General features: G+C 48.8%; 2 protein-coding genes, 1 long non-coding RNA gene and 2 other non-coding genes across 7 annotated transcripts; 3 read left to right on the top strand and 2 right to left on the bottom strand.

Annotated features, from left to right (window-relative positions):
* Nucleotides 1-1,781: 1,781 nt before the first annotated feature.
* CYGB (cytoglobin) lies at nucleotides 1,782-50,675 on the bottom strand. 2 transcript variants are annotated; one of them, XM_007072532.4, is made up of 4 exons: nucleotides 50,533-50,675; nucleotides 28,026-28,257; nucleotides 25,655-25,783; nucleotides 1,782-2,813 (listed from the first exon to the last, which is right to left on the bottom strand). In XM_007072532.4, the coding sequence occupies exons 1-4, from the start codon at nucleotides 50,673-50,675 to the stop codon at nucleotides 2,748-2,750; spliced, it is 570 nt and encodes a 189-aa protein (XP_007072594.2). In that variant the 3' UTR covers nucleotides 1,782-2,747. The 2 variants fall into 2 exon arrangements, with proteins under 2 accessions (XP_007072594.2, XP_043383789.1); XM_043527854.1 differs by lacking the exon at nucleotides 1,782-2,813 and having other exon boundaries at nucleotides 13,701-25,783.
* A 51,724-nt stretch (nucleotides 50,676-102,399) lies between these two features.
* LOC114022556 lies at nucleotides 102,400-110,467 on the top strand. 2 transcript variants are annotated; one of them, XR_006285786.1, is made up of 6 exons: nucleotides 102,400-102,496; nucleotides 102,935-103,010; nucleotides 105,660-105,801; nucleotides 107,443-107,528; nucleotides 109,333-109,447; nucleotides 110,400-110,467. It is a non-coding gene; the product is annotated as an uncharacterized LOC114022556 (long non-coding RNA). The 2 variants fall into 2 exon arrangements; XR_003566613.3 differs by having other exon boundaries at nucleotides 102,402-102,496; nucleotides 110,397-110,467.
* LOC114022569 lies at nucleotides 105,487-105,564 on the top strand. The gene has a single exon (XR_003566631.1). It is a non-coding gene; the product is annotated as a small nucleolar RNA R38 (small nucleolar RNA).
* LOC114022568 lies at nucleotides 107,268-107,344 on the top strand. The gene has a single exon (XR_003566630.1). It is a non-coding gene; the product is annotated as a small nucleolar RNA R38 (small nucleolar RNA).
* Nucleotides 110,468-112,387: 1,920 nt separating the features above from the next.
* Nucleotides 112,388-140,773, bottom strand: ST6GALNAC2 (ST6 N-acetylgalactosaminide alpha-2,6-sialyltransferase 2). Its single transcript, XM_043528360.1, has 11 exons — nucleotides 140,507-140,773; nucleotides 140,330-140,468; nucleotides 122,892-122,984; nucleotides 120,563-120,620; nucleotides 118,692-118,866; nucleotides 116,621-116,786; nucleotides 115,498-115,636; nucleotides 114,959-115,062; nucleotides 114,004-114,087; nucleotides 113,478-113,577; nucleotides 112,388-113,053 (listed from the first exon to the last, which is right to left on the bottom strand). The coding sequence occupies exons 2-11, from the start codon at nucleotides 140,437-140,439 to the stop codon at nucleotides 112,886-112,888; spliced, it is 1,197 nt and encodes a 398-aa protein (XP_043384295.1). The 5' UTR covers nucleotides 140,440-140,468; nucleotides 140,507-140,773; the 3' UTR covers nucleotides 112,388-112,885.
* Nucleotides 140,774-142,083: the final 1,310 nt, after the last annotated feature.

The following is a 142,083-nucleotide window of genomic DNA, read 5'->3' on the forward strand; positions in this document are numbered from 1 at the left end:
GCCCTTTCTAGAAAACACCTGACTGACCCCTTCCCAGCTGGTTCTGATAATTGCACAGGGCTGTCAAGGCCCAACCCCCCACACCAGCACTTTAAAAGGCAGAGCAACCTGTTAAAAGGTGTTTAATACAAAATGGGACCCAGAGCTACCAAACCATAGCTTCTCCCTGTCCTGGATTCTTTGATCTCCCTCACCATATGCTTCCAAAATGCATTGCTTACCCTCACTCCAGCCCCTCAATGGACTCCTGGACTTCAGTGTTTTATGTGTGTGAGGGCCACCATCTGCCCTTTGGTTTCTTACCAACGCAGCATTGTACTCGGTCCCCTCCGACTGCCAGGCCTCCCCTTCCCCCTCCAGCTGATAGTGGTTCCTGGGCATTCCAAGTGGTGTCAGCTCTTGTGATTCATTGTGAATCTTCTGAGATTCGGTGTTTTTTGTAAAATCCCAGCTGCTGGAGTCATGTTGTTACGGGAAAAATCTTAGCTTCTATTTTTAAAAAAGTGACTTTCCAGCCCTCATGGCCGCAAAGAAATCTTGAAAAAGGGGACCCCTAAAGGTTAAAAAACTTCCAACAAACCCAAAAGCCAAAATCAAAATGAAATCCCATGCACCAGAATGCAAATGAAAAGAACCAGCATTTATGATTTCTTAAAATCTCATGACTTCTGGCTCCTCATGATTTTTTGGGGGTCAGACTCGGGATTTTTAAATGCTGTATTGAGCGCCAACATACACAAGGCCATGACACCGTATGACGAGGAACAAATGTATCAAGATGAAACAAATCCACAAGACAGCGTCCTGGGTGCAAACACTGGTCATAAGGGAGAAGAAGTACAGTTGGGGTCACCTGTATGTAGGACCGTGAAGAGGAGGGTGTTTTCATTAGGAGAATGATACCCAGAATGAAGCATCCCACACGTTCCGAAATCACCTTTGTTATAAAATATACTATTACATTGTAATAATATTTATGGATTTATTATTTATACAACCCCATAGCTGTGCATGACACTTGACAGACAAATCAAATGACAGACAAGTTGTGGATTTTGCAGATTAGAACAGGGCTGGAAGGATTAGGTTTGGCTGAGTAGATGGTGTGGTGCTGGTAGCTATGGAACAACGGTTATGCCTACACTTAGAGCTGGGGGTGTGATTCCCAGCACAAGCCAACATACTCGCACTAGCTCTTATCGAGCTAGCATGCTTAAAATTGTAGTGAAGCCACAGGAGTACAAGCGGCAATGTGGGTTAGATGTCCCCAGTACTTACCCATGGGATGTGTGCGGGTTTGTATTCGGGGTGACTAGCCCATGCCGCTGCTGCCTCAGCCAGGGCTACTGCAGCTGCACTGCTGAGAGCTAGTGCAAATGTATGTATGTGAGCTAGGAATTACATCCCTAGTGTAGAAGCAGCCTATGTTTCATTGTTCTGTGTCCTGCATCTTACAATATCTAAGACCTCAGCCTGCAGGCAGAGACAACAGCCATTTTGTTCTCAGACTTTAGTACAGATTGTTAGAGAGAAGTACTCACTGTGATTTCTCAGGGAAACTTTCTTTTTGTTCTTTCTTGTTTTGTTGTTTCCCTTAATCTAAAATAAAAGCAATTTAGCCTGAAAGTTTATGGCTGTTCTTTGTGTAGAGTCAATCTTTCCTTCTACCAATAAATAAATAAATAGAAGAAGAGAGAAAATATGTATAGTTACTAATTAAAATGTACAAAAAAAGGAAAGTTAATTATTTTAAAATAGTGCTTAAAGGCTAATAAGTATTTGTGTTCATTTAAAAAAATCACTATTTACTCTGCTTAAAAATAAAATATAAGTACGTCCACATCATGGAATCTGATCATGATTTTATTTCTGAACCTGTTTTTGAATCTCAGCTTCTAAACCATTAATTTTTTGAATAACTAGTACCTGTTTTTTTCTTTATTTCCCACTAATGCAAACATTTTAGTCAATCATTTGAAAAAGCTTTAGAAATAAACATCAATATTTCTTTTTGAGTTTCACCAGAGATAAAAGTCAAATCCTTCCAATCCTAATCATAAGGAAAAGAATTACAACATGAAAATGATGTAAAATCTGGGTCTGACTCTGCTTTATGCTAAACCAGTGTAAATAAAAGAAATTGACTTGGAAATTGATTTAGTAAGGTCAGAATTAGGTCCACTGTTAAGAGTTGAGATCTAGACCAGATTCGCTGTGATCAGCTGTATCATGTGGATGTTGCTAGAATGGATCATGCATATACAGTCTTGATCCTGAAAACTCTGATGGTCATGAATAACTTTTTGTATGTGAGTATGTATGGGTGTAAAGTTACTTATCTGTGTAAATGTTTGTAGGATAGGAGCTCTGCAATCTGAAGGTCTTTCCCATTCTTCCAGGCTGGAATTTCTTTTTAAAAGAACTCAGTGTTTATTCAACGTAACGCACGCTGCAGGGCCGATAGCATCTTAATTCTCAGGAACTATAGAAGGTCTCATGACAGTCAGATGATCTCATTCTGCTAATGGTCATATCAGGAAATGGAAGCTAGTTTTTCCCAGTCACAGCACAGTCATGGGAATGCTGATGCATGCGTATAACATTGTTGGTCTGGTTACAGGAATCCCCTGAGGTTCTCCCACATTCTAATATACATATATTGAATAATCACTTTAAATGAGACAGATGCAGTTCTCTTGGGCACTGTTATGGTTTAATGCAAGCTGCTCTTCATGGACAGCAGTGTTTCAGGTTGGCAGTGGAGGCTCTGTCACCTTGTTGCTGCTGGCACCACCACTGCCACCAGGGGGCTCCTGAAAAACCAGAGGATGCATCTTGCTAGTTCACTGCCCCCTTAAATATTGTCAGTAATTCCCCTCCCTCCCAGTGTAAGGGCTAAATCTTCTGTCCTGAAGATCTGTCTCCAGAGGGGAGCAGAAAAGCACCAACCAGCTCAACTTCTCTTCTGCTTGCAAGGTTGATCCTGCAACCGGGGGACCGCTAGAGTGGCACTGCTCCAACATATGGTCAGTGTCCATCCTGTAGCTAACCCCGTGGTTGGCAAGAGCTGGTTCAAGGTGTCTCATCCCAGCTCCCAGACACTAGGTGGGCTCTTAGGTAGAGATGGTCCTGAGCTGCACAGTTTAGATCTAGAATTTCCTCAGAGTTTTGGTTTGGTCCATTATAATAGCTGCAAAATTTGGATCTGGTTCTGGACTTCCCAAAGACTGGGCATGTTCAGATCCAGGGCCTTTGGTAGCCTCCTGCTAGACAGAACACAATACAGCCCCTTGGGACCAACATTTTCTGAAGTCCAACTTCGGCAGCCATCCATGAAAACACCCAAAGGCAGTGGCTGCTCTGGAAAATGTGGCCATAAATGACTTGTCTGAGGTCCTGCAGTTAGTCAGTGGCAGAGTCAGGAATCCTGATTCTGGATCCAGCCTGGATGAACCAGTGTGCACTTTGTGCGCTTGCACGGGGCCCCCAATCTCAGGGGCCACCAACCAGGATTGGGCCTAAGATTGCCACCTGGGTGATTTTAAACCAACCTGGCTGGTTTTTCTTCTGTTGCCGGTTGCAGTGTGCTGGGATTTTCTTCACTTGGCACTAGTGAAAACACCCTGGCAAGCTGCAACTGGCAACAACTTCTGCGTGCATGTACAGGGGTGCCAGTGGCTGCTTCCATTACAGAGCACAAGTCCCATGGCACCTGGGAGAGCTGCTGGCATGGCATCCGGGAGCTGCTCGATGTGCCGGGCCCTCAGCATGCCAATACGGGGGCTGAGGCTCCTGCTCCTCATGGCGCTGGAAAGTAAGATGGACCCGTGGCTCACCAGCAGGGAGGAGTACAGAGTGGGGACTGGGGTGGGGGAGGGGATGGTGAAGGGATTCAGCAGCCTGACTCCCCAGCTCATTGTGAGGGGGTGCCTGCGAGGGGAAGAGGAGGGTAAGGTTGGGGGGGTGCCTGCGAGGGGAAGAGGAGGATCAGGCTGGTTGTTGGTGGGGTGCCTGGGAGGGGAAGAGGAGAGTCAGGCTGGTTGTTGGGGGGGGTGCCTGGGAGGGGAAGAGGAGGGTCAGGTTGTTGGTGGGGTGCCTGGGAGGGGAAGAGGAGAGTCAGGCTGGTTGTTGGGGGGGTGCCTGGGAGGGGAAGAGGAGGGTCAGGTTGTTGGGGGGGTGCCTGCGAGGGGAAGAGGAGGTTCAGGCTGGTTGTTGAGGGGTGCCTGCGAGGGGAAGAGGAGGGTCAGGCTGGTTGTTGGCGGGGTGCCTGGGAGGGGAAGAGGAGGGTCAGGTTGTTGGGGGGGTGCCTGCGAGGGGAAGAGGAGGTTCAGGCTGGTTGTTGAGGGGTGCCTGCGAGGGGAAGAGGAGGGTCAGGCTGGTTGTTGGCGGGGTGCCTGGGAGGGGAAGAGGAGGGTCAGGCTGGTTGTTGGGGGGGTGCCTGGGTGGGGAAGAGGAGGATCAGGCTGGTTGTTACGGGGGTGCCTGGGAGGGGAAGAGGAGGGTCAGGCTGGTTGTTGGGGGGGTGCCTGGGAGGGCAAGAGGAGGGTCAGGCTGGTGGGCGGGGGAGGCAGTGGCTTTTTTTTTTCTGTCTCTCAGAGGTGGCAACGTTATCAGGATTCCCGATGGCATTGCGTTTTGGCCCAATCTGTACCCTAAATAACACCAGGAATCTCCCTTCTCTGTATCCCTCCAACCGGCCTCTGTGAAGGCCCAACGGAACCGTTCACGGTTATGGACAGGGGGCTGAATTCTGCTTGGCATTTTATCCATCCAGCTCTGGAGTAACTCCAATGATGGCAGCAGAGCTAGTCCAGATTTACACCAGTGCGAGTGAGAGTAACACTGAACTCCCAGGCTGCACAGAGCATTGTCTATTCAAAACGAGAAGGCCAGGACAGCCGGCCAATCGAGCCATTAGATGGACCATATGTTCCTTAGTGCTTTATAAATTCCTTTACTGGGGGCAAGTGGGCCTGATGGATTTATTACTAACCAGACGGTGCAATCTGAATATTTCTTTCAATTGGGGGTGGGGACTCCAATCCTTCAAGGCGAGCTGAGAGCTCCAAGCTGGTGATTGTATTATATTGAGAGACTCCAGGGCCCCTATGGGACCATTGACAGGGTTGTGCATAGGGGAGAAGTGGAATTTTCCACACTTCATCTCTCTTGTGAAACCAGCAGCCTGGTGCTGTGTAAGTTCTGGTCATTGCCCTGCTTTCTCATTTCACTGGGTGGGGGTACAACCAAAAGAGTCTCCCCACACCCTTTCCTTCCCTATCTTTCCTCCCCTCTCCTGTGTTAGCATTTGAAAATGTGGGAGGAGAAGAGGAACCTGATTGTAAATTAGCCCTGAAGAATTTTTCAATTTCAGATGTTTATTTCCCCCCCCTTGTTATTTAATCTCTTTGCTGCCAAACTGCAGAGAATTAATCTTGGTCTGGGCTGACAGAGTTTACAGTAAGTACTGTTCAGATAAACCATATCACCCAGCGCAGATGAAGAGAAGACAGGGAATGGGAAAGGAAGGGATGGACTCCTGGTTAGTATCATTGCTGGGAGAGTCTTTTTCTTTCTTTCTTTCTTTCTTTCTTTCTTTCTTTCTTTCTTTCTTTCTTTCTTTCTTTCTTAGTTTTTAGCAAAGCTCTTTGAGGGGAAAACAGAGCCAGATCCTCAGCTAGGGTAAGTCAAGTGCAGCTTCAATGAAATCGATTGAGTTGTCTCAGCTTACGCCAGATTGGCATCTGAAATCAATGGGAGTTAGGCACCTAAATATCTTTGAGGATCCGGGCCTTGGCTCATAAAGTGTAGTAGAACTTAATCAGCATCCAAAACGCTGCACGATGCCACTAAAGATGGGGGCTTGAGATCAGGCAAGTATGCTCTTTGGGGCTGGGGCTTTGTGTTCTGTGTTTGTATAGCGCCTAACACAATGGGGGCCTGGTTCAATACAATAAAGGAGGAGATGAAGAAAAGGGGATAGAGTTCCTTTGAGATTGCAGGATTTATCTATCCATATTACATTAATAATGAAATATTGATTCTGCATGCATTTCTATTGGCTGGCATGTTAGCTGTTTCAAATGATCTTCTATTCACCTTCTGGGGTGGAGGGAGAAGAAATTTGCAAAATGATTCTTGGTCTTTGGCGGGTTCCCAAATAAAGGACACTGCAGAGAGGGCTAGATTTGCCTGGACCAGCTCTGATTCGCAATGACGCGCCAGGGTGCAGGACTGGATGGGCAGTGGCACGTTGCTTGCTGGATAACTATCCTGGCGCAATGGCAGACTGGTGTGAGGAATTTGCACTGGGACAGCTGCGGGGGCTGAGGTTCAGAGCGGAGGTGCAGAGCTGACCTTGGCTTTGTCTTAGCCATTCATTAAACTGGACTTTTCCATTCATGTTCTCCTTCGGGGCAGGAGGGAGTCAAAAGTTTTTGAGTTCTGGAAGTGAAAGCTGCTCCGGGTGGGAGATGAATTTCTGAGTGTTTGAGCATGGCGTGATATATTTATCTTGTCTCTGGAGCCTGCCTTAGTCATATTACAACTGCCTTTCACTACAGAGTGGCTGAGAGCCCTAACAGCTGAAAAAATAAAGTCACCTTAATGATAATAACTTTAATGGGACAGGGAGGCCAGGCAAATCTGAGAGCTGGATGAATGGTTTGGGCAGAAGTTTGGATCCACCTCATTCTAGCTGCCCAGCTGTACCTGTCTGTGAGCTCAGGGTTAGCAGATACATCATCATGCCAGGTTTGAGGTTGGGGGAACCCAGCTGGTGTCAAACCGCTTGGAGCATCCTAGGTTTAAAGGATTGACTCTGGCTTTATTGAGCTTGTGGGAGGGAAGGAGAAAAAAATCCAGTGAAGGGGAATATGATGGGGTGTACAAACCCCACCCTGGTTAGCCAGGGGTTAGCAGGAGCCTGAGCCCAGTTAAGCAGGATGGCACCTGGTCCAGGGTGCTAGGTATACTTGGTGATCAAACCCAGCTGGGAAGGAGGTAGGTCTTCATAAAGGAAGGAGCAGGAGGCAAAGGAAGAGCTCAGTAGTCCCTCAGTTGGTGGTAGAGGAACAGGAAAGTGATATAAGGGATAGCCGGGGTTGGTGTACCCTCTAGGGTAGATGGCTTGTGTGGGGCTATGAGGTGATGGGGAAGAAGCAGCTCAGCCAACAGCAGGAGTGTGACCTTGGAGTGTGGAAGGGGCAGGACTCACAGGGGCCCAGGCAGTAGGCCTGCTTGCCCTGACATGAGGGTTGTGATGGATTGGGAGCATGGCCTAGGGCAGGAACTGGGGAGAAGCTTTGGGAGGCATTCTTCACTAGAGAAGCCTGGAAAGGGGCTACAGAGAAGGCCTGGTCTTGGTTGAAGAAATCCAGGGAGGAAACCGCAAGGAGTCTTGTGGAGCAGACCTTCAGTGCTTGGTTATAGGGTCCTTGGACTAGAACCCAGTATGGTGGGAGGACTGGGTTCCCCACTAGCCACTGGGGAAGGTGGCATGAGGCCCCTGAGATGGGGAGGTGGAGGACTGAACACCCTGGACAAAGGGCTGTAGGGACCCAGGGGCCCAGAGTTGAGTGCTGAAGACCTGACATAAGGACTCTTGTTTGTTGGACTTTGTCCCTTTGGAAAGAATGGGACTAACCTGTGACCTGGTGGAGAGCTGGGCAAACTGCTGCAGGATCAGAGGCGCTAGAAAGGAAAGAGCTGCTACACCATGCCCAGCCACAAAAGATGTGCCAATGGTGAGCTCACCCTTCTTTTGGGGGATATGGATTTAAAAAATGGACCAGCTGATAGGGAGGGTGAAAGACACAGGAGAAAAGAAAAGTGGGGGGAGGGAATCAACAAGTATCCTGAACAGACACTATTTCAACTTAACGTAATGTGTTCATCCCATGTTGGCACCCACTTATACTGGGCTGACTGCAAGGGAGGTGGGGGGGACGGGTGTCCCTGCAGTCTTAATACAGAGCAAGTCCCTTCCATGGAAAAAAAACATAGAGCACAGGCACAGATTCTCAGCAGGTTGTAAAGTGTCACCGCTCTATTGCTGGACCTATGATGATTTATGCCAGCTGAGGCTCTGCCCCATTGTGGTTCTAGGTGGTGACTTGAATCAGCCTGGAAGAAATCTAACTTAGAGTTCACAACTTCTTTTCCTCCTCTAACAGGTGAGATTTTCAAAAGTCCCTCAAGTCAGCAGGACTCGTGCTCCGAACTGACTTAAGAGCATTTAAAAATCCCACCTCTGGCAAATATGTGATCCAATGGCTAAGAGGTAGACTGGGAGTTAAGACACCTGGGTTCTATTCCTGTCTCTGCCACTGACTTGCTGGATGACCTTGGCCAAATCACTTCACCTGTCTGAGCCTCTGTTTCTCTTTTTGACTTGCAAGCTCTTTGGGGCAGAGACAGTCTCTCACTGTATCTGTGCAGAATCTAACACAATGGGCTGACAACTTCTGTTGAGACCTCCAGGTGCTACTATAATATAACGGGTGGCTTGCAACTCCTGGCACTTCATTGATGGTTGGAAGATGTTTGCCCCAAGACCCCTGTTGCAGGCATATAATGAGAAGCTCACATCAGGAGCTTTGGTCGGTTCCTTCCATTCTGCAGTGTGCCAAGTACTCGTTTCCATACTTAAATATTAGTCTAAAAGAATGGTCCAATTTGTGTCTGTCCTTGCTAAACTATTAAATGATTTTTGCCAGCATGCTAGCCTAAGCCTAAGATTTTAGGCTCCAAGTTCATATGTGGGAAGCTAACCATGTGGCCTGACTTTCAGAAGAGCTCCTAGCATCCTTCCCCCAACCCCCAGTAGTCAATAGCATTGTTGAAAATTGGACATCTTATTTAGGCAACTCAATGTGGACTTCAGAGCCAGCTTTGGACACTTAGTTTTTAAAATCTTGGCTGTAGTGTTTTAAGACACTGGGTGGTCTGGCTGTGACCTCCCAGGTGCTGGTTTGATGCTGGTGTAATTCCAGTGTTTTCAGAGCGACTCCTAATTTTCAGCAGTGTATGAGGGCTCAGAATCAGGCCTAGAAGGCTGAATGCAATAGCCATGCCTTGGAATCAGTCTGACAGCACTTCTTAAACCCCAGTTCAGTTCCATGCTCCCTGAACGGGAAGCTTTCCTGAGTTGGGGCCTTAGATTGTAACCTCCTTTGGGCGGCATCTGTCTTTGTTTTGTGCAGGGCTCAGCACTTTACTAGTAGTAATTGAGTGCATTGCCAGTGGTCCCAATGGAGGGACCAGATGTTACTGGTTCATCGGTCTGTCCTTTTGTACTGCTGGAAGGAAAAGGATAGAAGCAATGGTAGAAGGGAGATGGTGAAAAGACAAAAGGGAGGGGGGGCATGGCAGAAGCTCAGGTACTACAGTGATGGGTGGCAGAATAAAGACCTTAGAGGAAAATGATAGTGGAGAAGAGAGAGAACTGGAAAAATACAGAAATAAAAGGACAGAAGAAGGAAACAGAAGCCAAGGTAGAATCCATAAATTTCATTTATTTCTAAGGCCAGAAGGGACCATCATGATCATCAAGTCTGGTCTCCTGTATGACAGAGGCCATAGAACTTCCCTCAAATAATTCCTAGAGCAGGTGTTTTAGAATAAACCATCCAATCTTGCTTTTTTAAATGGCCTGGGATAGAGAATCCACCATGACCCTTAGTAAATTGTTCTAATGGTTAATTACTCACTGTTTAAAAAAAAAAAAAAGCCTTATTTCCATTCACTTATGGCAGCAGAATCCATCCTCTTGGCATTGTCCTTCCTCATTAGAGCGGAGAAGACACTGGGTTCTAATTGAAAGGTCTCCAGGTAAGTCTAGACTGCAAAGAAAACCCCCTGGCACTGCATTTCAGCACCTGGGTCAGTTGTCTCAGGCTGTGGAACTAAAAATAGCCATGTACGTGTTCCTGCTTGGGCTGGAGCCCAGGTTCTGATGCCTGATGAGAAAGGAGAGTCTCTGTGCCCGCAATCCAGTCCACATGGGAATGCCCACACTGTTCTCCATAGCCCTCCAGCCCCAGCCCAAGCCAGCTGACCCTGGCTCTGAGCCTCGGTACTGTGGGTTTTTCTTTGTGGTATAGACATAGCCTCAGTGGGCTAACCACAAAGTATGGTGGGAATGAGAAATGTGCAGGCAGTCCACAATATTGGTCACATCTCACTACAAACCCATGTCCATTCTTCCAGCTAGGTGAACTCTCTGAGCAATGATGGGGGGCCCATTTTCCAGTGACAACAGATTAGGAATAGTTATCTATCTACCGAGCCACAGAGACACTCAATGACTTGCCCAAGGAAGCTTGTAGTGGAGCAGGGCCCTGAACCCAGGTCTAAAGTCCCAGGCTAGCACTCTGCCCACTAGGCCATCCTCCCCCCACCCCCCCAATCTTTGGAATAGGCCATTAAATCAAGAGCCACCTTCATACAGAGAACACCAAGAAATTTCCTCTATATGATGTTCTTTGGCAAAAAATAGCCAGTTGGTTGTAACCACTAACTGTGGAAGTCAGGGGTAGGCCTGGAGTATGGCACACGTTCATGAAAATTCACCCAAACTAACCAGGCATTGCTGAACAGGACTAGGGGATGTGCAAACCCCCTGCTGATGAGCTCTGGTGAGGCAGAGCTGCCAGCCATTGGGCCCTATTCTGAAGACTCAGCAGTGAGCGCTTCTCTGCTGGGAGTGGAGGGCTCCACTCCAAGCTCCCACAAGTACTTTCAAGAAGGCTGTTGCTTGCTGTTCCAGTAATAATAATAATGCTTCTGTTGTACTTTTCATCCCAAGTGCTTTCTCAATGAGGGGCTACACAGACTCTTTAGGGCCATTTCTTCCTGCATGTTTGCACAGGGCCTGGCACACTGGGGCCTCTGGGTGCTATTGTAATAAAACAATAACAAATGATATTCTCCCCATTTTACAGTCAGGGAAAGGTCTCTCTGGTCCAAAGCTTTTTCTGTCTTATTTCTCAGTTTTGTTTGTTTTTAAATCTCATTCCATTTACAAATGTTTCCCTCTTGTATTCCCATTGTTCTCCTCTCTGTGTAGTTTCTTCCCGTTCCCTTTTTCAAAATAGCTTTTTCTTGAATTTGTGATGAAGGGAGGCGCTAGGACCCAGGCAGGAAGCTGAGGCTCACTGATGGAGGCAGGCTACCTAGCAGACTGTTTCTGCACCAAACTCTGAAGTATTCATAATTCATTGGAATTGGATTTTTGGGGGCTCACTGAGCTGTTTGCGGCTATTAAGCGTGGAACTTGGAAGTCGCTCTAGCAGCTCTGAGCTGAGCAGCATGTGGCCTAATCTCTCCACACAGGCACAGGCACGAGGAACTGTTGCACCACCAGCCTGGCGGGAGACCGGTTCTGCACTGTGGCTGCAGAGGAGAAGTCTTTGCCCTCTCTGTTTTACAGGCTCTCAAATGCCGCCATGGCTGCTGAGGTAACTTTACTGCTGGAATGCATTAAAATGGCAGACTATGCCTAGCGCAACAGGGCCCCATGAACTGCTGAAACAAGTAGTGTCATAGCAGCATTGACCCTCCCAGCCCTTGCACAATGCACGGCAGGGAGAGCAAAGCGGTCGCTTGCCAGTGGTGCTATGTGGGCCCAAGAAAGGTTAAACCCTGGCACGGCTTCTGCACCGAGGGGATGCAAGTCTCAGGCCTCCTACATTCTCCCTCACTTGCACTCAAGTACACCAAGCTTTTGCCTGCAAGGAGGATAGTCAGCTAGGCATTTAGGCCCCACTCGAGCTACTAGGCCTCAGTAACGTGGCAGCCTAGTATCCCCCTGTGCTCCTTTTCCTGCTCTTCACTCTTTAAACGGCGCTTATACCCACAGCACTCCACATCTGCAGGGTTGAGCTGGGAGGGGACAATGTGTCTGCAGGTTGATCCTATCCTAGCCACGGGGGAGATATCATTAAGGAGAGCTCAATGCGGCTCACAAAGGAAGGGGAACCTGTTTAGTTTTGGGGTATGATTATAGAGGGCCAGGCTCGGGCCCTCTATCTCTGACTGGAGATTTGGGGCCTGTGCATAACTTGTGGGAGGCTGAGTGGTGGCCGGGGTTATTTGCAGGAGAGCGTTGGGGAGAGCCCTGTATGTTAGCTCTAGAAATGAAAAAAAGGATGACCGTAGCATGATACTAAAGGGGTCCTTTAGGGAAAAATAACTTCCCACTCAGCAGTCCCTCATATTACTAACACACAAATGTCCCTCCCCACCCCACACTTCCTGTTATCCCTTTTCTTGTGGTGTAGTAGGTTAGTGACTTTGGGAGCTGGGCCTAGTTCTCCACTCTTACACCAGTTTGCTGCTGTAACTCCATTAAGTTACCTTAGTGTAAAGCTGATGTAGGGCAGTGGCGGGTTCTTTGCATGGTAACCCCACAGCTTTCCAGGCTGCTGTTGATCCTGGTGCCTTTCATTTTGTTTCAAATTGCCCAACACTTCCTTTTTGTGAATGTCCTGCTGGCGCTAGTCCATCAGCCCCACAGACTGAATCGATCTTTGTCTAGGGAGCAGATGCAACCACAGTGCAAGCTACCACCAGGCCCCCCCCACCATGGTGCCTCTAGCCCTGTCTGGGAGGAAGCCCTGAAAGGCATGAACAGGTTAGCCCAGTCTCCACACTGAGCCAACGCTCATTTTTGGTCACTCTGCTAGACTATTAGGGACGGGGCTTGTGTGCGTCAGACATTGGAAAGGCAGCGTGATCTAGCAGACTAAGGCCAGGCCTACACTCGGAAGTTAAGTTGGCTCAGCTACGTTGCTCAGGGGCGTGAAAGTCCAACCCTGCCTGAGCAATGTAGTTAAGCTGACCTAAGCTCTGGTGTAGACAGGTTGACAGAAGAATTTTTGCATCAACCTAGCGACCACATCTTGGGGAGGCGGATTAACGACAGTGATGGGCGAACCCCTCCTATCGCTGTAATGAGTGTTTACCTGCTATAGTGTTTCAAGCATAGACAAGCCCTAAGATACTGGAGCTCTTGGGTTCTCATTCTTTCTCTGCCACTGATTTGCTGTGTGGCCTGGAGCTAGTCTTTCTCCCAGTAGCAATGAGGGTACGCAGAGGTCTTCCAGGGGGTACCTCAACTCATTTGCCTAGTTTTACAACAGGCTACAGAAAAAGCACTAGCGAAGTCAGCACAAACTAAAATGTCATGCCGACAATGACTTGTTTATACTGCTCTATAGACTATACAATGAAATATAAGTACAATCTTTATATTCCAGTTGATTTTTTTTATAATGGTAAAAATGAGGAAGTCAGCAATTTGTCAGTAATAGTGTGGACACTTTTTTGTATTTTTATATCTGACTTTTGTAAGGAAGTAGTTTAAGTGAGGTGACACTTGGACAAATCAGACTCCTGAAAAGGGGTATAGTAGTCCAAAAGGTTGCGCACCACTGTTGCAAGGGACCCGTTCAGTTCCCATTGAAATGAACTAAAGACTTCCCTTTATTTCAATGGGAGTTGGCCAAGGTGCTAAGGGATGAAGATACTTCAGGGAGTGGCAGAGCCTTGCAGTGTAATTAAACTCTGAACTAGCAGGGTTGAGGATTGGAGAGGAGCACAGTAGGGTAGCTGTGCTAGATAAATTTAAACCAAGACTCTTTAAATCTAGCAGCCACCTTATATTTATCACCAGTATGAAAGAAACCAGGAAGAGTCTGTTGAGGATAATGGGTTTGATTGGTTTATCGATGGAAGGTACAAGTTCAGTTTAATGACACAATTTTGTCCTGTTACAAACATACTAAAAACCTACAAAAAGAAAAATTACATCCATAGTACACTAAACGGCATGTAGAAAAAAAGCACATGAGCTCCGATAACACGTACATGAACAGTACCCATTATAGTATTCTTAACACTGAAGACACAGAATTACATCTGACCAAATGGGTTCACAAGTGCAGGTCACTGTGGGACCAGCTAAGGACACACTAACAGACAACTTTAGCTATGGAAAATAGTATCGTTACAGGTCGTTAAATATTTCAGACCCACACTTATTTATCCCACGCTTTCTTTTTAAAGCTGGTCGAAGCTTTTTTTTTGCACTCTCTTGTCTGAGCATCCAACCTTCTTCTGACATCGCCTGTGTTGACCATGCCAACACCTGCACTGATACCAACACAACCGCACAGCTTCACTACAGCAGTGAGTAGGGAGGACATGCTCTGGAGGGGAAATTCAGGTCCCATTTCAGTCAATGGGAATGCCGCCATAGATTTCAATGAACCTAAGATCTCCTTGATCCAAAAATAAAAAAACCAAACTACAGCAGGATTCTACTGTAACAGTCTGAATGTGGCCATATCGCTATTGTAAGCTGCAGGCTTTGGCCCTTGAGTATAGCCTGTAGAGTAGGGCTGAGAGTTTTGTAAGATCCCTAAGGGATTTGGTGTCCTGGTCTTAGTTGGCTCTGAAATCTGTGTTTTCAAAAGCAAATCTCATAGGGTGGGGAGACCGGGTAGATGGGACCTTTGCCTTGTCCACTTCCTATGCAGCATGTTTTTTGTTCCCCCGGCACCTAATTTCTAGATCCTCATCATTCATCCTGGGATAAGCCATAGGCTGCAAAACCTTGCATGTCCAGGTCCCCAGTTTGCACTGACGTGAACTAGACTCCCCCTGAAGGTTCTTTGGCAGCCTGTGCAAAAGGAATGGGTGGTATCGCCTCCATTGGGAGAGGACAGGACTTCATGTGCGAGATACCACCCTGTATAGTGGGCACTGCTTGCTCCCTTGTTTGTACCCAAATTGTTTTGGGAGGTTTAAAAATGTCAGCCACAATGTTTTATACTTCTGCTACATGGGTACTACATATTCATATATCTCTATGCTCTCCCACTAGCATGTATAAATGCTGAAGTTAGCATGCAGGTATTCTATTTAGCTTTCATACAGAAACTCCTCTGTAGCTATAAAAAATGTGTGTGTATATAGGCTACAAATAAATACAGATGACATCCATATGCGGGCTATCTGTTGTGTTTGATCATTGCTCTCATGGTGCAGAACCCATCCCTGTTGAGGATTCTCTGCTCCTCTAGCTTCCTTCCTCAATAGCCCCATAATGAGGGATGAGGCTGGGCAGCTCAGTTTTCTGGCAACAACACTGATGCATGAAGGAGAAGAACTGAAGGCCATTGCCAGGGCTTGTACGGTGCAGCAGATGGGGCAGAGGCAGTTTTGAGATAATAAAAGGAGCATGAACTGCCTCTATTGAGTTAGGACATACAGGGGCATCATAGACACAGCACCCCTGGAACACGTGGCTGGTGTGTGTACCTTGAGTGGGGCACATGGTGGGGAGTTTCAAACCTGAGGGTTAGACTGCTAAGCCACCCTCTCTACCCATATCACTCATGTACTGGGTTTTGTTAGTCAGGGCACGCTCACTCTATGGAGTCAAGGTTACACCACGGCAGAGTCCTAAGGAAAAACTTTCAATGCGCCAAAGTCACTTCAGAGGAGCCTGAACCTCATCCACCCTGGAACAGTGTCCTAACCACCAGCCCCAAATCTCAAACCACTCTGCCGGAGCCACTGGGGAGAACAGGTTAAAAAGAGTAACAACCTAGACTGCTGCACCCCCCTGTACAGAGCCTCCATCCTGAAAGACTCTACCCCCCCACCCCGCCCCCGGGCAGGAAAACATGCCAAACTGCACCAGACTCTTACCAAATATGGACCCGGGGCTGCACTAGAGGTGGCAGCTGGAAGGCCCAAGGCAGAAGTGCAAGCACAGAGAGTAACAGCTGTGCAACCCACGTGAGAGGAGAGATGAGGCTAAACAAGCCCTTTCTAGTCTGTCTGTGTAGGAAGGGAGATGAGGGAAACTGTTCTTCAAAGGATTATCAAAGCCTTTCCACTGAAAAGTGGGGCAGAAAACTGTATCGCTGAGATGGAAGGGACAGCTGAGGCGGTATTGCACTATGGAGCAGCCTGCCATTGAACCAGAAATGGATAGATATATAACTCAAAACCTAGTGTGAACGATGTGATGCAAAGTAGACCTGATCCCAAGTTCAATGGGATCCTCTCTGTTGACGTCTGTGGGGTTTGGAGCAGGCCGTAAGATCCTGAATTGGCTACCCTTACAATGAATAATACCTTATTGTGCAAGTAGCCTCCCAGATTTCTATAAACTAATCTGAGTGAGATACTCTTTGCCATAGGCCCAGATTCTGCTACCCCTACTTATGTGGGCTTAGGCAACTTCTCATTAATTCAAACCGAAGTATATTCAGCCTGCATTTGCTTTGGAACATGCCTTCGTAACAGGCGGTTTGTAGACAAGCCAAGAAGCAATGTACTGCACATCCACTGGGCAGGGGAAGATGGAGCTGGAGATAAATGAAGTCCAGTTTCCGAGAATCTCCATTTCAAAATTTTGGATGGTGGTGAAAAGAGACCATTTGGGATACGAAACAGAGCTGTCGGGAACATGCAGCAGCTGTGTGTGTGCGCGTATGTTTGTGCATGCAAGAGAAAACCACTTTCAGAGCCAAGACCAGTTCTTCCCTTCTGCTCTCCCTCACAGCCTTTCTCATTCCTGTCTTGCTCAGGAATTATTTCCCTTCCAGTTCAACTTGGTTTTGTCTCTTCTCTGCTGAGATTTTCCTGATCTAAGCAAGCCCTGTTCTGTTTCGGGGGTGGAGAGGGGGTGTTGACTTTATCTGTGTCTATTCTCTGGCACGGCCCCATTCATTCTACTTCCTACAGCGCTGGTAAAAATAAGCATGTTTTTGTTTGCATGTATTTGAGTGGCCTGCGATTTGGCTTATTGGGTGGATCCTCCAGGGACAGCAGCTGTGCACAGCTGGATGGTATTAAGAAAAATGTATCTTAAAAAAAATACGCCAAGTTGTGCTGTGTCTTTCTAATGTGATTGCTGCGCTGAGTTCCAGACGCTACAGACAATCTGCTCAGGACACAAAATACCAACATTTTTGAGTGTCCACTTATTCTGGGTGTCACAGTTTCCTGGTCGGGGACAGCTTGAACCACACGAATACCTAACTTGACTTCAGCTGGAGTTGTGGGTGCTCAGCGCCTTTGAAAATCAGCCCTGGTTGTCTCCCGTTGGCCATCAAGAAACCGAGGCCCCCAGACTGATTGTGCGCTTGCACCTTGTGGCTTTTGTCCATCTCCCATGCCAGACTTTTGCAATGAATTCCATACCTCCACAGTCACAATCCTCCGGGCCTTTCATAGCCAAGCTCACGCCCACTGACCTGTCTTTCTGTTGATTTCAATGGCTGTTGGGTCAGGACCAAAGTCCTAGCTCCAAATCTAGCCTTGGAGTAAGTGACCCTGACTGGATTTAAGTCAATGGAGTTGCACCCAATTACACCAAGGGGGAATTTGGTCCATTACGTCTTATGGAGAGAAAAGGTCTGATGGGGGTGGGTAATTCCTTCAAGGAGACAATGATTGAAAACACATATTTACTAACTCACCTTACTCATAGACTGTAACAACACCTAGCACATAATGGGCCAGCTGTAAATCAGCATTGCTCTGTAGAAGTATGTGAAGCTATGCTGATTTACATCACCTGAGGATCCGGTCCACTGTCTGCACAGCACTTAGATAACATGAGCTAATTGATCGCGGTTTCTGCTTCTAGAACACCTTCCAGGCAAGGATTGCAAAGGGCTTTGCAAAAATTAATGCATTAACCCACGCTACGCTCCTGGGGGCTAGGTAGACGACATCTGAAATTACCTGTTAGATACTTATCCTTGCCCTTGCACGGGAATAAACTCAATGAATTAACAGCTTTTTTTCCCCATTTGTAATTAATATGGTCCTAGCTATGAAATGACCCAGCTGCAAACTTAGCTGACAGGTGGAACACGTCCCTGAAGTTCATACAAATGGCTAGCAGCTGAATAGACATTCAGATGTTAGCTGTTGAGATGTTTGTGCACATACAGGGTATTAATTCTCTAAATCAAGCCCCTTACGTTCCAAGTGACCCTGCATTGTCCCTAATTATAAATCCATGTTCCTGTGGGTTTTTTTTTTAAATCCTTTAATCTTATAACAGCCTCCACACTGGGGATTTATGACCATCTGGGGTTCAGATACTCTAGTGACAGAGATCAGACAAGTACCTGGAAAGACGGGTAGGCAGGTCAGATGGTTATTTCTATCCAACTGGTCATTTATCCCCAGGAAATACCCTCTACTAGGGCCATTAATGGTTAGACACACACTGTCTGGAAGGGTATCTCTTAACGTATCCGTTCTGCCTTTGTGCTCTGGAGGAAAGAGCTGCAAAGCAGAGTGGTTGCAGCTCTGCACTGTCCATGAGAGAGGCACCAAGCAAAACGACTCATGGGGCTATGTTCATTCTAGGCATGGGTTTGATTCACAAAGTTCAGCTCTAGAAGGGGATACGAATCCAGAGCATCCCACACCTGGGGGTTCTGCCCCAATGACCTGACATGGTCCACTTTTGAGTTTGAGATCTGGCTCTAACTTCTCCAGTGCTCTGGGATGGGTCAGATTTGGTGGCCTGGTGTGGACCTACTTCTAGCTATTTGATTTTTAAAGTATCCTTTGTTCCTTTCCTGGACGAATTTGTATTCTGTGTTCCTGGTTGTCAAATCTCTACCTTTCCTGAAAGGTCTGAAGGCCCCTGTGCTGGGTGTTCCCTATTAGTGCTGCAGCCAGTGAGCAGAGCCATATGTGCAGAATGAAGCTAATCCAGGAGAGTGGGGATGATTGAGTGCTACAGTAATGGCTGCGTAAAGAGGCCAGGTGATTTATAATGTTTCACAAATGCTAGTTTACACCAGAGTCTGCAATGATCTATGATCTATATAAGCCCAAACCTTGGCTAAAATCCAGGGCTCAAAAAAGAGGGGCGGGAAAGAAATTTGTTCATAATGTTTCCATTTCTATCTTGTTTTAACTGGGCCTTGGCCCAGGGGCTGCTCTCTCCACATCTGGACGTTATGTCGGCTCGCATTCCTTTCCTGGGCGATCCTAGAAGTCTTGTGGGGTTCTCAGTGTCTTAGGCAGCAGAGAGGGAGAAAGGTGATTGTAGGGGAAAAGGATGGGAGGAGAAAGCAACCAGCTCTGTTTAACAGAATTCAGTGGGCATGGCACACATCCCTGGCAGGATCCATTTCCTAGCTGGTAGGATCAGAGTGGGGTGACCTTGAATGGGGATCTTTCTGCACCCCACACCTGGCTAGTGAACAAGGTAGAGAATCCTATTTAATATCTTTACCCCCATTAGTGCCAGGAAAGGCAGGGGCGCTCATGAAGGTGCCTAATGAAAACCCTGTGGAGGGACTCATTCGCAGCCCTGCCCCTCTTACTCTCAAGTCTCCTGAGTTGTGCAAATGCAGAGGCTGCCTATACTGTGTTTGGGTGGGAAGACTGCCATGTGCGCGTGTTGCTTTTTGGGCTTCTTACTAAGGCTGTATCTACACTACACCGATGTCAGCAAAACTTGTGTCACTCAGCGGCGTGAATCTTCCACCCCCCTGAGCGACACCGACCCAAGCGTTCGTGTGCCCCGTGCTATGTTGGTGGGAGAGCTGCTCCCACCGACATAGCTTATGCCGCTCGCGGATGTGGGTAGTTGTTTTTAGTGCCCACGAGAAAGTGCTCTCCCATCAGCACAGAGTGTCCTCACCAGGCAGTAGCAAAGCTGTATTGATCCAGCTGCAGTGCTGTACGTATAGACATGCCCTAACCTGGCCCTAGGGCAGCCAATACAGAGAGGCCAGAGCATTTCTTGCACTGAAGAAAAAAACCTTTTGAGCTATTTCAAAGAATAAATCAATCTGGCTGCTAGTGAGTGAAGTCAGGAATGTCTGGCTTCTTGCCACCCGGGGAGAAATCATTCCCTGGGAGAGTTAATGTATTTATCACAGGCTTGCCTTCCATTCAGTCTTGGAACAAACTCCCTCATTCGGCTTAATTCTCTTCAACCCGCTTGGATTTTTTTATATATATAAAAAATTGGCCTCTCGCTACCCTTAAGTCATGTCATGTCTGAAGCTAGAAAGCTGTTCTCTCTCCCCGTGCGCGGCTTGGAGAGCAGCGCAGAGCCTAAGCAGGCTCAGACCTCTGTTCCTGAGTTTCTCTTCTGCCAGCTGGGGGTAAGATAGACCAGTGGTGGGTAGTGTGACATCATGGACACCGGTCTGCTAGAGTCTGGACTGAGACTGAGGTATTCCACAGAGGCCATTGTCTAACAATCAGAGGATAATAATTCTGGGGGAGATTTTCAAAGTTCACAATAGGAAATCGGTGCCTGGTTCCCACTGACTTTTAATGAGGATTGGGCGCTGAAATGCCCTTTGTGCCTTTAAAAAATTCTCTCTGTCTCCACCAAGCTGGTGGGGATTTCAACCGTTGACTTCAAGGTAAAGGGCTCCATGCCCTAGAATACCCTGAGCCATCTTTGCTCCCAAGAGGATTGGGGGATTTGCCAGCTCTTGATGTCTTCAGATTAACACTGGCTGCCTTTCTGGAAGAGATGCTTTAGCCAAACACAAGTTATTGGGTTCAGTGCAGGTGTAACTGGGGGAAGTGTAGTGGCCTGTGGTATACTGGAGGTCAGACTAGATGATCTGATGCTCTCTTCTGGCCTTAAACTCTTGAACTGATGCTCTCAGCAGAGAGACTAGGATGGAGACTGAACTGGCCTCTCTGCTCAAGACGGTCCCTCCAAGTCAAGGTCAAGGCGGTGCTCTGGGAGCACGGTGCAGGGAAGTTTGCATTGCTGCTCCCTGTGCTGTCCTTTCGCAATAGATAAATACAGCAGAGGACTTCAGTCTCCAGGACTGTCTGTCCAGTACCTTCCACCAGCACTACATTTATATACGTTTTAAAGGACCCTGGGTTAGTCTCAGGTTGGCTCAAGGAGACAGTGCAGGTTCTTCGCGAGTGAGAGAGAAGGCTGAAAGAGACCTATCTGTGGGTGATAAGAGAATGTTGTTGTTTTTTATCGGCAATTCTGATCAAAATCTGGGATCGGAATTTTTTGCTACCATTCTCCCCATGCATAAGAAATTCTCCCTCTTCCTTAGACAAGAAAAGGAGATGAACTTGGGGTTGGGGATAACGCCAAAAATCTGCAGAGACCCTCTTTCTGATTCCCACAATTTTCACTTGGACTCTTCAGAAACTGCACATAATGAAAACACTGGCTCAAAATGCCAGGGGGAACATTCAGCAAGTGGAGCCATGGGTCTGATGTGTCAATCCCAGGACATCTCTATAGGCTTTTACGAAATCTCGGCATAGCCCGGGACTAAATCCAAGCCATAGTACCTAGAACTTTATGGCACTGGGATCAGACGAGTCTGACAGTGCTGAGAGCCAGCGGCTGAACCAGCACTCTGGTCACTGTATGCTCAATTAGTTTCCCCGGAGAAGGGCCTGGTTCGGGGAAGCTGGGGCTGGTTACTAGATCAGTCTGAGCTGCGGGGCGCTAAAGAGCTAGTTAACCCATTAGCCGGAAGAGTAGAAAGGCACATGGGGAGGAAGGGCAAAGGGGGAATGAGAGAGAATGGGAAAGGTGGGTAGGCCCAGGGTAAAGGGAGAGGTCTGCGCGGAGAGATCGCTTCCTTCTGGCAGAAGAGGATGGGGTTTGGATGTGTCTGCTAGCAGAGCTGCTGCACAGACGGTGAAGGGTGGTGGTTGTGGGTGACACAAATAAATGACATGATGGTGTGTGTAAACCGGAGGTGTTACAGCCATTGGTACAAGAAGACAGGAATGGAGGGCCGGGCCCTGCCCCAGAGCCTAAGAAGGATTTAGTGTCTGATCAGCTCAGCTGAGGTTAGATTCACTAGGAATCTTATTGGAATTTGCCATTTCATAGCTGCGGGATGCTGAGAAAGAAGAGAGGCACCAAGGGCTCAATCCTGCAAGATGCTGAGCACTCCAGGCCCCCTGACATCTGGATCAGGCCCACTCGTGCTTAAAGTGAATCAGGTGCTCAAGTGCTCTGCCAGATTGGGGCTAGAGGGCTCAGAACTTTGAAGGACCCAAGTCCAGACGAGCAGCTTAGAGAACTGTGCGCGACAGGGAAGTGTGGCCCCCAGCTTCCTCCATACGTGACCCCCCTGCCCCAGCCCTCTGTCTCCCAAGGAATTCCAAACCTGTGGGGAAGGTTACAGAGAAACGCAATAAACAAGGGCCCACGTACAAAACATTCTGCTCCTTTCCACCCTGCTCCTCCCTGTGAGAGGTGAAGAGACTTGTGCTCTACCAGCCACGCTCGCAGAAAGGGACCTGGCCACCGCCGATGCACACGGGGAAGGATTTAACTCACAGCAGAATTACTCTCTTCTTCGTTGGTGGAAAATGGTGAGAGAGCGATAAATGCCTGTTTGGTCAAACTTCATCATTGAGTTTCATGGCCTATAACATGCACCAGCAGCTCTTTATTACTCAGTATTGTGAATTACGCATCAACAGTACTCAGTCCAGGAGAAGACAGTCCCTGCCCCAAAGAGCTTCCAATCTCAATAGGACTCTTGCTCTCTGACTCGCTTGTCTACTAGCTGGTCTGCATGGGACGAACAAGGCAGAACGTGTGTGGAGTAAGTACCGTCCAAGGGCAGGGTAGTTACGATAGAAGTATGATGTAGCAGCAGGCTATTTACAAAGGCAGAACAATGTACTGTGCTGGGTGAGCACCACATAACCGGTAGGGCATTTTCAAGGGAAGTCCCATGTGGTAGCAGGCTCTGTGGCACTCTGTTTGCAGTGTTGTTGTAGCCATGTGAGTCCCAGGATGTTAGAGAGACAAGGTGGGTGAAGTAATATCTCTTATTGGCCCAACTACATTACTTATCCTGTAAGTCATACAGGGAGAGGAAAGGGAGAAAGACGCAATGGGGGGGGGGGGCAAATGGAGGAGCTGGAGGAGTGACAAAATGAGGGGAGGTGGAAGGAAAGTTAATCCACAAACTGGGTGCAGTTTTGGGGAAGTGACATCACTTCAGTTACTACTTAAAACTGTCATTTGGCTCCAGACCTGCTCAGTGCAGCCCCCTGGTATAGAGGCTGCATGGGGCCAAATCCATCCCTGGTGTAACTATCGATTTAGGCCATGGGGAAAGCTCCTGGGCTCGCTGCCAGCACAGATCGTATAACAGAGTTGCCCTAGTGAGAACAGCCACTTTCTTAGGACCGGCTGGAAAGAGGGAGCTCCTGCAGAGGGGGTAGGAGTGGCACTCATGGTACAAGGAGCACACTCAGCCCTACCCCACGCTTTTGGTCCTCTTATGTGCCTGATAAGGGGAGAGTCCCAGCCCCACTCCCAAGGAACTGACCATTGTCGGCTCCTCAGAGAATGTCTGGGAGGAATATAACTGGAGACTCGCATGCCGAGCAGAATAAGAACAGGTCTCTCCCCAGGTGCAGACTACATCTGAGGTTTGTGGATAGTCTGCTGCAGATGGGCGCCTCCGAGGAAAAGAGCCCTGCCCCTTGCTTTGAGCAGTAGCACTTACCACTCGAGCTGGATGTATCCTGGAGACATCTACTTGGAAATAATTATTGGATGAAAAACATGCCAAGCTTCTCTGAGAGTTATTTGAGCAGATTGGCTTTTCATCGCCAGACTGCTTTACAGACATGCACTGATTAATCCCTCCAACACCCCTGTGCATTGGGATGGGGGGTATTACTATCCCTTTTGACAAGTGGGGAAACTGAGACAGAGAAGGTAAGGGACTTGTCCAAGGCTGCAGAAGGAGCTCCTGCTGCTAGACCAGGGTTTCTCAAACTGGGGTCACTGGACCCCTGGGGGTCCGTGAGTCATGTCCAGGGCTGCCAGCCCCACTGATCAATGCCTCCCCCTCCCTCCCAGTGCCTCCTGCACGCTGCAGAACAGCTGTTCAGTGGTGTGCAGGAGGTGCTCAGAGGGAGGGGGAGGAGCAGGGACGGGGTGCACATGGGGGAGGGGGTGGAAAGAAGCGGGGAAGAGGAGGGGCAGAGTTGGGGTGGGAAGAGGTGGGGGGGGTCTTGGGGGTAGGGGTGGAGTAGGGGCAAGGCCTGGGGCTGAGCGGGAAGCTTGGGGGTCCATGAAAATGTTTAAATCAAAATGGGGGTCCTCAGGTTGCTAAAGTTTGAGAACCACTGTGCTAAACTATGTATCTCTCCCAGAGGGGGATGCTGGAGAGAATCATTTGTTATAAATTAATGTGGGGATTTATCAGGTGCTCATGATACTGACGAGGACGGAATCCGTGTCTTTCATGCAGTGATTTTTATCAGGCACTTTATATGGAGGAACCCAGTTTCACTCTGAGGGCAAATGTATGCTCTAAGGAGCAAAGCTTTTTTTCCAGTGAGTAGAGACTTTTCATCACACTCAGGAATTGACCCTTAATATGTTCAGTTCATCTTTTCACCCCTTTCCTACTCATTGCATAATTCCCCTTCCCCCAACCAGAGGGTGCTAAGAGTAGCCGGGGCTTGGGTGCACTAAACCCCCCATTCTTCCTGCAGACGCACACATGCCAGTTGCGAGCTCCCTGGCCACTGGGTCACGGCCACTGTGAGTAGAACCTACTGGCTAAGTCAATTCAGGGGCCTGTCCCAGCTTCCCACTCCTCCTATGGGATGACTGAGGGAGCTGAAGGGAGACAGGCTGGTTCCGCAGTGCCTCCCCTTTTCCCCGGAGCCTGGGTTTCCCTGGCCAGCAGCAATCTGCTGCCTACTGCCCATTCTCTTGCTGCTGCCACTTCTCTGAGTGCAGGGCCCCGATCCTGTGCTAATTTCCTCCCCTCCCCCTTGCCTCAGGAGGCATACTCTCTACCCACAAGGCTGTGCTACAAGCCCTATAAATGGCATCCCATGACATGCTCTGGGGTGCCGGAACTGCTTCTGAAAATGCAGCAGCACACCTTGCAAGTGTGCTGAGCCCCCAGGACTACGGGCAACAGACGGCCGTGGAGAAGGGTTTCTGTGCCAATGAAATTCTGCTGCCTCGGGATGGGGTGAGGATGGGCGAGGGGTTGGGCTGCTCCTGTACCAGGGATTTATAGTTTAGTGGGAGGTTCTCTGCATCCCACACGAATTCCGGGCTGGAGTCTTACCAGCTGGGTTCTTTTTCTTTTAAAAATGCAACAGTTATGTGTTTCCTTTGCAAACCAGACAGGAGAGCAGGACATGACCCTGATAAATCACAAACCCCATGGGTATGGAGCCCAGGATGGCGGGGGGCACTGCAGACTGTAGCGGGTTAGGATGGGCTTTTAATTCTTCAGTAAATTCGGGCAGTGTGTCTCTGGCTCACCGCAGACTTTGAGCCAATGCATTTCTCAGGGATCAGATCAAAGCCAGGCTCTGGGTTTGGGGAGGTCAATAATTTACTGGCCTTTGGAACAAGACTGGGCCACCGAGCGAAATGATTCCCCATTCCCACCCCCTGCCACTCCCAACCCACTTTTTTTGCCACAGGGAGATCAAATTTGTCCTCTGCCATTACAGAGCTAACCCTACCAGGCTGCTCAGCTCGTGAGGCTCTTGAGGGGAGACCAAAGTGAAGTCTTGATGCACGTCCCTCCCCGCCCCTCCCTGCCCCTGTGTCCGCTCACATGGTGGAGTTTGGATACTGCACCCAGCCCACCTCCTTGTACGCAGCAGTCACGTGGGTGTAGATGAGGCTCTTCATCTTGGTCCAGGCTCTCTGCACCTCTGGGGTGAAGTCGTTGGCATATTCTTCAGCGATGACCTCCAGCATGACACCGGTGAAGAACTGGGGGAGAGGGAGACAGGAAAGGTTTCCTAGATTCTCCGGGAAACAAGGGGAGGTGGTCAGGGGCCACTGGGGCAGCCCCTTTTCCAAAGCAACCCTGCTGCTGAGTTCAGGGGGCTTCTGCCATCTTGCTGAGCAGGTCCATAGGGATACTTTACCCTGCTTTGCATTACCCCCAGCCATTGCTCTGAGAGATTGACAGACGCTCATTAGGCTCCAGGAGATGTAAAGCCGTGTTATTAGCCCCGCTGTGCCGAGGGGAAACTGAACCCCAGGCACGTTGAGAGCTACATTGTCTTGAGCCCGCTCATTTTAGGGGCCCCACTTTTTGGGTTCCCAACTAGAGACCAGGGCAGATCTTTCCAAAGAGCTCTGCACGGCAGGTATGGAGCTGGTTGGAAAATCAGGTCACAAGCGTCACGGTGGGAGTTGCTGGGTACTAGGCACTTTGAAATCTGTCCTGTAGTGTCTGCTTTTCAGAGGTGTTAACCGCCCACAGCTCCCACTGCCTTCCTGAGTCAGCGCTACTGAAAATCAGTACTGAGGCCCCAGGCATCTCGCGTTGCCCGCCCACAGGTGCCCAGAAGGAGGGGCCACTTTTGAGAAGTTTGGCCTAAGTGTCTTGCCTGAGGTCACGCCACAAGTCGGCCAGGGACAGAACCCCGGCGTCCTGCCTCCCACACCTCTGCTCTAACGGCACAGCTGCTGAGCTCTGGACAGGTGCACTCTCTAGGCGCTCGGCAACTTCCTCTCCTTTCTGCTTCTCCAGGTGCGGCAGAGGAGAACGTTGGCCGGCTGCCCACGGACACAGTAGGAGTTGCCTGCCCTGAGTCGCCTCATCGTTGCTCTGCAGTGCTGCTTTCTGACACGCTTGGCCGTGCAGGAGCAGAGCGGCTTTCCCCTACTTCCCAGGGTCTTTATCCCATTCCCCCACTGGAGCGCTAGCTATTGGTAGGGGGAGGAAACCCTTTACCTCCATCAGAAGCTGTGGGAGAAGGAGTTCCCTGCGTCTTCCTTGTGGGGGAAAGGCAGGCTTCCATGGGCTGGGGCAGCTCGGTACCCCACTGCCATGGCCAATAAAACAGCGGTAGGTGACCTGGTCCAGAGCTAGCCCCTCGTCTGCTTTCTCTCTTCCACAATCCACCCCTCCCAGTTTCACAATGAAAACCCAACGTCTCTTCCACTGATGGGTTCTGATGCCCATGGCTGGGGGACGTGGCCCATGGCGGCGAGTCTCCCAGGGCTGTAGGCCACAGCCCTTTTCAATCTGACCTCTTGGGCTCAGAGGCGGGGGTTTTTCCCCTGAGATTCATCTTAAAAACCATCCCGCGGACCTGTGCTGCCTGTGAGAGCAGAACTGGGTGTTGGCGCCGTGTGGCAGGGGGCGGGGGGATGGTGCCTGGAGGAAGCTGGAAAACAATTCTGCCCCCATCTTGGCAGGAGCATGGCCGTTTCCTGCGAGCTGCATTTCAGTGGAGGATGCGGAGGTGCTCGGAGGCTGCACTGACACTAGCCAGCTGATTGCTCTGTTTGCTAACCCATTGGCCATTTTCATCTGAAGGCAGGTCAATTCCCAGCAAAGGAGATAACCCTCAAATGAGGATCCCAACTCTTTTCCCCTCTTCTTCATCTCATTAGCATGCAGCCCCATAGCCCCATTAGCATGCAGCCCTCATTAGCATGCAGCATCTCATTAGCATGCAGCCCCTTCCACTCACTTGACACACCCCCTGGCACTGTAACAGCCCTCCCCTGCACTCCCCCACCTCCAGAAGCACCAAAATAGGCCCCTACTGTTGGCAAGCACCTGCCTTACAATACAGTTTCTTGGGCATGGAGATGCTTCTGGGGTGCAGCCTGTGAAGTCCTCACCCCTTCCCTCGCTATCTCACTGCCTGTCAGTGCCACCTGCCCCTTGGCTACTAAGGGGAGCGAGAGAAAACTCCCAGCTGAGCGAGTAAGGAGAGGAGGTGAGCAGGGAGGGAGCTTGCTGACTTGTAGCACCGACTCCAGCCTCTCTTCCCAGTGCCAGCAGACCCTATCTGGTATAGCACCCCCTTCAGGATACCCAGGAAGCTGACTACTCCTGATGTAAAAATCCATAGGACTGGCCAGCATCCTGGAGGCTAGAATAAACCAGTGCATCCCCACCATCTCTTGCCAGCACTCATTTATCAGTGTGGGCCTTATGCCCTCCTTCCCTTTCCATCTAGTGTCCGAGACTTTCGCTCCAGTCCTTTACCTTGAAGTAGACAGGCTCCACTTTGTGCTTGAGGGCGTGGGCCTTGCCCACCAGGGCCAGAACAGACGAGACCTTTTCGGAGTCGTTGATGTTCTCCACTACGGTGTTAACAGCGCCCATGACCCGCCGGGCATGCTTGCGCAGCTGCGGGGTCCTCTCCATCTCCAGGGGGTCCTCCATGTGCTTGAACTGACTGAAGTACTGCTTGGCAGATGGGAATTTGACAAAAAACCTGCACAGTGCAGTTGGGAGAGAAGGAGAGGGAAAGAGAGAGAAGCCACGTGAATTTCAGTGAGAGGTGAAGTGGCCTAGGGCAGTGGTTCTCAACTGGGGGTACACATACCCCTGGGGGTACGCAGAGGTCTTCCAGGGGCACATCAGCTCCTCTAGATATTTGCCTAGTTTTACAACAGGCTACATAAAAAGCACTAGCAAAGTCAGTACAAACTAAACTTCCATACAGACAATGCCTTGTTTATACTGCTCTATATACTATGCACTGAAATGTAAGTACAATATTTATATTCCCATTGATTTATTTTATAATTACATGGTAAAAATGAGAAAGTCAGCAATTTGTCAGTAATAGTGAGCTGTGACACTTTTGTATATTTATGTCTGATTTTATAAGCAAGTCATTTTTAAGTGAGGTGAAACTTGGGGGTACGCAAGACAAATAAGACTCCTGAAGGGGGTATGGTAGTCTGGAAAGGTTGAGAGCCCCTGACCATGGGGCTAGAGCAAAGCCCAGTGAGGCAAGAGAGCTCGGATCTATTCCCAGTTGTGCCACATACTCACTGTATGACCTCCTGACTTGCAATGGCGTGAGGTTTTGTTAGTCCTGAGCATCTGCATCTCCTGGTAATTCAGTGGGGGCAGGGGTGCGTGGCCCATCTGCCACCCATGTTCTGGGAGCTTTCCCAGCTATAACAGGGGCCTGTCAGTAAATACTCATCTGCCTAGCAGAGGTGCCGGGGGAGGCTGAATTTGTCATAGTCATTATTACTGCTGTGGCTAATGGCCCCCTTGTGCTGGGCACTCGATGCACACAACGTGAAAGATTTTTCCTGTCCCACACAGCTTGCAATCTGATATTTGCAAAGCCCTTCTCCCGTCTGTGCAGAGCCCCCAGCAGACAGGTTTTCCTTCCTCCAGAGCCCATTCAGTGGCAGCAGCTTTCCAATGGCTTTCATGAATGAAACAGCTGCACTCTGCCCCTGCACGTCCACACAAATTGAATAATTCTGCCCTTGGCCACCCCCGTGATTCCCCTGAGTTCTCACAGGGGGAATCAAGGGCAGCACTTGGCCCAGAGAATCCAGCTGGGCTTCACAATGAGAAATTAAATCAGTGCTCCCAACGTTCCTGCTGGGGGGCGGTGCTGAGCCCTAGGGCTTCTGGGTCTCCAATGTACCGATCCTAGGTTATTGTTTAATGCCGACAGACCCTGGTCGTCGGTGGGCGGGATCAAACGTGGGGCCTCTGGAGCTTAGTGCATGAGCCTCTACCACGTGAGCTAAAAGCCAACTGGCTCTTAGCTAAGGCTGAAGAGCCGACTCATTTAACTCTCTCTAAGTGGATTTGGTGCCATTAGATGGGACAGAACACCACACCCAGAAGGTGTGTGGGTTACAGTTGCACCCTACAGGGATGTCTTCTTCATCCCCTGTTGGAGAGTGGAGTGGTTCTGGGGCCAACCCTCTTTCCCGGACCCCAGGAAAGGGGTACAGGAGACCCTCAAATCTGATGGGATTAAAGCCACGGGACAAATTAATCACAACTGAAATAAAAGGAGTTGTGGTTGAATTGGCCACCTGGAGGTAAAACCTCGACTCCCTCTCCATTCCCCAGTAGGAAAAGAGCTGGGGAGGGGGGAGTCCGTGTGTCTGTGCTGTGGTTGTTTAAGAGTCTCACACACACTCCCCAAATTTGCTGGGGCTGCCCCAGCCCTTCATAGAAAGGGCAGCTTTGCTCTGTGCTGGGAACAGGTATCCTTTTGCCTGGGGCAGAACCCCCAGGGCACGGATCTGAAATGCTGTGAGTGAAAGGGAAGTTTTTGCTGAGCTCTGAGTCCACTTGCTGTGTGCACAGGGGGTCCCACTCCAAGCTGAGGAGGGGCGAAGGCTCTGTTATGATAGGCTAGTGAACCCACACACCGCTTGGTAACAGAGGCAGAAGCCTGGGGCCGGAGGAGTGTGTGTGTGTGTGTGCGCGTGCGCACGCAGGAACCCACATCCTAAAAATCTCTGCTGAGTTACTTAATCCCTGCATGAGAGGTGAGATTCTGCTGTCACTTGCAGCGGGGCACCTCCATCAGTCTGTAACTCCATTGATTTCAGTGAAATTGCTCCAGATTTACACCGGGGGGGGGGGGGGGGGCGAGATCAGGATTCAGCCCATCCTCTGCACTCCGAACAACCCAAGGTTGGAGCAGCTGGGCTCTCTCTGCGTCCTTATGTGTGTACGTTACACTGGCTGGGAGCCAGCGTAGGCTGCTCGGGAGCTGGTAGACTCCGCTCCCAGGGCTGTCCCCTGATGTCTTCTTTGTCCGCAGTTCCAGACAAACACCTCCCTCCCGCCATCTGCCTCCTCCCTGCTTCCAGGCTGGTGCAACCCCTCGCAGGCACTGCACGGCCCCATGCCAATGCACACACCGCCTCCAGGGCCAGGTGGGTTCATGCTCTGTACCCGCCAGCCCACGAGCAATTACAAACGAGAGCCTGCTCTTCGTAGTGCCACCTCATTGTCCTCTCCCCCCACCCCTCCACTGGCTCCCGGAGGATCCGGGGGGCTGCCAAGAAAGCAGCGAATGGAACGTACATCGCTTCTGTTGCTTCCCTCAGGCATCTGGGATTCATCAGCGGGCCCAAAATAGGTTTCGATGTGTGAAGAGTGAGAAGCAGGGGGGAGGAGGGAAGGTGGGGGGAGGAAGGCATCGGTTTGAAAATCAGAGAGGGAGCCGCGAACAAGCTCCTTGGATTATTTTTTAACCGCTCCTGGCAGAAGCTTGAAGCAGCTCCTCACGGCATGTCTGCTCCTTGCCAGAGGAAATCATTTTCCCGAACCCCAGGTCTCACCGTCCCTCCGCTTTTAGCCAATCTCCGTCCATTCACAGCTGTCCGGGAGAGATTGAGCCTGAGAAAGGGCTTTGGAGTGGAATACGCACGGTGCCAGGGCCCGGGAACTAGGCCTTGTGGTCCCGTGCATCCTTCTGACAGAGCATTAGGGAGATCTCTGAGTCTCATTAGGCCAGGACAGCTCTGGCTGGGGAGAAGCAGCAGGCTGGGTTATTGTTATATATACATGGAAGCATCGCTATTAATGTTCCCCTTTTCCCTGAGTTCCCAGGATTCGGCCTAGAATGTCTCCCAGCAGGACAGACATTCCCCCTCCATAGCAATAGGGTTTCATTTGTTATCCTTGCTTCACCCTGAGCCCTGGTTTCTAAGCCTGGATACCTGCTGGCTCTATTATTCTGAAGCTCTTTCTCTCCCCCCATTCTCTCTTCCTTCCCCTGACCATGCTGTCACAGGAGATAAGAGAGGCTACAGCACTCAGCATAAAAAATGGAGCCAACAGGAAAGGATCAGTCCCAATGTCAATATCTAGAAGTCCTTCCCAGTGACTGAGCTGGTCTTCTCCGTGCCCACGTTAGCAGATCTCTCCTCCTCGTGGGGCCAGGGGCACTTTGGCCAGTGTGAGTGCTAATGGCACCATCCTCTCTAGGATCCCGGGTGTTGGAGTCTCACCCATCGTGGCAAGCTGTAATATCAGAGGATCGGCCTTTCTCCCATGCAGCCCAGCTAACAAAGAGATCTGGTCCCCTCAGCAGCGACCACCTCTGTACAGGGCTGAATGAGGGGAATTCAGGCTCGGAGAAGGGGCAGCGGGGAGCAGCAGCCAGAAGAATAGCTGACCTGGCACATAGGATGAAAACCATCTATCCTGCAATGTGTGTCCAACTCAAAGCACATAAGTTCTGATTCTCCTCTCACTCATGCCAATATAAATCAAGAGGAACCCCTTGGAAATTGGTGATGTTCACCAGTGTAACACTGATGTAAGTGAGAGGAGAACCAGGCGCATGAAGTCCGGGAGAAAGCCTGTAGGGAATCTAGGAGATTAGTAAGGCTGGATTCCTGTCTGGTATAAATCCATTGAATCCAGAGATCAATTTGCTGACTGTGGGGAAGCTGGTGGGAATTAGCTAAGGGCTGGTTCACAGTTCTAGAGAATTCCATATGTTCTGGGTGGGGTGGGAATAGGCCTGGGATAAGAGGCTTGAGGCACTGATGTTTGAGATGAGGCAGGCAACTCCAGCCGGGAGTGCTGCCTCAGAGCACATGCCAGATGTCCTGCATTTGGCTTCTGCTCTTAGGTACTTGGGAAGCATTACTTGCTCCGAATGCAAAAATGGTGTCTGGGAAAGAGGCTAAGGGGGTAGAAAGAAACCGCCGCTATGTGTATCATGACTAGGAAATCAGAACGTCCCCTCTCTCAAAGTGAAGGATAGAAAAAGATCAGCCTAACCCCCACTGTAGATGCAGCTAAGTGGATGGAAGAATTTTTCTGTTGACCTAGCTACTGCCTCTCAGAAAGCTGGATTACCTACATACACGGGAAAACCCCTTCCGTCAATGTAGGACGCATCTACAGTTCAGCGCCACAGCTGTGCTATTGTAGTGTAGACATGGCCTATGTGACTCATACAGGAAGTCTGTGACAAGACAGAGAATTGAAGTCAGGTCTCCTGAATTGCAAGCTAGTACCCTGAGCACTGGACCAAAATTGTTTCTGGGTGAATAAAGCTGGGCATTCAAAACTGAAACTTTTGGCCTATATCCAGAAGAAAAACACTAGTGTTAAATTCAAGAAAGGCATATTAAATAAAAATTCACTTGAATCTCAAGAAACTTTTAAAAAAAGCAGTCCATCAGTAGTTGTTAATTAACTTAGAAGTTTAATTTATCATTTTGATAAAGGACAAACAAAAGCAGGGGGTGGAGGAAGAGAAAAAAATAACACATTCTGATGAATAGGGATTTTTTTTCTATCTGTTGCATCTTTTCCTGTAGTTCAAACATCTCAGGGTCTGGAATATTGTTTTCTGATTCATCCAAGATCATTACAAATATAATATTTACCGTTGCATAAGCAAAATGGCGATTGATACAAAACAGAGGCCTGCATGCCGATTTCATTAAATTCCTTGTAAGTGATTCGATTCCGCGCCCCCTAATTTGTATTGCATGAGACACATCTGGACAAAATGGACAGGATGTCCTAAGTGTCATTTTTTTCCTTCTTCCCCTTTAACCATTTTAGGTACACGACCTTTATCAGCAGCAGAACCAAAGGAAATAATTAAAGTGCAAGATGGCTGCAGGCACTGGGAATCGGCTCTTTGTTCTCATTTGTTTGGAATCTGAAATATGTTGGCAGAGGAGTGAATTTTCTATAAAATATTTGATCGAGGAAAGTATTTAGAAGGTGATTCGCCTTCCAGTAATTGCAATACTCACTTGTTTAGCAGCGGGAGAGTTGTTTTCTGAAATTTTAGTTCTTCTAGGGAAAGGTGTATTTTCTTGAATCCATGAATTTGTTACAGCTCTGAGCTACGTTCTGATATCCCTACTCACACTGAGTAGAAGGTACTCAACAAGTAGCCCTGCTGTAATCAATGGGGCAACTTGCAGGGGAAGATAGTGGAGAAAGGATGGTCCAGTGATTGCGGCGATAGCCCGGGACTTTGGTGAGCCCGGTTCAAGTCCCTTGCTTTGTCACAGACCTTGGGCAGGGGCTGGATTTACTAAGGTATTTAGGAACCTAGTGGGGCTTACAAAAAGTGCCTATGTAAGTCAACAGGAGTTAGTTGTAAATCCCCATTTTGCTTCCTTAGTGAGGTGCCTAAATGCTTTGTAAATCTGGCTCTCTGAGCCTCAGGTTCCCAACGGTATACTAGGCATAATGTTGCTGTCCCTCCCAGGGGTGCTGCAAGGATGAATACATGAAAGACTGTGACGTGGTCAGACACTATGGTGATGGGCGCTTGCCTCCCCTGCTACTCAATGGGAGCAGTTATCAGAGCCTGGCCCTTTAGGACAACCTAGCTGAGGTTGGACAATGTGGTGGTCTTTAGTTCATATCTATCATTGACCTTAAAAAATGACCTACAAACGCCTGACTGTGAATTTGAACGAGTATCTGATTTATTCACATTCATTTCAACAGCCTGCAAAACACACACCTGAAGAAGCAGCACGTGTCATTTTATTGCTCTGAAGTCCCAACCCAGCAGGCACATAAGTGTGGGAGAGGTCTCAGAGCGAGGGCAGAGGGTTGGAGTGTAGGGGGGTGAGGGCTCTGGCTGGGGGTCTGGGCTCTGGGGTGGGACCTGGGATGAGGAGTTTGGGGTGCAGGCTGCCCTGGGGCTGTGTCAGGGAGAGAGGACTCCCCCAGCCCTCTCTCCCCGCAGCAGCCCGGGGCTGGAGCAGGGCACCTCCCCCCACCGCGACAGGTCCATCTGGGGCTGGGGTCAGGAAGAGGTACCTCTCCCCGCCGTGCAAGGTTCAGGGCTGGGGGAGAGCATCTCTTTTTGCCTCTCCCTGCCACGGCAGGTTTGGGGCTGGGGCCGGGGGAGAGGCACCTCTCCCTGGCCACAGCAGCTCCCAGGCTGGGGGAGAGTGTCTCTCCTCACCTCTCCCCGCCACAGCCCTGAGCACCTGCACGGCCCTTGATAGGCTGCTGCATGGCTGCACAGCTTAGAGGGAACTTAGGACCCTGCCCCCCACCCTCGCACCCACCCATCCCCCTCAAGGCCCTGCCCCTGAGCCACCTTTTCCCCTGAGGCCTTGCTCCCATGCCACCCCTTCCCCCCAAGACCCCGCCCCCCCCTTCGTTCCTCTCCACCCCTCCCCCATTGCTGACCCTTATTGCCAGTAAAAAGCGGGAGGACCCTGGCCCCTGCCCCCTCCTGCCCCCCCATTCTGGTGCCCCTGCTTCAGTTTCCCTATTTATAAAATGGGGATAATAATGATCCCCTCCTCTGTAAAGTGCTTTGAGATCTACAGATAAAAAGAGCCCCATAAGCACTGAGCATTAGAAGCCATTTGTTAAAGTTTCCTACTGGCCCCACAGTGTTTTCTCCATTGCTGCCCCTAGCAATCATACCAGACACACCAAAAAATCTGTTATCTACAGCCTGGCATTCATACCACAGAATTTGCTCCAAAGAGAAAATGTGGGATACCCATCTAAACACACTTAAAACTGCCTTCACTAAACGAGGACGCTCCACCAGAGAAGTAGATTGCATCATAGAAAGGACCATCCAGATACCCCAGGAGAACCTGCTTCAGTACAGGGAAAAAAACCCACTGACGACACACTCTTAGTTGTCACCTACCGTCACACATTGAACCCATGTGGGGTATCATCAAACCGTTACAACCCCTATTTGATGGGGACCACATCCTGAAAAAAAGCTTTCCTGAACCCCCTCTTCTGCCCTTCAGACAACCCCCCAACCTCACCAGGCTCTCATCAGATCAGGATCCACCAACTCAAAACAGCACCAGATCCTGCCAGAACAACAGATGCAAAACCTGCAGAAATCTCACTGCTACAATGATCAACACTCCCACAATACACCTTTCAAGATTCAGGGGTCCTACATATGCCTATCGCAACATGTGACATACCTCATCCAGGGCATCAAATGTCCCAATAACCACTCTATGGGTGAAACCAGACAATCCCTACACTCAGAAAATTCACACAGAAAAATGATAAAAAACAAAAAACACTCTGTCCCCCATGGACAAACCCTTTTCACAAAGGGATCACTCCATGTGATCTTGCAATACTCGTCCTCAAAGGAAGCTTGCACAACACCTTCAAAAGATGAGCCGGGGGCTTAAATTCATAATGCTACTAGACACTAGAAACCATGGAGTGAACAGGGACACTGATTCCATGGCTCATTACAATGAGCTGTAACGCATGCCTGCCTGCTAACCCTTAATGGCCCACTTCAGACCTCTTTTTGCTCACCTTATTTCAAGTGACTTCTGACAACATGTTACCTCTTTATGCTCATCTATCTGTTCCAACTTCTGTTTAGCCCGGACGCTGATTTCTTTCCCCACATCTGAAAAACTCTCTGTAGTTTAAAACTTGTACCTTCCACTGGGGGAAGTTGCTCCAATAAAAGATATTATCTTAGCTTCCTTGTGTCTTTCATATCCTGGGACCAGCACAGCTATAGCAACACTGCAAATGACTTATAATTGTCTCACTCTTTATCGGGGGCTCTCCCCTGTTGTCTTATTCTTAGACTGTAATCTGTTTGGGGCAGGGACTTTCTCTTTGTTGCATGTGTCTACCTTGCCTAGCTAAATGAGGGTGGGGTCCCAGGCATTACAATAGTTAATTAGTAGCGGGAATACATAATAAAATACAACAGATTTCCTTCAGGCTGTGCTCTTTGTGAAGATACGCACAGGCTATCTTGTTTGGCGGTGCAAATATTTTTAACCGCTCATCCCTAGACGTCAAGCCCAACAAAACACAGGCTGGATGAGTCATAACACCACGAGTGGTGACAGCTGTGGGAAGGGGACGTGCTACGAGGCCCACAGAGTTGCTCCAAGGACAAAGCGGCTGCAAAAGTTGAAGCTAAAAGCTAACTTACTGTTAGTGTGCTGCTCACTGTGAGATACCAACACGTCTCCCTCTGCCTTGCCAGTCTCAGGACCCAGGAGCAGCACGAGTATCAAAGTCACCCTATTTTGTGGGGTGCTGAGAACCCTCTACTCCCATTGCAGAGGACTCTCATCAGCGCTGGGGATCAGGCCCAGCAAGGGGACCATTTTAAAGACCTCCTCTCCCCTCCTGGTCCATTCTGATTGCAGGGGTGAGAAAAGGCCACTCTCAAGGTCCAGGAGCAGCTACAAGAGTCTCCCTTGAATGCAGGTGCAAAGTTGTATCTGCACCAGGAGCACTCATATGGCCACCTTGAAAGCGCTTTGTGAGTCATCCGATCAAGGAGCGGAAACAATACCATGTGACTTAGGAGACGGCACATAGAGTAAATTACTGAACAGTTCCTGTTCAAAGCAATAGTTCACCATCCTCAATGCTTCACCTTTATATAGGGCAGAAAATTAGTCTGGCCTGGTCAGAAACTGCTGCTGCTGGGAGTCTCAGAGTAAGATGCCTCTTTGGAGACTGGCTTCACCTCACTAAACGTGTGTGCACAGAGATCTCAGCAAAGGGCCTTGTCTTGCTGGCTGCTACCATGAGGCGCTGAGCACCCTTCGCCCATTCCAGACTTTGCAGAAACGCACCATATGAGAAGAGGGACACATAACTGAACACGAGAAAGGACAAATCCTCAGAGGGAAGGTGAGGATGTTGTCAATGAAATTGACCCAAAGTGACAATATTCGAACTAAGATCCACTGCATGGTCTCAGGTGCCAAAGTGGAGCTTGCCGGAGCACCCAGCAATTCTTCACGAAGCAACCCTGGGACTAGTCTCCCAAGGGAAGAGGTTGGGTATTTAGAAATGGACCACGGAAAGCCTGATAAAATATTCTGCCCTGACTGGAGAGGGGAAGGGAGTAGCTGGGATGACCTCATAGGTCTTCCCTGTTTCAAACGTCTCCGCTTCTGTAAAAAGCAAAATCCAATGGGGTGGATTTTCCCCCTCCCTCCCGCTTTGTCTTTTCATGGTTTCTGTCGTTCCCCCAAGGGCAGCAAAATAAGGAACACCTAGCAACTGACGAGCTGCTTCCGTCCCTTCCTCAGCATTACACCGCACGGTTGACCTTCGGCAGACAGCCGCCTGTCCTTAGTAATGTTGTTGTCTAGATTTCAGCAGCTCTCGCTTTCCTTGCTCAGCGGCTTTCTAAGAGGCTCGCCTCAAAGAGCAGAGGCCACTGCTGTGCTCTGAAGTAATTACCAGCCTCACAATGTGAACCCTGGTCATGCATAGTCTTTTCGCCACCACAGGCAGCTCATCCTGCTACACTGCATAATGGGCCTCAGCTTCACTCTGTCTTCATTAAAGCTGTGGGTATTGCCAGAGACCCAGACATCCCCTTGATGCATAAATCCAGCTTTCCACTCAGTGCTCTGCAAGCTCTTAATTCTGACAGTATCTATTTTGGTTTTCTTGGAGGCACATGGCTCCTGCAGTGTCTTCTTGCAAAAGCCATTATAGCAATTACTTCAGTTCCGGGCATAAGTGATCTGGCCTCACGCTAAGAAACCCCATATTCCTGTTTCCAAAAGTCTCACTGGAGCTGAGGTTTCAGCTGGCACTGTTTAATATTATTACTTGTACATTTCCCGTTGTTCAGTCCTCTCTCTCTCTGTGAACAGAGCTTGTCTGTGCTGGTTTTCACAAGCCATCGACTTGCACCGCCATGCTGCCAGTGACACAGAGCTACGGCAACACAGCTCTGCAAATCGTCCGCCAAAGGGTTGTCTTACTGCCTTTCCTCTTCTCAGCTCCCAGCCAAGCAGCTGGCCTGCGGAGGTGCTCCCTGCCCTGGGAGGGGGCAAGCGAGGCTCTGCAGGGAGCTTCTAGCCCTGTCTCCCCAGCCCAGCTCCAGTGAGAAGCTCCCCAACCCAGAGGAGCAGGTGTCGCCCTCAGAAGGCCTGATCCAAAGCCCACTGGCAGCAAGGCAAAGACTCCTATTCATGCTAATGGCCTTTGGATCAGGCCCTGAGAGATTTCGAGGAGGAAGAGCAGTGGGTGAGGACCCACCTAAGGTCAGACCTTTGGCACTGATTCCCCACAACTCTCAGACAGCCATAGGTGGGAATTGTCAGTGAAGGGTGATCGCGCAGGAGAGTGGGGGCAGTGAGCTCTGGGCCCCAGCTGAGATGGGGAGAGGCAAGGATGTCAGGGTTTAGACAGAAAGGGGGGAGACATTTGAGAAAGGCTAATAATGGGATAACAAATCGGGCCGGGGGGGGGAGGCTGCAGAAGGAAATGGAAATGAATGAAAGTTTCAGGAGAAAGCCAGCAAGGGCAGCCATGACATTAACATAGTTAATACTGTTACAAAGCAGAAAAATAGAGATGATTTTTTATGACAGAGGCCCCCACCAAACTCAGGACTCTGTTGTCCTAGGTGCTGTACAAAACAGCCCCTGCCCCAGGAGCTTACAGACTAAATAGACAAGGTAGAAGTAGTATTCTTCCTATTGTAAGAGGGATTAAGGGACTTGACTGAGGTAGCATAGGGAATCTGTGGCAGAGCCAGGTTTTTGACCCCAGATCTCTTCAGGCTTAGTCTAGGGCCTGATCCACAAGGCTCTCCCATTTCCCTAAAGAAATGGTAAATGAAAAATAGACAATGGTTTTAAAATCTAAAATGAAAGAAAGAATTGGCTTGAACAAAAGAAAAGGAGGAATAGTGTAGATAAGAGTTAAGCATAAAATGAAGTTATTAATGATTAGCTGTAAAGATGAAATAAAGAAATAACTAGGGTTCATATCCTACAATTGAAATCCATTGGGGCTGCCTGAAGGGTTGGGCCCTGCATGCATATCTGACATCACATCAAGTATTTTGCTTGTTTGCTGTCTCTTAATTACTGTTTGTCTGCTTGGTCTATTGAAATTGTAAGCTTTTGGAGGTAAGGACAGTCTCTTATTATGTGCATGTTCCCCTCCTCACACAGGGTCGGACCCTGATCCTGAATGGAGCCTTGGGCAGTACTGCAGTATAATATTAAATAATAATTATCCTAAACAGAATGTAGTCTCCATGCTGCAGAGTGTAAGCTGCTCATTGGAGTGGTCAGGAAGGAATCTTGCCCTCTGTGATAATTTGGGGAGTTTTTCTGTACAATTTATGGATTCTGGCTGATACGGGGAAGTTGTCCTTATGAAACCTGCTGTCTCATGGACTGCCTCTACGTCTGTGTTTATCTGCTCTGGGCTGACAGGGCCTGTAGCATGAACATCCCAGACTAGATACAATGGACAATAGTTAACCGTAACCACTGTACTCTGACCTGTGAATAGATATGCTAAGGAGGTTTACTGGAGCAGGGAGAAGCCACTCCTCCTGTTTGTCAGTAGGGGGTTGGGGTTTGAATAGTCAAAATTATCAGCAGCAGGCCAAAAGAACTAGGTCTTGGTGGTGGGATGTATAAACTTGAAGGAAAGACTCACAGGAAGCTTTTGGGCAGAAGATGTGGGAAGAGACTGGCAGGCTTGTGCAGCGGGGGACCCAGTTTAGCTGCAGGGCCGAGCAAAGTCAAAGCAGGCTGAGTGGGGGGGGGCGAGGGCTCCATGATCGAGAAGCCAGGCACTGCAGCAGAAGGGCACTGGCCGCCCCTGGAAGACTCTGACCCCCGCCCAAACAATGCTCTGGGGCGGTGAGAAAACTGAGGCAGGGACATGTGTGTAGGTTTTATGATTTTTGTTTAGATCTGTTTAGAGCACTGGTGCCTTAGAATCCTGCGCGGAGTGTGTCTGCGTGTTACATGTGACACCTATCGCTTGCCCCTTGCAGAGCTAACTGTGGACCCAAAACACCCACACAGGTGGAGTTCTGGGAGACGGTGTGTTTAAGCTACGGAGGGAAGAGTGGGGAGTGGATGCTGGCCCAGGGGCAGTGCCTGGACTCTCTTCAGGCTCTGGAGGTTTAAAACGTATGGGATGCAGCAGCTGGTTCCCCCACACCTGTCTGGTGAGTACCCAAGGAGGGGCCTTTGACTAGTTCTTTGACAGCCCCTCGCTAGCATCGCATGGCACAGCCGGCTAGGTGCAGTGGGCAGGCAGGCAGCTGGCCTTTCTCTGAAGCATGCTGGAAGTCTGCTGTAGTCTCTGAGCAGCATGGGGAGTGTTGCCGATACATCCCCTTTGCAGTGCAGCAGACATACATCATGCCTGTCACTCGCTTTGTGTTAATGTTGGTGGCATGCGTGCGAGGCTCCCTGTATAACTCTTCTCTCACGCGCTGCTAGGCGTTTTTAGACCTGAGGCAATTGCTCATGAGGTTTATCTTACATCCTGCTTGTGCCTCTTAAGAGTGCGTATGCTGTGATTGCCAGATGATGGTAATGCGTGTGGCATGCATCCTTGCTCAGATTTGCATTTCTCAAGAGGCACACAACCACCTGCAAGGGACTGAGGTTTGCCCTTTGACGATCACGATTTTCTCTGAGTTCTTGACATCCCCAAACCACATCTGCTGCAATATATGCTTAGTGGGTCCCTCACACTTGGCATCAGGTCCCAGATCATCAGGAGCACACAAGTGCTAGATATACTTCAGGACTTTTCAAACCCTCAAGGATGGGCAACATACCATAGACAGCTCCACAGCTCAGAAGTCCTGTCTGATACCTTGGTGCCCAAGGACCCTGGACAGTTACCCACATTCCAAGGCTGCATGTTTCAGCCAAGGTAGATGATTCAGCCTAGGAAGAGTGTCTTTTTCAGTCAACCTGTACTTTGAAGGTTGAGAGATGTATGCTGTTTAATCAACATTGCCCATTGCTACCAAATGTATGAAACACTTAGCTTCTGCCAAATCCACAAGGAATGTCCTTACCTTTCAATGATTTTAATGAGCATTGTAGCTCAACAGACAGGAGCACTTTGTAGCCCACAGCAAAGACGTTACATGCATTTATAGACGCCGAGAACCACATTCTGCTCTTCGCAGTGACAGCCCAGCATCCCCATTAAACGGAGCACTTTAACGGAGCAGAGAAGGTGGCCCACGTACCCTGTTCTAAATGAGGGATTCTCGTGGGCTGATACAAATCAGTTCAGCTAAGGACGCGTCACATGCTGATCAATAGTTATCTTTAACATTTAATTTCTTAACTCTGCTGCTGCTGAATTGTCCTTTTGTGGCAAACGTGTGAGTCTGAGAAATAGTCCCTGGGGGGTTCTCACAATTGTTCTGGTTCATCAGAATGTCTCTTAAAGAAGGAGCTTTGCAGGAGGGGAAACTTTCATAGACAGCAGATCAGAGTTAAAAGTAATCATTATAACAAAGGTCTCAAAGGGGATGGGGAAGGAAGAAGAGAAGCATCCAACTTTAAAATGTCCTGTGTTCTTCTTTCCCAGTGGGCACTTGTTTTGAAATGAAGCTGATCGGTTGACAGTTACATGTAATATGAATTATTTGGATGCGTAATCTCGGGGTGGCAGCTTAAAACAGAAATGTTACATGTGACTGTGAGGGTAGGGGTCTACCGGATAGGACGCTGGGAGTCAGGTGACCTGTGCTCCGCTCCCTGCTGGGCCACTGCCCTGTTGTGTGATATCGGGGACATGACTACACCTCTCTACAACTTTGTTTCCCCTCCCAACCTTATGTCTTGTCTACTTAGCTAGTAAACACATGAGGCAGGAAATGTCTCTTATTCTGTGTGTGTCCAGCGCCTAACATAATGGGGACCAGATCTCAATTGCAGCCTCTGTCTAGGTACTGCTGTAATACAAATAAATAAACCAGATTGATAATAAAAGTGGGGGTCACAACTTACTAGAAAGAGTGTCTCATGGAGGCCTTCCCTCAGTCACTTTCTCACAAACCACTTCTTTTCCCATTGGCCATCACTGAGACCTCCTCCCTTAGCATTCCACATTACGCAGACACCTTCCCTCCCATTGGCCATCAAATTGACCTCCCGACTCCTGTTTGCCACCGTATAACATCCTCAAAGTAGTCGCACACAAGGAAAAATGGCAGCTAAGAACACACTTAAGTATCTTCCAGAGCTGGTCAGCAGAGGAAAAGGAGGCCACCGGCAGCATGAGGCCAGCAGGTGTTCCACAGGCCATGCTGTGCAAAGCGCTGGCGTAGTGAGACTCCCTGCTGCTGACGAACATCCACAGTGATCATTGATGGGTGAGCTGGGGCATTCGAGGTAAAACCGTACCATGTTTGTGTTTTGCTGTTTTCTGGCCTCTCCTGTTCTGAAGGGCCTTTCCCAAAGCTCAGACAAAAGATCCACTTCTTGTACACACTTGTTAAACCAGGAGAAAACAACCACTTAACCTTTCTCGTGTTTTCATAAGCCTCCTTACCATGTCCGCTCATTAGTAAAGCTGCTTGGTGTTTAAACCCCAGACGCCTAATAATGCGAACAAGTCTAACACTCATCGAGTGCGTTTCATGCTCAGCGCCCTTTACAAGTGAGGGGGGCGGGGGGCAAACCCTGATGGACTGGCTCAGGCAGAACGCCTATTGAAAACAATGGGACCTGATTCTCCATGTGTAGTGACTCCACTTTACACTGCTCTGGTTTGTGTGACAGAGCGGGGGTAGGAGAGAGAAGGGTGTGTAAACAGGGTGGAAGCTGTTCCGAGGTTGAGAAGTTAAAACTAGAGCTGTGAACATTTGGGAGAAGTCTCCCTGCAAGGTCAGAGACGGGGCATTGAACTATGGAAAGTTAGTGAAGAAATGCCAGGGCCTTACACACACAACTACTACCTGGTTCAGTAGGAGATGGTACATCTTGCAATGGTTTTGACAGCTCTGTTGCTGGGTGTAACTTTCAAATTGGATGCGATCTTTGATTTACTCTTTTGCTGCACGGAGCTAATGAAAGAATCTGAGTTTTTCACCAAAGCGTTTGAAGGGGCATCCAGCGGGCTCCAGCCTTTGAGCCTTAGCCCTGCGAGCATGGAGCGCCTGCGTGTGTTTCTTCTACATGCATGGTGATGGCACATATGAACTGCATGTGGCATAGGTTTGAGTGTGTGTGTGTTCTATGTGAACTGAGTGCCTATGTTTGCATTCATTGTGATTGTTACGTGCACTGAATGCGTGTGTTTGCATTCATTGTGTGTGTTTCTATGAGAAGCGCATTGGTGTAGGATTTCCAAGGTCCCTAAGGGATTTAGGCCTCCAGACGCATTGACTTGCAATGGAAGCTGGCACCTTATTTTCTTTGGTTTCTTTAAAACTCAAAGCCTAGCTGCACTGTGGTGGGTACTGCCTGTGTGCGTGTATTGTGAGGATATGTGTCGTGTATGTGTTTCACTTTGCAAGGTTTCAGTTTGAATTATTAATAACCCTTAACAATATAGACCGATGCTTTACAGAAATAAGAATAAACTGTGATCTACAAATACACCATCAATGGAAACATCTACTAAGCAGGGCAAAATCTGTGTAGTTACATTGAGAGCTGTTGAATACAGTTCTGTCACCATTACTCATGCACCTAGCTATTACATAGGGCTTTTCATCTACAGCTCTCAGGGTGCTTTACAAAGAAAGAATATCAGCCAACCTATTTTACAGATGGGAAAACTGAGGCAGAGAGAGGGGAAGTGATTGATCTACTGGGGCCACCCTACTTCCCCATACAGCTGTGAGCAATCCCACTGAAGTTCAGGTACTGGGATCTGTGGAACTGGTTGCCCCAGTAAGGTGCTATTTAGTGCTGTCCCTGGGGTGCTGGAACAAGTTTTATAGTGGGGGTGCTAAGAGACATTGACCCAAACTGTAAACCCTGTCTATGATGGAAACCACTTCAAGCCAGGCAGTGTGGCAGCACCCCCAGCAACCCTAGTTCCAGCATCTATGGTTGTCCAAGGCACAGCTGGGTCCTAAGTTAGATTCCGCTCGTGCTCTGTTAAAAGTTAAGCATATGGTTAGATAATAATAATATTAAATGCAGAGACCTCTGGTTTCTCAGGGGAGGATGATGCGTGAGATGAAGAGATTGTGTTTCCTCAGGCAGGAGGTTCCCCAGCAAAGGAAACTATCAATTATTTAAATACTTTTATCCACACAACTTTTATTCCCACAGTCTAGGGATAACTTAGCCAAATGGCATTATTATTGTTATATTCCAATAGTGCCTGGGGACCCCAGCCAAGACTGGAACCTTCCTGTCCTGAAGGAAGATTCAGAAAGGAAAGATGGTCCAGTGATTAGGCCACCAGCCTAGGACACAAGAGTCCCGTTCCTTGCTCCGCCACAGACTTCCTGTGTGACCAGGGGCAAGTCACTTACCCTCTCTGTGCCTCGGGTCAAGAGGAATAACTGCCCTGCCCTACCTTGCAGGGATGTTGGGATGGTAGATTCACTAAAGATTGTGAGGTGCTCAGCTACTACGAGGGTGCAGACTAGCTGAATACCAGGTGTGATGTTAGGCACTGCACACGTGCACAGTAAGAGAGAGCCCCTGCTCTGAAGAACTTACAGTCTAAAGAGACAAGACACACAATGGGTGGGAGGGGAAACTGAGGCACGGGGGTGACTTGCTCATGGCCACACAGCAGGCCAGCAGAGCCACAAACACATGCCCAATCCCTTGAGTTGCCACTGACCCGCTGTCTCGTACCAGGGTGCTCTGTTCCATTCTCTCCCAGTACCTGAACAAGCCTGTGTACCAGCCCCTGCACCAGCTGGTTATGATCCAGGGAAAGTTTCTTTCATTTAAAGACGAGTAGGGTTTATATCCTGAAGCATGAGGTTTTTGTTTAAGTCTGACCATTATAAAATACAGGGTAGGGGCAGGAGATAGGCGCAGACAGCGTGTGCTGGAATCAAAGGGACATAGACCAAGGAGGAGAGAGAGGAGGGAACTGTTCCTTGAAACAGGGCTGAATTCAGTGGTGCCTTAGCTGCGGTTTTGGCCCCTCCCTTCCAGACCAGCAGGACTTTTGCGCAAATGCGGTGCTCCAGAAAATACCCTGGCTCCCAGGAACCTCGTCGTCTTTCAATGGGAAACTAACCCACCCACAATCTGCTACTGCATGGCAAAGGGGCAGCTGTCTGGTGGTGACTGATCATAATGCCTGCACGGTGGCATGCGCTGTGCATTTCCCTGTGGGCTCTTTGAGTCTGGTTGCTGATACAGCATGCAGTTTCACTGCACAATGCAGCTGTACGTATCCCCGTTGCCATGTGTTTGTGTATCTTGCCTCTGTTTGTATATGATACCTGCTTATCCTTGCGGGGTGATCTTGGATTTCCTGTCCTGTAGGCCCGCTCCTGCTCTTGTTGAAATCAGCAGCAAAGCTCCCATTGACTTCAATGGGCACAGGATCAGGCCCTATATTTATCAGTATTATTTATTTCCAGGGGTGCAATGTGCTAAGCTCTTTCCAAATGGAAAAAATAAGGCACCCTGCCCTGCTTGCCCTGACCAGCTCACAATCTACAGGCAGAGAACTGAATGGAAAGGGCAGGGGGAAAGGGTACAGCATATACACAGGCATGTCAAGAAATGCATAAATACATACAGATAAACTTTAAATAGGCTATGAAGATGATTCCTGAGTTACTCCTCAAACCTGACATTGACAGGCAACAAGTATAGTTGCTCATTTTTGCAGGTTTGCTCTGGCTTAGTGGTTCGAGCTTGTGGTTAAGAGACCTGAGTCAGCCTATTTTCCTTACTTCTGCCACCAACTCGCTGGATGACCTTGTGCAAGTCACGTTGCGCCTCGGTTTCATGATGACACTACCCCTCCTTTGCAACTCCCTTTGAGACCTGCAGGTGAAAGGGGCTGTGTCACTGCAAAGCATACGATGCCTACAGGGGAGGGTTTTACATACCCCAGTGTATACCGGTGGATTGTGGTTGCGCGTGATGGGCAGACGTGATTGTTTTCCCGTGCACACATAGCTCTAAGTGTGTCTGCATGCGGTCAGCAAACCGAACGAGAAAGTGACCTTTGTAGTTGCTGAGCTGCTGCATCATTTATAAGAAAGTAAAAGCAGCGTGTGAGTCCGTCTCCTTTTCCCTTCCTGTGCCTCCCCACAGCCTCTGCTCATGACCTAGTTCTCCTGGAGGGAGCTGTTGCTGATGCCAGCTGTGAAATGTAAAGGCATGCAGGAGCCAGCTGGGCAAGAGCTGTTCTCACAGGTACTGACAATTCAAACCAGGGCTGTCCTGTTTCTGCACTGCCCGCATTTCCCCAGAGAGCTCTGCCATGAACTCGGGGAGGATGGTGGGGAGCTATGCAGAGTGAATCCCTTCCCAGCAAAGGAGAGTTTACATGCAATTTCAGAGCTTCTTGATCGGTCCTCACTATTCAGAGACAAGCCTGTGCTCTGCTGTTCCCCTGTGACCAGGGCTGCCTCTCTTCCCGCTCACTACTTGGCATTCACGGGGTGAGTGGCTTATGGCTGTGCTTCAGCACCCCTCCCTCCATGGTCTCAGTGGCAATGGAGCAGTGAGTCACCTGCAGCGTGTCATGTCAGGGTGACAATGTGAGCTGCTGCTTTTGCACCAGGGGAAAGGATGGGTCACTTGTCTACTGCCTCATCCTTTCCTAAATGCCTCTTGCCTTCGCCTCTGCCTGCAGGACTCCTGGAGAGAAACGCAATGATCTCAGCTGGAGTTTAAGAACGTACGAGCTGCCATACTGGGTCAGACCAATGGTCCGTCTAGCCCAGCAGCCGTCTCTGGCAGTGGCCTGTACTTGGCTAAATCCCAGGTGCTAAGCGTTAGCTAACAAATTCTTCCATCTCCACAGGAGTCCTCACTCCTGCCTGGGACTGGCGCTGGTTTTGCGAGGTGGTGCTTTCCTCTTGGCACAATGACAGGGAAATCCCAGAATGCAGTGGTCTTTAGAAACCACCCTGGAACAGAAACCACCCCGAGCTTTGAGGAAGTTCAGCTCCAGGTTGGAACTTTGCAGCCAGGGCCCCTCTGCCAGCTGTTCTTCACACCCTCTCCTGTTCCCGTTTCTGTCTGGTTTTCGGTCTGTTGTGTAACACCCCAAACCACACATGCCAGATGGCCACTGCTTTTCCCGCTGGAATTGCTGCATCTACTTGGGAAATAACTTTGTTTTAGCACCTCTACTCCAAGAGAGACGAGCTTGGCTCCCCGGTGCATGTCTGCTATTGACTTCTCCTTGCACCCTCTTCCACCATCCTGTTACGAAGGCTACAGCCCTTTCCTGCCCCCTCAACATGTACGTGACACGCATTGTGCACACATGCTGCCCAGCATCGATACCAGCCATTCACTGCTGTGTTCTGGCTCATCCCCATCCCGTGCATCACTTACACCCTCCCTGCAACCACCGATGGACTGGATCCGTTCTGTCTTCATGCGGTTCATATCAGACAGGAATCCAGGGTGTTTACCATGCTAAACTGCCCAGGATAGGCTGTCGGGTGCCACTTCTACCACTTGTCCACAGCTGCTCCCCCCCCCCATCCCGCATGCACACAACACCACCAGCAGTTTTCCTAGAGGCAGGGGCAGATGTCCAAGGAGACAGCCCTTCGTCAGGAACTTGGCAAGAGCCTGCTTTCAGCAGAGATGTGCCCAAGCGACTGGGCTCAGATTACCCCAGCTCCATCTCTAACGATCAGAAAAGTGGCACTAAATATCCAGTCTGGGTTCCCCCTGTGACTGGCACAGCTGGACGGGCTGCGCACTAGTGAGCAAGCAGGTGGCAGCTGCCAGTCATGTTGGGCACGAGCGTAGGCCAGCAGAGCACTCTTTCGGTGCTTCGTTGCACATTGGGAGGAAGAATGATCGGCCGCAGGGAGGCCCTAGGGAAATTCCCAGCAGCAGGTTTGAGGCCCCTCTTCGCAGATCAGATCATCGGCAATTCCACTTGCCCCTACTTGTGGCTCAGAAGACTATTAGAAAATGGACCTAACAGTATCCAGATCTCAGGTCCTGTTTGGATTTGCGTGGGGCCTAGTGTTTTGTGGGGCTGGTGCTTGGCCCATTTTAGAAAGGGGGAGGGAGAGGCAGCTGGATGATTTAGATCTGGAGGTGATCTTCCGCAAGGAGAGGGAACAGGGAGGGTTTGGTTTAGACTGACACTTGGAAATCCTGGAGTGAAATTCTGGCCCCATTGAAGTCAATGGCAAAACTCCAACTGACTTCAATGGAGCCAAGCTCTCACCCTTGATGTTTACCTAAACTCGCTAAACCTCCTGAGTTTATGAACTCGGGCAGGAGATCTTCTGAGCAGTGACTAAACCTAAATATTTCCGTCTCAAACCATGTCCAGCTCTACGAGTAGGGAGAGGTTCAGGGAGGGCTGTGGGATGGGGCCGTCTTTGTATTTTATCCAAACCGGTTCCCCGCACAGGAATGCTGTGAGGAAATCCTGTAGTAATTCCTATAAGTCAGACAAAGGGAAAGCCAAGAAGGGTCATCTGCACATCTGAGGCAGTTTCTGCTACCTCTGCCGCTCCCCCAAACTTAAAGGAAACGTTGTAATTCTTACTAGTGAGAAATGCACCAGTCCAAGTGTTTCTCATAACACAGATCAGTCCCAAGACCACAACCTGCTAATCTCAAGGAACAACATTTGCAGCCAGATTTCAAGCACCCCAGCTTTCTCCGTCTGGGGTTTCGTCCTGGACCATTGTAAGGGAAGGAGGGCATTGGCCAAATATGCATCTGGATTCAGCTTTCTCTCAGCAATCATGGGGGGTTGGAGCTGGAGGCTGAAGTTCAGGTCCATCCTTAAATCAAACATTTTTGCTCAAATCAAGTGGCAACTGGTCATTGCTTCTATCTGCAGGGGGTTAGTCTACTCTAGATGACCTTGCAGCCCCATCTAACCCTATGATTCTACAGCCCCAGCTTCCCCTCCCCAGCTCCTTCTACGGTTCTTCCGCACGCTCCTTTACACCTAAGGCCTGATTCCCATCCCACCTACACCAGAGGTGCACTTGGGTAACTCCACTGACTTCAGCAGCGCTATTCCTGATTTACACTGGTGTGAGCGAGATGAGACTCGGTCCCGGAGTCTGTGCTGCTCATCCGGGCGTACCCAGAGGGTTCAGAAGCACAAAACAAGATAAACATTCAATAACAGTTCAAGGTTCTTCGAAAGAAAACAAGTCCTTCTACTTTAGAATGAGAAACCCCGGTAGCAACCTGCCCCTTTCTTACCCCTGGACAGACACGCATCGTTCCTTTTACCTGAAGGTCTGTGCAACACACAGTATGGTGCTGTAAGGTAGTTTCCATATCCTAATCCCAATGCAATAATGCCTCATTCCTCCAATGCTCATTAGCTATTGCCACATGCCCCCCTCCTGCCTGCTTATGACCTTCGTACCAGCCTTAGCAGGCAACTTCAGCATTATCCTTTATACTGACACTGTCGTCCGACAAACAGATGGTGCTGTCAGAGACAGATCTGTTTTGGTTTCATCCTGGCTTGTAAGTTGCATTATTTCACCCAGGAACCTAGTACATATAATTCCATCAGCAGGGATGTGAGTAGAAACCACTGAGCAGAAACTGTGTACAGCTATTTCCTCCTTCTACACCCTCCCCACCCCCACCAACACTGCACACAGGGTATAAGGTGACCTTTCCAACTGAAATACCGATTCCCACAAACTACATTATAAGGCTCCCCCCCCAATATGTTGAAATCAGAGAAGTGCTGTGAAATTGTCCATGATCAGAGCCAATAGGGACTGAGAATGGTTCCTGTCTATTTGTCACTCATTTCATTTCATTTTCTTTCTTTTTCTTTTTTTTTTTTTTTTGTTTCTTTTTTTTTAAAATACCTGATCAGTATGGAGACCCCAACATCCTCGCAGTTCGTGTACACTCTGCTCCAGGTCTCTTGAATCACCTTTCTCTCGGCATCTGACAGCTCTTCGCTCCTTTCCCATCTCTCAATCTCCATTTCTCCCTGGACTTTCTCCATGAAAAACAGCCGGCACAATCCTCCAGGAAGCCAGGAGGAGATAAAGAGAGATGTGTGGGTATGTGTATCCTCTGAGAAAAGAAAAAGGTGTTTGTTTGGTGGTGATATGGATGATATTGTCTCTGTCTATATCTGTGTGTCTATATATATGTGTGTGTGTGTGTGATTAAAAATATATCCAAGAGGTATAATGCATGTGATTAGATTTCAAATCTTCTAGTGCTGTCCATAGCTGTAGTTTGCTTCAGCTCAGTGTGTGCATGTATGACTCTGACTCTGATGGGAAACTGACTAAAAGTAAAATATTCAAAGGCATTGCAAGACCAGCCTCTTTACCAATGTGTGAACGTGAGCTCACTTTCTCTCCCTCTCTCTCCTCCTCTCTCTCTCTCTCTCTCTCGCTCCTTGAACAGGGAGAGATGAAAAAGAGGTTCTGTGGAACATCAGGATCGTCTGCTTAGGGGATTTTATGACTACAGGTCTTTTTTCAGCCCTTGTAAACAACTCTGAGGAAATGCAGCATCCAAAGTGAGCAGTTAAACTTATCCCAACAGCTGGCTTAGCCTTTTCTCTTTCTTCTCTCTCTTGCGTTACCTAATGGTGCAGGAGATTGTGTTTTGAAGGGAAAATCCCTGCTTGCTTCTGATTTCTACTCTGTGTGTTTGAGGCCGCGGGTGGAAGGCAAAGGAGAGAAATACCTGTTAAATCAAAGTTTAACTTCAACATGAGCTAAATTATTTTCTGTCCCAAGGGGATATTTTTAATGATAAGATTTTGCTTTGTCTTCCTTTCTCCAAACACAGTGGTAGAGGAAGGTGGGCTTAGGGCACGCTGGGAGAAAGTGTATTGGTGTATTCTTATTAATTAGTGTTAATAATTTTGTAATGAAGATTGCATTGTTCAGATATTCCCACCCCACCTCTCGGGTAGGGAAGGAGACTGAATTAGAGGAGAAGAGAAATACTTGTGTTGTGGGTCTGGGGTTTTTTTTAATCAAATGACATTTCAAACTAATTGAAAATCAGGAATACTGTACCTGCAGCACAGACATTTGCATAGATAGAGAGAAAATCCTACAGGGACGTGTAATAATAGACAATACCCAGATGGGGATCGGAGACAGAGAAATAGACAGACTGAAAAAGTGTGTAAACATATCAGTCTCTCTCTCTCTTCTCCTTCATCTGTTTGCCTGTCTGTGTGTACTCTTGCAGGGAGAGAGATCGATCAGACAGACCGACGGACAGGCCAATGCTATAGAGGGAGAGGCAGATGCAGCAGGCAGGCAGACAGACAGACCGAACCAGTATGAAAGACAGGCCCACCGGTGCTACATGAGGATAGCCACACAGTGCGGTCTGATTTGTTTTCTGAAGCCAGGTCCATGCTGAGCACAGCGGGCTGCTGGAGCACATGTGCACCACAAAGCAGAGAGCGTGTATCATGTGCCTGTAACGCAGCTGTGCACAGGGGACACTGCTGGAGCAAGCATGTACCCGCGGAGTGCGCTCTGGGAGTTGCTATCACCTACGTAACTTAGGAGCGAAGAGCAGAACCTGGGCTAGCAGTTAGCACTCCAGCTTGAATCCAGAATGAAGTGTGCAGTGCTGTCTGTTGATCCCCATTGGATCTGAGTACCTGACAATCTTCAGTGCATCCCTCTGAGGGAGGAAAGTGCTATTATCCCCATTCTAAAGGCAGGGGACTGAGGCACAGAGACCAAGTGGCTCATGCAAGGTCACACACAGGAAGTCTGGGGTAGCACTGGAAATAGAACTCATGGCTAGGGACTCCTAGACTAGCACTCTCACTACTGGCCGATCCTCCAGAGCAGCAGATTCCCTCTAAAGCAATTTGCCTTGGCTGTACTATGGTGCTTTGTTGTCACTGTATGTCTTTCTTTCCCCCTTTGTTGCACTGGCAGCTCCCTGTTGCTTCCAGTGGGGTTTCATGTTCTTCCTTTTCTCTTTTGGGTCCTGACTTCTGTCTCTGTTGGTGACCCCCGCCCCTCCCGCCAGGGCTTTTCTGATCAGCAACAGGGAGAGGACTGGACTAGATGACCTCTCGAGGTCCTTTCCAGTTCTATGATTTTATGCTTCTATAAGATAGAAGAATGGGTGTGGTGGAGCAACTCTTCCCCCATTTTGGTGAGACAAAGTGTTTTCTTTCGCCAGTCAGAAGGAGACTATAGGGGCATTTTATTTGCCCAGGAAGAGAGACTCCCGACTGCACATGATCTATATTGCCAACCCCAAACATTTAAAAGTCAGGCCGGTGTCCAAAAATCACGAGATTGGCTTTAAAATAACGAGATTTCTAAAAAGAAAGGGGTAAACTGTGGTGGCGTTGATTTGCCTTCTGGTTTTTGAGCTTTTGGGGTTTGCATTTTCAAGCTTTGCTCCGCAGCTACGAGGGCTAGAAACGTACTTTTCTTTTTTCTTCCCCCCGCCCCCCTTTCTGGGAATCTGAGATTTTCACAAAATCACAAGACTCTGGGAGCTGGGGCCTTAACCAAAATGAATCATGACAAAATCATGAGTTGGCAACACTGCATAAAAAGGCTGCAGAATTCAGTAAATTCATAATTTCAGTAATTACATCTTCCCATTGAAGATATAGGAAATCATGACCGAATCAATTTCCAAATTAAAGAGAGAAATAAACATTAGGGCAACCTTCAACTTATTGAAAAATGAGAAATTGCACTTACTGAAAATATGAAAGTGCATGCAAATAATCTAGGATGAATGTATAGTCTATTTCACTGTTTCCGAAGTATAGTCAGTTACATTGTTGCCAACTTTTGATTTGATCATAAATCTGGCAATATTGGCTGTTTTACTTAAAGCCCCAGCTTCTGGAGGCAAGGATGTGAGAATCTTACCTTTCATTAAAAAAAAAAAAGGTGTCTAGCCCCGTTGGTTGCAGAGAAAAGCTTAAAAATGAGACCTGACAGCATTCAAAGGCTCAAAAATATTTTTAAGGTCCCATGATTTTTAAGCCAATCTCATTATTAGTATTAATTTATTCATTTGTATTACTGTGGAGCAGGACTCCTCCATTGTACTAGGCGTTGTATAAACACAGAACAAAATAACAGATCCCTGCCCTTAAGAATTTACAATCTAAATCCCATTATTTGGGGAAATCCGACTTGTTTTTTGAGCATTTGGGGTTGGCAATACTGCAGTTACCACTTTTCAATGAGCAAATCTCTCACACAGCAACAGGACAGAGGACACATTTTTAAAAACAAGAGCATGTGATTGTAACACTGTAATAAGGATGGGACACACAGATGTGCTGGTAAGGGACTGAACTTTATTGCCTGGCCCTGGTCACATGACATGAGTCAGGGGGACAACATGTTGTACCTCTTGCCACATGGCAGTGGTCATTTTCCATGGTTTCCATTGGCTACTGTTACAACAAAAGGCGGGGCACTCCGGGCAGGTACAGGGCACTCCAGGCAGGTACAGTACATGAATCCACTTTTAACTCATTTTAAAAAATTGAGTTCAAAATGACACTGTCTCTTTAAAATCCTGGACCTTGGTCATGCTACCATCCAATCAGCATTTTCATTTAATTGTCACGTGTCATTGCAATATTGTTTTGCAAGGTAGGTAAAGTTAGTATTGTGTGTGAAATATACGTACAGCACGGTACAGTACTTTCAGGGCCTGATTCGTCCCCTTATGAGCCCAATCCAGCTCCCAGTGTAGCCAATGGGAGTCTTTCAATTCACTTCATTAGGAGTTAGATTAGCTCACGTGGTGTCATATATATATATATATATTTGCAAAGTAGGTACCAAATGAGGGGAAGGGTGGTTCACCGGTTAGCATGCTAGCTGGAGACCTGGCTTCAGTTCCTGTCTCTGCCATTGACTCTCTGTGTGATCTTGGGAGAGTCACTTGGCTGCTCTGTGCCTCAGTTTCCCATCTGCAAAATGGGGAGAAGAGCACTGCCCTCCCTGATAGGGGTGCAGAGAGGATCAATACACTACAGATTGTGAGATGCTCTGAAACTGCGGTGAAGGGGGCTAAATAAAAGTACCTTAGATAGGCAGAGATGCTATTGAATGTGTAGGGCTCTGCCTACACTAGTGAAAAAGGTGTGTTTGGATAGCTAACGCCTGACAGGTCTATTTATTCATATAATTCCCTTCCTATTATTTAGTATTTATATGATGGTAGGACCCAGAGGCCTCCAGCAGGATTGGATCCCTTTGTGTTAGGTGCTGTACAAACCATGAAGTTCCTCGCTGGCCTCATATTTATCGTTATGGATTGTTGCTGTGCCTAGCACTGTACGAAACACAAGATACACAGTCTCTGCCTGAAGGGCCTACGGTCTAAACCGGGCAGAGTAGACAGCTCACGACAGGAAGCCCAGAGGAGGGAATGGCCAGTCATTTGTGGACTCTTTTCTTGTGGGCATTGTAGGAGAAGTGAGTGAGAGAGAGTGGTGACGCGGTGGGCTGTTCTAGGGAAAGGGCTCTTTGGGGTGGGAAAAGGGCAGCCTGGAGAAAGACATGAGAATGACCTGGAATGAAACAAACAGGTGAGGCCTCCAGGCTGGCAGAGCAAAAAAAGTTGGAGGTGATCTGATGGCAGGTGAGGCCAGAGGTGGGCCCGTCGGATGGAAGAGTTGTTCCAAATATGTGTGCTTGTATTTGTGTGAGGGTTTGAAACTACTTGTGGGGGAGGGGTTTTCTTGTTTTCTTTGCAGGCATTTCACTTCCCTTCTTTGCTTTTCCTTGGTCCATTTATGTTTGATCACTTTCCCTCTTGCATCATTTATCTTCCTATTTGCCTTGTCTCATTCACTCTCTCCTCTGAATTTTTTAGGCAGGCCCAGTCTCTCTCTCTTTCTCTCTGTCCGCCCCTGCCATTCTCCATTTCAGTCACTCTAGTCCCCTCTCCTTGGCAGCCCCTCTTTTCTGCCTCTCTGCTCGGTCTCCCATCTTCACATCCTGCCCCCCTCTGAACCAGAGCATGCTCTGCCAGCCATTCCACCACGGCTGCCTCTGTAGTGGCCTGGAAATGACAGGATGCTGACCTGCCAGCAGTCAGAGAGCGAAGAGAGCAGAGTCTTGTCAGTTTCAAGCTGCTTTGGAGGCAGACAGTGCTAGCTCCTTGCTTCCTTTCAGCACAGCCCTACAAGATCAAGTGCATGCTAGGACATCCTCCATGTTCCCCACCGCAGGAGGTGCTGAAGTGATGCTACCATGCATTGTCCATTGCTCCTCCCCAGCCCATGTTCCCTTTCCAATTCCCCAGCTTTAACATTCTAGCATCTCTCCCTTCCCTTTTCTCCCCCAGTTCCATTGCCTCTTCCACTGCCTTTGGTCTCCTGTGTTGCCTCTCCTGTTCCGTGGATATGCTGGGAGAGGTGTGACATTTACTCAGCTCCTGGTCTCAGAGGGGGAAGGAAGCTCAATCCAAGACCTCCTCCAACTCCCAAAAGCTTTGAGTCTGCCCATTAGATATTCCTGTGCATTGCTGCCCAGTTTGATTTAACTCTAGTTCTCAGTTTAACCTTCTAGTTTAACCTTTAATTCTAGTTCTCAGGATGAAGCACTTCTGTTGTGGATGCTGCAGTCCTGACTTTGAGTGCTGTCAAGGTTCCTTCCCCACTCTGAACTCTAGGGTACAGATGTGGGGACCTGCATGAAAAACCCCCTAAGCTTATTTTTACCAGCTTAGGTTAAAACTTCCCCAAGGTACAAACTATTTTACCTTTTCTCCCTGGACTTTATTGCTGCCACCGCCAAGCGTCTAACAAATATAACCGGGAAAGAGCCCACTTGGAAACGTCCTTCCCCCCAAAATCCCCCCAAGCCCTACACCCCCTTTCCTGGGGAAGGCTTGATAAAAATCCTCACCAATTTGCATAGGTGAACACAGATCCAAACCCTTGGATCTTAAGAACAATGAAAAGCAATCAGGTTCTTAAAAGAAGAATTTTAATTGAAGAAAAAGTAAAAGAATCGCCTCTGTAAAATCAGGATGGTAAATACCTTACAGGGTAACCAGATTCAAAACATAGAGAATCCCTCTAGGCGAAACCTTAAGTTACAAAAAGACACAAAAACAGGAATATGCATTCCATTCAGCACAGCTTATTTTATCAGCCATTTAAACAAACCAGAATCTAACGCATATCTAACTAGATTTCTTATTAACCCTTTACAGGAGTTCTGACCTGCATTCCTGCTCTGGTCCTGGCAAAAGCAACACACAGACAGACAGAACCCTTTGTTTCCCACCCCCTCCAGCTTTGAAAGTATCTTGTCTCCTCATTGTTCATTTTGGTCAGGTGCCAGCGAGGTTATCTTAGCTTCTTAACCCTTTACAGGTGAAAGCGTTTTTCCTCTGGCCAGGAGGGATTTAAAGGTGTTTACCCTTCCCTTTATATTTATGACAAGTGCCAGCCCTTGCTTTTCCCTTGTAACTTCTTGCAACTGGCTGTCATGTCTCAGGTCCCTGAATGGAGCTGTAGGGCCATTCTCCTGACTCACCCTGACAGCCAGAACAGGGGAGTCTCATTAGCTCCATTAAAGGTAGAGAGTCTCTTTGATGTGACAGAGAATTCAAGGGGTGGGGAACAATTGGTCGTGCAGGGAGAAATCCTACCAGCCCTCTCCGGAAAGAGTTTTGGGGCTCGTGTCTGTATGTACAGCCCTGTCTTAGGCCTGTGTTACTGTAATTAAGAATCAAGGCAATCCCCAGTAAAGGGGGTGTGTGTCTGAGGACTCTCCACTGTGTGCATGGTGTGTTCGGCATGCTGTGTGAATGCAACCCCATATCGGAATCAGCGTGCCTGAAGAGTGTTTTGGGAGGAGGGGGCACCCTTTTGTGTGTACAGGGGTAGGCTTTCTAATCCCAGGGCCCATCTCGGTCCTGCTGCCCACCCTAGACAGTGCTTGTATTCTCTGGAGGGAAAAAACGCTGCTCAGTGTCGCTGCTCTTTTTGCTCTGGGATCTTTCAGCTTGTCTCCTCTAACGCTGCTGAGGCTAAGCCCTCTGGCTGCTAGAACGGATTGCACGCATTACCCACGGTGCTGTGTAGTGCAATTTCTCTCTCTCTTGAATATAACCCTGCTGTTGATTGGGAAGGCCTGGGGTGAAAAGAAATTAACAAGACTTTAGGAAATGAGAGAGGCTTTAAGGAGCTCTCACCACAGCCAGGCACCCTGCGAGGGAGAGATTTTGCCTAAAGCCCATTTAAATGCTGTGGACTCATTGTAGGTTTCTTTCCTCCGTCATTACTGAGCACCAAGAGATTTGTGTGTAAACTGTAGCTTAAGTTGTGCCCCCGCTTACACTGAGCTCTGTGGGGATTCGAGGGTATAACCAAAGGCAGAATGTGCCTGTGTGTATGTGTGTTGTCTCTGACACCGCAGCACAAGCTTGAGCTTCAAAGAAAAGGTTAAAGCAACATGCGAAAGCCAATGCAAGCCCTGCAGAGCCTGCCAAATGCTGTGACATTAGCTGCTTCGCTCTCCCTTTCTTTGCAGAGATAACCTCGCTCTGCTGCAGCACTCTGGTATCTTTCTGTGCTGGCTTCCTCCTCTGCTCATGCCCACCCTAGTTGGCTCTTCCTGCAGCTTCCTAGCTGCTGGGCCAGCTCTGCAGAGCCCTGTGTGTGCTACACCTGAGGAGCAGGGAGCAGAACCCTCATCAGAGGTTGTCCTGCAGGAGGCAGCCCTGCCCCAAGGAGCAGCGTGAAGAGTGCGGGAGGGCGTGGAACATACACAGGTTATGCTGTGGCTTTGACGGGCTCCTCAGCCTGGCTAAGAAATAGGTGCCAGGTGGGTATAAATGTGGAAGGAGGCCCAGAAATCCTTCTCCATCCCAGCCCACCGACCCACCCTCCTCAGCTCCTTGAGGTCCCACCTGAAGACTCGCTCCTTCTGCAAGGCCCGCAAAAAGTTAAACATTTTAACTGGAAACAAACATCCTACTCACCCCCGTCCTGGGGGCTTCCCAGAGCGTCCTACTTCTGTGCCTGTCTTGGGTAGCAAACAGGGCCTATCCGGTGCAGAGCTGAGCACGCTGCCTGCCTAGCAATTAGAAGAACTCCTTTCTGGGTGTGATTAGTGCAGGAGGGTGGGGAAATCACACACACACACCCCCATCAGAGAGAAGCTCGAAGCCTTCAGGTATCTGAATCCGTTCAACAACTGGGGGGTGGGGGGGTCACCTTCTTCTGAGGCATGTGGGTGCAGGTCACTTGCCAGGATTATCTGGGTCACTTAATCATTTCCCAGCCATTGCTCAGGATGTCAGTGCACCTCTCTCCTTCCTGTTCTCTGCATTTGGCCTCCTGTGGGCTGTAATACTTGGGTCTTGTTTTGGTTGCTCGGTTTAGTGGGCAGGTGCTGGCTGGTGGTGGGTGGCCTGGGATTTGCAGGAGGTCGGATGAGATGATGTGACACTCCCTTCTGGCCTTGAACTCCAGGACTCTATGTTGCTGTAGCCCCAGGAGTGTGAGAGCCTTGTGGTGGTGATGAAGGGGCCACAAGGAGGAGTGGCTGACATGGAGTGTGACGGGATCCCCGCTAATTTATTCAGCAGTCCGACTAGGTAATTTAGATACTAAATACAGAGTTTGTCAACACAGGCCAACTTCATATGGGCTCCCCCATTCCCGGGGGCAGGGGAATCCCATCCCTCACAACTGCCTGCACATGAAAGAGCCTGGCACAACAGAGGAGCCAGAAGGGCAAGAACTTTAGGGCTTGTCTACATGACATGGCAGCCCTGGTTTAACCTAAGGGATGAATTTAAACTGATGTAATTAGAGGAGTACAAATCTCTGGGTGAACATTCTTACTGTGGTTTAAACCAGGCCTTTTGAAATCTGACTATAGTCAATTGGGAACAGGTTTAAACAAAAGCCTCTGTTAAACTGAAATAGAAATGTCCACCCAGGGGTTTGCACCAGTTTAACTAAACTGCTTTAAAAACCAGTGTGACTTTCCCATGTAGACAAGGCTTGTGGCGCTGTTGGATCAACTGGTGCAGGAAATTCCAGAGCCAGCGCCCCTCCAGTGAGAACACCCAGCTCCCAGGCCCAGATGTTTAAGTCAAGTGCCATTGGTAAGAGTGACCAGCCTTTCCTGTAGCTCTGGGGAGAGCGCAGATCTCACAGACGGCAGGGATCTCGACCATGTAGGGTTCTAGAAATCCATAGCGAAATCCTGAACGGGAAGCCGGTGCCGCTTCAGAGAATACCCCAAGAGGCAGCAGTCACATCCTGAGTTAGCTGCAGCTTCTGGTCTTGAGGCAGGTCCTTGCAAGGATCCATCTGGGAGATGACAACGGCCACACGTCTGCATCACAGAGAAACGGTGCAGAGACGGGGGAGTAGTGCTGGGGAGGCGGGGAGAGTAGCCCGAGGGCCCTGGGAAGCCGGTAATGTACTGTCACACCCAGCGCCAGACCAGCAGCATAGGTACAGCTGGGAAGGATGGAAGAGAGTGACTGGGGAAGTACAGGTTTCAGAGTAAAAGCCGTGTTGGTCTGTATCTGCAAAAAGAACAGGAGTACATGTGGCACCTTAGAGACTAACAAATTTATTAGAACATAAGCTTTCGTGGGCTACAGCCCACTCCATCGGATGCCCACGAAAGCTTATGCTCTAATAAAATTGTTAGTCTCTAAGGTGCCACAAGTACTCCTGTTCTTTTTGGGGAAGTACGGTATCCTGCTGACCTCTTTAAGTGTGAGCATCTGGGGAGCTGGTGACTCTTAAATAAAAAAATATCCCCCCCTGGAATGAGCTGCCATCCGATATTACGGAGACTAACAGCTTAGCCAGCTTGTAAAAAAAGAGTATTCGAGCCTCTATGGAAAGTCTTGTGGAGAAAAGGAAATGATTGGGGGCCTGAGGCCCTGCCACACTCTGTGTTGAAGCAGGCATGGTGGACTGGTCCCTGGGTGATGGAGAGCCAGGGTAAGTGGTTGCTTGCCCTCCCTATAGCGGGAAGAGCCCTGGATGCTTCTGGATTTGTGGCAGGTTGGATTTTCACAGACAGGGCAGAGAAGCTGAGAGGGGAACTGGGTGTGTGTTATTGTGACTGGTGCAAAACTCACCCGTTGGGAGAACTGAAGTGAAACCACCAGCTTCCCAGATGGAGATCTGGAGAACTGAAACTTTGTGGTTAAGCACAGCAGGTGAGAGTAGGGGGTAATCAAGAGGGTGCTTTAAAAACACCCCACATTAGATAGATAGATTAGATAAGGCCATGTGGGACAGGATTGTGACCCCAGGCTGTGCTGCTAACCCTCCTTGGGCCCTGATCAGCCTCCTATTTCTCCTCCCTCACCTCAGGCTCCAGGCTGCCATGCAAAGCCTTTCCCTCAAATGTCCTTCCGCAGTTACTACTGCCCTGCTGCATTCACTTAGGTCTATGCACCGTGTTGGCAGGGCACCCCGTACTTTGTGAGGCCAGGTAATCTGTCCCCTCCTGGAGTCCTAGTGGAACAATGAAGGGAAGGTCCTGAGCTGATCCAAGCGCCAATGTTCAAGAACCTGATCCAAAAGTTACTGCCTGACCCCACCACGAGTCCAGAGGGGTCATAAATGCAACCCTTGTCAGGGGCAGGCAGCTCAGCCGCAGCGACAGGGCTATTGGGAAACAAGCCAACACTTTCAACAGAATTCTCTTTGTTGAAACTTTACTTTGTGAAGCTGGTCTGCTCGTGGCAGGGGGAGCGCCGGAAAGCCAGCCTGCTCAGAGATTCCTGTCGTCCTGCATTTGGCGACAGCAAATGAAGCAAACACTGTCAAGGAACCTAGCTCAGGTTCAAAGACAAGCCCCATTTCTTATTCAGATCACATTACCCAGGATCCCCAGAAAGATTCATTGACTCATATCTTAAAAGGAAAAGCCTTCAGAACCCATTAAGTCTGCCTTTCCCTTCCATCCCTGCTCTCGAGGTCTAGGGCAGGAAGCATTAACTAGGCTGCTTACATCACCTTGCTTTTGAACTGGGTCTCTCGCCGTGTCAGTCAAGCTCATTTGGAACTGATAGGCTACATCCCAGGACAAGATGTGTCCTAAAGTGAGTTCATTGAGCTCTCTGGGCTAAGTCCAGCTGCGGAAAAGTGCCGTTTCGTCATTCCAAAGAATGGCCAGAAATCCCCTCTGTTCAATTAACACAGATCTTCAGCTGGTGGAAACTGGTGCAAATCCATGAGCTATGGCAATTTATACCAGCCGAAGATCAAGACCCGGTAACTGGGGAAGCTATTCCAGCCACAGTTCAGGTCCTGCACTGGATTCTTTGGGAGGTGTGACTTCTTGCTCACGACACTCAGACCTGTGAGCCCCCTGTGTGACCCCTCTCATCCTCAGCAAGTGAGAGCTTTGATGCTGCTAAGATATGTGTCAGCTCCCTGACACACCTGTTCATCAGCCTGGCCAGCAAACTCTTCAGCACTCTGCTCAGCCAAGCCTTGCCTGGCAGGTAACAATGAGTGCACCCCAATCCCTGAGTTCCCCAGAGACGTCTCTCTGCCGTGCCCAGTTCCTCTCACTGGACACTCGCAGAAGTTACTGAGTTTGCTGCCTCCAAAGAGACAGACACACACCAGTCTCTGGCTAGCTGAGGACTCACCCTCCAGTTTAATACACAGCCCTCAGATGGTTGTGTAATAAAACAAGGATATGTTTATTAACAAAGAACAGAGCTTTAAGTGATGCTAAGCAAGAATAAAAGAGACAGACAGGTTAGAAACTAAACAAAACCCGCTCTCTGGTGAGTAAAACTTAATTTCAGACAGTTAAAGTCTGAGTCTAAGCAAGTTTTTCACTTGTGTTAAATTTCCAGCAACTCTTGCCTCCCAGACCCAGAGGATCCAGTTTTCAAAGGGGCAATGGTGCTGTGCCCTGTCGTCCCCTCAGAGAAGGATAACTAAAATGTCTCTGCCCCCCCTTATGTTACCCAAAGCCTTTGGCCTCTGTTTCGAAAGCCAGGAAGGTTTCCTGAGGTGCAGACTGTCTGCTGGTGTGATCACTAAGCAGTCCCCCTGCTTGTTTAGCTTGATGGCTTTGTTAACTTTATAGAATCATTCACTTATATAGTTGTAGGATTGGAAGGGACCTCGAGAGGTCATCTAGTCCAGTTCCCTGCACTCATGGCAGGACCAAGCATTGTCTAGACCATCCCTGACAGGGGTTTTTCTAACCTGCTCTTAAAAATCTCCAATGATGGAGATTCCACAACCTCCCTAGGCAATTTATTCCCGTGCTTAACTACCCTGACAGTTAGGAAGTTTTTCCTAATATCCAACCTAAACTGCCTTGGCAGTAATTTAAGCCATTGCTTCTTGTCCTTTCCTCAGAGGTTAAGGAGAATAATTTTTCCCCTCTTCCTTGTAACAACCTTTTATGTACTTGAAAACTGTTATCATGTCCCCGCTCAGTCTTCTCTTCTCCAAACTAAACAAACCCAGTTTTTAAAACCTTCCCTCTTAGGTCATGTTTTCTAGACCTTTCATCATTTTTGTTGCTCTTCTTTGGACTTTCTCCAATTTGTCCACATTTTTCCTGACATGTGGCGCCCAGAACTGTGCGGTGCATGTAGATGTGGACATGAAAGCAGTGGGGTAAAGGCACTGTACGTGCGGTGCATGTAGATGTGGTTTTGAAAGGGGAAGCGGTCATTCTGCTTTGTGTAAGCTGGACCTTTAAACACAGAGGAGTCCCTTTGGCCGCTGTGAGCTGCCATCAGTTCAGGATGCAGAATGGGGCAGGTTGAGTCACTGTGGTCTGTCGGTCGGTCCGTCGGTCTGTGGCTACTAAAGGCGAGTGGTTTTCAGTCAGATAAGTAACATGCAGCAGTTATCTCAGTGTAAAATCCTCGTGCAGACAAGGTACCTGGAGCGTTTCCTGCGAGGTAGCCAGAGGAGGCAGTGCTATCCCTCTGCCCGTGGCTGACCTCACGACTTTTCCTCCTGGTGAAAACGACTGTGCTTGTCTGCACCAGGATTTTACAGTGGGACAGCTCACGTGTGAGCCGGCCTGTGGTTAAAGGCGCCTTCTTTTAGCAGTGAGAATAAAGCCTAAACATGTGTGTCCTGGACCCTGCCTTTGTCTTTCTCATGGAGACGTCTTTCTTGGTTGCTCTCCTGACCCTGAAATAAAAGTCACCTTGCCTAGGATATACACGGTTTGCGTGGGAAAGTGAAATGGGATGGTGCATAAGCTAAGCACACTCTCAGAAGGCCAACAGCGGAAGGAAAGAATGAAGAGGTGTGGGGAAGAGAGAAGACGTTGCTGCAGGTTTTCAGATGAGATTTGAAAAGGGACAAAGGTCTAATGAGGAGATGGCTCCTCCGGAGGACAGGAGCTGCAGAGGGGAAGGCACCTGCATCACTTTCGAGCCTGCATGAGGGGACAGAGAAAAGAGGAGGGGAGTGGAGATGCACAAAGGTTAACAGATCAGCTGCAGGAGCAAATCCATGGGGAATTATATGTAGTCTGCAGCTTGTCAGATTAGCAGCGAGGGAGGGAGATGTGGGGAGAGGGCCGGCTATGGAGAGAGGGGTGAAACCAGGATTCAGAGCCTTGTAAGCACAGGAATGGGGGGTAGCAAGGGATGGAAAAGGAGTCTGGAGCCATGTACCCAGAGAGAGGGAGAAAGCAGGGGTGGAATACCTACAGATGGCTGTGATGAGCACTGTAGGGCATTCAGACAGATCAGAAGGACAGGAGATAAGTAGGTAGAAAACAGAAGGCAGCATATGGAAACCTTATGGCCAGAGACAGCAAGTCGGGGAGGGGAGGCCCATGTGATGGGGGAAGGGTGCATGCAGGACAGGATCACTACACAGAGGGGACACTTGCCTCCGGCCTAACATATCTGGGGTTGGCCCATTACATGAGAATGGGGTGAAAAGCCTAAACCAATTAAGAGCCAAAGGGTTCATGGCCCGGCTGCCCAGCCCCTTCCTACCCAAAGATCAGAGGAGTGTGTCCTCATTTGTTGCCCATTAATTACATCTGATCCTGCTCTAATCCCCTCTAAAACTGGTCATGAGAACCTGCAGGTGACTGAGTGACTGGGAAACAACCTGCTGGGCTCGCACGCTAGCCGTGGGAGCCGACGGCACCAGGCTGAGGGCAGCAGAGCTGCTCTGCCACGGCCCCCTCGGTAGCGCCAGGGATGTGGCCGGCCTCCTGCTTTCTGTGGTGATGGAGGAAGAGCCATGTGCACCACCCTCCTGGTCATCAGCACCCTGGCCATCCTGCTGCGGCGCCACTTCTTCAACAGGGTCGAACCGTACGTCCTTCCTCGTCTCTCTTTGCCTTGTGGGGGGCAGTGGGGAGGGGAGGGGGCACGGGAGCTGGTTCTTTCTAAGAAGCCCAGCTGCACCGGCACTATCTAGTGTGCTTGAAACGTATGGGTCTGCAGCCACAAGGGACAGTGGTTATTGCTACTGCTCAGCACCTGATCTAAGGTTATGGGTAGTTTCCATTTATTGTACCAGACACAGGGGGACTGCACCTCTCTGGCACCTGATACAGAGGTAGGCTTGATTTCACTTATATCAGTGACTCCACCGAGAGTCACACCGCTGTATAACTGGTGTGAGATCAGGATCAGGTCCCATACATGCCCTGGCAGATGCATGACCTCTGTTATCCAACAAGCTTTTTCCTTCTCTGACTCTTATAATCCCATTTTGGGATCCTTGAATCTCTTTTATGGGCCTTGTTAGCACAACTTTGGGCTTGGTGGGGCAGGGCTGTGTTCTCGTCACTCCTGAACCCTTTTCAGACCTTAGGGAAATGTCTGCGGATCAAGAGTGTAAGGCTGTTTCCTTTCCGTAATGTGTATGCCCAATGCCGTGACTCGGTGTATCTGATAACGCAGATGGTTTTGTATGGACATTAACCCGCATTTGCCCTTGTTTACTGTGATTGGGAAAGCTGCGACTAGCATTGCCGTGTATATAAATTCTGTGTCTCGGTTTGGAGGAATCTACACAGCCCGACTCTGTGTGTGCATTGGGAATGACATTCTTCCGCTGCTAATTACATACCAGCAGAACTGCATTTCCAAAGGAGCCTTCATCTGTGTTCTCCGTGTGTGGTCCAGAAGTGCTGAGTGTGCACCCTCAAAGCCCCCTGACGTTAACGAGAGCTGAGAGCTCTCAGGGATCTCACAGGAGCAAGCCCTGTGGAGTGCAGACGTGCAACCCTGCAGGTGCAAGATCCTGCTGCCAGTTTTAGTGCTGCTCTGTAACATTTTCTGGCAATATGTAAATGTCCCTTCTGTGCAGGGAGGGTTATGATTTCGGGCAGTCTCTACAAGGGGCTGAATTTGGCAATGAGCATTTAATAGCTAAGCCTGAGATGCTGCCACACTTCCTTACGTACTCCATGAGTAGCCCCACTCAAGTAAATGTGAGGGTCACTATGTAGTTCTACGGACACATGCAGCAGGGGTTTGTTTTGTACAGCGGGACCTGCCTATGCAGCACTGAGCACCTGTAAAGCCTATTGATTTCAGTAATATTGCTATTTGTATTATAGTCACATCTAGAGGCCCCACCTGCAATCGCTGTGTCAGGTGCTGTACAAACACACACTAAGAGACAGTCCCCACCCCAAAGAGCATGCCCAAGGTCACCCAGCAGCAGGTTTCTGAACTCACAGCAGACTGCCCTGTCTGCTGGACTCCATCGCCTCTCACAGAGGAGGGCTTAGTGGGTGGCTGAGGTTTTCAGCTCTCGGTCAGCACCTGCCCCAGTCTGGCTCAGATGGAAACAACTCAGCGCTAATGGCACCGTGCTCGCAGCGGAGAGGGATGAAAGCCCCCAAATGGCTTCGCTGCACTCTAGCAGGCCGAGCTGGAGTGGGGGAGCCTCTGCAGAGAGCGCAGCTGTTCTCTTCAAAGAGAGGCTTGGCTTGAAGAGGTTTCTCTTGTAGACACTGAAATCTATTTACCGCCGGAGACTGGAGACATCTGAAAGCAGGTCGGTGAAATTGGCATTTAAAGAGCCAGCTTCCGTCAGGGCAGAGACGAAAAAGTGTCTGATTCTAAGCAGGGTCTGGATGGTCCAAGCTGCCTCCTGGACTGCCGGTAGCAGATGCAGAATTAAAGACTAATTGGTTGCCCGAGAAAACATGTTATAAATAAAAGCCCGCATGCTGGCTCTGTGCTATCCGGTCAGGAAGGGAAATGCCCTTGCACGGGGGGAGACAGGGCTGAGGAACTTGCACAGCTGACATTCTGCAGGCCCTCCACATGCTGAGTTGCAAAGGGCAGGACACTGCCTGGTAACAACAGCAATGAAGCTGTGGCAGCATGGTCCAGTGGCCACTTGAGTATGTACCCAGGGTCTCACGCCGGCATGGCTACTCCCTGTAGCCAGCTGCAGCGGCTTCACAGCTATTGTTACTCAAGCTAGTATTCATCTAGCTCAGCAGTTCTCAAACTGTGGATCGGGACCTCAAAGCGGGTCGTGACCCCATTTTAGTGGGATCACCAGGGCCGGCTTAGACTTGCTGGGGCTCGGGGCCCAAGCCAAAGCCCGAGGGATTCAGTCCTGGTGGACTGGCGGGGTCAGTTTCAGGCCCCCGGGCTGGAGCTGAAGCCCTTGGGCTTTGGTTTTGACCCCTTCCCCACCTGGGGAGGTGGGACTTGGGTGGGCTCAGACTTTGGCCCCCCCTCTTGGGGTCATGTAGTAATTTTGGTTGTCAGAAGGGGGTCGCAGTGCAATGAAGTTTGAGAACCCCTGATCTAGCTAGATCACAGCTAGCTGGGACATGTCTACGCATGCGGCAATCACACCTCCCAGTTGCACTGTAGATGGTTGTCAGAGGGTGTGTTCCACCATGGTGATGTCACTACAGTAGCCTGTAGGTTTGAGTGTCAACCGCCCTGATACTCTGCTTGGAGAACTCCGACTCTTGGCACAAGTATTCTTTGTGGGTAGCCAGAACACAGCTCGTGTCACAGCCCAGGGGGACAAAGCAAAGAGAGAGTCTGGCTTGCAGTTATGATTTATTACTCCCTGCAGCTGTAAGTGTACATGGGGTGTTACAAAAAATAAAAGAAGACCCGGTCCCTGCTCTCAGCTCATGGCCTAAATCAACACATGAATCGTAACACCAGGCATGGGGAGGGAAATAGGTAGAGATCAGGGTTGGAATGTAGGTCGAAGCCAAGATGTCTGGGGTGAGAGTGTGAAGTTTGAACTTGCTGCAGTAGGAGCCAGTGAGGAGGTGAAAGGACTCCAAAGTGTGTGTGATGTTGTCATAGGAGCAGGAGCAGAAGATTTGAAGGCTAGAAGAGGCCATTGTGATTATCGAGTCTAACCTCCTGCACAACTGAGCCCAGAGAACTTCACCCGATAATTTCTGCATCCAGCCCATAACGTCTTTGGAATGAAACCCACATCTCCCTGAGTCTTACTCCAGGTTTGAGCTACTAAGCCCCGGTGAGTCAGTCACGGGGCTAGCCCAGAGTAGAGGAAGGATTCGAATTCAGGGGTTCCAGTTCCATACAAAGGCACAAGACCATGATTTCCATCTGTAACCCACTTGCAAAGTGCAGGCCGCAGCGCTTGTGGTGGTTAGTCGTTATACATCTCATGATGAAGACGTTCCCATCTGAAAACCAATCCCATAGTCAAGCAAAGCTCTCATCAACCTAATACGACATGGAAAAAAGCCACTCTGCTACATAAAAACAACGAGGAGTCTGGTGGCACTTTAAAGGCTAACTGATTTATTTGGGCATAAGCTTTCATGGGTAAAAAAACCCACTTCTTCAGATGCATGGAGTGAAAATTACAGATACAGGCATAAATACATATTGGCACATGACAAGAAGGGAGTTACCTTACAAGTGGAGAACCAATGCTGAAGGCCAATTTAGTCAGGGTGGATGTAGTCCACTCCCAGTAATTGATGAAGAGGTGTCAATACCAAGAGAGGGGAAATTACTTTTGTAGTGAGCCAGCCACTCCCAGTCCCTATTCAAGCCCAGATTGATGGTGTTAAATTTGCAAATGAACTGTAGCTCAGCAGTTTCTCTTGGAAGTCTGTTTTTGAAGTTTTTTTGTCGAAGTATGGCTACCTTTAAATCTGTTATTGAGTGTCCAGGCAGTGTCACTCCCTGCATCTGAAGAAGTGGGTTTTTTACCCATGAATGCTTATGCCCAAATAAATCTGTTAGTCTTTAAGATGCCACCGAACTCCTTGTTGTTTTTGTGGATATAGACTAACACGGCTACCCCTCTGATATCTGCTACATAGGGGCCTTCCTCTTTCTCTGCCCATGCACCAAAAATCAGAGCGTGTGTTATGAGAAAGGATGAGTGCAGACACAAACGAGCAGCAGAGTGAAGATTAACTTACGTAAGATTCTCTGTACACTGTCTGCGATTTATGCAACTTGATGGTTGCAGGGGTCAGGCCTTGAGCTTCTGGTGTCCTCAGTTTAAAGTCTCATGAGTGGAGTGGATACTGTTCTTCTGCCTTGGCGTGGCCCTGCCTCTGCTCCTTGCTGAGTCTCTCCTGCCTCCAGGTCTCAGCTGCCAGAGGGGTGAGGGTCCCCAGTGTGTTTGCCAGGGTGGATCAAATGTACACATGAGATTTCTGTCTATGGGAAAATAAAAGCAAATTGAAATTCTAAGCTGAACTAGTCTTTCCCTGGAAGGAAAGGGGATCAGGAATGTGACTTCCTGGGCTTTAAAGCTTTTGTTTTCTATATAAGTTATGGTGTATTCTTAGTTTTAGCCAATAGTTGATGGGAAGATGATAGAGATTATAGGCTGCATGTCAGAGGGTATTTCTGCTTTGTCTTTGTTTCTCGCACCCTCTCCTTGGTTCTCATTAGATGGCGCTGCCTTTCAGTAATATGTGTTTATCTGTTAATTATTAATAATACATTGTTTTATGTAGACGGATATGTTGCTGAAGGAAAGCTATAGGATAGTATGCTAGCCCTTTAAGGCTGGCTACCTGTCCAACAAGGTCCTAGTTCCAGTTTGGAACAGGGGAATTCTGGGAATTGTAGTTCCCAGGCTGCATGGGAACTGTAGGCCTGCTAGAAAGGAACGTGGGAAGTAGCATGAGAAGGAGGCTTCCAACCGAACAGGGGAGATTTGGGAAGGAGAAAAGACTTTGGACCTGTTGGATGGGTGCTTGGATGGTAGCAGAGCAAAGGACATAGCTTTGGGGGAGGAGGAGTGAGATTTGGTGTTACAGGGGTAAACATAACAGTGTAGATGTCCCCACTTGGGCTGGATCTCAGACCCTGGGCTTCAGCCCAAGCGGGAATGTCTATGCCGCTTTTTGAGCCCTGTCATGCGAGCCCCGTGAGCCTGAGTCCGCTGCCCTGGGCTTGGAGACTCGCTGCTGCCAGGTTTGGGGTTTTTTTTGCAGCATAGACGTCCCCTCGGAGGCTGCCTGTTCTTTATCTCAGTTGCCAAGGTTGGCGCTTGGGGAGGAAGGGGGACATGAGCTCCCCTTTGATTGAGTGGGTCCAGCAGGATGTATAGGGCTCTCATATCCTGACTGTGGGGGTGACTGGGGGAAGGCTTGGACTCTCATTTGGATGTCTGTTATCCCAGAAGGGCGGAAGTTCTCCTAGTCTTGCCGGTGGGCTAATGAGGGGGAACCTGAGAAGTCGCTTGCAAGCATGAGAGCTAAACTGCTGCTAAAGAAGGGGTCTTCAGAACCCCAGGTCAGTGAAAATGGACTCAATAGCTTTACATCTCTTGGCTTTAACAGTTGTGCAGCTCAGTCCCATATGGAAATGGAGGTATGACCTCAGATAATTTCCACCATTGAAGCAAGGCTGGCTGAGCTGCAGACAGGAGCAGCAGCTTCTTTCAACCGTGCTATGGAGCTTGTAGCTACAAACAGTGCAATCAGCATTAGCAGAAAGGCACAGACAACAATTGTACTGTTCATTTCTGAATGACTTTAAATATTCTCAAATTATCAAGGCCAAAAATACATTTCAAAACAACTATGCATGCAAATGGCACAACTAAGCAAAAAGCCTCCTTCTCCTAGAATGTCTGTCAAGCAATGACATCCCTTCCCCCTCCCCCCCCCGCCCCCAGGGTTGTTTCTTGTATCCTTTTAGGTTGATAGATACGCAATTTCCACTATTGTCATGTTTTAGTGCAGCATCAGCAGGGCCAATTCAATGTCAGTCTGTGGATTAATTATAACAATTCTTGTATAAATGTCTGTGAACAAACAGAAGTTGGTGATGATACACTGGTTGCAACTAATGTTTTGTCACGCGCCTGTTTTTAACTAGTCTAGAGAAAAATCTGTGTAGAAGGCCATTTCGAGAGCTGCCGGTTAGCAGGGTGCTGTCCCTCAGACTGGATAGATGTTTGTTTAGCCCTCTCTTTGTTGGATTATTTTCCATTTTATAGGTTTTTAAAAGAATTTATTTTACAGTTAATACCAGCCAATGCTTATTAATAGCCTGGCAAGTGAATACAGAATATATCAACAAAGAAGTAAGCCCCGCTTGTGTGTAAATATTAAGAATTCTCAGTGTACCTTGTACTAGAAAAGAAGAGGTTTTCTGATGATTAAACCACAGTGACAAGAAGACTAAACTCTTACATCTATCATAACACTGTCTACTAGCATACCATGGACTGGAATAAAAATCCGCTTTCTTTGCCTTCAATGCAGATAAAACTTCTGTTTGTAGAATGTAATTAATTCCTCATTCACAGTCAAGAAGCTTAGCATTTCCTAGTAATAATTCACTGATCATCTACGACTTTTTCTTTTCTTTTCATTTTGATTGAGTTACCAGAATACTAACAACCATTAAAAGCAGTAATAACCCTAACCATTCCCTTCTCTGGTTCCCAATGCCTCTTGTTTGCTGTATCTGATCGATTGCCAACTCGCCAGGGCAAGGACTATTGTATAGTGTGTGTCTTGTATGGGGCTCAATCCTCCGTCAACACTTAACTAATAAGACCCAGATTTTCAAAAGTGCTTAGTTTCTCATTTAACAGGCAGCCAGATTTTTCTGAAGAATAGGTTGGCTGCTGAGCACTACAGAAAATCTGGCCCTGTTTAGGTGCCTAAATGAAAGCTGATCCTCTGAAAAATTTGTTCCCAATTATGGGTGTTCAGCAGCTGAAAATCTGGACCATAACAGATAAGTATTTATTCCTCTCCACTGTCAGATGTAACTTGGCAGAGAATGATGCTGAACCCACTATACCCAAAGGAACTCTGTTTTCAAAGCCATTCTTTATTCATTCATTGATTGTATTACAATAGCACCTAAAAGCCCCGACCAAGATCAGGGCCCCAATTGTACTAAGCATTGTACACGTGCACAGTGAGTAATGGTCCTTGCCCTAGAGAATTTACAATCCAGATACACAAACATTTTTTTAAAAGATGTGACTGTAAAACCACAGACTTTGGTGAGGGGACTCAAGGGCAGGTGTGGCCCTTTTGTCTCCCTTCTCAGTGTGCTGGTGTCGCTTTAACAAATATCTGGCATGTTGCAAAATGAAATCCTTAACTTTGTAGCGGATTTGGTTCTTGCAGCATATTGACTGCTGGCTGTGTCAGGACCGGGCAGAGCAAAAATAAAAATAAGGGGAGAAACAAAGGTTAAGTGAACTGTTTCAAGTTCTGAAAGGTTTGAGTTGGGGGCAGAAGGTAAGGGGACCCTGTATTTGCCCAGGCTGGTTCACCCTCTCCACAGGAGGCAGTGCTGTTGATCACAACACAGGTGAAAGAGTCTGCACCACATGAGAAAAGAAATTTTAAAAAAACCCACTTAATTCCTGAACTTGCCTTCCTCACAGGCAATTTTGCTCTAATGCTCTGAACTCAGGAGCTCCTGAGTTCTAATTCTGGCTCTCACGCTGGCTCGCGCTAGAATTGAAGGCAACTTGCTTATGCCTCCATTTTCAAATGTGGCCACTGCGTCTGCGCACCTCACTTCTTAGGCACCCAACCTGAAACATCTTAGTCTCTGTGCCTCAGTTTCCCCATCTCAATAATGAAGGTAACACTACTGACCTGCTTCTCCAGGGATGGACTGGGATTAATTAGCAACTGCTTGTAAAGCATTCTGAAGAGAGTAAGTGCTAAGTATTTTTACATGCCTGCCCACAATGTACTGCAAGATGTCACCGGATTGCTTTTCTCTTGGATTATGCAAGAGCTAAATTAAGACCTGCTTAGGCACTGCCTACTACCCTGCTCCATCATTAGTCTCTATGCACTCTGCAATGTAAAGGTGTGAGGAATGGGCCCTATTCAAAGAGGAAAGCCCTGTACTCTAACCCCACTGTACTGTTAAATATGCCCGCTGAGGTTTTCAAACACACCTAAAGGAGTAAGGTGCCCAACTCCCATTGAATTTCAGTGGAAGCCCAACTCCTTTGGGCTTCCTCTAAAAATTCTAGCCCAAAAGCCCCAGTGAAGGGCTGAGTGAGATAAGGGTGAGAAGGTGAACTGGTTGGAAAATGATGAGGGGGATGCGGGTTTGGCGGAAAAAAAATGTCTTTTTTTCACCCCAAAACTCGTATTTTGATTCAGAAATGATGCTGCAGCACTTCATAGGACCATGTCCCCATTCTCTATGAGATTGCCTTCCTGGCGGGACCGCCTGTGCTGCACCCCGGCCTCCTCTCTTGCCAAGCCACTGCAGTGAATCGTGGGAGTCCCTGGCCACAGGTCACCAGCGGACACATTGTCCAGGCAGGGAACTCAGCCCACAGAGAACAATGGGGCATGAGTTCCCCAAATCACAGCTCCCAGGAGGCACTGCAGTGGCATTTCCAGTCTGAAATTCGGGAGCTGGGTTTTTTCACTGAGAAGCCGAAATGTCCCGTGGAAAGCAGACACTTTTCACACACAAAATGAGTTCAGTCCAAAACCCCATTTTCTGTCAAAAAGTTTCAGCAGAAAGCTTTTGGCCAGCTGGAGGGGAAAGAGGGAATGCTGGGTGCCTGGCTGTTCCCTGGCACTGCCCCAGGAGGTGAGTACATGCTGGTTCACCCTGTTCTTTTCCCTCTTTCAGACACCCTGGGGGAGCCGAGGAGCCCAGGCAGGAGGTTGGCTCGGACTCCCTCACAAGGTAACATTGCTTCAAAATAAAAGCAGGGCATGGTGGCTGGGTGTAGGAAGGCCGTGTGGGCGTGAGAGACTTCCGAGCCTGGAGTTGGGAAAATCTTGGAAGCAAAACTCTAGCCTGGCATAGAGTATGATCATTATATTTCTGTTCCTCGCTGTCTTTTCAGGGACAGATCTGAGTGTTTGTACCAGGGCTGTGCAAAATGGTGACAGGGCTTTTTTCTCCCATGGAAATTTTCACGACAATTTCGGGCCCATAAAATGTCACTTTTTGGGGTAGTTTCATGACATGGGCCTTTCACGGGGGGAAAAGACACACTGGAGATTGAGTAACCCTGTCCTGAAGCTGTTGCTGCTGTTTCAAGTAACCACTGAGGAAAAGCAGCAGGTTTCCTTCTGTTCCCAGCAAAAGTCCTTTCTCTGTGGATAGCTAGTCGTAATTTGGGTCCTCCAGGAGCTCAGCCCACTTCTGCCATTTGACTGTGAGTGTGCCCAGGCTTCCAAGAGGCCATAGGGAGCAACTCAACCTGGCAGCAGGACACGTCCCGCCCAGCCAGGAAGGTGCTGTGTGCATGATTCACAGCAGGTGTGTATGTAGGAGGGAGATTTGTATTGGACATTGGGGACGACCCATGGTTTTGTGCTTTGTGCAGGGAAACCAGAAAGTGAGCTCCCATCCCTGCAGGAGGCTGTCCCCCCACGGCTCTGATCCAAGAATCAGGAAAGGAACAGTAAGCACCTCACTGCATGCTACTAGCCACTGGCAGAAAACTCAGACCCTCTCACATGGGAGGGGAGGGGACGGGATAACCCGGGGACACCAGGGTTGTATGTAGGGGATGGGCACTCAGTATGTGCACTCAGATCCACTGCAAAATTTCACAGCTGGCTTGACCACAACAATGGACTCTCCGTAAACCCTGGCAGCGTACAGGGACCTCCCACCTGTTCAGTGTATATAGGGGGGACGTTGGTCTCCAAGCTTCTTGCCTATCTCAGGACATGCTGCTATTTAATAAATAAAATCTTGTTGTGTTTTGTTTCTCAGTATCTCTGGATCTTCCCCCCACTCTGACTGCAGGTGCTGATCGTGTCATCACCTCAGCTTGTTCGGAAGCCACCCTTCACTTCACACCAGCCGTGGTACAAGCAGCAGTGGCTGGAAGATATTGGCCAAGGCAACTAGCTACACTTCTGACAAACCCCATGCAACCAAGGGCTCTTATTGTGGCAGCTGGAGCTGAGGGGAAGAGGTTACCAGGCCTTTAATATACAGCAACTACAAGATGGCCGACAGCCCCATGGAGGTCACCTCAGCAATGACATCCAAAAGCCATGATGCAACCTCAGGGTCTGCGGTAACCAGGAAGTGATCACAATTCACCTGGGAGAAAGTCCTGCTCCCAGTGATCAGGGATACACGCCCTGGAGAGGGTTTCCTTTTATATAAGTATGTTAATAAAAGATCACTTTGAAGACCAGCTCACTCTAGCCTATAGCATTAAAGGCACGTTTGCTTCTGTTAAATGTCAATCTCTTGGTGGTTTTATTTTGTCTATTAGCAGCAGTGACCATCACGTTCAGCGTTCAAGACCCTTGTTACTGCAGTGGGGAATATTTTGCATCAAAACTTAGGGCCTGAAAACAGCCCAAAACTGAGAAATAGTTGGGTTTTGGACAAAATGGCTCAGGCTCTTGGTTTTCCAATGAAAAATCTATTTGTTTTTGAGGATAACAGATACTTTCCATGACATCTTTTGTTTAATTAAAAACCCAGTTTTCCACTGAAAAAAAGTTTTGATGGAAAAATTTTGACCTGCCCAATTGAGGTTATTTATGGAACTTTCACTTAGAACTTCTAGACTTTCAAACACTTACTTGTTCTTAATTCTACTTTAGGCCTAGTCTACACTCAAAAGTATCGGTATAATTAGGGGTGTGGCTTTTTTTTACTGAAATAGCTATACCGATCCAACCCCTGGTGTGGACACAATTATACCAGTGTAAAGGTGTCTTATCCCAGTTTAGCTTATTCCCCTGACTATACAGAAGAGCTATACTAATATAACTGCACCCACACTAAGGGGTTGTAGTGCTTTAACTAAACTTTCTAATGTAGACAATAATTTCCTAGTTTCCATAGTTAGACTTTTGTTAATGTCCACAAAATGTTTTCTAATGGATTTTTTTCCCCCTAAAGCATTTAATTAAGTCTTTATAACCTCAGCTCAATCGTAATGATGGCTTTTTGTCTGGAAATAACAATGGCCTTGGGGCGAAGAAAGTCATTGCTTAGCTGGAGCTGTTTCCATTTTTACAGCAGATTAGGAATAAAGAGGAGGACATGGAAGGTGCAGATAATTAGATATAAGAAGGATCAGGTGAAAGGAAGAGGCAGCACCGTGCATTCAGTGAGGGCAAAGCTGATGAAGCGAAGGACTGTTCTGCTGAAGCTGGAGTACACTAGAGCTTCCCAAGTAGGGCCCAGAGGGTCTGTTCGTGTAAATTGGCTTGACTCCACTGATTTCAATAGAGCTAGGCAGATTTACATCAGCTGAGGACCTGGCCCTATGAGGCCTTCACCTATTTTGTTGTATTGGCTTTTTTATTTTTAATAAGCTCAGGGCTTAAGCCCATGGCCAGTATCGGGGTTACCTCGTTGATGATCACATTTAGCTCTAGTGCAATAAGAGCGTGGTTTACGCAGACTTTACAGGATACGTTACAGAGCACCTTTCAGCTGAGCATCTCAAAGTACATTAAAAAAGAAATCCTCACTTACTTTTGTAAACAACTGGGGAAACTGAGGCACAAAACGGTGTCGGCGCACATGTTTGAAGGTATTTAGGTGCTGTTGTGCCTCTCATTTTCCAAAGGGATTTTAGCACTTAGGAATCAATGGGATTTTAGAAAATTAGACTTAAAAGGCCTGGTTTACACTACAGAGTCAGGAGGATGTAAGGCAGTTTATGTGGCCTAACACTGTGAGTCTACACTACCATGTTGGGTCTGCCTATGAACGTTGCCCATTACACAAACCTAATCACTCCAGCTCCGCGATAGGCATAGTGCATAGGTCCACGTAGTTGGAGCTATGCAGCGTCTGCATCAACAGTGCATTACTTACATTGCCTGTTAGCTGTCAGCCCTGCACGGGGCTCACAGCCCAGAGCCCTATAGCTGCCTCCCAATGATGGTTTGTGGCGGGAAGAGAGCCCAAGCCCAGCCGCTTCCCAGGCTTGAGCTGCTCCCCCCACATTCCTCACTAGGAGGCTGCTGGACTTGGACTCGCCTTCTCCCGGCCCCCCCAGTCCCTCATCAAGGGGTGGCAATGGGGCACTTGGCTGTCAGCCTCAGGGGTCCAGCTGTCAATGCCCCACAATGCCTCACGTCAATCGGTGGAAGCACTCCTGGTGAGGACGCACGCCGCTGACAAAAGAAGCAAGTGTGGACATGAACCACTGCTTTATTTACTGCGGCGGCTGTATGTTGACCTAACTTAGGTGGACTTAATTTTGTAGCGTAAGCTTAGGCTCCTAAATCAGTTAGGCATTGAGCGCAGCAATGACTGAGTATCTTTAAAAATCCGGGCCTAAGCAACTTGCACAAGGACAAATGTTGAGACAGTGGCAGGTCTCCCAAGGCACAGCTCTGAATTCACAGCCCCTTGCTCCAACCACTCTCTCCTTCCAGTAAACAGAGAGGCAAAGAAGAAGCTAAGAGCTAGACCAAGAAATATATATTTTCAGTTAAGAGCTGAAAAAAAGCTGGTGAGCCAGTGAGGCAGAGACGGGGGTGCCCCAAATGTTAAGAGCTGCAGAGGAGGATGCTCTCGGACCAGTGCTATTACAGAGTTACAGTATCAGTGTGGAGGGGAGATACATTTCAGATAACCACAACCATATTAGCAGTAGACCCTAGATGGCTTGGAACTGGAATCCCTAATCCCCACGTGCAGAACTTTGGGAAGGTCTGGATTCAGATCTGGAGCTGAACGTTGCAGCTCCAGTCCATCTCTACATTCAGTCTTCAGGGCTGTAATGAAAGTGTCTAGTAAGCAGTATTGTGGGATAAGCTGGAGTTAAAGAGGGCAGTGGGCACTGACAGGTGAGAAGAGAGGAGTACATGGGCAGCTGTGGCGCCAAGCATATGAGAGATCGGGCTTGCTGAACTACTGAATGGGGATATGGGTTCGTAAACAAACACTGGCTGTGTGTGGGGCATAGTGGATTTTGGAGATGACGTTTCCCTGAGTCTTGGGAAAGGCCAGTTCCCTGCCTAGGAGTCTCCAAGGAGGTGTATTCCGTGAGAAGCCCTCTAGTTACTTGATTAGTTGCAGCCAGAAGCTGAGCTAATAATGGGTGGAGCCGCTTTCAGTGAGTGGCTGAGTGAAGATTTCTGGCCCACAATGAGGCATTTGCTGTCTGTGCTAAGAGTTGTGTGGCTCCCAGAAGGCCCCTGATGGTTTGGAGGGAAATTTGCGTAATTTTATTATCCACATCCTCACTACCGGCCAAACCCACACTCGACTTAGCAAGAAAAACAAAACTGGAACTGTCAATCCTCTGGGAGCCTTCCTGGCCTGACACAGCTGCGCTGGCATTCTGCATTCTGGCATTTAACAACGACCAAGCTTCTTTGGAACTGAGATGCTGCCTGGAAAGGCTGAGCTGGGGCACGGCCCCAGTCACATGCGTTCCAGCCCACAGCTCAGAGGTGGCCTGAGGTGGATGGAACAAAGTCCTGAGCCAGGCCGCAGCCTTGTCAAGGCATCCATGTTACACGGCCGTCGCCTTTAGAGAAGAAGATAGTTCCTTTCCTGGCCATAGCGCTGTCCTCCATCCTGGCCCCTCCCCTTGCTGGCTGCTCCTTGCTGACCCTTGTGAGTGCTGGGAGGAAAGAAGGGTTGTGATTCACTTTCTCTTCTTCTTTCCTCTCACCACCTCTTTAAAATAGACGTGCCCGGGGCCAAAGGGAAATGAAACCAGTATGCAGCAAAGACGACTCCATCTTGTTCTGAGTGGATGCGGGATGAGGCAATGGGGTCGGCTGGGAAGAACTTGCTTGTGCAGCTGGCAATGATGGTGGGAAGGCAGATCTTGGCACCTGCTCCCAGGAAAGAATTTTTGGCTTACTTGAGAACTGGTGGATGTGCCGCTGCTTTATCATCTCTCCCAGTGTGCCTGTGAAGAGATAAAGGGACCATACAGCAGTACAAAGTCCAGGAAATCAGCAGGGAAGGCACCTATCTTCATGCACGACCGGTCCACCTCTCCCCTGAATGCCCTCCAAGTCTCATTTTCTCCTCAGTCCTTAGGCTTCTCCCCCAATGTGCACCTGACCTCAGCCCCTTGCCATGCTCATCATTGCTCTGCCAGTTGACAGAAACCAAGTGTGTGTGGGGCAGGGGTTTTTCTACAGAAACTTCTTGCCCTTCAGAACCTCTCCTTAGAGGCTGAAAGGTCCCTGTTTCTTTGGGGCCAGCTGGGCTTTTCCCTTTATAATTCCTTCCCTCTCTTCACCACATGGGGAGAAGAGCTGTGCAGAAGCTCAGCCAATGTGTTCCTCTGGGAAAAAGTATCAGAGCCATCTCCAGTATGCAGCAGATCTCATTAAAGAGAGCTGTGATACTTTGGCCTGGAGGCCTCTGCCCAAGGGCATTAAAGGAAGAGCAGAAATAGCAGAGCAGGAAAGAAGTGTTCATAATGAGATCTGGAACTGCACAAAACTTGCCTGCTTTGGGGTTTGAAACGCCAACCAGTTTCCCACGGCTTCAGGCCTATTTGCCTCTCTCTTTGGATCTGAACTGCCTCAGATCCCAGGGGCATGTGGATCCAGAGTTCAGCCCAGTCTAGACATGGGAATCCAGATTCCAGGGGGTTTTGGATAAGGCTCATTAGCAAGAAGGGCTGGTGGCAAAGCTCGGGTTGGAGCCCAGAGTTCTAGGATGCTTAAGGTTGGATAGGCGGTGAGTTATATGGGCCTGTGGTGCCCGTGCTTCACCAACATTCAGGAACATGGGCTGGGCTCCATCAGTGTTTGGGCTTATATTTAATCAGAGCCATCCCGTCCATAGGACGGACTGGGGCAACTACCCTGGGCCCTGCGCTTCAGGGAGACTCAGGGTTCAGGGCAGCCTGGGGAGATAGCGGGGAGGCCTGGTGCTGGCAGCAGTGAGCAACCCAGCCCCAGCCCGCCCTGCCTCTTTCTGCCCCTGCTCTTTCTCCACCCCCATTCCACCCTCTCCCCCAAGCCCCTGCCCCAGGCCCACCTCTTTCCAGCTTCCACACCCCTCCCCTGAGCGACGCTGGGAGCCAGCAAAGTGGAGCGGGGCAGGCTGGGGCCAGGTCGCTCGCTGCTGCTGGTGCCACACCCCCCACTCGCCCCCCAGGCCACCCTGGACCCTGTGTCCCCCTGAAGCACGGGGCTCCCCAAAGTGCAGGGCCCAGGGTGGTTGCCCCGGTCCGTCCTATGGACAGGATGGCTCTGCTTGGACCCGTTCTGGGCACCACCAAAAATTATACAAACCTGGCGCCCATGTTGGAGGGCTAGTTTAGACCCATCTCTCTACTCTAGGGTCGCTGGGCCCAGTGTGCCTGGGGACCTTCACCTTAAAGCAGTTGCCGTCTCAGTGAGCTTCACAAAAGCAGGTGAAACTCTATGGCTGGAGTTCTCAGAGTTCTGTCAACCCCCAAAGAGGGAATGAAAGTGGTGAGGTGCAAACCCCACACAAACTGAGCCTGAAGAAACACCCCTAGGCGCTGTCCTGGGAAGAGCTGAGCTTCCTGCAGCCCTGAGAGGTGCTATTACAAGGCCCTTTCTTAGCTTGCCAGCTATTTAGGACACTATTAAGGCTGAATGCTGCTCTGCTACCTCATGACACCCCTCCCCACCTCCATCCCGCAGGTCAATGTAGGTTAAACAGGTGCAAGTGAGAGTCAAACTGGGCCCTTAGTCTTCCTGGTTTCTTTCCCGGATGTTCTGATGCAGACTTTGGAGGGAGAGGGGGTTGATCTTAGCAAAGAGGCTCCATCAATTTAAGTCCTGATTAGTGGCAGCTTTTCCTGCTCTAGCCAAGGCGGAAGTGCCAGTCCAGCCCACACACACTGAATGGCTCCTACTACAGTGTTGCCTGTGTCTTGCTCTCTGTGGCAAAGCTGGTCCTGCTCAGAGAACCTCCATCCAGACTGACGTACCCTAGGTGCTACCTCCCCCTGCTCCAGTTAGAAGACTGCAGCCTGTGTTCTAGCCCCAGTGTTCTGAAGGTAACCTGCCTCCTATATGTTTCCTTAGGGCCGAAAAGCTAAAGTGGGTGCAGGGAAAGGGATTGACTGCAAGTTTCCCAGTATTTCATGGAACAAAGCATGCCCTTTCAGGCTGCTTTGGGGAGAGAGGGGGTTGCACACCACTAATTAATGCTGATTTATTAAGAGGGCCAGGCAGTAAGATCGGGAGATGCTCCAGCTGCCTGTCTCAGTAAATCTGGAGCCTGGATTCTGATTCATGCACATAGGTGAGGGACCATTCACCTCCTGTCTGTTTGCATTTGAGATGCCAGAGTCTGTAGCCAGAAGGGACAGTTTTGCACAGGATTTAGCGAGTCTAAAAAGTAGGGGCTGTATCATGATTATAATGAAGTAGGTTAGATCTGAAATTTGACCTATGTTACTATTGTAATAAACGGGATTGTGGGGAAGATCTTCTGGATGTTTTTAACCAAAGCAAATAACTAGCTCACAATTTGGGTTGGACCGACTCAAAAAGAGCTCAATTCTCCCTGACTTGTATCCCATGGACAGAATTTGGCTCAAGTTGTCTCATATCCTTTCATTTCCTCTGATGGCTTATAGCAGCAGTTACGTTAAAAACTTGGCACCTGATTCTCAGTTCTGCTAAGGCCCCTTTATGCCATTCTGGTACTAAAAAGGATGTGTAAACTGCACCCTGAAAATACCCCTGTCCAGGTGCCTCCTTGCCCAGCACAAAGATGGCATAAGGGCTCTACACCAGCCCTGCTCACAGACTGTGCTGGGTTTGAGCCACGTTGGAGGCACTGCCAGAGCACTCTGCACCCCAGCTCCTTTCTGCTTCCTGGGCTATAAGAAGCAAAGTGTAAATCAGAGCAACCCTGAGGCTGTGAAAACTCATATTGGGAGTTTCATAGGCCCCTGCACAGCTTAGAATATGCTCTACTGCCAACCCCAAACATTTAAAGTCAAAATCATGAGATTGGCTTAAAAAATCACAAAGGTTTTTTTAAAAAAAAACAAAACATTTTGGGGTATTTTTATTTGCCTTCTGGTTTCTAAGCCTTTTGGGGAGCACCTAGGCCATGTATCCCAGCTTTTCCTCTACAACCACGAGTGCTAGAAACTTATTTTTCTTAAAATCTGGAAAAAGAAAAAAGAGCTCAACCATAGAGGAATGGTTCAAAAAAAAAAAACCATAGGAGGTTGTGGTAATAGAAAAATTAACATACCAGTTATGCACCAGGCAAAATAGACAAAGGACAGATAGATACTTAGATATTTCTTTATCTCTTATTCAGTACTCAAGACACAGCCCATTCTCTGGCAAAAAAAACCCAGCATACCTGTCCAATTTTTTTTGAATATTAACATTTGAGAGACACACCTGGTCTATTAAATATGTATATAGAGATTTCACTCCATTTAATAAAATCATTAGAAATGACATAGGTGTTGTAATGACACTCACTCAATAATATAGCATCAACCTGTTAAATAAAAAGATCTGATGACTAGATTGCTGTACAATGTCTCTTTAAACAAAAGCTAACAGTTGTGGTGATTGTTTTGTTTCTGATATTTACTTGGCAAGGATTTGTAAAGTTGTTAAAACTTCCGAAATAAATAGTTTTTTTAACAGAAAGGAAATCTGAGATTCTCCATTAATCACCTGTCTCCAAGGGCTGTGGCTTTGATAAACTCAGAGGATCACCCGACTCGTCATAAAATTGCAAGAGGTAGCAAAGGGGACTATGGGGAGTGCAAAGATGACTGAAAGCCATCCCTGCTCCAAATGCAGGAAAGGCACACCTGAAAACCAGGCTCTTTGCACCTGATTCATCAGCGGCCCACACCTTGCCGGTAACATCTACACAGCTTGGGTGGGTTTCCCCACATGAGTTTTAATCTAGCTAGCACAGTGGAAAATAGCAGTGAAGCCGCAGTAGAGCAGAGTATACAAGCCCACCTGGCACCCTAGATATGTACTCATGTTGCACAGGGGGGCCTGCTGCCATGTCTTCCCTGCTATTTGTAGTGGGACTAGCTAAATTAAAGCGAACATGAGTATGCCTAGCTGCGCTGCAGTCACACCTCTGAAGGCAGTGTAGAGGTACTCGGTGTCATCATTTACACAAGTGCACAGTACTTTGGTGGGGGGCATGGATCAGTGTTCACATCGCACTCTCCGTCAGTACCCGGTCCAAGCCGGGAAAGCTAATGATCCAACCAGCGGACCAAATGTGGTGATGAATCCTGTCTGGTCATATGCCACCTGTGGCATGTTGCACATACGTTAAGAACAACAACTTTGGTTGCATTTTACACTCTCTGTGCACTGGTATAAATGACAACACAAGGGCCCTGATGCCTCAATATCCTTGAGTATCTGGGCCAAGTAGCATAGCAACGTGGAACCAGGCCCCTCACTTAGAGTTCTGTGCTCTTGCTTGCACCAGCAACAATGATGGTCCATAGACAAGGATGTTTACAAAAGGACGCTGCATTTAGCGTAAACAGATTAGAAACAGGTCAGGAGCCAAGTTCTACTCTCAGTTAAACGCACACAGCCCCATGAGATGCTGCTGAGACCAGAATTCTGTGAAGGCTCCTCAAGGCAGGCAGCATGGGCACTCCCTAGCCTGTTTTGAAATAAATACCTTCTGATCTTCACCTTCTGCTGTAAACTGGTGTTGAGTTAACCTTTTCTGCGTCACTTTCACCCATGTGCTTTCAAATATCACCAGTCTCCGCTGGCAAAATCTCTCCTTAAGAGCGGCGGGCAAAATGGATGGGGGAAGAAATGGTCTTTTCTTCATGATAACACTGCAGTATTTCTAAGCGTGAAGGAGAGAAAAGCAAGGGGAAAAAATCCCAAAAATTATATTGGAATATATGGATGCTTCAGATCTGCACTGTATAACAGTGATAATTGGGGTCAATATCAGCCAAGTGACAGAAATCAATAATATCTCTCAGCTCCAGAACAGCAAAGTGCTTTGCAAACAATAGTGTATATATAGGATCAGTGCAGCCGCCCCTGGGGTGGAAGGTAGGAGTGGTCTGATAGTACACAGGAACCCTATGCAGGAAAATAGGCTAGGAAATGAAGAATAATATTTCACCAGATCTTGAACTGGTGTAAATCAACATAGCTCATATGTGAGTTACACTGAATTACACCAGCTGAGGTTCTGGTCCATTGTATCCAATTAAAACGGCAGGAATTTACAGAGAAGGAACGTAATGTACCCGCACTGGAATCCTAGTTTAGGAAGGGAGGTAGAGCTCAACGGATCAAATTCGTCCCTGGTGTAACTCTACTGGAGTTACCCCTGGGCTATATTTGGCCTGAAACATTTAAACTATCTCATTTACTGTTGTTCATGCTCTACTGGAGATGAAAATGTTTATACTAAATGAGAGTCTCTAATACTCCATGGAAATAATCGAGTGTGAGGTTTATATCGGCTCTCATTTGCAAGGGTAGCTAGGGAGGCCAACTTGTCACAGATGCTGTGGCAGCCACAGATTCCATGGTTCTTTAAGCATGGTCCCTGCGAGGGGAGGCAGCTGCCTTTTCTCCTTTCTCCTCCTTCCTCCTCCAGCCTTTCCACTTCTAGCAAGTGGTTCCAAGCTCAGCTCTGGACCAGCAGGCTTGGACTCAGATCCACACGAGTACTTTGTTCCCCAGGTGGTATTTGGAAGATCTGGGCCAAAGATATGGTGGGGAGCTGGTATTTTGAAATTGCTGGGAGTTAGTTTAGCAGCTCTTGCAATGATTGACGGGCACGTGTGCAAAACCCAGGGTGGGGGAAGGGAGGGAGACTAGAAGCTGGCAGCTAGGAAGCAGAAGTAGGTGATATAGGAGCCCGGGGGAGAGGAATGGAAACTGCTGAAGGGCAGCGTTGCCTCATGATGACTGTGGCTTTTTTCCATAAAGCCCCCATAAATCACCAGTGATTATAAGGCAAAAATCCATGTGACAAATTTGCCATCCTAGTTATAACAAAAGAGGAAGAGGGAATTTGCACCCGCGCTTATCCCTACGGAGGAGCTGCCTAGCTTTCCTCCATCTGTGTGACGAGCAGGAACAGCACATAAGAGAATTCAGAAGTGTGGGATCAGTGCCTAAGGAGGGAGCACTGCATTTAACTTGGTACACGTGCGCACTCCAGACAGCGCCAAGATGCAGCCTGGGTGTCCTCCTCGCTCAGTACTCCCAGCAGTCAGCCGGAGGCTGTTTCACTTGCTTACGGACTCCATCTCAAGGTCAACCCCACGGGCCACCCAGGCGAGATTCGCGTAATGGCTCCAGCTTGATAGTGACCACAGAGCACCACACCCCTCCACAGACAGCTGGGTAGAGTTTGTACAGCCAGACTTCGGGGACCCATCTTGGTTCCTCCCAGTTCAGTTGGGCCACCTTTGCCAGGTCTGGAAAAATGTGTATTCTGCAGTTCTCAAAAGCAAAACCAATGGGCTAAATGCTTCCCTAACGCATTGCCACTGCAGCCAAAGGCACGATGCCAATGATGAGTTTAGCCCTGTATTTTCTTTGTAAGTCCAACAGCCTTCAAAATCCACTCCTAGAATTAACAGGTATTCCTTCTCTACTCAGGCACGCGGCCACATTGTTGCAGACCTTGCCATGCCCTTCACTGGATTCTTGGAGGGCTGGCACTACCGTTCCGTTCACTTTGTGTGCGTTTCCACTCCAGAGGGGAATTTCCAAGCAGCTTTGTGGTCTTTCCCTTGACTCCCTTCCCACTGGGAGCCCCAGCCTGTGCAGTCTTGTTTACTCAAATGCAATTTCTAATGTCTCATGGCTTAACGGGAAATGAGATGTTCTCATCAATTCTGACGGTCACTCGCTCCTTGGGGGATTTCAGCTTCTCCCTGGCCCTCTCGTCATACTTCCCCACTCGCTGTAGCTGTTTCTCTCATTTTCATTTCCAGACTTTTCCAAATGCTTCTTAACAGAATCGGTCTTTGAAGCTACTTGCTTCAAACTTTCTCCGGCTACGTTTTCCCCAAGCCTGAATAAGCTGCAGCGTTGCCAGACATCTCCCATTGGCTTAAACCTGGAGAAAGCGTGTCAGGTAATGGTTGGAACAGGAGACTCCTGGGCTCTAGTTCCTGGCTTCACCACGAATGCCTGTGTAAAATGGACCTGGTACTTAGCTCACAGCTGTGATGCCATTGACAGCAATAAGGCTGCGTCAGTGTAGATGAGAGGAGTACAGTCGGTTGGGCTTGGTCCTAACGTTGTGCACCAGCCTTGTTCTGTAAAGGTGCCCTGATAAGAGAGTAGTTCATTCTCTACAGCCACTTGATCTTTGGCCTTTCTGCTGATATTGCCCGTGAAGGTGGCATTCTTTTTTGCAGTATTTCCACTGGGAACCAAACAGAGAGTGCTGGCTTATTTCACAGAGGCCACCAGTTGGTAAGGACGGTCGCTCATTACCAACCTGAGCTGGATCCCAGCCAGTGGCCTTGAAGTGAAAGGCTCTGTATTCCTCTGTCCACCCGCTGAGCAAGGCTACCCAGCCCCCAGCCAACAGAAGCAGTGGCCATGCTCAGGGGATGCTGTACTTTGATCCAGGCCTGCCCGTGGTGTTTGTGTCTGTGTGTCACAGGATAGACAGAGACGCAGGAGTCTGGGGAGCAAGAACCATTATGTATAATTTGCTGAATTCCTGCTAAACCTCGGCTGCCTCTCCTGACCCCCAGCTGCCCTGTTATTCCCATACGCAAGCCATTGGGTTGCTATACACAGACGAAAACATATCCCCACTTCTGCTAGCAGAGACCCAGGCTGTAGCCCAGTTGGCAGTAGCTCCTGTTCGTCTCTGTCAGCCATTAATCTTCCCAGGAACACCCCAAATTCCCCATCCCACCCTCCTCTCCATGTCTCCTGCTGCCTCCCCCCACCCCCGGGCCCCCGTCTGTGCATGGAATCCTTTCACTTCCACTTAACATTCTTGTATTTCGTATGCACAAAGATTGAGGAGTGTCTCCGGGCAGCAGCGTGTAAATCAAACAGCTGTCACTTCTGATCGGGGGAGAGGGGCGTGAAATACAGTGGGAAAGGGGAAAGGCAAAGCAGCAGAGGCGGTGCTAGCCCATCGGGGCCCAAAGCAGGAACATTCCCCACCCCACCCCAAAAAACCCCCACAACACATACTAAAACAGCAAATAAGGGGGCCCCTTGCGCTGCTCGGGGCCCGAAGCAATTGCTCAATCTGCTTATGCCCAGCTCTGGCTCTGCGAGGAAGAGAGCTTACAAGGGAGAGAAAGTAAAATAAAAGGAGGAAGAGAGAAAGTGGTCAGAAAAGGTTCAGTTCTAAAGGGATGAACTGAGACGAGGGGAGAATTTGCCACCCGGTGGCAGGGGCTGGGAGCGTAGCAGAGGATCTCAGGTCCCAGTGCCCCTTTGCTGCTGGGCTGAATCAGGAGTGAGGTTAATGGAGTGACAGCGGTGTAAATGAGAGCCAAATCAGGGACACATTCCTGTGAGGGGACAAGAGTAACCCATGTGACTCTGCAGAGCATCGTAGGCCAGTTTCTCTCTTGCCTGTCCTTCCCTTGCTCCCACCAGTGGGTTTTCACGTGGGGCAGTCTTTTAAGGTCCCTCATCAGAGAAGGAAGGAAATGCTGAAGGAAGTCATCTTGGGGGCTTTGTGTCTGCTGACACAGAGCGCTGAGACCCACTCCCTGGCCCACTATGTTGCCTGTGGATCCTGGGACCATTCCCACTTTTATTGTCTCTAACTAAACCGATGTCACTGCACATCATCAGCATTTGCATATGGCTCAGGAAGGAGCGGCAGGACTGAGTGGGGGGGCATGCAAAGAGCTAAGCCCTAGAAAGGTGATGGTCAAACTTACCCTCCCCATACACAGTGTCCTCTCCCTTTGGCTGGGACATTTAGCGACCCTGACACCCAGTCCCAGAAATAAATGGCCACAATCTAGCACTGACCCAACGCTTATCAAGCCCGCCCTATTGAAGAGGAATATGCTAGCGGGAAGGGAAGGGTCTGTGCCCAGAGTCCACTGGGGGAATGGAGAGAAGACTGTGGGGGAAACCAGAATGCTAAGCCGTAAGCGAGAAATGCCAGCGCACGGAGAGCACAACCAATTTTCTTTCAATAGAGTTTATGCCTAGAATAACAAACTCTTTCCACCATCCAAGCCTGAATGCTGGAGGAAGCTGCTGAGGAACTTAATTGATCAGCCGGATGCATGCGTGAATAGATTGCCCAGCATCAATGAAGTTACTGTCCTGATAGCTAATGCGCAGGTCAGGATGATGCTGGAGGAATCAGCGGTATCTTTGTGTTGCACAACCCCTTCTTTCAGTTCAGAAACAACGCAAGGTTTGTTTTTTATTAGGTGGCTGTTTTGCAGCCTCCCTAATACTGTTGCTGTAATGCAGAGGGATTTGAATCCAGGAGCAAATAGCCTGATCCTGGCATCGCACCAGCATTTAAGCAGGAAGGTGACAGCCGGTCAGCTGGACCCCAGAGCATGGGAGGGCACGCAGGTGAACAGACCAGTCAGTCACAGAGCCACGCAAAGCAGTGGGGGAATAGCGGGAGCACTGCCAAACCAGTCTGAATTAGCAATGTGTGCACGCGAACATCCGTCAGTATGCATTGCACTTGCTACGCTGTCAACACGTACTAGAGACTACGCTTTAATGGTGGAGCTAGTACACTTTTAAGGGTTTACAGCTTGTGTATGCAGGTCGTTTCAGTGAGCACAAACCCAAGTCAGTGCATAGTAAACCCGCCTGTAAACAAGCTGTTAGGCAATAACAAAATAGCAAAAGCCTGGTCCCTCTCTGCACTACAGCCTCCACCATTGCTACCAGTGACGGACCTGCACCCCGGTGAATTGTGTGTCTCAATGCTAATGTAGCCAAGGCCTGGTTCTGTTCTGTCTCCTCCCCCAGAGCCCTTTTCTGCATTCCTGGCTCACCCCAACCCCCATCGAAGCCAGTGAGCATTTTAGGTGCATCGGGAATGCAGGATTTGGGTCCCAGTGTCTCTGCCTCACTTGCCCACACTGTTAGGGCACCACTGGCCCTTCCCATGCATGTCACAGCAGAGGGAAAGAGCTCACTGTGCAGCAGAGGGTGTGGGCTAGGCAGCAGTGAGCGCTTAGCTGATTGCACTGTGCTAATGAGACACTCATGCAACAAGTGCCATCGCACAACGGGGGCATGATCTCGGGCTAGGTGGAAGCTATGCCACATTCTCCACCGCCCAGCACTAGAGTGGGCCTGGGTGGCAAAGTGTGAGTGCCCGACTTGAGACACATCCCAGTGCCCTGATTTTCAGAGCCCAGGTGCTTGGCCCTTTTGGAACATCAGGCCCCTTTTAGCTGTCTTAGGTTGAGTATCCAAAAATTGAGGCCCCGAAAATGATGAGCCACTTTGGAAAATGTTAGGCCCCTGCCTCCATCCATGCTAACCCACCCACTGAGCAGGTGTCTGAGCGGGACCGCTGCATTATTCACTCGGTGTCTCTAGCTCGGTCATCAGAGATGACTTCTTTCCTAGATCAGCCGAAGGAAACAAGAAGCCAAAGGCCTGGTGGGGCTGTGAACCTGCCTGTCATGTTTCCTGACAGCCTCAGTATGTTTCTTCAGTTTTGTTTTTCCCAAACTGTCACCGCATGTCACAGCCCCGGCTCAGGCCATTGGTCTAAAAACTTGTCAAGCCAAGAGAAGAAAGTGTGTGGTTTTCTTCTTGCTTGCTGAGCGCAATGCCAGTGAGAGGGGCCATCCCCAGAGAATGAGGCCTCTGCCCACACAACAGGAATAGGCAGAACAACTGTAACCTACTGGTCAGGCTGTGCTCCAGTATTGCCAACCCCAAATGTTCAGAAATCATGAGTCGGGCTCACCCTGGTTTGATCCTGGGGGTTGACTAGGATGGTGACTGTCATACAAGCTTCCCCGGTGTTTCCCTCATCGATATTCAACCTGGAGGATGAGAAGGGAGTTTAGTCTCAGAGTCTTCCTGGGACAGGGTCTGTTTTCTGGAGGAAATGGGAACAGAGTCTCAACAGGGTCAGCTGGCAAAATATAAATCCTCCCCCAAGGCCTGGGGCTTCCTGAGGTTCTTGTGGGCAGAGTCAGCGCTAGGCATAAGCAGACTAAGCAATTCCTTCAGGCCCCAAGCAGCTCAAGGGGGCCCCCTATTAATTACTAGTATGTGTTGTGTCTGGTGTGTGTGTGTGTGGGGGGGGCAAATATTCCTGTTTAAGGCGCCCAATAGGCTAGCACCAGCACTGCTTATGGATGTAACTGGGCCCTTTTGAAACCCACTGGAAATGCAAGGGCTGGAGTCCTGTCTGCACTGCGTTAGCCAGACATCTGGGAACGGCAGGGGGATTGCTGCAGGGCAAGGGGATACGACAGTGGCTAATGACAGTGGTGACAGTGTCCAAGCAGTGCAGGTGTCCAAGCAGTGCAGGTGAGAGCCGCCTAGAAATACTAATAAAAGGAGAAACCACAGAAAACAAAAGAAAACTGTGAGGGGAAACCAAGACCCCCTGCACTCTCCAGTGGGGATCAGAGGAAGAGGCAAAGCATCGTGGGATAGAGGGGGGACTCTAGCTGGATCCTTAGCCAGTCCAAATACTTCCCATTGAGCTGTGCCTGGCCTCTGGCTACTTTTCAAGGGTCTGTTCCGCCAGTTATGCTGAGATGACTGACTGTGCTCCCTACTGTCTGTAGTGTAACGGGATCTTGGGCTGGCAAAGAGGCTAAATGGCACTCTTCCCCCTGGGCTGAAGCCACAAGAGGAAGGTGGGCAGGCAGGCACTGGACAGTTCCTCCTCAGATGGGCTCCATCCCCCACCTGCCAGTCCATACTAGTCCCAAGTCAGCATCTCCAGTTCTGACCTGCATGTTTCCCTCATTGTTCCAGCCATGGGGCTCCTTCTGAGGAAATAATGGTGACCAGATTTGCTGCATAACTGTGATCTTTCCAGCACAGGCTAGGCATTGAGACTGCTAAACCCATTTCATCCTGGGGCTTAATCAAGATTTGAACCCAGGTCCTTGAAAGTAAAAAGCCAAGTGAGTTAAATTATGGTGCCTCCACCACTTTGCATCCTGTGGTTTACCTATATTATTATTATGTGTATAACCACAGCATCTAGGAGCCTAGTCCTGGGCCAGGACCCCATTGTGCTAGGCGCTGTACAAACACACAACAAAAGACAGTTCTTGCCCCAAATTGTATCTGTTAGTAGCTCAGGTGTACACAAATGTGCATTGGCAGTTCTGAGCCACTACCTGGTGGGGCGTGCAGGCTGGAACCAAAACCTGTTCTGGTGACGCTGAAATGTCAATGTTGTTTTCCTTTCAAAGTGTTCAAAATGGCCTCTCTTTTTAAATTTTTTGTGCTTTCTCTATTTGTTGAAAAATGTATAGCAAAAAGTATCAAAATTGTTTAATGTTTGAAAAATATTTTAAAACTGCACATTTTCCCCCTCAAAATGAAAATAATTCAAAATTTTCATTAAAAATTTCAATTAAAAAAAGCCCACCTTTTTCTCTCACAAAAAAATCCTTGTTGTTGGGTTGGTTTTTCTTTGTAAGGTGCTCAGGCAGTGCTGTGATGATCACGGATGCAGAGATTATAACTCGAGGGAGTATGAAGTTCTGGGAGGTAAATTCCCATGCAGATCAGGTACACGTGTCCACAAACGCTTGTCCCAGCTGAACCTTTTAGCTGGAGTCTCTCCCAATGTATGGATTTTCTACATGCAGTCTGGGCATTTACCAGCTTGTAATCCCTTCTTTATATTACTGTGGGGCACTCAAATCAATCTGCAGCTTCTCCCACAGTTTAATCACACCTTAACTCAGCAGCACTGTGGTCTTGTGGAAGTGTAAGGCAGCACAGTCAATGGCTGGGACACTGGACTAGCATGCAGGCTAGCTGCGGCCTGTTCCTGACTCTGCTACTGAGTTATTGTGAGCCTTGGGCAAGTCCCTTAATTTCTCCCTGCCTCATTTTCTCTTATTGTAAAGTGGATACAGCAATTCTGACTTCCCTTAACAAAATGCTGTGAGAGCTGAGATGAAAAGTACTTAAGTGCTACTAATAATAAATACTTTGTTCTTCTTTAGCTCCTTTCACCTGAGGATGTCAACATACTTTAAAACCATTAGCTAATGGTTCACAGCTCCCTGTCCTACAAGGTACATAAAGTAGCATAATCCTCATTTTACTGATGGGAAGCAGAAGTGAAGTGACTCCCATAAAGCCACGCAGCAAGTCAGCGGCAGCATCTGGAAGAGAGCAAGGGCTGAGAAACCCAGCATGAAGTGTACTGTCTACATCAAGAACACATGCTGAGTGATGATTGTTAGGGACATTATCTCCCTGAGTGAGGAGAGGAGGATGCCACTTCTGAGTTATCCCCTCTCTCCTCACAAGTAAACACGACTGCCATAAAAGATCAACCATCTCACATAATATATGTGTTCCCCTCCCATTCTCCTTCAGCAGAGAGACTGTTTTAGAGCCAGCTTTTGGGGGGCAGGGGGGGAAAGTGCTTGCAATGTGCAGCTACAAAGGCATCTGAAGACTGTTCAGCCTTTAGCAATGTCAGAGTTATTAGATCAACAAGAAAACAACAATAAATGTGTTTGTAGTTCAGTTGGAAAGAGAAGCACCTGAACTGTCCTGGGCAAACCTCCGTGGATTTGCAGCCCAGGTTTGGTTCATATGTTTTCAGCTGAAATCGGGAAAGAGACAGAGAGCTACTGAGGCATGGAGGCTGTTTCAGATTGCAAAAGCTGCAGAGGAGAAGGCTCTTGCACAATTGCTAAGCCCGAGTAAAAGGACAGAGTGGAGACGGGTGAGCAGTGAGTGGTGGAAGCAGGAAGAGAGACAGAGATTCAATTTATGAGATAAGCTGTAGGTGAGTGCAGGGAAGTCTTTAAAGGCAAGGAGGGTGGTTTTGAAGTGGAGCCTTCCCAATGAACAGGAAACCAGTGGTGTGTAAGGATGAGAATGGAACACTTTGTCTGGTCTGCACATGACAGAGTCTGGAGAACTGGGACTTGGGGAGGCCAAAGAGGAGCAATTTGAAGTAGTGACCTGGAAAATCCGCCTCCATGTTCCTTACCAGGATAAAACAAACCACCCCCAAATGCCCCCTGCCCACTTTGGCAGAGGCTCTAGGGAAGGCTGGGACAAGGGGTGGGTGTTTCAAGCCTGTGCAGACATCCAGTCCAAGTGGATGTTTGCACTAAACCTGCCAACTCCTGACATCAGCACTGAATTTTTAGTCTCTATTAATTCCAGGCTCCACCATCTGGGGCAAAACCTGTCATGGGTTCATTCTCACTGCCAGCCACTCTCACTGCAAACTAGGCCCATTTACAGTCCCACGTGGCATTGGCTCATTGGGCAGAGCCTGTCACAGCTGCAGCATGCTGGGGAGCAGAGAGGTGCTTTCCTGCAATGCCATAGCTGAGCCATTATGTAGGGATGCAGGGGGAGGGCTCTCTGCCTCCCTTGATCCCTGCTAGACCCAACGTGCAGGAGAAGGGTTGAGAAAAGATGTCCCACATTCAGACCTGGTGTAACCAAATGCAATGTCTATGGAGTTTCCCCCATTTACACCTGGCCTGAGTTTAGCCCATTTGGACCAGGCTTAGGAGGCGGTGACAAATCCCATCCTTACACCTCAGAGATTAAACTGGGCCATGCCCCAGGGATAATATTGCTTTAGTGGCCACTGTTGATTTATATAGGGCTAGATTATGCCTTTCAACACAGGCCTGAGAAGGAGTGATACATAAGAAATACTCCCCAGAAAACATGCTTCGGAAACACCGCTGTCAATTACAATTCCTCCTTGCCCGAGTGGGAATTTTGTGTGTGTGGGAAGTAGTAATTAGCACCCGCCCTATTCCAGTAATAACGCCCCCTACCGCAGTTGCATGGCCATAAAGTTTGTGCGTGGGGTGGGGGGAGGAGGGAGGGAGACCCTGGGTCCATCCATTCCCTTCCCACCTGCCCCCAGAAAGGGGTAAACTGGCACTTCATGCCAGGTACTCCCAGGGGCCCAAAGCCTGCATGGCCTGCATAGGTGTGTCATGTCAGGGTGTTTTTTACACCCTGACTCAGGCCTATCGTCCCACTCCCAGGGTAGCCCAGAATATGGGCCGCATGAGCTGACTCTGGCCATCGGGCAGGCGTATGGACCAGGGCACCGAGTGCTCCCCCTGGGAGGCTGCAGGAAGACAAAATAGAATTCAAACCGCTTAGGTTGGAAGGGGGATGGGGTGGAGAGAGCAGGCCAGCCTCCCCCACTGGCAGCCTCCGTTCTTGTTTTCCTCTTTTTAAATGTCTTCTCCGAGTACAAAGGGAATTAGAACTTGGCCGATTCACTTTAATTATCTGACTGGCTGCAAATCTCTGTTTGTTTGTTTGAAATCCCTTCCAGGCCCTGACAGGAAAGAATTCCTGCACATTTGAGATAAAGGATGCTGAGATGCAGAGGAGGCGTTTCAGGGTCAACAGACGAAAAGCCAGCCAGTAAACTGAACTGCTGCTGCGTCTCTTTATTATCATTACTGCTATTATTCAGTGCCATTGACGTTGCCGTAGCCTGACACGAAACATGACATGGATGCTAATGATGGATAGTGTGAAATGGACAGAAAGCAGCCTGGGTTTCAAGGGCCGGCCCAGCCCTGAGCAGCGTCTTCAGTCTGTGTGGCAAGATGCAATGTATTAATATATTATGCTCCCTGTTTTTTTGTTACTCCTTTTCATTGCGTCATGGCTAAAAGGAGATTGTACCACATCTGGGCAGGTATTGAGCCATCTTGTTTGTTCTGCACAACACCTAGCACGCTATGGGCGCTCTAAGATAATTGCTATTTGCGAATAAACTTAGGGCCAAGGTTTTTAAAGTATTTAGGTGCCTAACTCCCATTGAAAGCAGTGGGAGTTAGGCACCTAAAGACCTTTAAAAATCTAGCTCTTAGCTTTTAGATAACACTTTCCATCTGTAGAGCTCAAAGCAATTGAGAAAGAGAAGGGAAGTACACAGATGGGGAAACTGAGGCACAGAGCTGCACCATGACTTAGCCGAAGCTACACAGTGAGTCAGTGGCAGAGATGGGGATAAAATGTGCGTCTCCCAACTCCCTTGTCAAGTGCCTTCTCCAGGCTGCTTCCCTCCTTGGTGCTGTACAATACGTACACTTGAATGCCCTGGTCTAATAGCAAGCAGCAGGCCAGGTCAGTGAGTCTCAGAGCCTGGGTCTAGAGCAGCAGGCTGCTGCTTGCCGTATAGATGTACCCTGAGATGACAGGGCACACAGGGAAATCAGAGAGAAGAACTTGGTGGCATGGGGGTTTATGTAGCATCCTTCTTGTGGAGAGCCCATCAGCTGTGACTCTGCAGGAGGGATGGGGTGGGGAAGGTGTCAGATGCATTAGGGAGATGTGGGAGAAGAAGGTGTCTGGGCCACAGACACTGGCTTGGATGTGATGGGATGTTATAAGGCACAAGGCCTGAAATGTCATCTGGCAAGGAATCATGTGATGGGTGGAAATTTTGTTTACATCCCTTGCCCATGGAAAACCTGGATCCCTAGTGTTATTGTCCAACAAGTACACATGGGTGTCCCCACTATGTGTATTTATTTTTGTAATCGGAATGATTTATTTGGGATACATGTCATAATTTACTCCTTCAAAGACAAGCTGCTGTTACAATCTGACCGATATTGAAACCCTGGCTGCCTGAACTGCCTGGAACATCCTACATGAAGCTGAAAATTCAAGTGGTCTCTGGCTTCAGGTTGTATCTCAATGCCTCTGTGTGAGCTCGATACACCCAACAGTGCATTCAGAGGAGACTGCATTCAGGACTAGCCTGTGCACTCTTCCCAAAACACAGGGTGGATGCGCAAATGGCTGAGTGGAGCCGCAGCGGGGAGAAGTCAGCAAAATAATAGGCTGGCTGGGTGAATCATCCATTTCTTCTGCTATCTGGTGGCATTTACATGTGATGTGAGGCAGGAGGTCAGTTTCCAGTCTCAGGCTAGGTCTACACTACAGACCTACATTGGTATAACGAATTGTGAAAAAAATACGCCCCCCTGAGCATCATAATCATACCGACCTAACTCCCTGTGTAGACAGGGCTATGTTGGTGGGAGCGCTTCTCCCGCTGACAGAGCTGCTGCCTCTCAGGGAAGTGGACTAGCTACGCTGACAGGAGAAGCTCTCCTACTGGTGTAGGAGCAGCTTTGCTATAGTGGCTGTAATGGCGCGGCTGTAGCGCTGTATAAACTCTCGGTAGTGAAGGGCCCAAATCGAAGCCCTGAACACACGCTGCTTTTTGAATCTGTATCTGAAGTTTGCAGCCCAGGCCCTTACTAATATTCCACCTTGAGACAAAGGGGTCCATCAGTCAGTGCACCCAGTTCTCAGCTGAATTCTGCCCTCAGTTAGGCCCAATTCACATACACACGTGTTTAAAGTTTAACAAGTGCTTAAGTGACTTGATCAAGAGGGATGGATTTAAGTGTATACTTAAAATTGTTTGTATTTAAGCGCTTTGCTGAACTGGGGCCTGTCTGGTTCCAGGGTGCAATCCAGACCAGTGAGAGGTTGAGTCACCACCTGCCCCGTAACCCTGGGTGCCTCAGAATGCTTTGCTGTTGTAGCTCCCGACCTGGGCCGCTCACAAACAACTTAAGAGCATGCAGGTAAGAGCCTGAGTAAGTGTATATAGACACAGCCCTGGCCCAACAGCTCTGACCACAGCAGCCTGTCAGCAGCACTCCAGTCACACACTGGCTTCCACCAGCCTTGTAGGGTGACCCCAACATACCCCCAAAATGTGTGTTCTGCACTGACCCACTCCTGAGCAGTTCAGATCTCAGCAGTCTGTTGCCCCTGTAAGGGGTCAATATGCAACGGTTGGCTACTTTAATTGGAGTTACCCAAACAACACTGAATTAGTTTAATTAAAAAAATAAAACAAGTTTATTTAACTGCAAAGAGATATTTTAAGTGAGTACAAGTATACGGCATTAAAGTCAGAAATGAATGACAGAAATAAATGACAAGAGAAATAAAAATAAAATACTTTCTAGTAGCTAAAACTTAAGAAGCTAGCAATGTTGCTGACCAAAATCTCAAGTCAGGATCCCCTCAAAGTCAAAGGGCTGATTCTTTTGACTTTGTGGGGATGGGGGGGAAGAGAGAGATGGGAAGAGAGAGAAAGAGAGAGATAGGGACAGAGATTAGGAGAGATCCCTTGAGGTGTTTTTTGTCTTTCACTTTTACAGTCCAGTCACCCTTCGAAGTGGATTCTTCTGGGGATTACCCCTCAAAGCAAAGTTTATGCAAACAGTAACAAAGGCAACTTTGTGGAGTCTGGTGGTGAAGGTGGCTCCTTGCTCTTTCTTCTCCCCTATGTATGCTGAAATGCAGATTTGCCTTGTCTCCCACCGTTTCCCCCCCTTGCAGTCTCAAGAACCCTGTTTACTACTTATATGTAAACTGAGATAAACACATATGCTCGTGTCTCTTCTAACCCTAATATTCTATGATTCTAGGACAGATCTGTTAAACAACCTTTGCTTAGTCAGGGTTGTGTGGGTTTGAACATGTGCTAACAACATCATACCAGGGAAATTCATAACTTTACATAGACTGTTGCTGCACACATTTCACCATGATATTATTGACCAGCAAGTTATTAGTTTTCAAATGAGACCTTACAAGGCGTATTTTGTACAAAGGTTATTACAATGATGTGTAGGATGTGATATGGGAGTGCTTTCGGTCACAAAGCCTTAGTTTGCAGTAAGCCTTGTCCTGTGCTGGTGGGGTATAATTTCTGTCCATTGTGTTCTGGGTTTTATTTTGTTTTTTGTGTGTGGGGGGGGTGGCACTTCTTTGTACCACTTGGAACTGATTTGAACCTCTAGTGACTCCAGAGAATTAGATTTGAGTGCCTCATCTTGTGCTTTCTTTAGTACAACTGGGGAACATAAAGGTCTTTCCTCCTCATGGTCTAATAATACCTGAATTACAGGGATCTGGCCCCCAGCCATATATCTAAGGCCAACCTGATATGTACAGCAGTAGGCTGAAATCTGAGGACACAAAGAGCAGAGGTAACAAACTAGACTTCCAGTCTATTCAGCTACGCTGCTTCCCACTTTGTTTCATAGACTCCATTTGTGGATTGCTGCCCACAGGAAACATTTAGTAATGGGGGGGCTTTTTTAAAATAAATCCAAATATCCTTTTTTCCTAGCCATATATTTAAGCAGGTCACTGCAGTGGCTGGTCTCAAATAGAAATCATGCGCTGCTTTTCCTAGCCTCACATACCTATGGCGTTTGCTGCTCGGCAAGATTGTGATGGGCAGGGCTCCGAGATGGAAAGTGAGCAGCATAATTCAACTGATACATTTAGTAAGTAAGCAGAGTTCACCAGGTGGAAATGCTTGTTATGCTAAAAGAGTGGGGTCAAGTGACAATATTGGAAAGGCAACCTTACCCTGCAATTCTGGGGTAGAATCCTGGACCCATTGAAATCAATGGAGGTTTTCCCCTTGATTTCAGTGAAGACAGGATTTTATTTTACCCCTGGGATCGAACGATCGATCATCCCTCATATACCTTGCCCATCACCCTGGAATCTGAGCTGGGGATCAGCAGTATCACAGAAATATTGTACTCCAAACTAGAGCTCAAACAGCTTTGTAAACAGTGAGGACTGCTATTAATTTGAGAGAACCCATTACTTATCTGTTGAAATTGATTAATTTTTGTTTTTTCACAGCACCTAATTAACCTGAAGAACTCATTTGCACAAAATCTTCCAGTGGCCAAGAGCTTATTAGCATTCAGAATAGAGTTAGATATTTACAGTGATGATAACATCCACCATTGCATGAGACAGGATAGAATTGTGTAACAGATATAAATCCCAATGCTCTGGGGCATAAGCCAACTCCTAACTGACAGAGGTTAGGGAAAATCTTCCCCGATGCGCAGATTAGTCCATAATTGTCCTTTATGGGGTGTCTTGCCCTTCCTATGCAACATCTGGTACTGACTATTATAGAGTTTTTTAAGCAGGGATAGAATTCTCTATTCAGTTCTATAGAATGGTTCATAAAGCCTACAGAAGGACTATCATTTTCTATTGAATTCTATGGGGCTTTTCCATACACTACAATAGTAAGGCAAAGTTCTACCACTGAAGATTTGTTTGACATGTGCGCCCCCTAGAGATGAAGGGAGGGTCAGGATTCTCAAGCAGACAAGTCTTTGCAGATAAGCAATGAAACATGTAAGATACCTGATGGTCGATGTGCTTAGTGGAAACTTGTTAATTCTAACTTTGTTAAGCCACAAACTCCACTGCTCACACAAACAAAAAGCTTTCTCTGTCACCCAGCAAAGATTTAAGAGTGGAAGCACTGTTGTAACCAGAGACTTTCTCATTTCTACAAAATAGCCCCTGGAACATTTTCTGCTTCAGCGTGAGTGTAGGAGCTTAAATAATTACCATGAACTACACTCATCTCAGATAAAGGACCTAAGTACATATTGTGGCACCTATTCATTGTGTTGGTTTGCTTACTTGCTATTTAGCAAAATTAATTCATTTGCTATGGGTATCTAGCGATCTATCCTAGGCTTTTACTGCTGCCCATGACTGTAGTATCTGAATGCCTTCCATACAAAATCTATAGCAATAGCAAAATCCCTAATGCGTCTTTGACTCGTCTCTCTTTTCAGGGTCTAAGTTCTGCATGGGGTAGGCTTTTAGTTTTTTTGGCTTTTAAAATTTTTTTATTAATTCACCTTCATTGTTTTTTATGATTGGTTTATTAAGGGTTTTTGTTTGGTTGGCCAGTTTAGGGTTTTTGGGGTGTTGTAATAACTGGGTTGACAAATGTACCCTAATTGTGGGAAAGTGGATAAAAGTTTACAGAATGTTTCAATCACCTATAACGATATATGGTGATGGGAAAAGGGGAGACAGAGAGACTGAGTTGGTGGGTTTCAGTCCGGCACCTAATAGGCCGGTGCCCACATCACACAGAAGCACCACTCAGCTGGCACTAGCTGGCACCCTCTGCAGAGAGGTTGAGCATTGAATGGACATGGAGACTGAACTCCAGTCTTATCCCTGGAAATGGTTTCTCCAGGTCAGGTCATTGGTGGGGGTGGGGGGCACTGGTGGGTAAGGGTGAATGGCTGGTGCCCATGCTGTGTCAGGCCTCTGGTTAGACAGAGGGTGACATCCAGAGGCAGTACAGTCATGTGATTTAGTGAAATGGTCTGTGAGACCTGGATTCTATTTACACATCTACCACTCACCTTCTGTGTGACTTCACCTCCATTTCCCCTCCCGCTTTATCTCTCTCAGTCTCTTTGGAGCAGGGACTCTCCCTCCAGGGTGTTCATATGGTACCCAGCACACTACACTATTGTAACATTAGTAATAATTAGGAGGTCACTCATGAGGGCTTTCACCAACACTATGCTTCCTGGGGGGATGGAGGAGGGGGAAGAATCCTGAGAAAAGCGGGGGGAAACCTCTGATTTCTAATGTAGGGAAGATGCTCAGGGTTTTTCCTGTGTTATAGATTATACACCTGCAGGTTAAAGATAACATCTATGCATGAGCAGATAAACCCCAGAGGTTTAGAAATGGATACTTTGTATACTTGCTACTTTTGCTTTTGTTCCATCTGTTTCTTTTAGAGCAGTATACATTTTGGCTATTTAAATTTTGTTACAATTCATGGGTTGAGTGGGGCCCTAATAATTTTACAGCATCTTTTAATAATAAATGATAATCAGACCACTTATAGAATGCATTACATATTCAAAGTATTATACACACACTTATTAATTAATCTCTAATTAATCCAAAACCTCTAGCTAATTAGCCATTTAAAGTTAAGGCTGGTACTGCCTGTTGGAGATGCAGAGCTCTGTATCAATGCTAAGTATGATCATATTTTTATTATTAATTGTGAAGATTCAACAAACGCCATTAATGACCAGTAATGCTAATACTGTGTTCACTGAGGCACTAGTGCCTGATTCTGAACTCACATCTGTGTAAATCAGGAGAAACTCACTGACATCTAATCAAATCTGTCCATCTATCTATAGTGTACTATTGCTGTGGTTTCTGTACAGCTGGAGTGGAGTTATACCAATGTGACAGCTGTATATGTGAGATCAGAACCAAGCCCAGGATCTGAATTTGTCGCATTCTTTATTATTATTTTATTTGTTCTTTGTTAAGTGCCAACAGGAAGCCTGGCTCTGTTCTAAATCCAAAATAAGACAATCCTTGTCACAAACGTGTAGAGAAGACAAGTTGTAGTGGGGAATTTACAGAAGGGCGTAACAGAGAATTATTTATTTATGTTATTAGCTCCTTTACAAAAGGGATGAGGCTTTGGGTCTTTCATCATTTAGTCTCACCTTAGCTATCATCTTGTATATGGTACAGTGCTCCACCACTGATGCCAACCTTTAATGCCCATTAGTCAAATTTCCAACAAGCACCAGTGTACTTGCCACCATGGAAGGAGCTCTCCATAATAAAACCACAAAGTCACTACACTGTCCTTCAAATGTTGTCTTAAAACTCACCTCCGCTCTAGTACCTACAAAACACTTGACAATGGCTAGGCAGCAAGCATGATGTGATCACTCTTTATGACACTAATGAATATCATATCACTGATGCCTTAAGTTTCCCCATCTATTTGTTGTAGCCACCTGTTTGTCTTTCATCATATATACATAAAGTGCAAGATCTTTGCAACACAGACTTTTATTATGTGTTTGTACAATGCCTAGTCCAGTGGCGCCTGTTCCCTCTGGCACTGTGGGTGTACAAAGAGGAATAATAATAATTTTAGAAAGGGCTCGAATGGAGATATGGAGGCAGCTTTGTGAACTCTGCTAGGTAGGGCATTTAGCACGGAAGAAAGCACCAAGACAGGAGTCGGAGAAAGAAATTAACAAAATTCTGCTCTGATTTGTATCCCCATTGCTTCTGACTGCCCAGGCCGGGGCAATCCTGGGCAGAATTTGGCCTTCCCATCATGCAAGCTCATTGTTAACAAAGTTAGCAGCTTGCCCCAGGGATCAGCAGCATATAAAACACCCGGGAGACCCAAGCGCGCTGTATGAAGAAAACACCGCCATTCCTTCCCTCCCGCCCCCAAGACTCAGCCTCCCTCCAAAGAAACCTCCGAGGGGCCAGACGAAACAACTACATTTCCCACAACCCCCTCTCAGCCTCGCGAGAGGTGAAACGAGACTTGCCCTGGATAGGGCGGGACACTTTCGGCTATTGCGGTCTGTTCCGCTCGTTGCCGGCCTGGGTGGTGGCTGTGCTGGTGGTGAGTAGATTCGGAGTGTGGCAGGATCCGATGCCATCCTCGGTAACGGTGTCTTGTAGGCAGATACGGTCTCGTGATATGTGAGCGGGTGGCGATTGTGCCTCGTCCCGGCCATGTATCAATTGGGTTGGTGCCCGGTTAGCGTGTCGCTTTGGTGGTGTAAGGGCTGCCCCCCTCCCCATCAGCCTGTGCAGAGGATGCTTGGCCGCAAGTCCCATGGCTGCTTTAGCTTGTTCTCTTCCCGCCCCCGATGGTGGAGTGACTAGGGCCCGGGTGCCCCTGTGTCAGTTGGCTCTGTTCCCTCTGAAGCCACTGGCCCAGCTGGGTATGGGGAACGTGCTGGGCCAGTAGCTTCAGAGGGAACAGCGCCAACTGACTGTTGGCTCTGGGCTGGTGATAAGATGCCCCAGTTAACCCCCCTGGTTTCTCCTATTGCAGGTCCCTGCCAAAATCATGCACGAGGGAGGAAAGCCCAGCTCCAGCCGGAGAGGCCAGCAGCACCCTGCTGATCCTGGTAAGCGTGCAGCTTAAATGACAGTGCAGGCGCAGGGGAAAGCTGGCAGCTCCCCCTTCCCTGCCTCCAGAAAGCTGCTTTCAAGAGCCTGGGCTGAGGCTCACACAGTCTCCCTGTAATTCAGGTTTAAAACCCACCCCTGCTAGGTCACAGTGACTTGCTGGGCCGTTGAGTTGTCTCTTAAAACAGGGTTTCTCAACCTTTTTCTTTCTGAGGCCCCCCCCCAACATGCTATAAAAACTCCATGGCCCACCTGTGCCACAGCAACTGTGTTTCTACATATAAAAGCAAGGGCGGCATGCCACAGGGAGCACTGATAAGTTGCTCAGGCTTTGACTTCAGCTCAGGGCCCCCGGCTGCAGTTTTGTGCTGGGATGGGGGCTTTGGCTTTCTGCCCTGGGCGATAGGGAGTCTAACACCAGCCATGCTTGACGGACCCCCTAAAACCTGCTCATGGCCCCCTAGTTGAGAACCACTGCCTTAAACTACTGTAGGGTTCTCTGTATAATATGCACTCATAATGGTTCCTGATTCTACCCACTGGGCATTGCTAATGGCCTCTGCTAAATGTGTCTGGGGTGCGTATATGTCACATGAATGTTAAGGTTTGTGATTTAAAGGGACACCACCTATTCAGATACTCTGTTCCAATAACTCCTGTATATTATTGCATACTTTGAAGGGAGAGCTTGAATCCTGCTTTTGTTGCTGAAATCATTTCCTTTTGTCTGTAAACTGAAAAGCACTTCTGGTCTTGGTAGCTCATGGGAAGTGTCTGAGAATTTTCACTTCTAAAGGGAATGGTTTTCCCAAGGAACAGAGACTGAGTCTGTTTTCTTCTTTGCTCAAACTTAAGCATTTTATGCACTTCTTTGACACTTTAACAGGAAGTCAAGGTAGGTGAAGTAATATCCTTTCATTGGACCAACTTCTGTTGTGGAAGGGACAGGCTTTTGGATTGCATGGTGTTCTTAAGGTCTCTTTTGGGTTCCCTTAACAGGGAACAGTCAGTGGGAAATCCAGTCAATATAACAAAGCTAAGTCATGCCAGATTCTGCTGACTGCTCATGCTAACTACTGTTATACAAAACATGAACATGTAATTGTATATGGTGTGTTTCTCTCCTGCTATGTGGGAGAACTGCACAAACAGGGAAAACCAAGAGATTTTGGAAGAGTTCTTTAAAGTCTATAGGGATCTTTTCATTCGCTTCAGTAAGGTTTGAACCATTGCCCTAACTGATTTGGGTTAACAGTAAAGCTAATGACACAATATGCTGCATGTGTCTATGATGGACAAAGTAAGCTTTTTAAAAGGTACAGTCGAACCCAGTTATGAACACCGGAGTTACGAACTGAACAGTCAGTCACACACCTCATTTGGAATTGGAAGGACACAATCAGGCAGTAGCAAAGACAAAAAAAGCAAATGCAGTGCAGTACAGTACTGTGTTAAACATAAAATGTCAAAGCTGTATTAAATTTGTTCAACTGTAAACTTTTAAAAGAACAATCATGTTGTGTTCAGAGTTACAAACATTTCAGAGTTATGAACAGCCTCCATTCCCAAGGTGTTTGTATGCTGAGGTTCTACTGTAAATAAACTTTGCCTTTACTCTTTTCATTCCAGCTAATCTTAGGGGGTTCTGGTAATGGTGACACTTCTTCAGAAAGAAGTGATTGATTTCTTTTTAAGCTGACTTTCCCATCAGCATGAAGTGCTTCTCTAAGCAGTTCTGGTGTGAATTCTACTACAAAAGCAATACTCTGATACAAGAAAGGTTTGTTTTTGGAGCGAGTGATGAGTTTGGCTAATAAACAGCCTTCGTGCTAAACTTGCATTGCCTTTGCACAACACAACCTTCAACTGAAATGTCCAAAATAGAAAAGGAGTACTTGTGGCACCTTAGAGACTAACCAATTTATTTGAGCATGAGCTTTCGTGAGCTACAGCTCACTTCACCGGATGCATACTGTGGAAATTGCAGAATATCATTATTATATACACAGACACCATGAAACAATACCTCCTCCCACCCCACTCTCCTGCTGGTAATAGCTTATCTAAAGTGATTATCGATGATCACTTTAGATAAGCTGTTACCAGCAGGAGAGTGGGGTGGGAGGAGGTATTGTTTCATGGTGTCTGTGTATATAATAATGATATTCTGCAATTTCCACAGTATGCATCCGGTGAAGTGAGCTGTAGCTCACGAAAGCTCATGCTCAAATAAATTGGTTAGTCTCTAAGGTGCCACAAGTACTCCTTTTCTTTTTGCGAATACAGACTAACACGGCTGTTACTCTGAAAATAGAAAATGAATAATATTGAAGGTGCATACTGCTGATGCCACCAGGTGTCCTCGTCACATGGGGTGGAGAGCATGGTAATCAAAGGAACAGATACAGTTAGAGCAGAACCTTTGGCTTTGCATGCACCGACTTTTCCAGGTATAGGTCTTAACTGTTTTGAAAGCTGAGCAGGTGATGATACAAAGTTATCCCTGTCTGAAAAAGATCTTTTCACTTGTGGAATTGTGATTCTGAGGCTCAGCACTGCAAAGTTGATTTAAAGAAACCCAGAAATGAAAGTTTGTCTGATCATATGTGACTAACCCTAACCCTGTGACCCTGTTCTTAAATTCCCAGGATGCCGCACCTCTTTCTATTTGGAAATCAAGGATGAGGCTTTTGGATGAGATTATCCCTCCCACTAACTGCCCATGAGTCTCTAACGAAGGAGGTGAAAATTCCTTTCATCAGCCTTGTTTGTCTGCTCATCTGCACAATGGTGAGGCATGTTAGCATTTGTCTTCTGCAGTCAAAAAACTAGGTGCCTTTCATTGTTGTTGGGAAATGGAGGCAAGGCTGCTCTATTTAGTGGTTTTGGATGACTATGTTGTGATCCCTATGGCTAATGAGTGCAGATATAAAAGCTCAATAGCTTGATTATTGTAATTATTCCGTCTCTCCCTCCCACCAGTCATGGCTGCTGCTGTGGTTTGGTAGACTCTTGAGTGCAAACCCCTTTGCTTTCAAAGACCACAAGATGAAAGGTAGTGTTCCGTGAATGGGGATTTAAGTCTGTCAGTGTGCTAGGCTGGACAGCTGGGTGTTGTGACCGTAAAAGGTGAGTTGGAGAATGGAATATGAAGGGATTAGGTAACACTCCGCGATGGAGACACTTGATGCAGCTCATCCCACAAATATATTTGTTACAAGAATAGAGCTAGTGAAAGAGTAATTAGTTTGTGAATTGATCCAGACTTACACTGAAGCCCTTTTAAGCTTTCTTTGGCTGGAGGGGAGGCATAGATCAGAATCACCAAGTGATGACTCAACAGGGAATATAAAAGCTAAAGGCACCTCCAAAGGATGTATTAATAGTTTATTTTCCGTATGTCCAAGTGTATTTCATGTAATAAGCCCTCAAATGTCTTACAGAAAGTGCTGGTGGATTCTTCCTGTATGTGTGAGTCCGGGGGGGTTACAACATTTCCACATAACGATTGCCAGAAGCTGGGAATGGGCGACGGGATGGATCACTTGATTACCTGCTCTGTTCAGTCCCACTGGAGCACCTGGCACTGGCCACTGCTGGAAGACAGGATACTGGGTAGATGGACCTTTGGTCTGACCCAGTAGGGCCGTTCTTATGTTCTTAATGTAGCGCAGGGTGGTCCAACTGGTGGCCCCCAAACGTGTCCACTCCACAGCAGACCTGCTCTAGAAAATGGTGTCCTTGGTGCAGCATGACCTTGCATGCACTGTATGTGACGACACGTTGTGTGGAGGACATTGGTTTGTAGAGCACATATTTCTGTATGTGTCTGGTGGAGGTGCCCCAAAACTAGCATCCAGCCATGAGCACTGAAAAGGTTGAACCAAGAAGGATGCTGTTGGCTTGAAATGTAGTAAATAAAAATTAATGTTAAAGTAGCTTCAGGTAATGGACCGTCCCCTTCTTGTCCCTGTCAGTGGGTGGTTTTACAGCCTTGTCTCTCATGCAGGCGAAACTGACTCTAATCACCCAATGTTGATTGTACAAAGGGCCCAAATTGGGAGGGGGTTGGGGAAGTGGTAGACTTTTTTCATTTTCGTAACTACAGGTAACACTTTAAGTTGGTGTCCCAGAAAGCAAGGATTTATTATGAGAAATCTTGGGGTGTGGATGCCTACCCTTGAGTGGGTGACAAGTAAACAGCTGCAAAAAGAAAGTCCTTTGGCCTCCTGCTGGGCAGGTCTCTAGCCTGAGCGCTGAGCTGATGATGATATGTTATCCCTGTCTGAAAAAGAAACCTTCCTTTGTGGAATTCTGACTCTCTGAGGCTCAGCACTTTCACATCTGCTTTAATGAAACTGGAGGATCAAAGTTTACTTTAAGGACTACTATGATGAATCTTTAACATGTGGCTTGTACTTGCATTCACAGGATGCAATGTGTCTTCCACCCAATGAACCTGCACTAAAGAAAGTGCCTGTCTCAAGCCAGGGGCTGGTAACTTTGACTGCAAGCTGGTAAGGAATTGCTAGAGAAATGTTTGCCTCAGTGCCTTGTGAGAAATCCAAAGGCTTTCTGGTCAGCAGGGGTGGGTCATGGTGTGCAGAGTGCTGATTTCTTGAACCTATTCCTTGCCAGGGAAGCATAGGAATGTAGTGGGTGATCCTTAGTGTGTTCAGCTGTTGCCCTCCTGAGCAGATCGAATCCTGTCTCTTAGCAGGCTATAACCTGACATTTTGAATAACAAAGGGCTGAGGAAATGATGGTCCAAGTGTTGTCGAAAGGAGCAGAACTCAACTTGATGTTGATCATACTTTGAGTCTAATTTTCCACACATTCCTCCTCCCTGCCAGTTGCTTAATCTCAATGATCATATCTGGGTTATACCTGCAGTGGGAAAGGCTGAAACACTCTGCAGAGCTCTTCAAGTGTATCCTAACTAGGTTTTCAGTCTGCTTTTCTGTCCCTTGAAGCCTATAAGCCAGTGATGTGACGTTATCCCTGTCTGAAAACTCAGCTGTGAGGGGAAAAACAAATATTCTGAGGCTTTTGAACTTTTCCCACGGCAGTTTATTTTCTTACCTTGGTGACCTTTGTAGAAGATTAAAATCTGAAAGACAAGATAAAGGATAGGCTGTCCTTCGAGTGTCCCATGTGTCTGTGCTGAATCCTATGGGGCAACCATCACAGCTTTGTTCTTGGTGAAATCCTATAGAACATGCACTCCGTGACATTTTCCAGGAACCACCCTTTTTTGACATAATGGATAAATGGAACCCTTAAAAATAGGCATTGCCCAGTTTAGTGTGTTCTGTAAAATCTTTAGCAAAAAAAGAAAAAATTGGTTGTGGATTTCATGTATGACAAAGGATTTTTTAGAGACACTCATGTTGCTTGTCCTGGCTAGTGGGAGAATTTGAGACACGTTTGTGCTTAACTTGAGTGACCAACCTTCTGTTAACCTACAGTCTGGTTTTTGCTGGTTACCTTGACCCTGCAATAACACTGTCATTGTTTCTGGCCAAACGAGCTTTGAAGCTTGTTCTGTTGGCAAAATGCTGATTTAACTAATTCTAACAGGTGGGGAGACCTATAGGCAAAACAATGGCTATAATAACTGGATCGTGCCTTCTGTGGTGTCTCTCTTCCTATGGTGTCAGTGAAATCATGATTTGATGTGACATCAGAGGAATGTACTCCTGGAAGCCAGGATTTGGATCAGTCCTTAACTACTTGTTTATCTATGTGCTGTACCACTAGCATGTCAGAGCAAAAGCAGTGTTCTACCTCCCTCCTACACTTGGGCCAATAATTACTTCCTATCCCAAAACGATAGTCAGCAGCCAGATTTGGGATAGTGTTTGTTTCAAGTGCATTGCATAATGCTCTCCTCAATACGCTGCCCTGTTCAGTGCAAGATGCAAAGTCATTGCTTTCTCCGCAGGGAACACAAGAGCCCTACTGTCCTTTGGTGACACTTTATTTCTCCATCCCCAAATAACACCTTGATTCTTTTATGAAAACAATAAGAGTAATAGTGTTGAGAGCAAGAGGATTTTCTTGCTCTCGAGGCTACAGCAAGAGACTGGATATCAAATCAAAGATTTGCATTCTATTTCTGGCTCTGTTACTGACTTGCAGCTTGACCGTGGTCAAGTCACTTAATTTCTGTAGCCCATGTCACAATGAGGAAAGCGGAGAAATCATACTGACCTTTTTAAGCACTCTGAGATCTTGGATTTAAAAAAAAAAAAAGTTTCCAAATGACTGACAATTAACTGTGTTCTTTCTAGCAACTCACTGTAATCTAAACTTCAACAGGATTCGAATGTGTGATCGATTTTGCCGGAGGTCCTTGTAACACGTGCATGGTTCCCAGATCTGAAATGAATTGGACAATGGATCCAAAGATAACAGAACTGCTGTAGGCTTGGAGGTTGGTATATGGGATGGGGAGGAATATAGTAGAAAAGCAGTGGATTTGTTTTAAGTGTTTGGTGTTTGATATGCGGTAGATTTGCAGTGAATTCCTGTACAAAACTTTCTGTTCCATCATGTGGATTTTTAATGTCACACTTTGGCACAATGTCAGCATTTGTTTAATTAGAAGGCATAATTTATTGGGTAAGAGAAACTGGAGCTGTCTGCTCCCAGGTTGCAAGTAAAACAAAAAGAAGAGAGCGGCTAGAAATAGAAAATTTTAGAAAAGTAAACAATGTTCAGTACTTGTGGAGATTCAGGAACTGGTTCAACGCAAATCTTATTTGCTGTATCTAGGTAGCAGCTGTTTTTTGCAGACTTTGCATGTCAGTTGACTTTGATAAGTCTCTAACTTCAGGATGCTGCTGCAAAAGAGGGAGAATGATCTGAAGCAAGGTCTCAGTCTGTCTCTATATAGTCCTTGTTGATCATTAGTTCTCATTTGGTACCTGATATGTGCTAGTGAAGTCACCTGTGGGCAACTGCAAGGTTTCCTCTTTGCTGTTGAGTTTGACATAGCTCCATGGTGTCTGTTAAGGCGGGAATGGGTCTTAGACTTGAGTGCTGAAAAGGGATGATTGCTTGGAGTGACAGGAACATGGCTCCAGTGAGGCTAGCTGTGACGTTAATAGATGCAAGGCTATTCCTGTCAAAGTGTAGGTCTTTTATCATGCCAGTCAGAACTGGCCTGTCCATCATTTCAGTTAAGTCTTGCCAACCTCCTCAAACAATCATCTTTGTATTCCTGGTAAAATAAAGATGGAAGTCTCTTTTGTGTCCTTGGCGCTTGGCCACCTTCCCTACTCTGATTTTTTTTTACAATAGATTTGACAGTACAGAAGAAAAGGGCTTGTTAATGTCTCTCTCTTTACTGACTAGATCCTGTTCTGTTTTTTTTCCCCCAGCAGGGCTGGCTGGAGAGAGAGAGCTGTCGACCAAGGAGGTTTTATCTTTCAGAAATAAATAATCAAAAATATCCAGTGTCTGAGTTTTGGTGATGCTCTAAACTCAAAGTTAGGTGAGTCCAAACAGCCCTTTCACCTGTGATATGTCAGACTCCAGTCTATACTATATGACTGCAAGGTGAAGGGCGAGTCCCTCATTACTAAAAGAGGCTACATCACTAGGCTATAGAAAAAGCAAGTACCATGCAGCACTTTACAGGGTTTTGAGAATGTAAGACCCTCCACACTGGGGCTTATGGCTGGAACAGTTTTCAGACATGGTTACTGCTTTCCATGACTAGCTGAGACCTGCTTGCACCAGTAGGGTATAGTAGAACTGTTCCCTAACTGAGCTAAAGTTCTAGATCATCCACAGCGGGCGCTGATGTGGACTTGGACAATTCACATCTGTCTCAGTTCCCCCATCTGTTCATAGAACCATAGAATATCAGGGTTGGAAGGGACCTCAGGAGGTCATCTAGTCCAACCCCCTGCTCAAAGCAGGACCAATCCCCAGTTTTTGCCCCAGATCCCTAACTGGCCCCCTCAAGGATTGAACTCACAACCCTGGGTTTAGCAAGCCAATGCTCAAACCACTGAGCTATAACATATGTGCTTTACAGGTATGGAATGAGTCAGTGTGAACACTGCTATTTTCTGTATTTTACAATACAGAAAATCAAACCTGAGACCAGACCCAGTGGCACAGCTAGGTTGAGTTTCTGGGTATCCTGACACCTAGTCTTGTACCCTAGCTGTTCTCCTTTACAGTCTGCAGTGCTGAATGCTGTTCTACAAGGATGACTCGGCCAAACCAGGACTAAACTATTTTTAAATGTTAATTCTTAGGCTCAGAGCAAAGCAAGTTAGTGCTGAGCCCCTGGCTGTATGTGTTCGGATCACTTCCCTCAGCCCTTGCCAGCACTTGTCACTCACAGAGTTCAGAACTATTCATCCTCCCCTCCCATATAGAAATTCACTGCAGCAGTACTCCCAGGTCAGACCCCTCCCTCTAAACCCTGCGATCCTCTGCTGTCCATTCACACTGTATTGCTGCTCTGCTTTCTGTGCCAGCCTCTGCCAGTCATATTCTACCCCCTTCCCTCACCCCAAGCGAAAACAAAAGAAAACATAAAAGATCATTCAACATTTATGCAATTATACAAAGTGGGAAAATGTTTCAAATTACACTCCTCCACTGTGCTTTAGCATCCATCTATCACTAGTCATTGCAACCTCCCTGTAGAACAAAACCAACCTGTTGCTGATCTACTCTTTCTAGTTACATGTAATTAACTTACAAAATGTAGCTTCAGGGTAAAGAACTTTCCCTCCTCACTGCAGGCTAGTTGGGTTTTTTATTTAGGTTGATGAGGATTTAGTTTTAAGTAATGGAGTGGTGGGTTCCATCCATCTGTACCAGGGCTGGGGGCCTTCCTCTGAATGTACACAGGCCCCCTAGGTTTGCAATGCAAAAAATGCACAGGGTCCCATCCGATCAGGTCTGCCTGCCCCCAGATTGCTGCAGGGGCCTAATTAAGCTGTGGCAACCCCACTTCCATCTGTTTGAGACCCTCTGTTGACATCACAATGTGGAGTGAAAACCCAAGGAGTGTGGCTGAAGCACAGGTGGGAGAGGGCAATCAGCCTCTGCTGTATTCTGCTAGCGATGGGAGCTCTGTCTGGAAAGTGGAATGTATGTGCATGTGGTGGCTCCATGGGCCTTCAGACAGTTATGGCTGCCGTGCCCCAATGCTCTTCACCTCCCCCCCCATCTATTGAGGAGCAATATCAACAAGCTCCATCCACGTCTCTTCAGCTATAGGATTGTGGCTGTAATGCGTCCCATCGTGAATGAGTTTGAACACAGAACAAATTAGGCTTTTCAGGGTTGTGGCAGACCCTTGTGATGGAATGGTGGAAACGGCAGGCGGGGTATTTTTCACATCCAAGCTCTGTGCTCAGCATGTAACACTTGAAGGCGATGAGAAGCTGGAATTTGCTGGTGAGCGATCATCTTCTTAGGGCCATCACACCCCTTTGGGAGACACGCATTGAACATTCGGGCTTATTGCTGCTGAAATGTCTTTTCATTTCCTAGTGTCAGAAGTTGCTCCCCACAGGTCTCATATTTGATGGGAGGAACTGGGGCATGTCTGGGGTCTGTTGTCTTGAGCCAATCAGCAGGTTCCCTGGAAAGAGACCTCACCACACTTGCTTTGCCATCTCAGCAACATCTGAGCAGAATCCTCCAGGCAGCACCCTCGGCTCTCAGAAGGCAGCCTTGCAATTCATGCAATCTCCAGCTTGTAAGGCTGGCTTTGGGTGAGCTCTCTGTTTGCCACCTTTACCCATGAATTCTGGACGGCCCCTGCCAGGGAGAAGGGAGCCCTTGGGGAAGAGGAGAAGGACTACTTTCGTTACAGCAAGAAGGGACGTGCCACCCAGCCTCACCGCTGATACAGCTTCATGATGCCTGTCCTGTGCAGGCTCTTCCACAGCTCCGCCTCCAGCAGCATGTCATGGTTGGCATAGAACACCAGAGGCTTCTTCTCCCGCTCGTAGTAGTGGTCTGAAAACTTTCGGTAATTGTCCGTGATAAATCCATAGGCACTGACCTGCAGACAGGGGGAAAAGGGTAACAGAACAGTTGGGAGGTGGGATCAGTGCCCAGCCTGTCCTAGGCAGACCGGACCCTGGGCTTCGGATAAGGAGTTATCTGGTCAGTCAGACATTGCTGGAGTAGCTGTGTGGGGCACAGTGCTGCCCCATGTACCTGGTACATCCTCAGTGCTATGTCCTAAATGGTACATCCTGGAAGCCATGTGGCACACTGGAGCAGGCACCATCAGTGAAATAATTCATACTAGGTTGGGGCTCATGTGAGCACTACCCAAATATTTCTGGGTCCTACAACAGAAGGGTTAAGAACCAAGCCAGGGACATGCTTTAACTCCTCCCCACACTCATTCCATCAGCCTTTATTCATGCTGACCAGCAGAGTACTAGGCGCTGAAAAAAGGTAGCCCTGAAGACTCTTACCTGGTCACAGGTATGTAGAGCTGTCAGTAGCATGAGGGCACCAGTACTGGGCATGTACAGATACCCATACTGAGTATTTATTATTTCAGATCTCAGAAATCTGTAAACCAAGAGGGATTATAATAGGTGAGATCAGTGAAATAGAGAGAGATGGGCTGCACTGAATCCCAGTGAACAAGATGGGTTGCCGAGGAAAGGATGAGACTACATGGCAGTGAATGGAAACACAGTGGCCTGCAAGAAACTGGATTGGCTTGCAATGAATAGGATCACGTGGGCATAAATCCAAGATGGATCACAGTGGGTTGGGCTCCAGTGACGGGGATGTAATGCACTGAGTGGGACTGGACTGCATTTCAGTGATGGGGGAAGACTGCAGTGAACAGGTGGGATTGAGGTTGGAGGAGTTTGATTGTGGGGCAGGCTGCAGTGAACAGAACTGGGGCAGTTCCAGAGCTATTTGCCGAATGAGCTGGAGTGTTTTGAGACAATGTTTTCCTCAAAGGTGGCGCCTGGTTTTTCTTACCTCACTGTTAGATAATGTATGAAATCTGGGTGCAGCAGCTTGAACTTTTTTGCAGATGTCTCTGGTCCAAAATATGTCCGCGGGCTGTGTCGGGAAGATCAAAAGGAATAGTTTCATTTCAAGTCAGTATTTAGACAGCTCAGTGTTTATATTACAACCTGAAAAGAATCTGAATATTTAGACTGACCAGTGGGCCGGTTGTCAGCAGCAGAGGTATCAGACAGAGAAAATATTAAACAAAGAAAAAAAATACAACTCCCTGGAGCACAGAGTTAACACTTTTCTTCTGAGGCAGAAACTCAGAGAGACACTGAAGAGCTTTCATTTTTATTATGGACTTAAGGTTGCAGCCAGATGTACATTGTAAGCCTTGTTTTGATTCTGCTCCCCTCTAACTTTGCTTACAAATGAAGGGTGCTTGTGAAAAATGATTGTCATTAATAGAAGGGAGGAGAATAATTTGTGTGCAGAGATTTTCTGTATTAAACTACTTCTGGGTTGGGCGTTGGGGAAGTCTGGGCGATACTTTCAGAGCTGCTTCAATCAGGGTTGTGAAAATGAGGTGCTGCTGAGGCCTGAAGACAGAGCAGAGAGAGGAAAGATGGTCCAGTGTTTAGGGCACGAGCCTGGGATGTGGGAGACCTATGTCCCTGCTCTGCCACAGCCTTCCCGTGGGACCTTAGTCAAGTCTCTGTACTCTAATCTGTATAATGGCCCTTCTCTCAAAAGGGTGTCATGAGGATGAATACATATAGACAGTGAGGCACTCAGATACTATTGTAATGTGGGCCACATAAGTACCTTAGAGAGGGCTGAGACACCTTTGCAGAAGGCAGTATGCACTAATGCTGTCTATGCTGTATCCACCCTGCAGCTGGAGGACATCCATTGCCCAGTAGCATTATGCCTGAGATGGCTCAGGGTGGGCAGAAAGCAGGTTGGAAGCATTACTTACTCATCGCCTCTGTCGTACCCCTCTTGGACACGGCTGCCCAGTATGGCTGACTTCAGCATGACGTAATCGCGTATGTCCGAGGGGATGAAAATATACCGCAGGTCCTGCAGCGGGGCGGGAGGCACAAAATACATACAATGCTTTGGTGTAGCAGGCGCTACAACGTGACATCCTGTCACACCCTCAGCCCCACTTAGATGCAAGAGCCTCATTCACAAACGCAGAGCAACTAAACATACACATGTTCTTTGGCGGTAAGATTGAGTGTGGGGAGCCATGGACACCCAGCGCTTCTCAAATATGGAGGAGGTTTCTGGTGGAGCTGAAAGGAACCAGGGAGACCTCACAGGAAGAGTCACGGATTGATGGTCTCAGGGTCTCCTGCACTTTATGCGGGTTCTAAGGTGGTATGTGTCAGTGGTCAGCAAGGCCAAGGTGGTCAGCAAAGCTCCATCCCTCAGCGTGTGTTGCCATGGCCTGCATGACTCTCCAGGTCCAATCAAATATTTGCACAACACCCCCCAGTCCTGATGGCTTACCTTGGACTTGGGTATCTGGGTGAAGCCATACTCTCCGTAGGCGATCAGGGAATTCTTCATTGTGTTCACCGTGAAACCATAGAAGGATATCTTGGTCCCGACGTCATCTTCAAAGCCTTTGATCACAGCCCCATTTAGCCTGTGGGTGGAGAAGGGAGAAGACCAAGGCTCTGATTAAGGACTGGTCTTTCACCACAGAGCGCTAAGTATGATTCTCCCCCATCGATGCTGCTACTAATTGGGGTTGTGTGCCAGTTTACGGCTGTAGAGTTGTTACCTAAAGTCCCTCACACCTTATTACACAGGGATGGCACAGAGGGCCACACATGCAGTTTGAAAGACCTAGAGTCCTGGTTCAAGTTCCCAGCAGGGGTGACTCATCCCTCATCCTTCTGAGGTAGCCATGCTGGGTACCATGCAGTTATTGTATGAGGAGAGACGGGAGCGTCACTCAGATGGGATGCTACAAACTGAGGTCTCTCTTGCTTGGGCAATAAATATCTCACAGCCCCTTTACAGCACCAGGGATTTGCTCTGGTGTCCTTGGTGTACATTTCCTCTCCCCTCACTGGTGTGCAGAGTGCTATACTGATGTCTTCCCTCTGGCCGAAGTGCAGGCGCAGTCTTGGAAGCACCGACAGCGGTTACACCTTCCTCCTAATTGCACAAATCCTACCCTGGGGGCAGATAATCCCACAGGATGAGGCTGTGCTGGTACAAAGTGACTGGAACGTGCCTTACAATGGGGCATCCAGGAAAGACCAAAGCAGCCTGAAAGGGGAACTGTGAGATAGGGATTTGCCATATGGTCTCTGTTAATGTCAAATAATCTGTTGGAGCATCGGGGCCACGACAAGCTATCAAGCAGCATTGCCCACAATGGGCAGCAGTAATAGCCATGGCTGCAAGAGGGCATGAAATGTACAGCCGGAGTTGCTCTACTAAGAATGCCCTAGGACCCCATTAGACCTGCACACTGTTAATACACAAGATCTTTAAGCAGGATCCTCTGCTAGTTAAGGAGCAAAACAGCCCCAATGACCCGGTCCCTGTCAAAGGTAAGTGCCCCTGGTTCCCTCAAACTACAGCTCCCAGGATGTGTGGGCTGCTGAGCTCTCCGTACCTGAAAACAAAGTCATGGGCATCTATCTCCTTGCCTTGCCGGGATCCATTGAGAATCCCTCCATTCCCGACCACGGCGCAGCGGACGCAGCCTTCAGGGAACCTGGGTTTGTCAAACAGCCAGCTGTTGGCAGAGTCGTTGAGCAGATGCAAGGTGGAAACAATGGCTGCAGATCCAGGCAAGAAAGAGGCTAGTCAGCACCAGCCTCATATTGCAAGAGCAGAGGTGCAGGTGTCTACAACGTCTAAGCTGGGCCAGGCTCAGAGCTCAGCAGCCCTGACTTCCACCGGCTCCCCGGCCCTCCCTGGGTGTGTCTGGCTGGCTTGGGAGCAGTGTAAAGGTTACCATCGGAGTCATGGCTCTTTGCGGTTGGGGCGTATGGAGCTCTCTGCTCTCATTGCCCTACTAGGGGTGCTGAGACAGAAGCAACCCTGCCCTGTCCCTTTCAGGCACAACTCTTCACAGCTGGTGCTGCCCACACAGCCCCCAAATGCCTCCGTCGTCACCTCACCATTGAGGCAGTCCTGCTGCTGGCGGCTGGAGAGGTGCAGAGGGTGGGTGTGGGGTAGGAAAGGAAACAATTCCCAGCAGCCAGTCGGCAGCAACAATGGAGCATGTTGTTTGAGAGCCTTGTGGTTTGAGTTAATCATTGCACAGACACTGGGACCTTTTATTCAGGAAAATGTCACAAGATGTTGATTGCAGCATTTCCTAACAGTCCCCTCCTGCCCCATGGGCTCTGACTCCCCGGGGAGGAGGGGCTTTAGTTGAAAGGTATTTAATTCTCTGGTTACACAGCAGGCATTTTAATCAAGGCCTGGGCTGTAGGATGATCTCTACCCAGCCATGCCCATACATGCCCCTCTGGCTAATCTCTCTGTCTATGTGGCAAAGAAGTTCGTAGAGCAACCAGTGCCCAGCATTTCCAGCCTGACCTGAGCCTCTTGTCAGAGATCACCCTTTACCCTCAGAGGCGGTTTGCCCAACCTCCCCCGCTCCCCTCAGGCACAGGATGAGATGGCTGTTCTACAGAGACGCTGGGAGCAGGGGAAATCTTAGCGTAACCACTTGGTTTGTAAATCTGCTGCCTTGCCCCACTCCTCTCATCCCATCCCGCTCCTCCAACCCAGCTGCCCTGCTCCCCCATCCCATCCCGCTCCTCCAACCCAGCTGCCCTGCTCCCCCCTCCCATCCCGCTCCACCACCCCAGCTGCCCTGCTCCCCTCCCCCATCCCATCCCGCTCCACCACCCCAGCTGCCCTGCTCCCCTCCCCCATCCCATCCCGCTCCACCACCCCAGCTGCCCTGCTCCCCTCCCCCCATCCCAGCTGCCCTGCTCCCCCTTCCCATTCCACTCATCCACTCCAGCTGCCCTGCTCCCCTCCCCCATCCCACTCATCTACTCCAGCTGCCCTGCTCCCCACCCATCCCGCTTGCCGACCCCAGCTGGCCTGCTCCCCCACACCCCAGCTGCCCCACCCCCTCCTCCCATCCCACATAGCCACCTAACTCGAAACAGGAAGCAAGTGCTGGTGGAAGGTGCCTGTCCCAATGCTCGAGGAGCAGTTCTCCCAAAAGCTGCAGCATGGGCAGCTTCCCTGCCCATGTGTCTCCACAGCAGGAGCCACTCCTCGAAGTGAGCAGGGAGCTCACGCTCCATGGCCCGTTCACTCCTTGGCCTCTCTGCCAGTCAGAGCTCATTAGTTTGGAGGCTTCTGTGATATGGGCTTCTGCTAGGAAGCTTGCAGGGGCAGCACTGGGATATAGGGTTATGCTGACACAACTAGAACTGAGCTAGGAATTATAGATGGAAAGCAGGGGACAGACGCCTAAGAGAACTGGTGATGAGATCCATAATCTTCCATCTCTACATCACTTTCTTTCGTTCTTTTATCCAGCCTATTGTATTTATAATGGACCCAACACAATGGAGGTACCAGTCCCAGCCTCGGTTGGCCGCAAGGGACTGTTGTCCCCCTCAGATGGCTGCTGGGTAGACTGTTCCTGGGACCAGGAATGGGGCGTCTGGCATGTCACAAAGGGGTTTGCAGTGCACCATCACTCCCATTACCTGTGTCGGACAAGCCCTGCCAGCCATATGGGACGCTGCGCTCCTTCAGTCTGTTCCGGGTCTCCTGGGTGACGTGCCGCGCCCACATCAGCACTGGGATGTGGAATCGAAAGAGCTTCCCAAACCTGGGGTCCGCTTTCACTTTTGACGTCAGTGACTGGGGGCATGAGCTGGCCTGAAAGAAGAATGAACCACATTTCGGTCTTGAAATCATCCCACACTTCTCCTTATCACCTCCATTCCTTACCAGGTGCCAGGAAGGTGTGAAAGGGATGCACTCACCTATAGACATCTGCTAACCCCACAGGGAAGTTTTTGTATTTCTCTTCAGCACCTGCAGCTGTTTGAATTATTCGTTATTATTGTGAGCCCTAATCATGGACCAGGAGGGTCCCATTGTACTAGGTGCTGTACAAACACAGAACAAAAGGATGGACCCTGCCCCAAGGAGCTTCTATACATATTGGTCTGAGCATAGGACTGTGAGGTGGGAACTCCTAGATCCTGTCCCTGGCTCTGCCACTGACCTGCTGTGTGACCGTCGGCAAGTCACTTCCCTGCTCTCTGCCTCAGTTTCCCCATCTGTAAAAGAAGCATGGTGATACCCAATTCACAAGGGGTGTTGGTAGAATCAGTTAATCAAAGCTCACAAATCACTTAGAGATGAAGAGTGCTCTATAAACAGTAGCAGTATTGTCTCCTCCACAGACTTATTCTGTGTTAAGAGGCTTCCAATACCTTATTAATGATTCCTCATCACAGCTCAAATGTACTTTCCTTGGCTGGTTTTAAAGCTTGAAGTCGTAGCCAGACCAAGCATGTCCATGGAAAGCATGAATACAGGGTTGAGGAGCTGAGCACTAGACAGATCCCATCTACAGTGGCCAGGCAAGCCAGTGTGAAAGCCATGCGAAAGCAGAATTCTAAATGGGGTTTTGCCACAGCTTGGCAAGCCAGTGGAGACGGGTAGAACAAGAGTGGGCCCAATGGTAAGCAAGAGCTGCAGGACTAGGCACTGTGGACCAGATCCGACTCCCACTGACTTCAAATGGTACTGGAGCAAGCTCCTGCCTTGGTAGAACACAGATGTTCCACCACTGTTCTACCATAGTTTGGCTGGTATGGACAGTACAGACCCGGGCTTAGCACCCCCACACGTGCTGCTTAACGCTCCTCCTCTTCCACCCACCAGCTATGACTTCTTGCTTATTTATTTTCACTGGGAAGGTGCAGAGAAGGCCAGCTCCTTGCCAGTCACATCCAGGGCAAAACATAATACAGCTCACATTCAACTCCTGCACTAGTCCAGTGCCACCACGCAGGCTGTCACTGGTATAGCTGTTTGGATTAAAGAAGAGGTTCCCTCACCTTCACCCCATACTGCAGCTCTTCTGAGGTTCAGAAGAGTTTGGCTTGCTTTTTCATTAGTATCTTTCATGTTCTCGCTTCCTTGGGTTCCACCCAGAGCTGGGTGCCCAGGCACAAACATGTCGTGAGAAAAGTCGTTGGCATCCAAAAGCAAATGCCTGTCTCTTGAGAGTCCCAATCCAGTTTGGCAGGCCCAGGAGGTCTGGAGAGAGCTAATGAGTGGTTGAAACTCTGTCTGCTTCTCTAAACCAAACCTCCAACCTTTTCAGAATTGCCTATCCTTCCTGCAAATCTAGGATGACTCAGTCTCTTAGGAGAAGTGCCATGGGGTGTGTGGGTGAGTGCGTGTGAGTGAGTAAGTCCAATACCTTTCAAATAAACAGACCTTATTTTCAGAGAACATTTTCCCTTCCTTTCTTTTCCCAGACCCCAAACTGACTAAAAACTTTGGAAAGACAAGGACAAAGTGATGAGAATGACAGCGTTAAGCATATGCTTATTACCTGTTCCTTGGTGGGTTTAGCCTTGCCAGGCTCAGAAGAATATTTAGATGGCTTCCCTCTGGAAAAAAAGAAGAGAAGAGCTAAATATTCCTTTTGCACTGAATTTCACTTGTGTGCATTTCTCTTTCATGTGCGGGGAAATCATAAGAAGATCCAACAGCTTCTGCTGTAGCTCTTCCTATCCCTCTTACTGGGATTCCTGATGGTCTAATGGTTAGTGCATCGGGGGCTGGGAGTCAGGAGACCTGGGGTTTAGTCCCAATTGCAATACTGGGTCAGTGTGTGACCTTGAGCTAGTCACTTTGCTCTAAGCGTTCAAATCTGTGCACTATTTTTGCACGCCTTGGGTTTTGGGAGCCCAGTTTGAGATGCCCAGCAATTCAGAGGTGCTGAACCCTTGTGACTCCATTTTCAGTCAATAAGGAAGAAGATTGGTCCTGTGGTTAAGACAGTGCTTAATTTGTAATGAAAGAGGCGCTGGGGCTCAAGCCATTGTTTTTTTTTTGTTTTTTTTTCATAACTGATGTGGCAAGCCCAGGCACAAATTAAGCACTAGGTTAAGGCACTAGACTGACACTGTGATGGCAGTCCACCTCTGTCCCATGGCATGGCCCTTTAAGCTTTTGGCCACCAGGCAGATGTATGCAGAGACCTAGGAATAGGAGACATAGGGGGACGGAGTCCCAGGAATAAGTAGTGTCTGGGGGGCAAACTTGTTATTGTTTCTTTAAGGGCCTGGGACCAGGAGCCTTGCAGAGTGGGTGAGACAAGGCTCCTCTCCCTCCCAGCCAATTGGGATGAGCTTTGGGAAGGGGACCAGCATATATTCTGCTGCCTCCCGCATAGCGGGGGCAGATGAGGCATTAGCTGGAGCCATTCCACCCCCCACCCCCCCACACACACACATAAAGGTGAAAGGGCAGATGAGGGGGGAAAGGGACAACTGAAGGAGAAGCCGGCTGAGGACCTACAGCTGGCTTGAATGAGAACCTAGCTCTAGGAGAAGAGCTAAGGGGAGAGCTATTAAATGCCTGAGGCATAACCCAGCTGCCAGGGAGCGGACTTGAGGGAGCATCTCAGCGGATGGCTGGGAAGAAGCCACATGAGGAAACTGAACTACAGACAGAGCAGGGGCAGTGGAGTCTGCAGCCTCGTGAGAGAGGCTGACAAACAAGGCAAAGGCAAGAGTAGCGGTGAGGGATTATAAAGAGCAGCGTTTAGCTGCCCCACGCGGGTCCCTGGGCTGGAACCCAGAGGAGCGGGTAGGCTGGGTTCCCTCCCCAAACAAGAGAGGGAAGTACAAGCCTCGGCACGAGGAGTCCCAGATGGGGACGGAAGGCTGGGCATCATGGCCTGGAGACTCTGGGTTTGTTTTGTTTGGACTTTTCTCTTACCCCTGGAAAGGGCCAGAAATGGAAAGGGGACCTGGCTGGAGGGCTGAGCCATGGAATCTGCCCAGCAACAAGGGGTATGACAGTAAAAAACCCCTGCCACACTGTGGCCTGGCACAAGGGGGGGATAGTGAGCGTGCTCTGCACAGGCACTCAGGAGTTATGGATTTTGTTACTGCCTCGGCCGACTGCCCCCCATTACTGTGGGCAAGTCCCTTAATTGTTCTCTGCCCCGGTTCCCGCTGTAACTTGGGGGTGACAGCCCCTATCCATTTAGGCTGAAAACTCTGTGGGGCATCGGTAATGTACAGGCCTGGTGCGGGCTCTCTCCTGGAGGTCAATGCACCAGGGGGGAGGGGTGAAGGTGTGATGGGCAGCACAGCCTGGGGGAAGAGCAGCCCTTTCCCTCTCACCAAGGAGTTAGATGAATGGAAAGAAATAAACCACGCGGTGGCCAGTTCCCGTCCAGATAGCACGGAAGGCTGTCACCATCTGGCAGGTGCCTGGGGTCCCTTGTGAGCTGAGGTGCTGGCCTCCTTCCAGTCCAATCACGGGAAAGCAGTTGGGAATAAGCAAGCCCCTGGCTGGCAGTCTCAGCACAGAGGCAGGGGACTAAACTTCCATCCCATCCTACAGATGGGCCTTCGAGGGCTGGGTTGAGGGGCATTGGCAAGACAAGGTAGAAGCTGGTCCTGTTGCTGCCTGGTCTGGGGATACCTAGAGGGCTTTGCTGTGCAGAGCTGTCAGCCCAGTGCCTTCCCCTTGCATAACCTTCACCTGGGAAGGAAAACAACAAAACCCAGCGGTCTGATGCTGATGGAACCTTCCCCTGTCTAGGAGGCCACAGTAACCCCCCTGTCCCTCCAATGAGAACAATCGGCAGGGAAAAAACCATGAGAGATGGCAACTAATTTCCTCCTTACCCCAGCACTACTCACCTGACCATGCTGCTTTCTCTGCTCAGGTCATGGTTCCCAGCATGTCGGGACATCCCTCCAGGCACCAACAGCAGCGACTCTTGCTGCAGCAGGCTAGAACAGACCACACAGAGAGAGCCTCAGGGGGGAAGGTGCAGTCAAGCCATCACCTCCCGTGTTTATCAGGCCTCCCCTGTCCCCTTCAAGTGAGAACAATTGAGCACAGGAGTACCAGCAGCAGCATAGACCAGTCGTGTAACAACCGGATTCATGAGACAACCTGAGATCTGATACATCTGAACATGGCCTGGATGGGCCAAAAGGTAAGGGCCTGAACAACCCCAACAGTGTCTGTTTCAGGTAGAGGGGCACTAGACTTGCAAAACCTGGGGGGCCCTATGGAAAATTCAGGGGCCACTGGCTTGGACAGGCTCCCTGTGACTTGGGTGCTACATCAAACCAGGGGTTTTCCCTCTTCAGTGTTGGGCCCTCAACAGTTTTGCCCATTGTGACATGTACATCTTCTAAGAGATGAGACATGCAGGGAACCAGGCTATCCTATAGCACTGTACAATACACCCAAGTGAGGAACTCCAGGCATGCCAGAAGAGCATGAAAGGTGTATAGTATTTTACACCATTAGCCGAGCATTTAGCACCTTTTATGTCTCCAGCACTTCACCAACATTAACTAATATCAAATTGATGAGACCAATGATGGAAGTTGGGGCAATCTGGGAAATTCAAGGGGTCAGATTTGATTGTTTTATTGGAAAAAGTGGGGACACTGGACCATCCTGCAGGTTCCTAAGGAGCCATTCACCTCCGGGAGTAAGTCCTTAGTAGAGCTGGTTAAAATTTGGAATTTCCATCGTAGGGGAAACTCCAAGATTCCAAAACTTGGTTTTGTCCCGATCTTGGACAAAAAGTCTCTCGAAGAACTTTTTGCAAAATGAAATATTCTGAAAATATTTCACTCCGATCTTATCAAAATGCTTCTTTTAATATGATATCAAAGTCAAAACAGCACAAACAAAACACATTTTGATAACTTCCCAGGAAACATTAGACCAAATTGGTACATTCCCAGGAAACAGTTTGATCTTTGTCCAATCAGCATATTCCGATAAAACTGTTCTATTAGGCAATTTCCGACCAGCTGTAGTCATTGGCATCTGATGGCTATTTCACGGCCCACACGAAATGAGTGGGTGGGTCTCAGAAGAGTTCCTAGCGGGCACATGTCCACATCTGAGAAACTACCCATTCAATCTGCCCAAAGTGGGCATTCTCAGAAGAGAGGCTAAGCGGCCAATGGAAACTGAACTCCCCTCCTGCCCCTAGTGGGGTCCCCCCACGCAGGGGCACTGACAGTGTGGCACAGGGGAAGCTTGTACCGCTGCTGCCCATGCTGTAACTGTCCTGTGGGCAAACAGCAAACCTCAGCTTTCATGGCTGGCACCCTTCACAAGCAGAAACGCCCCCTTAAAAAGAGAGGCCACAATTGCAGAGAACCAGTCTAGGTTTTTCTGTCTTTTTAGGTAGCTGAGAACAGAAGCAAGTGGGCTAGGACAGTGTCCTGCCTTTGCCCATGGCTGTGTCTGCTGGGGGTGAGTCTGAAGAGGAGGTTCAGGAAGATGAGGTCATGGTGTTTGGAGTCAGAGGCTGAGGAAAGGCAAGGCGTTTTAGGCTGGGATTCAGCGAGCCAGCTTCGTGACTGGTATTTATCATTCAGCAAAAAATGTCCCTGTTTAAACATTAACTGTGGCCCATCAAGGCAGCGATGCAGGGAATGAGAGACAACCCAGCCCCCAAAGGGCACACAACCAGCCCAGGGTGGGGTGGGGTTAATCTGGCCTTAGCCAGTGCTAACCAGCAGAGAAGCCCCTGGTGTTCCCTCAATATGCTCTGCCAGGAGCAGTGAGAGAAATGGGCCTCCTGGCGTTTCATTGACCCTCAAAGGCACAGTAACGGGCCTGAGTGGGGCTCAGACATGCAGCTTTGCTCCGGCCCTGCATCCCCGGCTGCATCTACACTGGCAAATTTAAGATCCGTAATTACCACCAGTGCAGCTGTAGTGTAGACAGGGCTCCTGTGTATTTAGCATCGTGGCATTAACCATGTTCTGAGCAGGTCTAGATTCTAGATGACAGAACGGTAAGATGCCAGCTCCTGGGCTGCACTAGCGCTCTTGCTGCTCTATCTGTGCTAGCAATGGAACTGGTGCCAGACCAATTCCCAGCTTAGACAAGGGCCCTGAAGACCTGGGTTCAAGCCCCGGCTTGGGATGTTAGTGAGGCTTGTTTGTGGTCTCTGCACCAAGTTGCTTACGACCTGGGACCCTGATCCTGTGAGAGGCTGGGCCCCTTCCATTGAAGTCATCATGCTAAACCCAGGGAGGTGCTGAGGACTCATAGCTCCCACTGAAGCCCGCGGGAGTGGAACGTGCTCTCACCCGCTCAGGATTTAGCCCACTAGAAGTCTCTGTTATTCTGTGCATGCACAAAGGGCAATGGGCTCACTGCCAGGTGGGTCGAGATGCCATTGCCCTGGAGTTCAAAGAAGCAGTGACTAAAGTCAACAGTAAATGCAGATCCAAATCTGCCCCTGTGCTCTGGAGAGATGTGTGGCAGTGAAATGGAAGCTCCATGCCAGCAGCTGGGTGCAGTGAGCTGGAAGTCTGACTTTCCTAGGCCCTCCTTTCTATCCCTTCATTCTGTCCTCAGGCCTGAAAGGTGAGGGGAGTGGTGAGGGATTATCTCCCTGACTCAGCCCCACTGAGAAGGGGCAGCAGCAACAGGTGGAAGTGGCGCCCCCTACAAGTTCATAGAATATCAGGGTTGGAAGGGACCTCAGGAGGTCATCTAGTCCAATCCCCTGCTCAAAGCAGGACCAATCCCCACCTAAATCATCCCAGCCAGGGCTTTGTCAAGCCTGACCTTAAAAATATCTAAGGAAGGAGATTCCACCACCTCCCTAGGTAACACATTCCAGTGTTTCACCACCCTCCTAGTGAAAAAGCTTTTCCTAATATCCAACCTAAACCTCCCCCACTGCAACTTGAGACCACTACTCCTTGTTCTGTCATCAGCTACCACTGAGAACAGTCTAGATCCATCCTCTTTGGAACTCCCTTTCAGGTAGTTGAAAGCAGCTATCAAATCCCCCCTCATTCTTCTCTTCCGCAGACTAAACATCCCCAGTTCCCTCAGCCTCTCCTCATAAGTCATGTGTTCCAATCCCCTAATCATTTTTGTTGCCCTCCGCTGGACTCTTTCCAATTTTTCCACATCCTTCTTGTAGTGTGGGGCCCAAAACTGGACACAGTACTCCAGATGAGGCCTCACCAATGTCGAATAGAGGGGAACGATCACGTCCCTCCATTTGCTGGCAATGCCCCTACCTATACATCCCAAAATGCCATTGGCCTTCTTGGCAACAAGGGCACACTGTTGATTCATATCCAGCTTCTCGTCCACTGTAACCCTTAGGTCCTTTTCTGCAAAACTGCTGCCGAGCCATTCGGTCCCTAGTCTGTAGCGGTGCATTGGATTCTTCCGTCCTAAGTGCAGGACTCTGCACTTGTCCTTGTTGAACCTCATCAGATTCCTTTTGGCCCAATCCTCTAATATGTCTAGGTCCCTCTGTATCCTATCCCTACCCTCCAGTGTATCTACCTCTCCTCCCAGTTTAGTGTCATCTGCAAACTTGCTGAGGGTGCAATCCACACCATCCTCCAGATCATTTATGAAGATATTGAACAAAACCGGCCTGAGGACCGACCCTTGGGGCACTCCACTTGATACCGGCTGCCAACTATACATGGAGCCATTGATCACTACCCGTTGAGCCCGACAATCTAGCCAACTTTCTATCCACCTTATAGTCCATTCATCCAGCCCATGTTTCTTTAACTTGCTGGCAAGAATACTATGGGAGACCGTATCAAAAGCTTTACTAAAGTCAAGGAACAACACGTCCACCGCTTTCCCCTCATCCACAGAGCCAGTTATCTCGTCATAGAAGGCAATTAGATTAGTCAGGCATGACTTGCCCTTGGTGAATCCATGCTGACTGTTCCTGATCACTCTCCTCTCCTCTAAGTGCTTCAGAATTGATTCCTTGAGGACTTGCTCCATGATTTTTCCAGGGACTGAGGTGAGGCTGACTGGTCTGTAGTTCCCAGGATCCTCCTTCTTCCCTTTTTTAAAGATGGGCACTACATTAGCCTTTTTCCAGTCGTCCGGGACTTCCCCGGATCGCCATGAGTTTTCAAAGATAATGGCCAATGGCTCTGCAATCACATCCGCCAACTCCTTTAGCACTCTCGGATGCAGCGCATCCAGCCCCATGGACTTGTGCTCGTCCAGCTTTTCTAAATAGTCCCGAACCACTTCTTTCTCCACAGAGGGCTGGTCACCTCCTCCCCATGCTGTGCTGCCCAGTGCAGCAGTCTGGGAGCTGACCTTATTTGTGAAGACAGAGGCAAAAAAAGCATTGAGTACATTAGCTTTTTCCACATCCTCTGTCATTAGGTTGCCTCCCTCATTCAGTAAGGGGCCCACACTTTCCTTGACTTTCTTCTTGTTGCTAACATACCTGAAGAAACCCTTCTTGTTACTCTTAACATCTCTTGCTAGCTGCAACTCCAGTTGTGATTTGGCCTTCCTGATTTCTCTCCTGCATCCCTGAGCAATATTTTTATACTCTTCCCTGGTCATTTGTCCAATCTTCCACTTCTTGTAAGCTTCTTTTTTTGTGTTCAAGATCAGCAAGGATTTCACTGTTAAGCCAAGCTGGTCGCCTGCCATATTTACTATTCTTTCTACACATCAGGATAGTTTGTCCCTGTAACCTCAATAAGGATTCTTTAAAATACAGCCAGCTCTCCTGGACTCCTTTCCCCCTCATGTTATTCTCCCAGGGGATCCTGCCCATCAGTTCCCTGAGGGAGTCAAAGTCTGCTTTTCTGAAGTCCAGGGTCCGTATTCTGCTGCTCTCCTTTCTTCCCTGTGTCAGGATCCTGAACTCGACCATCTCATGGTCACTGCCTCCCAGGTTCCCATCCACTTTTGCTTCCCCTACTAATTCTTCCCGGTTTGTGAGCAGCAGGTCAAGAAGAGCTCTGCCCCTAGTTGGTTCCTCCAGCACTTGCACCAGGAAATTGTCCCCTACACTTTCCAAAAACTTCCTGGATTGTCTGTGCACCGCTGTATTGCTCTCCCAGCAGATATAAGGGTGATTGAAGTCTCCCATGAGAACCAGGGCCTGCGATCTAGTAACTTCCGTGAGTTGCCGGAAGAAAGCCTCGTCCACCTCATCCCCCTGGTCCGGTGGTCTATAGCAGACTCCCACCACGACATCATCCTTGTTGCTCACACTTCTAAACTTAATCCTGAGACACTCAGGTTTTTCTGCAGTTTCATACTTGCGCTCTGAGCAGTCATACTGCTCCCTTACATACAGTGCAACTCCCTCACCTTTTCTGCCCTGCCTGTCCTTCCTGAACAGTTTATACCCATCCATGACAGCACTCCAGTCATGTGAGTTATCCCACCAAGTCTCTGTTATTCCAATCACATCATAATTCCTTGACTGTGCCAGGACTTCCAGTTCTCCCTGCTTGTTTCCCAGGCTTCTTGCATTTGTGTATAGGCACATAACTCGCTGATCGTCTCTCTTTCTCAGTATGAGGCAGGACCCCTGCCCTCTCGCGCGCTCCTGCTCGTGCTTCCTCCCGGTATCCCACTTCCCCACTTACCTCAGGGCTTTGGTCTCCTTCCCCCGGTGAACCTAGTTTAAAGCCCTCCTCACTAGGTTAGCCAGCCTGCTTGCGAAGATGCTCTTCCCTCTCTTCGTTAGGTGGAGCCCGTCTCTGCCTAGCACTCCTCCTTCTTGGAACACCATCCCATGGTCAAAGAATCCAAAGCCTTCTCTCCGACACCACCTGCGTAGGTTGGATATCCAGTCTCTTTGGAACAACAGTGCTCACGGCAGTGATTTTCAGTCCAGAAGAACCACACGGGGAAAATTGGGTTTATTCACATTTGCCGAAAGGAATCCCACCCCCTTCCAGAAACATATGCTTCCTGGCATGGCACCAGGAGATCCAAGCTTGGATAGTTCTGGCCCTCCACACCAGCCCTCTGACTTAACATGGCTCCCAAAGTCACCATGGTAACACGACCCAGAGCAGAATGGGAGGTCACTGAGGGGAGGGTGCAGCCTTGGGGTTCCTTTCTTTAAACTACCTACTGTTCCCCTTGGGGTGAGAGGTCACCCGTCAGTAGATCACTTTATGGCAGGAAGCCAGTTGTCACCTGCTCACTGGGGCTGCCCTCTCTGAGCAAGGAGAATTTCTCTGCAAACAATAGTCTCTTTTAGTCACCAGCTCCCGGCCTACTGGATTATTTTCTTTACTCCTTTGCAAGTTGAAAAAGACTCATGTTCCTGTTGAGTTTTTTTTTTAAATAAACAAACCAAAGAAAGGCCCAGGCCAAATCCCTGGATAGAAACACACTCAAAAGTGGGAAGAGTTCAGTCAGATCCAATATTGAAATCCATGGCTGGCTCCTACATCTATAATGGGCTGAAACTAGGCCTTGGTGTGGACAGCCTCCAAATTGAACTTCTCAGCCTCTCCAGTATCTTTTTCTTCCTTAAGCCTCTCTTGGGAGTGATCAGAACAACTCAGGATTAGCTATGACACGTCTGCACATCAGCCCACGGAATCCAGCAGCCAGTTCCCGCCACTGGCCAATTCCTCATGTTTCCGATGGAGATAAAAAACACACTTGGGCAACTGTGCAATGCTGTGCCATTTGGGAGGATTCCTACCCTGGAAGCACAACAGTTAACCATCTGTACCACACGCTCAGGTTGCAGATCTACTCATCAAGCCTCCCAGACCTTTTCAAAATGGAGCCTACGTATGTGACTCGCTGACTCCCTGTGAGAATGAATTCCAAAGGCTGAATCTAGGCTGCTGTTCTGCAGGCTCCAGCTAGACAGATTGCATGGGTCCCGCAGGGTGTTGGTACATAGCTGCTGCTAAGAAAGAACCACAGACCTTTGATAGGAGGAGCAAAGGGCATATGCTCTCCCAACCGCTCCATCTCCACCACTCTGTCCACAATGACAGCTGTCAGTATATCAGGATCACCTTCAAAACAAACTAAGCCTCAAAGCTGATCAAGGCTGTGCAACAGAGTTGGGGTAATGCCCAGACTGCTCTGAGCAACTGCTTTGACTTCCATGGAAAATCGCCCTCATCCTGAAACCTCTTCGTAGGAAATCGGAGGGCTTACAGTACCAGGTGCTCAGATTGTGTGTGCTGTGTGCAAGAGAGCGATGGATCTAGTGGATGAGAGCTTGCCTTCCCGAGGCTGCACGCCACCTGCGTACTTGTACTTTCAGAGGCAGGAGAGATAAGTTTACAGCAGCTCCACATCCCAGCCTGCCAGCTGGGACCCCTAAGAAAGGGGAGAAGAGGTTCCTATTCATCAGCAAACAGAAGGTTCACTTCAAAGCGACTCCCGTGGCAGTCTCTGTTCTGGACGAAGGGGGCCAGCTGGGGAGGGGATGCGTATCATGAGGTGCCTATATTAAAATGCCTTACTGTGGACGAGACAAGAACATGCTGTTAGAGACATTGTCTGAGGAGCCTGGGACAGGTAGAGGCAGGCGGATAATGTAGCCTGCCTCCTGGCCCTTCTTCCTAGGTTTCTGTATGAAAAATGCCAGAGCTCGCTCCGGGATTGGGTTTCCAGATAGCTCCACCAGGTTCCCAGGATGTACACCATTCCCCAGTGCCCTCTGCCTACTTACCGTGAGACCTGGGGTGGGTTCTTGTGTGCCAAACAGGGCTGAATGCACAGCTGCAACCACTGGGGAGCAAAGGGATGTGGCCCCCTGCTTTTGGCCTGCTAAGGGGTCCTCCTTAAACACTGTAATGAGAGGGTTGCCTGTAGTGTCACGAAGGATGTCACTTTCGCAGTGGCCTCCTCCTCGGAGTGAAATCCCTCTTTGTTTTCTAATATACTATACAGGCTGTCTATCTCCTGTGATATCTAGGCGCTGTTTCAGGCTGGGAAAACTTCTGATTCAACTGCTGATCAAACCAAGTGCATGTTTTCCTTTAACCAATGCTCCAGTTGGTGAGGAAGCAAAGATGCTAATTTCTGAGCAGCACAAACATAGATCTTACCAGCATTGCCAACAGAGTCCTTTCCCCGCCCTTTTCTCCTGTCTCCCCCTTCAAAGAAATCTGCTTCGTCTGCAGTTTGAGTTTCTTTCTGGGCTGAATCTCAGCGAACCTGGTCTCAGCCAGCCACGAGGAACATGGCTAATTCTTGTCTTTTTACCAGCTTAGCTGTTTCCCTCTGGCTCCCCCAACGCCACCCTCTGAGCTGCTACTTTTCACTGATGTTCCAGTGGGCTCACAACAGATGGTTGTGCTCTAGGAATTACTTTGGGGGAGTTCTCTGGCCTGTGCTATACAGGAGGTCAGACTAGATGATCTGCTGATTGGTCTGGTACAGCTGGCCTGAATGGCTCTGAATTGGAGGGAAGGAGGGGTGAGTTCTAGTCCCAGCTCTGCTGCTAACCTGCCGTTTGACGAGGGCAACTTTCTTTCTCTTTCTCCCCCTCCCCCTGCGTTGTCTAATTACATTGTGAACTCTTCAGGGCAGGGATGGTGTCTAACTGTGTATTCACACAGCACTTTGCACAATGAGGCCTGCAGACACTACTGTCATCTGAATAAACTAATGGTGGACCTGTGTTTCGCTTGATACCTGGCAGTTCAGCAGGCGTTTCTGACTCCCTAACAAATAAGGTAACGGTGAGTTGCCTTTTTCCCCAGTATGCCTGGCAGGGGTTGAGGACTGCAGCCCCCTTTTAGCTGAAGTTCTCAGCACTTCTGCAGACCTGAAGCAGCAATGAAATGATTGTGATGCTTTCAGGGAGGTGGAAGATGTCCATAGCTGGCAGACACGGGTTGCAGGTTTGCAAAGTGGGCAGCAGAGAACAATCTACCGCTTTGGGTATTTCGGGAGGAGAAAATGACACAGAGTGGAGGTTTGGATTTGAAAGGTAGCCCTTGTACATAGACAGTAACCCCTTTTCATAAAGATTTCTTGTCCCACATACTAGCCTGCTCTTTCTAACTCCCTATGTGCATATTTACACATTCTGAAGGACTCTGGATTGCTGAACAGAGACTGGAGAGAATGGAAGGGGCTATGCAAACAGGCTGGTACATGGTGGGAGGAAGGGAAAAAACAAGACTTCTGATAAGCTACAGGGGAGGCTAGGGTGGAGGAGAGATTGAGATGAGGTCCCAAGTAGGGGTGCTCTAGCAGTGGCCTCTGAGGAGCTCTGGGTCTCTCATCGTCCAGTGGTGAAGATTAGTTTATGACACAGGCGGCCAACCTGAGCCTGAGAAGGAGCCAGAATTTACCCATGTACATTGCCAAAGAGCCACAGTAATACGTCAGCAGCCCATCAGCTCCCCCCAACTCCAACCTGCAGCGCCGTCTGCCCGCCAGCAGCCCCACCAATCAGTGCCTACCACTCCCTCCCCATGTCTCCTGCAATCAGCTGTTCCACGGTATGCAGGAGGCTCTGGTGGGGAGGGGGGAAGAGCGAGGGCATGGCAGAGCAGGGGGTTGAGCACTCCCTGGCACATTGGAAAGTTAGCATCTATAGCTCCAGCCCCAGCGTCAGCACCTATGCAAGGAGCCGCATATTAACCCATGAAGAGCTGCATGCGGCTCCAGAGCCACAGGTTGGCCACCCCTGGTTTATGACATTACAGGGCTTTGGTCTGCCCATTCCAGACCCACTACAGGCTCAGGATATTTTTGGCTGACCCAGCGCACGTTCACCCTTGTACGGAAGGAGATTCCTGAGAGAAAGTTTGCCACCTTCAGGAAAAACTGGAGAAAACCCAACCTGAGCCCCTGCCACCTTCTTCCTCAAGCCTCACCCCTCTGAGACACAGCTCACCCCTGACTCCTCTGCTTGGCCTTTCCTGATGTACTCAGGCTCTCTGGCAAGGCCTCAGCTTCAGGCCAGGTGTAGGCACTGCGACTACATCCGCACTTCAAGCATATAATTTTCAGTTCAAGGAGATAGACTGGTACTAGCTCTGATTGATCTAAAAATAGAGCACGGTCCCGGCAAGTAGGGCTAGCAAACCTGAGTAACTGTATCTGAGTACGTGTCCGAGACCCTGCAAACACACTCAGAACAGCTAGCCTCTCTCACTGCTGGTGCGGCCGTGGCTATGCTCTATTTTTAGCATGCTGGCTTGATTGGAGCTACACCGGGTACGCGTCCTTGAACTGAGAACAGCTCCCCAACTCGAAGGGCAGATATACCCTGGTGCCTTTTGTGCGGCATGCACCAGGACTTACACTCATGGTGCTGGACTCTTTCCGATTCAGTGATGTGGACCAGATGAGAAACAGGTGCCAAAGACGCTGCCTAGCAACCCGATGTGGGGGATGCCGTCAGCTCCAAGATGTCACCTGCTGGTGACCACATCAAGATGGCAGCTGCTACTGGCAAGCATGGAGGGGCAGGGGTCCCTCAGGACACATAGGAACAGGTCTGAACACTCAAAAATTAGTTATCCTGGTTAGAAACTGTCACAACACGTAGCAGGGTTAAAGTGGCTCTATCCACTTCAAGCCCATGCCTGAATCAATGCCATATAAAGTTAAGCATGAATTGAAGGGCCTTGCTCATGCAGAGCCTTCAGTTGATGCCATCCCCCTCGTGGCTGAAGCACAGAGAGGATAAGAGACCTGCTACTGGTAGCAGCTACGGGAGCTCGCTGTGAAGAGGCAGAGAGCTTTTGGAGCTACAGGAAGCGTTCTAGTCTCAGCTCCCCATGTGTGGGTATGTGATCCAGAAAGCAAACTAAATAAATCTACCCTGCCCAAAGAGGTTTGCTCTTTCCAAACTGTCTGGGAAACCAAATTATACCTGTATAGTTTGTTCATAGTGAGGTGTCCATTGCAAAGGGTGCTCAGAGGCTAAAGTGCAGGGCAGCTGTCCAGCCACTGCTGTCCTTACACAGCAGGCTGCTCACTGGTACCATGCTTCCTCAAAGTGCAAGCACTGCGGGCCCATCAAAGCAGGGGTCATTGGTGGAATGAGTTTGGAAGTCTTGGGCTGGCAGCAGTATGTTTTTGTTTGCTGAACGGGATATGCAGCGGCAAACCACAAGGTGGGTCTTGGTTGTATTTTAATCAAGCACATGAGGACCCCAGCGGCTGCAGCGTCCACCGCTAGCCAATCGACGGAGCACCATCGATGGGTTCTGGAGGGAGCCCAGCTCTCCACTGTGACTCCAAGGGCAAGGAGAGAAATTCACAGTGCTTTCTGGGGGTGATCCATCTAGCTCCCCACAGCCGTATCCAATACCCAACATAATTTTTTAAAAATTCCCCATGCTCTATAGAAAGTGGCTGATAACCCCTGTCAGTCATCCCTGCCTGTGTTATAGGAGCACAGGGATGGTAGCCAGAGCTGCTCTGCTCTGCTTTGAAGTTCTCACCCCCGAGCTGCTCCTGGGACAATGCCCTGAGACCACAGAGAGGTTGGGCCCAACAGCAAGGCTTTCCTCAGGTTCTGTATTGTCAGCCAGTCCACTGGAGGTTATACGCTTACATTTAAGCATGTACTTAAGTCCCATTGAAGTCACAGGGATTCTTCTTTGAACTGCAACCATTCCTAAGATCTGTCCCCTCCCAGTCTCCGAATGATCCTTCAGACACAGGTAGTCAAGTCACCCGTGCTTAGAAATAGTGTGTCTACCCAACCCTGCCAAACTGTGATCAGATATTGTCTGGGAGGCCTGGGAAAGGGAATTTAGTTTATCTGAGACTCCCCACCCTTCTTTCTCAGACTCTTTGTTTGCAGAGATGATAAGATCTGAATCTCTGAGGCATATGTCTGTGAAACAATTGAGTGGCACAGAATATTTTGTTCCCTTTCTCCAAGAAAGGTCCTGACTAAAAAGAAAGATCGTCCCCTCCCCTCTCCAGACATTGCATTCCAGGGACCTTACAGTTTGTGGAGTTATAAAGAGCTTTAAATCCTGTACAGACCATTCCTGCTAAAATAAGGCTTAAGGCATATACGTACATCTGACTGGGACTCTACTGCAAAATGCAATCAGCTAAAAAGTAGAGTCAGAGGAGCAGAGTCGTGACATTCAGAGCTGGAATCAGATCTACAGTCGACTGTTCTCAAAGCTGAAGAGCCCTGGGCTGGGCCTATCTCTGATCAAAAACTTACATGTTTCAGGAGAAAGGTTGGAAAAATCAAAACAGGTGGAAAAACTTGCAATCTGCCAACAAACCAAGTAACACATGTCTCTCTCCCTCTACTTACCTAGTGTAGGATTTTCGCAAGCACTCAGCATTGGCCTTGATGTCAATGGCAGCAGAGTCAGGCCAATCGTTTTTGGAAATCCCACCCCTACGATTTTTCTAAGGCTCCTGGCACTGGGAGATCTAAGCATTCCCAGTGGTGATTAAGCACTATATGGTGTCAAACCAGCAGTTTAAACTCACTGGGCCCAATTCATCCCTTTGCTTGCACAGGCACCAGTGCAGGGACCAAGGGAGAGAGAACTTGTGCCTGCCCTTTTAGGGGATCACAAGGGCATGTACAGGCCCCAGTGCTATTTAGAACAACCCTTTACCAGCTGCCCTACTTTGCATGCCCCCTCCCTCCCATAATGGTCACTATGGCCCATGGCAGGGGTGCAGAAGTGCCCAGGTGCAGGCCTGCCCCAGTCATACCAGTTCATGCTCCAGGACACTCCAGCACCCAGGGCTGGTGCAGAGGCTCCCTGCAGTAGGGGGAAATTCCCTGGAGTGTAGGGGAATTTACAGGTGGCCTGCAGCCCCTCTGCCACAAGGAGCTGTGGCCCAATTTTAACTGGGGCCCACTCCCTCCAGAAAGTTATTTCTCCTTTAATGGGCTCTCCCCCCCGCCTCCCCCTGATAGGCTTCCATAGGTAAATAACTGTTGTCATGACTGTCAAAGGGCTTTGCAGACAGGAGTCGCTCCAGCTTCAAGCTGACTTGTGAGTGACTTCTCTGTCCAGGCCCGGGGCACAGCTTTGCAAGGGACTTCCACCCCGTCAAAGGAAGGTTGTTCCCATCTGTTCTGCCTTCCACTGAACCCTCCCCTAATTCCTAGCATTCCTGCAGCAGGGACAGTGGAAGACAGATTAGCAAGAGGTGGTGGCTGCAGTGTTAAAACATCTGTGTTAAAACACCCCTAAGTGGCAGCTTAGGAAGGAGTCATCCCATCCCCCCCTTGGGGTTGCTACTACCCCAAAAGCTGTGGGTCAATCCTGAACCTGGGTCCTTCATCTCTAGCTGGAGCAACAGAGCCCTCCCACATGCCAGCTAAGACCTGATTCTTAGAACAGACCCTGCCCCCTCCCTCCGGCGAGGAACCGCACCCACTTCGCTGCAAGAGCATCGGGAGGGGTTACTCAATCAGGGCCTAAGCCGAAGGCTACTGAAGTCAATGGGAGCCTTTCCACTGTCATCAGTGGGCTTTGGATCAGGCCCCTGGTGCATTCCTGGAAAGACAGGTGGTTCTGGGCCACTTTAAATTCGAGGTATTTACTGGTGGAGTAGCCGTTTGTTAAAATGCTGCCCCCAATAAGAAGAGTAGGTTTGGCAGGGGCAGTGAGGCTGCCTAGGGAATTAGGAACCTGACTCTCACTGAATTCCAGTGGGATTTGGGGGCCTAACTCCCTTAGGCTTGTTTGAAAATCTCAGCCTCAAGCCCAATGTATTTTATTCAGAGCTTGTCAAACCCTGAGGCATTCCAGGATCTCCTCAGGCCCTGTATTGCCAGGGTGCCTTCCTGTGTGATGTGATGCCTCACATGCACGCACACCTCTGCCGGCAGGTCACTTCCTTGCACATTTCTGCTGAGCTAAATGATCATGGAGCGAGGCCATGACCTAAAGCAGTAACATCAGGGCATTGCAAGGCCTGCCAGGAGCTGCAGCCACTCCAGATTCCCTGTCAGGGCATCACGTTGAAAAGTCATGACGTCACCACGTGATGCACCAAAGCACTACTCTGACCTTGTGTCTGCTGGCAACCCTTCCTGGGACCCTTTAGTGTCCCCAAAGCGTGCAGGTGGGTTGTCTTAATAGCTCTAGAATCTAAAAAGATGGTATTTCCAATGGCTCATTTCCCCATCGCATTCCCTGTAGATAACTCACTTGTGAGCCCGCAGTGGAACTCCGCTGCCTTAAGCGCACACTCAGGGGCTAAGCAAATCCATAGGAGAGGGAGCCGAAGCAGGGCCTTCTGAAAAAGGCCTTGCTCTGCAAAGTGCTGAGCACCTGCTGCGAGATGTGGCACTCCCTCCGACGGCTGCCCACCCCTTACAGGATCATACTGGTGGAAAAGGGCAGACGGAGCTATGGAAATGTCAACCATCTTTTCCTATGTGCTAATAATTAATGACAAGGTTAATCATTCCCATCCTGCCAACACCGGACATTTCTAAGTACATCATCTGGAAAGAAAATTAGGAGCCAGGCCTTTATGTTCCATGAAATCCTACGGACTTTGGCATATGAGATTCTGCATTGCTTTACACCCTGTGCAACTGTCACCCATGGGTGAGTGAGTGAGTGTGTGTTACAGGTCCCCCTCCGTGCCAAGCCAGAGGATTGCACTGTAACAAGTAGTCAAGGAGCTTGAGCTCAAGAAGTAGCAGCTCATGCTCGTAGCTCTGGAGCATCATATTTGGATAGTGTGGCATTTTACATCCACTTTGCACAGGTGTGATCAGCTGTGCAAAAGCACTGGAGAATCAGACTCATGGAGTGGAAGTGGGCATGTACATAGGTACGGCTTACATGTATGGAGCACTCTTATCTGGAAGGGTCCCAAACTACACACTAAACATGAGACAACAGTGAAATTCAGCTACCTATAAAATGAACCAAGGCAGCAAGCTCATCTCCCAATCTTGTAGGTAGTGCAGGAACAGCATGCCTGCTTTAAACTGGGATTGAGTTCTGTGGGCCTGGCGCTTGGCTGTACAGACCAAACAAACACAACACAGGCCCTGGTTATAGAAATGGCCTTGAGGTCAGATACAGATTGACTTAGGTTTATGATTCAAGGGAAGTAATTACAATCCAATGGAGTGCACAGAGATAAGGAATTTGGTTCCATGTCTCTGATTGTATCGTTTGGATTTAGGGTTAGGGCTTTTGATTTAATATGGAGTGACAAGTGTTGCTGTTTTGTTTAGAATGTATGGGGGTTAATGACCCAGGCTGGCACTTGAACCTTGTTTTGGGATTAGGATTTTGATTTTACTAATATATTCCTCCTTTTTAGCATCCCCACTGCCTCCCGGAAGCAGCTTTGTCCAGTGGCTATGGCTATGGCTATGGCTATGGACTGGGGATCAGGAGTCTTGATTTCTCTTCCCAGCTCTGACACTGATCCTGCTATGTGGGATCTTGGGCAAATCATTTCACCTCGCTATGCCTCTGTTTCCCCATCCATAAAATGGGGACAATAACACTTTCTACAGCACTCTGTAGGATGAAAAGCTCTATATGAGAGCCAAGTTTTCTCCTTCTTCCCTCCTGATTACTAGATGTTGTTGTTCAGTGCAGACACAGGAAGTGTATGGCTGTCCCACAACTTGTTCACTGCTGCTTCACCTTTAAACAGGGCTGCAGAGAGCAGCAGAGGTAAAGAGGTTTCCAGCTCTGCCACTTCCCAGCAGGAGAAGGATTCACAGGAGTACAAATGCATATTAGGGACGGAGAATTTAGCAAAGCTTTGCTAGACGACAGCTAGAAAGGAGGGAGGGTGTGGATCATGTCTGAGATCCACAGTAATATCCAAATGAATCCCCAGTCCCTACAACTGGGTGATTCCCACTGTCTTTACATCAGGGGGTAACCGTGTTAGACTGTATCCACAAAAACAAATAAATGCCCAAATAAATCTGTTAGTCTTTAAGGTGCTATCGGACTCCTTGTTGTTACTGTATTTACATATAGCACAGAAAGATGCGGGCACCAGTACCAATCACAGACCCACTTTGCAGGCTGATACAGTAAAAACCATCACCCTGAGTTGCTTGTTACATCCACGCTCTTTACATCCATCTACTTGACCTAAGGCTGCGTGGTACAGAGGTGAGCAATGCTCCTAAAGGTAAATGCAAGTGCAAATACTGCACAAGCTATGTGATCCTCCCAGCAAAGCAGGATGGATTATGCCCCTGGAAGCAAAATGCCCTGCAGTGAAACTCGCCTCCCACATGCATGGCCACTACATTACAAGCTACTTCAACATTTTCACAATCTGGGTTGGCAGTGGATGGAACCCTCCTAGGGTCCTTTCAGGGCCTGGCAGCTGAGCAGGGCTGATCCCAGGAGATTAGGAAATGGTGTCCATGAAGTTTTGCAAGTGCTGGGAATCGCTGCAGGTCAGTGATCACAAGGTGCCATAGGTACCTTCAAAGTGCTGGGAGCCAGGCCTCCAGCGGGTGTATATCAGCACTGCTCTATTGAATTCAGAGGGCTGCATCTCCAGCTGGGAAGAATCAGCCTCAGCCCATTGAAGTTCAGGGTCCAGATCTGCAGCGGGGGTAAGTAAATCCGTGTAGCTCTAGGCTAGGTCACTGGAGCTATGCTGATTTACACCAGCTGAAGCTCTAGCGCTGTGTGCATGTGGGGCTCGAGCATGTAAACCAATGTAAATACAGGGCTCTCCGCACCTTGCAGGTTTGGGCCCAGAGAGAGACCTCTGTGCAGCACATTACACAGCCCTTGGCCAAAACATCCCGAGGCTTGACAGAAAGCTAGGGGCAGCCAGAAGCCTGGCTTACCCCTATGCACTTAACATTCCCTGTCTTCTTTTACTCCCAGCCCCTTGAGGCCCAGATTAAAATGCCCCTCTTCTCTCCTGCCCTTTGCTGCCTGCCTCACTCTCCAGGGGGTGTTTTCCACTCTGTTGTCTCCGTGTGTGCTTGTCTTTCTCTCCGTGTGCGTGTCTGTCTGTCCTTCACTATATGTGTCTATCTGTCCGTCCTTTGCTCCCTGTGTGTGTGTCTGTGTCCTTACTCCTTTGCTGTGTCTGTCCTTCACTGTGTCTGTCTGTCTGTTCTTTGCTGTGTGTGTGTGTGTGTGTCTGTCCTTCATTATACGTATCTGTCTGTCCTCCCTTCGCTCCATGTGTGTGTTCTTTGCTCTGTGTGCGTGTCTGTCTGTCCGTCCTTCGCTCTGCGTGCAAGTCCGCTGCCCCGGCCCCGCCGCAGAGCATGTGTTGCGCGGCTGCCTACCGCAGGACACGATGTTGTAGCCAGAAGTTCTCCGGAACTGTCTCTTCCCGTCCGCTGTGAGCTCCAACCCCCCCGCCGCCGCCTTCGCCTTACCTGGGCTTCGGGGGAGCCTGCGCGTCTCGGTCGTGCCCACACAGGAGCACCCACAGCGTTACCGCCGCCAGGAGCAGCAGGCAGAGCCGCGCCCAGCGCGGAGCCCCCATCCCGGGGCGAGCAGCCTGGGGCGCCGGGCAGAGCCCCGCCGCGCCGCGCCGCGCCGCGCCGCCGAGCCTAGCCCCCAGCCCCAGGAGCGCAAACTCCGGCCGCCGGCGGGCGTGGAGCGAGGCGGGCACCCGAACGCGCCCAGCTCCCGGGCGGCTGCTTCTCCCGGTGCGCGCCCAGCCCGGCCGCTCGCTTCGGCCCCGCCCCGGCCCCTCCTGCCCTGCCGCTCTCGGGGTCCCTCCGGCGGGGGAGGCGGCACGGCGCGGCGGCGCGGGGCTCGCTGAGCGATGAAAGCGCTTCGATTTGGGAGCCAGGCGGTCAGCGGGTCCGGAGGGAGGGAGGAGATGCCATTCTCCCCCCCTCCCCCCCCCCCGGCTGCTTCTTACAACTGTGCAGCAAATCCAGCAGCCTCTCGAGCCTACGCCAAGGCACACCAGGGTTGCACTCCCGGGCCCAGGGCCAGACGGATCTCCCGGACACCCAGAGTAACCCCGCTGCTCCCAGCTCCCCTAGCCAATCCTTGGAAGTGGGCGCTGGGGTCAGTGAGCTCAGAATCTGGCCTGGCAGGCGCCCAGTGTCGCATACCCGGGCTCACCCACTCAGGGGTGTCTCTAGTGTAGACATAGACAGAGGGAGACAGGGTGGGTGAGGTAAGATCTTTTCTTGGACCGACTTCTGTTGGTGAGAGAGAGAAGCTTCGGAGCTACACAGAGCTCTTCTCCAGGTCTGGGAAAGGTACTAAGCCCTGGTCTACACTGCAGACTTATATCGATAAGCGTTCAGTCACACTCCCCATCAGTAGCCAGGCTGGGGAAGCTAATGATCCAACCAGCAGACCAAACTTGGTGATGAATCCTGGTGACGTGCCAGCTGAGGCATGTTGCACATATGCTAAGAAGAAGGGGTGCAGAAAATCCACACCCCTGAGCGACATAGTTAGACCAGCCTAACCCCCAGTGTAGACAGCACTATGTCGATTGGGGGGCTTCTCCTGCAGACATAGCTACTGCCTCTCCAGGAGGTGGAGTACCTACACCGACAGGAGAAGTTCTCCCATTGGCATAGGTAGCGTCTTCACTAAGCGCTACAGAGGCACAGCTGCACCGGTGCAGTGTTGTAAGTGTAGACAAGCCCTAAGAGCATCACAGAGAAATACAAGATTGAACAGATTGTTTAGCATAAGTAGTTAGCACATATTCTAAGGGACAATTTGAGGTGAAGTGGCCCATTAACACCCCTGTAGTCATAGGACAAAAAGAGGAGTTAGTGGATTACAGATTGTTGTAATAAACCATAAATCCAGTGGTTTTTAAGACCATGATTTTTAGTGTCTAGCAAAGTTATGGATTTAAGCTCCCAGGCTTATAGGTGCCGGCTCTGTGGGTGCTGGAGCACCCACAGAGAAAAGTTAGAGGGTGCTAAGCACCGGCAGCCAAGCTCCCCCTGCCCACCAGCGTCTCTCACCTGCCCATGGCCCTGTTGACCAACTCCTCCCCCTCCCTCTGTCCCTCCCTCCCAGCGCCTCCCGCCCGCTGCGAACAGGAGCTGCTGTTTCATGGCTTGTAGGTAGCTCTGGGAGGGAGGGAGAAGAGCAGGGATGGGGTGCGCTCAGAGGAGGAGGCGGGGAAGAGGCAGGACAGGGTGGG

The sequence above is a fragment of the Chelonia mydas genome, chromosome 14 (assembly GCF_015237465.2).
Source record: "Chelonia mydas isolate rCheMyd1 chromosome 14, rCheMyd1.pri.v2, whole genome shotgun sequence".
In the NCBI taxonomy this organism is placed as follows: Eukaryota; Metazoa; Chordata; order Testudines; family Cheloniidae; genus Chelonia; species Chelonia mydas.

What these genes read in the sequence shown, in the direction of transcription:
- ST6GALNAC2 (XM_043528360.1), bottom strand. Translation starts at nt 140,439, where the DNA reads ATGGGGGCTCCGCGCTGGGCGCGGCTCTGCCTGCTGCTCCTGGCGGCG. An exon ending in CTAAACCCACCAAGGAACAG is followed by an intron (nt 118,867 to 120,562) that starts GTAATAAGCATA and finishes TTCTTCTTTCAG; the next exon opens with GCCAGCTCATGCCCCCAGTC. An exon ending in CCCAGATACCCAAGTCCAAG is followed by an intron (nt 115,063 to 115,497) that starts GTAAGCCATCAG and finishes GCCCCGCTGCAG; the next exon opens with GACCTGCGGTATATTTTCAT.
- CYGB (XM_007072532.4), bottom strand. Translation starts at nt 50,675, where the DNA reads ATGGAGAAAGTCCAGGGAGAAATGGAGATTGAGAGATGGGAAAGGAGC. An exon ending in GGGGTCTCCATACTGATCAG is followed by an intron (nt 28,258 to 50,532) that starts GTATTTTAAAAA and finishes TGCACTGTGCAG; the next exon opens with GTTTTTTGTCAAATTCCCAT. An exon ending in TGACTGCTGCGTACAAGGAG is followed by an intron (nt 2,814 to 25,654) that starts GTGGGCTGGGTG and finishes CTGGTTTTTCAG; the next exon opens with GAGCCCCCTGGTGGCAGTGG.